This window comes from Rhinoraja longicauda, chromosome 12, assembly GCF_053455715.1.
Source record: "Rhinoraja longicauda isolate Sanriku21f chromosome 12, sRhiLon1.1, whole genome shotgun sequence".
NCBI lineage: Eukaryota > Metazoa > Chordata > Chondrichthyes > Rajiformes > Arhynchobatidae > Rhinoraja > Rhinoraja longicauda.
In genome coordinates this window covers 28,942,158-29,086,336 of record NC_135964.1, presented here as the reverse complement: position 1 = coordinate 29,086,336, position 144,179 = coordinate 28,942,158, and the positions used below count along the sequence as shown (strand labels likewise).

General features: G+C 45.1%; 2 protein-coding genes across 4 annotated transcripts; both read left to right on the top strand.

Moving 5' to 3' along the window:
- The first annotated feature begins 43,671 nt into the window (after positions 1–43,671).
- LOC144598849 (5-hydroxytryptamine receptor 2A-like) lies at positions 43,672–84,307 on the top strand. Its single transcript, XM_078409352.1, has 3 exons — positions 43,672–44,883; positions 68,618–68,818; positions 80,862–84,307. The coding sequence occupies exons 1-3, from the start codon at positions 44,493–44,495 to the stop codon at positions 81,716–81,718; spliced, it is 1,449 nt and encodes a 482-aa protein (XP_078265478.1). The 5' UTR covers positions 43,672–44,492; the 3' UTR covers positions 81,719–84,307.
- Positions 84,308–116,250: 31,943 nt separating this feature from the next.
- Positions 116,251–141,925, top strand: esd (esterase D/formylglutathione hydrolase). Of its 3 annotated transcripts, none has more exons than XM_078409349.1 (9): positions 116,251–116,371; positions 119,036–119,111; positions 121,697–121,785; positions 130,989–131,087; positions 136,048–136,172; positions 137,162–137,281; positions 140,155–140,253; positions 140,986–141,153; positions 141,584–141,925. In XM_078409349.1, exons 1-9 carry the CDS (start codon positions 116,299–116,301, stop codon positions 141,662–141,664), a joined length of 930 nt encoding a protein of 309 aa, XP_078265475.1. In that variant the 5' UTR covers positions 116,251–116,298; the 3' UTR covers positions 141,665–141,925. The 3 variants fall into 3 exon arrangements, with proteins under 3 accessions (XP_078265475.1, XP_078265476.1, XP_078265477.1); XM_078409350.1 differs by lacking the exon at positions 116,251–116,371 and adding an exon at positions 116,395–116,497; XM_078409351.1 differs by lacking the exon at positions 116,251–116,371 and adding an exon at positions 116,599–116,641.
- Positions 141,926–144,179: the final 2,254 nt, after the last annotated feature.

Sequence of the window (144,179 nt, the reverse complement as noted above, 5' to 3'; positions counted from 1 at the left end):
CTACCGAACTCCCTAAATTCCCTTTCACAACCTCATCTCTCATCCTGACTATGTTGTTAGTGCCAATATCAACCATGATCTGTGGCTGCTCACATTCCCCTCTCAGAATGTCCTGTGCTCACGCCAGTGTTGGTGAAATCAGATGCAATGATTACATTTAAGGAGCATTTGAACAGACAGTTGAATAGGCAAGGCACAGAAGAATACAATTACCCCCGTACACAGATGTGCACAAATAGGAATAATGTAGATGGGTAAAAAAATCAGCATGGATGTGTTGGGCTGAATGGCCGTTTCTGTGCTGTACGACTGTGACTCTCATCCCTCATGGCTGAACTACCCCAGGCTTCTGTCTCTGCACACCCCAACTCCACGTGTCCCATTGAGGCAATTTAAACACCAGCCGTTGTGGGCTAACCTTCCTCAATCTACTTCTGTTCGGACAACCCACTTCACCATCTCTCCATCTAGTATTCAGCCCCCAGCTCCCACCCTGTTCCTGCTGCTGTGAAAAGGTCCGTTGAACTTCTATTTCCTGCTCACCCTTCTAGTAGATGCAGTGTCTGCCAGCAAGAGGTTGCGTTCTCCTCACACACCGATACAAGTTTCCCTTTGGTTTTCACTCCTTCTGCTGGTTCCCTCGCATTGTAATTTTCTCCATTCATCACCTGGACAACCTTGCTAACTTTTGAAATTCTTCCAAGCTGCAAGCTCGTTGATCTTTTGGCAATATATGTTACAGTGAATTATAAATCATTTCTTTCATATTGCTCATTTGTAATCATTTACCTTCACCTAGTTTTCCAATTTCAATTCAATCCTGGTCAGCAGCTGCACACAGAGCCGAGACATACGTGTCATAATGAAGTCAATTGCTCTCAAAGTCATTTTGAAACATCAGCATATTATTATCATTCGTTGCCAGAGACTCTTTCACTGATTGAACCTGCCATATTCTATCATAATCAACCAGTTGGCAGTGACTTCCCTCCTGACTGCCGTCTCCCTGTCAGAAGGCCACACATATTGAGAAGTAAGGAGAAGAAAGCCATCAGCGAAGCAGCAGCCAAAAACCCTTCAGCGGTTCCCTCCTCTGATCTCCAGGTCTCAGCAATTGCCTGACTGCACAGAGTTCCCCAGACTACTTCACCATTGTCACCGAGCGGAGAAGAAAAGGTGCGTCTAGTCGTGATGCTCATTTATTTTATATTGATACATTTTGGGGCATCCGGGCATGACCGGCAAGATCAGCATTTAATTTCCATTCCTAATTGCCCTGACCTCTGTGGTTTCCTGGGTTGTTTAAGATGTTCATTTATGAGTCGACCACAATGCTGGGGATTTGGAGTCAGAAGGATGTTAGTGAGCATGGTGGATTCTTGAGGAGGCCAATCTTAGGATCATTGGGCCACAGAATCACACAGCACAGGAATGCCATGGCACTTAAGCCTGACATGTCCATGCCGACCATCAAAAACCTGTCTTTACTCATCCCATTTACCACCGCTTGGTTCATGGATAGTAAAGTTCATGGATGGTTCATTGGATAGTAAAAGTTTCTTTAGGTATGTGAAGAGGAAAAAAATAGTTAAGGCAAATGTGGGTCCCTTGAAGACAGAAGCAGGGGTATTTATTACGGGGAACAAGGAAATGGCAGACGAGTTGAACCGGTACTTTGGATCTGTCTTCACTAACGAAGATACAAACAATCTCCCAGATGTTCTAGTGGCCAGAGATCCTAGGGTGATGGAGGAACTGAAGAAAATTCACATTAGGCAGGAAATGGTGTTAGGTAGACAGATGGGACTGAAGGCTGATAAATCTCCAGGGCCTGATAGTCTGCATTCCAGGGTACTTAAGGAGGTGGCTCTAGAAATCATGGATTCAGGATCAGTTCCTGTGGATTGTAGGGTAGCTAATGTTATCCCACTTTTTAAGAAAGGAGGGAGAGAGAAAACAGGAAATTATAGACCAGTTAGTCTGACATCAGTGGTGGGGAAGATGCTGGAGTCAATTATAAAAGACGAAATTGCGGAGCATTTGGATAGCAGTAACAGGATCGTTCCGAGTCTGCATGGATTTACGAAGGGGAAATCACACTTGACTAATCTTCTGGAATTTTTTGAGGATGTAACTAGGAAAATAGACTGGGGAGAGCCGGTGGATGTAGTGTACCTTGACTTTTAGAAAGCCTTCGACAAGGTCCCACATAGGAGATTAGTGTGCAAAATTAAAGCACATGGTATTGGGGGTAGGGTACTGACATGGATAGAAAATTTGTTGGCAGACAGAAAGCAAAGAGTGGGGATAAATGGGTCCCTTTCAGAATGGCAGGCAGTGACTAGTGGGGTACCGCAAGGCTCGGTGCTGGGACCGCAGCTATTTACAATGTACATTAATGACTTGGATAAAGGGATTAAAAGTAACATTAGCAAATTTGCAGATGACACAAAGCTGGGTGGCAGTGTGAATTGTGAGGAAGATGCTATGATGTTGCAGGGTGACTTGGACAGGTTGTGTGAGTGGGCAGATGCATGGCAGATGCAGTTTAATGTGGATAAGTGTGAGGTTATCCACTTTGGTGGTAAGAATAAGAAGGCCGATTATTATCTGAATAGTGTCAAGTTAGGAAAAGGGGACGTACAACGAGATCTGGGTGTCCTAGTGCATCAGTCACTGAAAGGAAGCATGCAGGTACAGCAGGCAGTGAAGAAAGCCAATGGAATGTTCACCTTCATAACAAGAGGAGTTGAGTATGGGAGCAAAGAGATCCTTCTACAGTTGTACAGGGCCTTAGTGAGACCGCACCTGGAGTACTGTGTGCAGTTTTGGTCTCCAAATTTGAGGAAGGTTATTCTTGCTATTGAGGGCGTGTAGCGTAGGTTTACTAGGTTAATTCCCGGAATGGCAGGACTGTCGTATGTTGAAAGACTGGAGCGACTAGGCTTGTATACACTGGAATTTAAAAAGATGAGAGGGGATCTTATTGAAACATATAAGATTATTAAGGGGTTGGACACGTTAGAGGCAGGAAACATGTTCCCAATGTTGGGGGAGTCCAGAACCAGGGGCCACAGTTTAAGAATAAGGGGTAGGCCATTTAGAACAGATATGAGGGGGAAAAAAATCAGTCAGAGAGTTGTAAATCTGTGGAATTCTCTGCATCAGAAGGCAGTGGAGGCCAGTTCTCTAAATGCTTTCAAGAGAGAGCTAGATAGAGCTCTTAAGGGTAGCGGAGTCAGCGGGTATGGGGAGAAGGCAGGAACGGGGTACTGATTGAGAATGATCAGCCATGATCACATTGATGGTGGTGCTGGCTCGAAGGGCCGAATGGCCTACTCCTGCACCTATTGGCTATTGTCTATTGTCTATTGGTCTTCTCTGCCAAGTACTCACCCAGATGCTTCTTAAATGTTGTCGGATTTACATCATTTGCCTCTTTTCAGTAAGGTTGGCAAAAGCATAACTCCATGACCATATTTCGGAAAAGGGTCACTTGCTAAAGGAAAAGGCAAGTATTTAGATAACTCAAAATCTTGCCTCACAGAAACACATGCAACGCACGTGCACACACATGCACACTCATGTGTGTGTGTGCGCACAACACACGCACACACACACGTATTGATTGAATAGCTGTGTGTGCTATTCTTATCTGGATTTACCGGCTGACCCCACAAACAAGAATGAAGTATTAGTTTGATTTTGTCAGATGCTTAAGGATGAAATGCTGTTCAGAATATTACAACTCCTGGTCCTTTCTCAGGAATTTGGTTGCACACAGAGACATTCCACAGGGAAACAATCCTGCAGCTGACAGAGGCTTCTGAAGGGTGGTACCTCCAATACTGTGCAGAAATATCAGACGAAAATGTCCTTGAGTCACCACAAGCTCACAACTTTCTTACACGAGACGAAGAATGTAATTGACTGAGCAGAGGTGATGGCACAAGGCCAGGACATGAGTAATGTTGTCTTGCTGTAAGGCAGTGGAGAGACGGAGGTTCTCAAATAACTGTTGACAAGTAGCCCAGTAGTATGTCCTCTCTAATACTGAAAACTTGAACAAGAGAAGATTCCGTCACTCTGAAGATAATGCAGCGTGCCGCAGTGATTTAAAGGACATGAGGGTGGACTGTTCGACCCTCAGAGAAAATGTTACAAACAACAAGTGTGCAGCAAAATGCAGGTTAAGGTGTTGGCTGAGGCCATTTCATGGAACTGAACAGTAATCACATTTTAGCAGGATTATAATTTCACCCACACCAATAAAACCAGAACAAGGCCGCATCATCAAGGACTGTGGTGAGATTATTCCATGCTGGATCGCTGTAGGTGAGATTGTTCCACAATAGATCGCTGTAGGTGAGATTATTCCACAATAGATCACTGTCGGTGAGATTATTCCATGATGGATCAAGATAGTTGAGTTAGCATTGTAACATTTTCTCTGACAATCAAACAGTTCACCCCTCTATCTTCTTTAAAACAATGTGGCACACTGCATTAATTTAAAATAATCTCGCCACAACAAGGATGGAATTCCTTCAAAGAATAATCTCAGCTACAATGATCCATCACAGAATAATAGCACCCACACTGATGTGCTCCTTGATTGGATGTTCTGGGCCTTACGTTCCATGATTGTGTAGGAAGGAACTGCAGGAACTGGTTTAAACCAAAGATAGACACAAAGCAGCTGGAGTAACTCAGTGGGTCAGACAGCATCTCTGGAGACAAGCTAGATGGAGTCCAAGGCAATTGCGACAACTCCAGGCAAATTTCCGTTAGACTCCGGGTGAACCTGTTTCTCCGTCAGTCTCCAGGTGAGGCTGTTTCTCCATCAGTCCCAGCGTGAACCTGTTCTGTTTCTGCCATCTTGTGACATCCTCTTCTCCCATTCTGACGAGCCTGCAGGTTTACCTGCTGGCAACTTTGCATGCAATGTCATTATTCCTGTCCGATTCTGCGCCTGTGTTTTTGATAGTTGACAGTTCACTACTTATCCTGCAGATTCCGAATAATGTGTTTACCATCCTAGCCTCTTTACCTGTGTGATACTGTATTCTATTTGGATACCGACCATTCTGTGTGAATACCTCTCCCCAATATGCACAACATACCACTCCTCTGCAGCCAAGGGCTCCTCAGTCTGGCTCCCGAACTTTGTGCCGTTTGTCAGTGACACAATTATTCAAGAAGTAACAGTCTTAAAGTGATGACTATTGGTCATAACTGATATTATGTGTACTGTTATAATGTACAATGTTTTTGATATATATGTTGGGCAAGTTTTTATCTAATTGTCAGCAATCAGTTTGGAGCTTTTTTAAATGGGTAAAGAAACATAAAAAGGAAATACTTTGTTTCTATAAACCATTGTTGTAAAAGAACTGCTTGTATCATCCATTCAAACTCCGTTATCTGTTTTTCTATTTTTCTTCTCCCGATTTCTTCCAATGGATCACCACAATCCTATCCTGAATATCCTCCTTCTCATTCCACTCATCCTTGCGAAGTAGTCTTCCAGAGCCCATTACATGTACCTTCTCAGCACCAAACTCTACCAGCTACTCACAATGCTGTGGATCTGGTGAAATCTCTTGTTATTTGGATGAATTTTACATCTGAAACTGCACAGAAAGCAGCAGAATTTAGGATACAAACATGTCACCAGTTTGGACAGATAAATTGAATCAAAAAGTGAATTGGTCTTACTTAACATTTGTAAGGTTTTTATGGCAGTACTAATAACAAATGGAATCCAGTATTAATTTACTATTTCTCTGTCTCTCAAACACTGCAATCCTGAACTTAATCAGTCTTCTTGGCAGGTTCAGCTCAGTCCGATGAAGGGTCTCGACCCGAAACGTCACCCAATCCTTCTCTCAAAGAGATACTGCCTGGCCCGCTGAGTTACTCCAGCATTTTGTGTCTATCTTCAGCTCAGACTGGCTCGAGCTTCACATATGGTTGTACCAGAGTCAACCTGGTGCCTGGTGGTTTGCCTACTCACAACCTGATACATCACTGTAAGAACTGGAATAATTCAACAGGTCTGGCAGCATCTCTGGAGGACATTTATAGGTGGCTTTCTGTTGGGATCCTTCTTCAGCCAAAGGGTCCGAACCCAAAACGTCACCTATCAATGTCCTTCAGAGAGGCTGCCAGATCCGTTGAGTTACTCCAGCGCTTTGTGTTCTACGCAAGGTTCCAGCATCTGCAGAGCCTTGTATCTCCTGATACAGTGCAGGTGTCACTTGTCTGGTGCTGCCCATCCATGTTCTCCAAAAGAACCACTTAATTGGCATCTTCCCCTCCCTAACTCCACCATCCTGCAGGTGTTTACTGCAGGTATTGACCCAATTCTCAATGCCATTGTGTCTGTTTCCATCCGTTTTCCAGTTTGTGGGTGCTGGCTTGTCACATCTCTATAAGTTAAAAATATTTGTCTCATTTTGCCTTTCTTTCTCCCGTAATGCACAAACAAGCAGCTTGGATATCAGAATGTTTGTTGAATTCTATTTATAGATGAGGGATGTTTATCCATTTATAGCCACTCTCTCCCTTCCACAGACACTTGGTCAGTGATAATAGACACTGACCATGGGAGACATAGAACACATTGGTAACACAATGCCTGCCAGGCAACCCACTGGCACCTCACAGTGTCCTCGACTCTGACGCTTCCCAGACACTTACTCCTGAACAAATACTACCATCCTCACTTGCCGTTAATTATACCACAAAAGTTTCGCCTCTCCGCCCTATCATTATCTACCAGTTTTGCCTTTCAACATAAAAGGATCAAACCAGATTTATCTGACCCATTAAATTCCCTCCTGCTGTGCTTTTGACTTTGTTGTGGCAGTTTATGCAATGTGAGATTTATGGCCCCTACTATTTACACTGCTTGCTACATCCTGCTCGCTGCTTGGTGCATCCTTGCTCATATCCCTCTGTGTCATTGTGGGATTTACACAGCTCTTCAGATTTGTAGCCATGAAGATCCTGTCCCAACACTGGCAGAAGGGAGTGCAACCGATCATGATTTATATTTTGTTTATTTTTCAGGTTGGGTTGCATATGGAGTATTGTGTGCAGTGCATTACAGGAAACGTGTGGAGGCTTTAGAGAGGGTGTAGAAGAGTTTCACCAGGATTTTGCCTGGATTACCAGGGATTAACTAAAAGGAGACGTTGGACAAACTTGGAATGCTTTCTCTTGCGCTTCAGAGCTGAGAGGAAACCTGATAGAAGTGTACAAAATGATGAGAGGTTTAGATAGGGTACAGTCAGAATCTTTATCCTAGGGTGGAAAGGACAGACACCAGAAGGAATCGTTTTAAGATTAGAGGGGGGACAGTTTTAAGGAGATGTAAAGGGAAAGTTTTTTTTGTACAGAGTGGTGAGTGCCTGGAACTCGCTGACAAGGGAAGTGGTGGAAACAGAAACAACAGCAACATTTAAGAGGCATTTAGATGGGTAAATAGGCAGGGGATGGAGGGATGTGGATCTCATGCAGACAGATGGGGTGAGTTTAATTTGCCACCATGGTCGGCACAGACATGGTGAGCTGAAGGGATTGTTCCATGTTCTTAGTTCTGTACACAACTGGGCAGGCACAGTCTCCACTGCCCTGAAGGAGGCACATCCTTGATCCATTGCTGGCCTGGTGAAGATGCTCTCAGGGAATGAGTTCCAGGATTTAGATCCAATACTGATGACGGACACGTGATATCAATCAGCGCAATGTAACTCTGTCTATTTGAATCCTTAGCTTACTTACAAATGAACAGACCTGTGCTCGGATCACATAAAAGCAAAAAATGCCCAAAACATTCAGCCAGTCAGGTGGTCTCTGTGGAGAGAAAAACAGAGAAAAACAGAGGTAACGTTTCACACCACTTGTAATCTTTGACCCAAAACATTAGCCCTGTTTCTCCCTCCATAGGTGCTGTCTAACTTGCTGAGTGTTTCAAAATTCCAGCTTCTACAGCTTTTCTCTTTTTATTCAGCACTTGCAGAAAAAGCAAAGCGAGTTATCCGAGCATCGATCCACTGCAGCCACTGTTGGCCTCGTGTGCACACCGCTGGTGAGGCTCAGTGGCACCCTGCTTTGCTTCTCTAGAAAGTCACAGAGTCATGAAGGCATATTGTAAGAAAACAGGTCCTTCAGCCAACTCCCACGTGCCGACCCAAAGAGGGGCCAAATGCCCATCAACATTTGCAAGTTCTTGTCTAATGTAAGCAAAATTTGCTTTGACCAATTTAGGACTTTAACTTGTGGGCCAGATCCATCATTTTGAATAACTATTTAAAAACTAATGGAATAATGAACACTGGTACCCGTTCCACCCCTTCCTTGGTTTTAACAAGAAATAAAAGCATAAGGCAGGCATCGAGAACTGATGGGGAGATTCTTCAACAGTACGGAAAGTGTGTAAAAATATAGCAGGGCAAAGAGCGACCACAAAATGCCACTGGAGGACTAGATGAAGAGTAGGAGAGATACCAGGATTGGTTTTAGGGCCATTCGGAACCAAAGAGGCAATCTGCGCATGGACCGGAAGATATGGGTGAGCAGTGAATAGTTTTCATTTGTATTCACCAAGAACGATTGGAAATTTCAGGGAGGGGGATGAGGATATTCTAAGGCAGGTGAACTTTGGAAAGGAGGATTTTTTGGCTGCTTTAGTGTGCATAAAGTGGATAAACCCCCAGAGTGATCTGAGATGTATCATGGGCTGTTTTGGGAAGCAAGGGAAGAGATTGCTGGGGACCTGATGGAGATTTTTAAATCGTCAGTGAACATAGGCAGGATGATTGTATTTTGTATTGACTGGAATGCAAAGATCAAGAAGGGCAGCAAGGATAAGACAAGTATAGCAGAACTCCAATAATCTGGAATACCCAGGACTCTAATGGTTGCAAAGATAGATACAAAAAGCTGGGGTAACTCAGCAGGACAGGCAGCATCCCTGGAGAGAAGGAATAGGTGACGTTTCGGGTCGAGACCCTTCTTCAGACTGGTTAGGGATAAGGGAAACGAGAGATATAGACGGTGATGTGGAGAGATAAAGAAGAATGAATGAAAGATATGCAAAAAGGTAAAGATGATAAAGGAAACAGGCCCTTCTTACATTCTAATGGTAGCAGACTGCCAGATTTTTCAAATCATTCAATGCTATTCTATTAATAGCCCAACACACTTTAGATTCATTCTTTTGTTATGTTATTTTAGATTTTTAAGTGATTCTGGTGGGTTTAAAGGGAACGTGGCGTGGAATCCAGTGATTCTAAAGGAAGTGAGGAAAACAGGGCCCTTGTGATTTTGAGGAGAGAGCAGGGAAGAGTGGAAAGGGAAATGGCAAACCTGTCGGAATTTCTGTAGTCGGCGAACATATTATTGGAGTTTTTCCGTAATTCCAGGCCAGTGGGGCACATACATGTTAGTGGTCAGGAAATTATTAGAAAATATTCTGAGGGACAGGATTGACGCACACTTGGAAAGGCAGGGAATGATCAGGAATAGTCAGCATGGCTTTATCAGGGAAGATGCAGTCTAACCAATTTTTCTTTCCAAAGATGTAACTATGGCGAGTCTGGAGGCTCGTTCTTTGTTGAAGAAGTTTATTGCGACAGCAATATTCGATCACAAAGTTTAATGAATGAGATTACAGACAACCATTAATTCTAACTGTTCACTTCGAAGAAGTCTCCCAACAACTGGTTTTTGGGCGCCAAAACCACACGTGACGACGCTGTCCAATCAGCGGTCTCACTCCCCGAACCAATCCCTACGGTCGCACCCACACGTGACCTTGCTGGCCAATCTGAGGGTTCGACTCCCAGGACCAATCTCTATGGTCGCTACATAACTAAATATATAGGTGAGGGCAATCTGATTGATGTAGTCTACATGGACTTGAGACTTCAGAGAGGACTTCGTCAAGATTCCACATGGGAAACTGGTTCAAAAGATTGCAGCCCGTGGCATCCAGGGCAAGTGGCAGATTGGTGATAGGAGTCAGAGGGTAATGAGAAGGGTTGATTCTGTTATTGGAAGCCTGTGACCAGTGTTGTACTGCAGGGATTGGTCTGGGACTCCTGCATTGATGAGGTGGATATGAATGCAGGAGGCATAATTGGTGAGTTTGCAGACAATGTACAAATCAGGAGGATTGTTGATAGTAAGGAGGGTAATCTGAGGTGCAGGATAGTATTGATCAATGGGTAATTAGGCAAAAAAAAAAGCAGCTGGAATCTGTTACTGTTCAGAGCTGATGCTCTGTGGGAGGAGTAATAAGGGTAGGACATCCACCATGAATAGTGGAGACCTTGGTGAACAAGTCCAAGGATGCCTGAAGGTCACAGTACAGGTAGTTGAGGTGGCTATGCAATCCTATGGGATACTGACCTTCATTGGTTGGGACAAGGAGCAAGGATGTCACGGTACAACTTAAAATATTGATTGGGTCACAGCTGATGTATTGTATGCTGTTCTGGTCTTCACACTATGGGAAGGATGTGACTGTGTGGAGAGGGTGCAGAGGAGATTCACCTGGATGGAGAGTTTCCATTGTGAGTAGAGACATGAGGCAGGGTTTGTTTTCCCTGGAGTAAAGGAGGCTGTAGAGAGACCTGATCGAGGTGTATAAAATTAAAAGATGCACAGATAGAATGGGTGGTAGGAAACTTTTCCTCGGCAGAGTTATTTAAAGCCAGAGGATGTTGATTCAGTGTAAGAGTGGAAAGGTTTCAAGGAGATGTAAAAAGGAACAATTTCACCCAAAGAGTGATTGTTGTCAGAAATGCACTGTATGAAGAGGTGGTGGAGGCAGAGATTCTCACAGCACTTCAATTCAACCCAAGTTAAATATCTTATGTACAAGTACAGTACAGTGCAGGTACAATTAAAATCTTGCTTGTAGCAACATCACTCAGATAACAAACAAAAACATAAATTATATATATTGCACATAAATTCTACAAGATAGTGAAAAGAAAAAAAACAAGATATTAGATCAAAACACAATTTGAAAACAAGCCCATGGTAGTGCAAGAGGTTGTCCACAGTTTTCTGTTGCCAAGGTAGGATTGGGGTTGTTCAGGTCAGTTCAAGAAACTGATGGTTGTAGGAAAGTAACTGTTCCTGGACCTGGTGTTGTGGGACTTCAGGCTTCCATGTCTTCTGACCGACGACATCAACGAGGAGAGGGAATGGCTGGATGGTGCGGATCCTTGATGATAGATGCCACCTTCTCGAGGCAGAGCCTTGTGTACATGGTTTTGATAATAGGGAGAGCTGTGCTTGCGATGGACATGGCTAAGACCATTTAACAAAAGAGGTCATCAAGCACTGGAATCACCAAGGCATAAAAGGCAATGGAGCAATGTGGGTAAAGAGGGTCAGTCTAGATGGCTACTTGATGGTCAGCACAGACATGGCAGGCTGAATGGCCTGTTTCCCTGGTGTGTGGCTCTGAGGATACTTACAATTGAATCTCTTTTCTCTCATTCACTGAGCCATTTTGATGGTGCAATGGCATTATCAGGCTCGTGGGATCCTTCACTGAAATGTTCAGTGTGAGACTCATTAACTCAAAAACGATCATTTGATGCTCTGGCAGCCTGGCATTTTGTCAGCATCTGAATAATAGCAGGAGATTCAGGGCTTTTAACAAGTCTTCAGCAAGATGAAAATCAAATGCAGGGCCATGAAGCAGCCCACTGAACAGTGTGTGGGGAAATCATTGATATGACACCCTTGTTTTGATGTGAAAGCGTGGTCACAGTGGCTCTTGCTCAGAACCAGAGGAGTGACTTGCATTCTAATGTGGAGAACTGTCAGTACCCTGAGTTGCCAGTGAGTTGCGGCTGAGCCCCTGGGTGTGGAGAGTGAAATGTGATCAGCCTCTCACTGAAGGCTCCAAATCCTCTCATGTCCCTCACCATTCAGGGGTGATGTGCCACTCGGTTGATCCACAACTACAAATCTTTGCCAATATATTTCTCATTCAGTAGAAGACTCACTTGTTCCTTTCTGACTCTGTGACTAACCTTGTTGGAACAGATTCCAAATTACAGCGCTGCTCTTTATTCTCTGTCAGTTTTCCTTTGTTCAGTGAACTTGAAAATCTGTATCACCCTCAGCAGAGGGTCTTCCTTCGTTGTTATGTCAAAGGCTGCATTTGGACAACTGGTCAATGTCCTGGAGTTAACAATGGCTGCTCGGTGCTCTGAACAAAGTCAGAGCTTGCATTTCAGCAGCTGATTCCAATCGTAGATCATCCTATCCACCTCACAGCTGGTGAAGTATGCTCGGGTTACGATTCTGCTGGCAGCCTGTCTGTGTGCAACAAGCTCCCACAACCAGGAACGACCAGATATTCTGTAATGGTGGTCCTGAGTTAAGGAAGCCCATGGGTTCACCAGCCCAGATTACACCCACATAGAGTGAGTGGGGCCTGAACTCACAGTACTGAGGCACAAGTGTTTCCAACGTGGATTCAGTGCAACCGTTTGTGTTATAAATGAGCCAATTATTGGGATTGACCTTTAAACTGAATATCCAACTCTTTTGCATTAACAACATTTAGATTAGATTCAGCTGCTGCTGTTGTGAAGATGAGTGTGCCAAGAAATGGTTGACAGTAGTGCTGTTGCTTTGTACAGTTTGTTCCACAAACTCCATGATCTGTATAACAGCAACAGTCTCAAAGAACACACAGTAAATTGTGAACGTTTCATGAGGCAGGCTAATCTTTGCTGATGTAACAGCACGGAGGTTAACAGAGAACAGAGAAAGGAGTATGAGAGAGATCAAAGTTCATATTTTAAATCTACTCATCATCAGATTGGAAAGGTGAGATAAACTCCATCATAATCTGATTCTGTAGACTTGCAACAATGAAACCATCAAACATAGAACAACACAGCACAGGAATAGGCTCTTCCCCCCAGAATGACCGTAAATTATGTTAAATTATGACATGATGCTAAATTAAACTAATCTGCTCTGTCTGCACGGAATCCATATTCCTCCATTTTATTACTTATCCATGTGTCCATTCAAAAACCTCTTAAATGTTACCATTATATCTGCCTCCACTAATACTCCTGACAGTGCAATCCATCACTCTGCAAGAAATCTTGCCCTGCACATCTTTAAACTTTGCTCCTTTCATCTTAAGTCCATGCCCTCTAGCCTTTGACATTTTCACCGTGGGGAAAAAGGGTCGACTTTTACCCTATCTATGTTTCTCATGTTTTTATATACTTCTGTCAGATATCCCCTCAGTCTCCAATGCTCCAAAGAAAGCATTAAAAGTTTGTCCAAACTCTCCTAATTGCTAATACTTTCTAGGAGCGTAGCATTCTGGTAAACCTCTCCTGTACCCTCTCCAAAGCCTCCACATTCTCCCTGTAATGGGCCAACCAGAATTTACGTGATATTCCAAATGCAGTCCAACTAAAGCCCTATAAAACTGCAACATGACTTCCTGACTCTTGTACTCTTTGCTACGACCTATGAAGGCAAATATACCAAATGCCTTTACCAGTCTATCTACTTGTATTGTCACTTTCAGAGAGCTATGGACTTGGACCCAAGATCCCTCTGCACATCAATGCTGTGAATAGTCTTGCTATTAACTGTATACATTCCCCTTACATTCGACCTTGCAAATATAGCACCTCACACTTGCTCGGATTAAACTCCATCTGTCATTTCTTGACCCATTCTGCAGCTGATCTATGTCCCTCTGTATAGTTTGACAGCTTTCCTCCCTGTTCACGACTCCACCAAATTTTGGTGCTTTCTGCAAATGAATTAACCCATCCACCTACATTTACATCCGAGTTGTTCACGTGTATCACAAACAGCAAAAATCCCAGGACAGATCCCTGCAGAACACCACTGGTCACAAACCAACAGCCAGAATAACATGACCCCACTGCAACCTGCTGTCTTCGGGTAAGCTAGTTTTGAATCCAAACAATCAAATCACTGTGGATCCCATACGTCTTAATCTTCAGGATCAGCCTACCATGAGGGACTTTCTCAAATTGCATATTAAAATCCATTTTGACAACATCCACTGCCCTACCCTCATTGATAACGTTCATCACCTTCTCAAAAAAAACAATCAGATTCGTAAGGCATGACCTGCCTGAGAGTAAATCCTGCCCCAAAGAATCATCTCCAATAGCTTCCCTGTCGCTGATGTGGGTCACATCATCCTATAATGTTCCTGCATTATCTGTACTTCCCTTCTTAAACAAAGGAACAACATTGGCTATTTTCCAGTCCTCCAGGATCTTGCCTGTGGCCAGAGAAGATACAAAGATCTTTGTCAAGGTACTCTCAATGTCCTCACTTACCTCTCTCAATAACTTGGATAGATCCCATCAGACCCTGGGAATTTATTCACCCTAACGTTCTGCAAGAGCCGCAACACAATCACCTTAATCTCAAACTGTCCAAGTATATTAGTATTCCCTGCACTATTCTTACTGTTCTCCATGTCCTTTTCCTTGGTGAATACAGATGTAAAACTCATTTAGTACCTCACCTACATCCCCTGACTCCAAGCATAAATTCCCAATGTTTATCCTTGAGCGTCTACGTTCTCCTTGGTTACCCTTTTGTTTTTAATGTACGATTAAAAGGTTTGCAAACTTTCTTTAATCCAACTTGTTAATAACATTTCATGATCTTCTTTGGCACTTAATTTGTGAGAGGGATCATCAAGTTGAATTTATTGTCATGTACACAAGTACAATGAGAAACATGTACAATGAAAATCTTGCTTACAGCAGCATCACAGATACATAGACTCACACAGCACACAAAACATAAATTATATTAAAAAATCTACAAGTCAGTGAAAAGGAAAAAATCCTGTGCCAAAACAAGACTTTAATGTAAAACACAATTGGTGAACAGTCCATGGTATGCAAGAGGGTATGAAGGAACTGCAGATGCTGGTTTAAACCGAAGAAAGGCACAAAAAGCTGGAGTAACTCAGCCGGACAAACAGCATCTCTGGAGAGAAAGAATGGGTGACGTTTCGGGTTGAGACCCATCTTCAGACAGAAGACGGGTCTTCTTCTGAAGAAGGGTCTCGACCTGAAACGTCACCCATTCCTTCTCTCCAGAGATGCTGCCTGTCCCGCTGAGTTACTCCAGCTTTTTGTGCCTATCTTAGTTGGTCTGTGGTGTTCCGTTGCTGAGATAGGATTAGGGTTGTGCAGGTCAGTTCAAAAACCTGATGGTTGTAAAAAAGTAGCTGCTCCTGAACCTGGTGATGTGGGACTTTAGGCTTCCATGCCACCTGCCCGATGAGAAGAGGGCATGGCCCAGATTGTGGGAATCCTTGATGATAGATATAGTGGATAGTCAGCAACATTTTTCCATAGAAGAAGTGGCTGTAACGAGAGGGCACACATTTAGAGGAAGGCATGGGAGGTTAATAAAGGAACTTTGGAGTGTTTTCCCCACAACCCCAGGGGTTATTGGGATCTGGAATGTGCTACATGAAGGGATGGCAGAGGCGGAGACTCTCACAACATTTAAGAAATCTCTGGATGAGCACTTGAATCACCAAGGCAGAGAAGTCAATGAACCGGGTGCTGGTAAATGGGATGAGTATAGATTGATACTTGATGGACTTGTATTGACAGAGGTCAATGCACCTGTTTCCATGCTACCGGACTCATTGACTTCTTGGAGATGAGACTGTCTGCCTCCAGCAACCACTCAGGCAGTGTGTTCCAGATTCCAACCTCCTTTGGGAGAGCTTTAGAGGGGATTTTCCTCAAAGGGAAAGTTTCCTACTATCTTCCCTGCGTCTGCCCCTCATAATTCTGTATGTCTCGATCAGATCCCCTCTCACCCATCTCTGCTCGAAGAAAAAAACTCCAGTCTCTCCTCATAACTGAAACTACCAGCAATGTCCTGGTGAATCTCCTCTGCACCCTCTCCAGTGCAGTCAAATTCTTCCTGTAGTCCAATGACCAGAACTGCATGTGTGGTGGAACCAGTGCTTTATTCACCATCTATCTTCCTGTGCTGCAACCTTCAGAGATTCTTGGACAAGCATACCAAAGTCTTTCTGTTCCTCAATGCTCCCTGTGGGACTGCCATTCAGAATGTATGTCATACCTTTATTTGTCTCCCTAAGTGCATCGCCTCCAAATTCCATCGGCCTTCATCCTGCCTATCAGTGTCATCATGTAGCCTCAAACTTTCCTCCTCACTACCAACAACACCACCAATTTTCATGGCAACTGTAAACCTATTCGTCTTACCTCCAACTTCAAATCCAGTTTATTAATGTATGAGTTCCAATACTGATCACTGTGTTATAAAAAGACAAACCTGCCCATATTATTCTCTGCCTCCAATTCTGGATCCAATTCACCAAATTACCCCGGATTCCATGGCTCATAGATAATTTCATTCAACCCAGATTCTGATGCAGGGTGTCGAGCCCAAACATCAACCATCCTTTTACCTCCCCAGATATTGTTTGACCTGCTGGGTTCCTCCAGCAGATTGTTCCTTTTCTCCATTATCGATAAACTATCATCTCTCTGAAAACTGGTCACGCTGGTTCACCCCTTAACTCATCTATGCTGTCTATATCCTTGACCATTCCTTGCCTCTTCAATTGCAGAAAAATCCAATCCCTCAGTACTTTTTCCATTGATTTCCCAACCATTCATGCAGCATTCACCACTCTGGCGTTAGCTTTCACATCCTTGCTAACTTACTTGAGTAAAGGTACAGCATTTGTCACATCGCACCTCATCGATGGCCGGGGAAAGTTTGAACATTTTGTCAGGGCCTCAGCAATCTTCTCCCTTAACTCCCATGGGAGTCTGGGATACATCTCACCATCTCACCAGGTCCTGGTGATCCGGGCACTTTTAAGTCCATAAAAACATCCAACAACTCCTTACTTGCCGATTTGGTTGAGAATTTCAGTGTCCCCATTTGTGCAAGAAAATGCCTGTCTCCCTGCAGAGAATAGTTTGTGTAAGATTAGTCAAGTCAAGTCAAATTTATTTGTCACATACACATACACGATGTGTAGTGAAATGAAAGTGGCAATGCCTGCGGGTTGTGCACAAAAAGAATTACAGTTACAGCATATAAATAAAGTTAATAAGTTACTATTAGTGTCGACAAAAATTTAGTCTCTGGGGTTATAAAAGTTGACAGTCCTGATGGCCTGTGGGAAGAAGCTCCGTCTCATCCTCTCCGTTTTCACAGCGTGACAGCGGAGGCGTTTACCTGATCGTAGCATCTGGAACAGTCCGTTACTGGGGTGGCAGGGGTCCCTCATGATCTTGCTTGCTCTGGATCTGCACCTCCTGATGTATAGGTCCTGCAGGGGGACGAGTGTAGTTCCCATGGTGCGTTCTGCCGAACGCACTACTCTCTGCAGGGCCATCCTGTCCTGGGCAGAGCTGTTCCCAAACCAGACTGTAATGTTGCCGGACAGGATGCTCTCTACAGCCCCAGAGTAGAAGCAATGAAGGATCCTCAGAGACACTCTGAATTTCCTCAGTTGTCTAAGGTGGTAAAGGCGCTGCTTAGCCTTACCCACCAGTGCGGCAATGTGCGTTGCCCATGTCAGATCCTCTGCGATGCGGACTCCCAAGTATTTAAAACTGCTCACCCTATCCACAATAGACCCATTTATCTCCAGTGGCGTGTACGTCCTTGGATGTTTAGCCCTTCTGAAGTCCACAATCAGCTCCTTTGTTTTAGTGACATTCAAGAGGAGGCTATTGTCCTGACACCAGAGTGCCAGATCAGCCACCTCCTCCCGGTAGGCCTTCTCATCGTTGTTGGAGATCCGGCCCACCACCACAGTGTCATCAGCAAACTTGATGATGGAGTTTGAGCTGAACCTGGCCCCACAGTCATGTGTGTACAGGGAGTACAGTAGGGGGCTAAGGACGCAGCCCTGGGGGGATCCTATGTTCAGGGTGAGGGAGCTAGATGTGTGTTCCCCCATCCTGACCACTTGGGGCCTGGCAGTGAGAAAGTCCAGGACCCAGGCACACAGAGGGGTGCTAAGCCCCAGTTCCCGCAGCTTCTCAACCAATCTGCTGGGGACTATTGTGTTGAATGCTGAACTAAAGTCAATGAACAGCATCCTCACATAGCCCCCCTGGTTGTCCAGATGAGAGAGAGCGGTGTGTAGAACCTGGGAGACCGCATCATCCGTGGACCTGTTCGGACGGTATGCGAACTGTAGTGGGTCCATGTTGCGAGGAAGGAGGGCGCAGATATGCTTCTTGACTAGCCTCTCAAAGCATTTCATGACAACCGAGGTGAGGGCCACCGGTCGGTAGTCATTTAAACACGCTGGAGAGGCATTCTTTGGCACCGGTACAATGATGGATCTTTTGAAGCATGCAGGGACCACGGACTTTGCCAAGGAGAGGTTGAATATTGTGGTGAGCACTGGAGCAAGCTGAGTAGCACAAGACTTTAGTACTCGCCCAGATATACCATCTGGGCCTCCAGCTTTCCTCGTGTTCACACGCGTCAGAGCCCACCTCACCTCGTGCTCGGACACCGAGAATGTGTGCACATCCCCGGCGGTGGATCCCCCTCCAGCCTCGCTAGCCAGCGCCCCCTCGGTGCTGTTTTTAGACGGCGAGCTGGTGGTGTTACCCGTCTCAAACCGTGCATAAAAAGAGTTCAGGTCATCAGCTAAGGAGGAGCCGGCACTTCCGGTTGAGGGGGTGCTGGACCTGTAGCTAGTTATAGTCCGTAGCCCCTGCCAAAGGCGCCTGGTGTCCTGCTGCTCCATCTGTGACTCCATCTTGTCCCGGTGCCTCCTTTTTGCATCCTTCACTGCCCTTCGCAGTCGGTAGGACTCTCCCTTGTAGTCGTCCATGTTGCCGGATGCCAGAGTAATAAAACTCTGTAGGATCTTGATTAACAATTTTGGTCCAAGAATTGTCTGTGTAGTGGTAACCACTTTGTTTGAGCAGTGGTTTGTGTAAATTATTTTATTTGTAGAAGATCTGGAGTCTGTGTAATATTAACTGTTCTGTGTATGGAAATGTTTGGATAAGACAATTTAAAGGATTGTTTAAATAAGAGTTCCCAAACAAATGCTGAGATTGGTAGCACAATATTAATCATAATGTCAGAGATTCATAGATTATACAGCACAGAACGAGGCACCAGCCCCTCATCCATGCCACAAAAATGCCAATCTATAGTAATCACATTTGCCTGCATTTGGCACATATGCTAGAATCCTTTCCTATCTATGTACCTATTCAATTGTAGAAAAATATTATTATTGCAGCTCATTCCATATACATGCCATCGCTATGTATGTCCTGCCCTGGCTAACTTATCAAAATGCATCACTTTCAAATTGCCTGTTAGATTCAATCTGCTATTCCCTTGCCCACTTTCCTTGATGTTCTTATCCTTCGTGAGTGAGATTTACCATGTACAAAGAAATGTTAGAGCAAGATTGAGCAGTCTATGTGACAGGTGGCCTATGTTAGAATAACCAGTAGTGTGGAAAGTTGTTTGCTTGCGTTAACCTGCCTATGTGAGTAATTGATTGTCATAATTACACTAATCATAGTTTTGTTTTCTTGGTTGTCATAGAGCTGTACAGCATAGAAACAGACCCTTCAGCTGACCTTATCCATTTCAACAAAATGGCATCCGGGGCTAGTCCCATTTGCCTGCATTTGCCTGCGTTTGGCTCTAAACCTTTTTAATCCATATATCTGTCCCAAAGTCTTTTAAAGGTCATAATTGTATCCTATAACTTCCTCTGGCAGCTCATTCAGATATGGACTATCTTCTGAATGAAGAAATTGCCCCTGAAGTCCCTCTTAAATCTCTCCCTTCTCACCTTTAGCCGATGCCTTCTAGTTTAGAATCCTCTGTCCTTGGAAAAAGACTAAACTTTCACTTTATCCGTGTACCCCATGATCTTGCATACGCCAAGAATGAAATTCCTCCTTCTCCTATGCTTCAAATAAAAAAATTGCAGGAGGCATTGGTTGAGGCAGGCACATAACAACATTTAATGGGGATTTGAACAGGAACATGGAAACAAAACGTTTAGAGGGATGTGGGCCAAACGCGAGCAAATGGGACTAGCTAGTTAGGCAATTTGGTTGGCATGGACGAGTCGGGCTGAGGAGCCTATTTCCATGCTATCTAAATCAATGACTTTAATTCACAGGAAGGAGTTTGTGTGTGATTATTTACTCGGTACAGGGCCTCGTTAGAGTAAGATTGACCACTGTGCGTGGGAGTTGCAGGTCTAAAGCTAACTATTCCGTGTGGGCAATGTACATACAAATTTAACAATTCTGGCAAGAGTCGCATGCTTAAAATGTTTGCACAGAGCTGATAGTGCAAGAACAATCACACTGTACAGCGGGTGGTTTATGGAGAGTAATGCCAACTTTCTGATTTTGTTTGTGTGAGAATAACCACACTGTGTGGGGGCAGTTCGTTTGAGATTAACTACAATTTGTAGCATCTCGCTTAAATAAATTTAACCACCTGGGTGGGAATTGGTTTGTGTGAGATTGACCACTCTGTGAAATGTGGGTTTGGGTGCGATTAACCACAATTGATTGGATCGAGTGATTAGAAACGTGACCACTTCATGAGGAGAGTTGTGATAAGGATAATCACTCAGGGCTGGTTGGTGCTTTCATCTTACAAAAATAATTTTTAAAGGCTTTTGTTTGTATAAGATTGACCACCGTGAGTATTTACAAATATTGATAAATGGTTGGAACAATTAAAAATTAATCATACTGTGAAACTTTATTTTTTATATGATTCCTAAAGTAACTAAAAAAAATCAAGCTGTACATTCCAAAGCACAGCCTTGTTTGGAAATATAAATTCCTTCATCAGGTCTCTTCGCAGCTTCCTTCTGTTCCAAGAACAAACCGAGTTTCTTCACTTGAACCATATAACCATAGACCCAACTCTTGCCTTATGTCACCTCTGATTCCATTACAGCTCTGAAGTTCTCCACTCCTATCTTCCCATCTGATTTAAGAGGCCACTAGTGCCAGGTTGAAGGTCCTATGGCTGCTGTGATATCTGCGTTGCTTTATGTACTAATCAGGGCCGGATTAAGCTAGTGCGGGGCCCGTGGCATATGTTATAAAGGGGCCTTAAATACAGGGCAAGGTGACGTCAGCGCACGCACCCCAAGTGACCTCACCCAGCAGGCGGCCACGTGCGCCTACGCTACCAATGGCGGCCGCCCAGGCTTGGAGGCGGGTTACTGTGCAACCTATGTGGCGCAACCTAACTTGCGCAACAATCAGCGAGGTCCCAAAATCCAGGGTTCAAATGCACAGGCTTGGGGCCTACTCGTTGCAAAATTCAACAGATATGCCGTGGGGATTTTTGCAGAGTCTGGGCAGGAAACACATCACGCCCCTGCATTGGGCGGCGAGCGAGTGTGGACAGCGCCCAGCGCCCGCTCCATACATACAATGGCACTGGGGACACAAAGGGCAGCTCTCCCAGCGTCAACAATGCTGGCTGCACACCATGTTCCCATCCGGGCAGCCCGGCCCCCCCTGTTCCTCCCGATGGCCGATGCGTCCCTCTCCCGCGAGCCGGGCTTGCCCACTTCAACCACAAATTCCACCGGCATTGTGTGCAGGTTTACCAAGGACGCTGTCCCAGCCTGCAAGCTCTGGGGAGGGGAAAGGAATTAAAAAAAACGGCGACTTCCACGCCCACCCAACCAGCCAACCAGCCCACCCAACCAACCAACCAACCAACCAGCCCTCCAAGACAGCAGAGTCTGGCTCATTCCACCGCCTGCCGCAAGGAACCAAACCGGACTGTCAATGGGGGAACCCACGACCAGCGTCAAAGAATGACCGCTCCCAGTCCCTGACCGCTCCCAGTCCCTGACCGCTCCCAGTCCCTGACCGCTCCCAGTCCCTGACCGCTCCCAGTCCCTGACCGCTCCCAGTCCCTGACCGCTCCCAGTCCCTGACCGCCCCCAGTCCCTGACCGCCCCCAGTCCCTGACCGCCCCCAGTCCCTGACCGCCCCCAGTCCCTGACCGCCCCCAGTCCCTGACCGCCCCCAGTCCCTGACCGCCCCCAGTCCCTGACCGCCCCCAGTCCCTGACCGCCCCCAGTCCCTGACCGCCCCCAGTCCCTGACCGCCCCCAGTCCCTGACCGCCCCCAGTCCCTGACCGCCCCCAGTCCCTGACCGCCCCCAGTCCCTGACCGCCCCCAGTCCCTGACCGCCCCCAGTCCCTGACCGCTCCCTGTGGATTGGACAAATTCCCACAGGTTCAAGCAATCCAAGTGGACTACAACCCGCAGCGTGACCTGGAAGCACCGACTCAATGCCGCTCCCTCTGAGGGAGCAACATTAAATCAGTGCCTCCAAGTCACGCAGCGGCCCACAATCCATCAAACTGCCCAAACCCGCGGGAATTCATCCAATCCACAAAAAACAGTCAGAAACCGAGCCATTCCCCGACACCAATCGCAAGTTCCCCATTGACAGTCCGGCTCAATTCCCCGCGGCAGCCGGCAAACCGAGCCGGACTCTGCTGTCCTGGAGGGCATGTTTGGTTGGTTGGTTGGTTGGCTGGGCGGGAAGCCACCAGCCCCCCCCGATTCCTTTCCCCTCCCCAGAACCCACAGACTAAGGCAGCGTCCCCGGCAAACCCGCGCACGATGCCGGTGGAGCCCGGGGTCGAAGCGGGCGAGCCCGGCACGCAAGAGAGGGAGGCGCCGGCCACCATGGGGCCGAACCACCCCAATGGGAAATGTGCAGCCGGCGCCACCAACACCGAGAGAGCTGCCCTTGATGTCTCCAGCACCACCATACACATGGAGCTGCCCTTGATGTCTCCAGCACCACCATACACATGGAGCTGCCCTTGATGTCTCCAGCACCACCATACACATGGAGCTGCCCTTGATGTCTCCAGCACCACCATACACATGGAGCTGCCCTTGATGTCTCCAGCACCACCATACACATGGAGCTGCCCTTGATGTCTCCAGCACCACCATACACATGGAGCTGCCCTTGATGTCTCCAGCGCCACCATACACATGGAGCTGCCCTTGATGTCCCCAGCGCCACCATACACATGGAGCAGGCACTGGCCACACTCGCCCTCACTGCAATCGCCACCCAATGCAAGGGCGTGATGTATTTCCTTCACATACTCTGCAGAGATCCCCACTTGTACTTTAGAAACCACCTTCCGACCTTTACCCAAGGAGTCACAATGCTCCACGGTCCAACTTAAAGCGATTTGGGAATGACGACCGGTCGCCAACTCGAAACATTAACTCTGTTTCTCTTTCTGACCCCTGAGCTTTTCCAAACTCCACACCGTCAGCCCAAACCCGCACATCCAAACCCAAGATTTCAAGACCTCGCTGACCACCACCACACCTTGTTGCGACCTCATTCAAATCACTGTCATTCAAAGTTCCCTTGCCTTGCCATCCTTATCCTTCCTCCTCACTGGAACATGCTGCTCCTGAACTGTTTCAATCTTCTCATCTCACCAAAACACGCCCTTCAGTTTTAAACTCCCCTGAGAAAGGACAATGATCATCCATCTTTTCAATGTCCCATATGATGTTATAAACCTCAATAAATTCACATCTTGACCTCTTTGCACAAGGAAAAAGGACACAGCCTATCCAACCTTTCCGTCCACATTCTAGTCCCAGTAACATCTCCATAAATCTCTTCTGCACCCTTTCTAATGTCATGACATCCTTCCTATAGCAGGGCAAATGGAATTGTGCACGGTACTCCAAATGTGGTCTCATCGACGTCTTGTACAGTTGTGACAAGACTTCCCAACTCCTGTACTCCTGACCAATGAAGGCAAGCATTCCAAATGCCTTCTTCACCACATTGACCACCTACATCAGCACTTTCAGGGAACCATGCACCAATACCCCTTGGACATTCTGATCTGCAACACTCCCTAGAGCAGTCCATCCTGTTTACACAAACCTTGCCCCCCCCCCCTTTTAATTTTATACCCTTCAGTTGTCTCTCCTCACCTTCCAAAGAGAACATCTTTCCAGTTCAATCACACTTCACTGTAGCGTACTGACCAGAACTGTGCTCATTGCTCACATTGTGGCCTCACTTATGTTGCAGTAAAGTTGCAGCACAGCTTACCTGCTCTTGTATCCTCTGCCTCAGCTAATAAGGAACGTATCCCATCTACTGTTTTAACATCTTATTGAGCTGCCCTCCTTTAAATGATCCAGGGACGTAGAGCCCATCTCACGGTGCCCTCCCATTCCCTTGTCTTGTTGGACACACCAACCCTCAAATGTCATTTTTCTGCCCAACTGACTGGACCTTCAACACCCTCCCATGGTCCAAAGCTTATCTCCACAAATAGCTAATGTTTGGATTATCTTCTGTCGTCATGCAGGAGGTACAGAAGCCTGAAGTCTGAAGTCCCACACCACCAGGTTCAGGAGTAGCTACTTTCCTACAGCCATCAGGTTCTTGAACTGACCTGCACAACTCTAATCCCACCATGGCAACAGAATGCTGCAGACCACCTCTTGCGTTATCATGTCAAGTCAAGTCAAGTCAAGTCAAATTTATTTGTCACATACACATACACGATGTGCAGTGAAATGAAAGTGGCAATGCCTGCGGATTGTGCACAAAAAAGAATTACAATTACAGCATATAAATAAAGTTAATAAGTTACTATAGTGTAGACAAACATTTAGTCTCTGGGGTTATAAAACTTGACAGTCCTGATGGCCTGTGGGAAGAAACTCCGTCTCATCCTCTCCGTTTTCACAGCGTGACAGCGGAGGCGTTTGCCTGACCGTAGCATCTGGAACAGTCCGTTACTGGGGTGGCAGAGGTCCCTCATGATCTTGCTTGCTCTGGATCTGCACCTCCTGATGTATAGGTCTGATGGACCTGTTTCCTAATTGTGTATTTTTACACAAATGACTGAGGTTTGTTTTGTACTCATTTTCTTTTTGCTGTCTTGGATATTTTTTGTATGATTGATGTATAGTTTGTGTGTCTGTGTATGTGTGCCTATGTGCCTTGCTGCAAGCAAGATTTTCATTGTACCTGTACCTCACTGTACTTGTGCATATGGCAATAAATACTTGACTGACTGAAACTTGCTTTTCATGTTTCTACACAGTGATTGTAAATCGCAGGAAGACCCACCACTGTGGAACCCTGTTGGTGGTAGTTTGTGCTAGTGTACGGGACAGTATGTGTATGTGTTACTGTGTTTGACTGTGTGTGCTTGCTTTCAGGTGTGTGAAATGTGCGATGGTTTGTGTGTGTCGGTGTGTGCGTGTTTGTGTAGGTACGTGAGACTGTTTGCATGTGTGTGTGAGTGCATCACTGTGTATTTGTGTGCATGTCACTGAAATCTGAGATTCGTAGGAACGTGCAGCACAGAAACAGGCAGTTTGGGCCACCTCTTCCATGCTGACCAGTCTAAAGAAGGCACCCGACCCAAAATGGCATCAGTCTATTGCCTCCACAAATGTTGCCAGACCCATTGAGTTCCACCAGCAGTTTTTTTTCATACACCTGGTCATGTATTCCCCACCTACCACACCTAGTACAGGATTACCCACATTGAGATGGGGTCCCGGTCGACACACTTTTTCACAAAGATGGATCCACATCTCCAACATAGATCAGTGAAGCTCTAAACTGAAGGAGAATGAAAAGGCACAAAGTCACTCTTGGCAGCTGAGCGCTGTGAACTCTCAGCGGAATGACAGGATCATACGGTACTGGAAATTTAAAGCTTGTTGCCGTGGGGTGAAATGAAAACATTTCAGATGTTACTTTCCTCAAGGTATTAATTAGGAGTTGCTCAGAGTTATCATTTTCACTGTGAAGCAGCCCAGCTCGCCTGTGTTTCCAGCAAACTATCTCCCAGCTCTGGAGCTGTGTTCGAGAGGAGCCCTGGCAATGAGACAGACAGTTTACACTCTGTGAAAGCTATCAGGGTAAATGGGCATGAGTTTGGAGTCACATTGGGTCAGATTCCAGAAGGCAGGCGTCAGCTGTGTAAATGTCATCACATCTAATTGACAATGTCACTCGTTGGAGGGGATCTGAGAAAGATGTAAGATTTGTACATAGAGTTACAAGGACATTCAGCACAGAATCACTTTGGTGCAGCAAGTGACCCTATTGAAAGCGAATGGGTGAATTAGAAACATTCAGCATGGTTTTATCTGCAGCAGATCATGTCATATAAACTTGATAGAGTGTTTTGAGAAGGTGAATGATGAAGGTAGGACAGTGGACTCTAGTAGGGCATTAGATGAGCTCAGTTATTGTAAGCTGATCCAGATGATTAAAGTACACAGGATCCATGGTAACTTTTCATTTTAGTTTTAGAGATACAGCATGGAAATAGGCCCTTTGGCCCACCGAGTCAGCGCCGACCAGCGATCCCCGCACACTAATACTATCCAAAACACACTGGGAACAATCTACAATTTTACCAAGCCAATTAACCAACACACCTATACGTCTTGGAGTGTGGGAGGAAACCGGAATCACAAAACCGACGTAGGTACAAACTCGATACAGACAGCACCTGTAGTCAGGATCGAACTCAGGTCTCTGGCGTTGTAAAGCAGCAACTCTACTGCTGCACCACCGTGCTGCCTGCACTTGGTCATTTGGATTCAGAACTGGCTTACCCATAGAAAACAGGGTAATGCTGCATGATTGTCACTTTGGCTGGAGGTCTGTGACTGGTGATGTTCTGCACGGATCCGTGTTGATTGTGATATATATTAAATTCTTGGATTAAATTATAGATGGACTGGTTAGTAAGATTGCAGATGACAGAAATATTGATGAAGTTGCGGACAGTGGAGAAGACGAGTCAAAGGGATAGAGCTGGATATAGATCCTTTACAAAACTGGATGGAAAAATGGTAGATGGAGATTAATCCGGGCAAGTGCGAGGTGCTGCACTTTGGTAGGTCAAATGTATGGGGAAAGTATACAGTTAAAAGGTAGGACTGTTAACAGCATTGATTTAAAGAAGTGCAAGCCCATAACTTCTTGAAAGTAGCAAAACAGGAAGTCATGTTGCATCTTTATGAAACCTTGGTTAGACCGCGTTTGGAGTATTATGTGTAGTTCTGGTCACCCCAGTACTGGAAAGATGTGGAGGCTTTGGAAAGGATGCAGAAAAAGTTAATCGGATGCTGCCTGGATTAGAAGGTATTAGCTATAAGGAGACGTTGAACAAAAGTGGATTGTTTTCTCTGGAGCATCGGAGGCTGAGGGGAGACCTAATAGAAATTAACAAAAGTATGAGAGACATAGATACAGTAGACTGGAAGAGATCACTGCAGAGAGAAAAGCATTGACGTTTCAGTTTTGATGACCGTTCATTAGAGCTGAAAGTGTGAGAAAGCAAATGAGTTAAGTTGTGGACAGAGGGACGAGTGAAGTAAACCGGGGTGGGTGTGTGGGTACGGAGACCGAAAGAAAATGAATGGCACAAGAGAGTAAGGGAGTGGAGAGAGGGCAAGAGTGAAAGAGGGAGAGAGAATGAAAGAAGGAAGAAAGAGAGAGGTAGAGAGGGACACAGAGGAGGCGTAGAGTTATAGTCATAGAATCATACAGCGTGAAAACAGGCCCTTTGGCCCAACTTGCCCATGCCGACCAACATGCCCCATCCACACTAGTCCCACCTGCCTGCATTTGCCCCATATCCCTCTAAACATATCCTATCCATGTACTTATCCTTGGAATATTACTGCTGAGGTGACCCGTTGTCTTGTCAAACACATTTCATTGTACTGTTGACCCTGTGCCAACCTACATGTGACAAATATTTTTTTATTTTATTATTATTATTATTATTATTATTATTATTATTATTATTATTATTATTATTATTATTATTATTATTACTGTCTAAATGTTTTTTAAACATTGGGATAATACTTACCTCAACTAACTCCTCTGGCAGCTCGTTCCATACATCTACCAAACTTTGTGAAAAACATTTGTCCCTCAGGTTCCTATTAAGTCTTTCCTCCCTCACCTTAAACCTATGTCATCTGGTTCTCCATTCCCCTTCTCTAGATAAAAGACTCTGCATTTACCCTATCTATTTCATTCACGATCTTGTACACCTCTTTAAGATCACCCCTCTTCCTCCTGCACTCCTAGCCTGGTCAACCTCTCCCAATAGCTCAGGTCCTCGAGTCCTGGCAACATCCTCGAAAATCTTTATTGAACCCTTTCCAGCTTACAACATCTTTCCTATAACAGGGTGACCAAACCTGAACACAATACTAAATGTTATCTCACTAATGTCTTGTACAACTGCAACATGACCTCCCACCCTATCTATACTCTGACTGACGAAGGCCAATGTGCCAAAAGCCTCTTAACCACCCTATCTACTTGTGATGCCAATTTCAAGGAACTATGTACCTGCACTCCTAGTTCTCTCTGCTCTATGACACTTCCCAGAGCCCTACCATTCACTGTGTAGGTCCTTCCCTGGTTTGACTCCCAAAATGCAACACCTTCACTTCTCTGTATTAAACCTCATCAACCATTCCTCAGCCCACCTGCCCAACCTATCAAGATCCTGCTGCAATTTTTGAAAACCATCTTTGCTATCTACAACACCTCCCACTTTGGTGCCATCTGCAAACTTAAAGAGGGAGAGAAGAGATGGAGAGAGAGAGAGAAGGAAAGAGAGTGGGGGATAGGGAGGAGGTTAGGAAGGGTGGAGAGAGAGATAGCAAGGGAGAGAGATAAAGAGGGGGGGAACAGAAGGAGAAAGAGAGAAATGAAAGAGAGGGAGAGAGGAAGGTAGAGAGAGAAAGAGTTAGATGGGAAGGGAGAGGGGAGAGAGCGATAGAGAAATAAAGCAGGCAAACAGAGATAAGGTGAGAAACAGAGAGATAGAGAGAGAAGAAGGAGAAACAGTGAGAGAGAGATGATAAGATAGAGAGAGTGCGGGGAAGATCGTCAGAGAGAGGAAGGGAGAGGAAATGAGAGATACAGAGAGGGGGAGAAACAGACAGAGAAAGAGAGAGAGCGAGAATGTACTGTATGGGTGTGAAGGGGAAAGGTAATGCTGACACTATGAGGGACAAACTGGTGATACTGCTGACGCTGGAAATCTAAATTAAAACCAGGAAGTGATTGTCCACCATTTGAATGGCTCTTGGCCATGAAGAATAAATGTTTCTGTTGCAGCAAAGCCCCCTGTCATGAATGAATACATGAAAAAAAATCCATTCTGATTCTTAATTATTTTTTACAAATAAAGGATGCAGATTAATCATGAAAAGACAGCGTGGGTGATCTAGGGAATATTGAATCATCTCTGAATTTTCAATTAGTTTTTTTTTCCAAAACAGAGGAGTTCAAGTAGTCTGAAACATTTCCACCCTGGGAATAAGGTTCTGATTGTCTATGCTACCTGTTCCTCTCATAATTTAATGCATTTTATCAGGTTTTCCCTCAACCTCCAATGCTCCAGCGACAACAATCCAAATTTGTTTAACTTCTCTTCAGAGAATCCTGGCAGTATTCTAGTAAACATCTAAAAAGTCTTCACATCCTTCCTATAATGGCATGGTCAGAACTGCACAATGCTCCAAATGCAACCTAACTAAAGACCTATAAAGCTGCAACATGATTTCCTGACTCTTCTACTCAATGCCCTGACCAATGATGACAAACATACAATATATCTTCTTTACCACTCTCTCTACTTGTCTATCAACAGGTATGAAGGTCGGGCAGGCAGACTCAGCTCCCTTCCTGATTTGACTAAGGACTGATTGGACCACAAGTTGGCCAACAGCGGCGGGGTTGCAGAGGGTGATGAGAGGAAGCTACAATAAGAAGTATGTACATTCCTCCAGTGGCAGCTGCTGGTCTTATCCTCCGGCCTTGGTTCCTGTGCATCAAAGGCTTGGACAGCTGTGTCAGAGCTGAAATGCAAACCACCACTGGTGATGGAAATCTGAGATAAAAACAGAGAATGCCCGGAGCACTCAGTGGATCAGGCAGCTTCAGAGGATGTAGAGAGATAGTCGACAATTCAGGTAATTACCCTCCTGCAGAGCAACGGCCAGGAACTTCAACCATTTGTTTGCCTCCGTAGATGCAGCCTGACCCACTGAGTGTTGCATCCTCAGCCTCTACTTTGTTCCTGGAGAGAAATCAGAGGAGATTCTCCCAGTTATTGCCTGGATTGGAGGACTTTAGTTCTGGGGAGAGATTGGATAGGCTAGGCTTGTTTTCCCTGGAGTGAAAGAGGCTGAAAGGTGACCTGATAGACATATATGTGAGGTTATGAGGGACATGGATAGTCAGGCTCTTTCTCCAATTAGGCATAGATTTAGTGTGAGGGAGGAGTGTGAAAGAAGATCTGTGGCATAAATGTTTATTCAGAGAGTGGCTGATTTCTGGAACGCTAATCTCATCTGCCTGCTCATGGTCCATGTCCCTCTGTTTCCTGCCTGCCCACCTGTCTGTCGAAATGCCTCTTAAACAATGTTATCATATCTGCTCCAGTTATGGATAAACCAATGTTTGTGAAGTTGTACCATAACCTCCCAACTATAAAACTCTGTGCCAGATAAATGAATCCCTTGTGCCCTCCTCATCACCTTATCTCCCTGTACTGCCACCGTCGGGAATCCTAGGACTTGTACACTGAAGGTATTCTGTTCCTCAATATTCCCTGGAGCTTCAGCATTCATTGTGCCTGGCCAACCTTCATCAATCCTCCCAGAGCTCATCATTTACCACTTATCAGGAATAACTCCCTCTGCCATGGCCCTACCCGTCGTACCATCTGATCAGTGCGGTCCTGCAGCCTGACACTATCCACACTACCAATTCCACCAATTTCTGTGTCATGTGCAAACCTACTCATCATAACTCTACAGGCATATCCAAATTGCTTCAGGCACACAACAAAATGTGAGTATTCCTGCGGCACACCACTGATTGCAGACAGTGCCACATTGAACATCATCCCAGGTAAGTTAGATTTTGGTTCCAATTAGCCAACTTACCTTGGATCCCATGGGCTGAAACATTTTGTTCCATTTTGTTCCATGTGGAGCCTTGTCAAAGGCCTCATCGAAGTCCATTTACACAACATCAACCACATCATTCTCAATATTATATTTAATCACCTCAACATCAATTTCACGCCAATTAGTTATACGGTATCTCAAATCAATAAATCCAAGCTAACTAACCCTTGTCAATCCCTGCCGTTCTCAGTGTATATTAATTCGGTTCCTTAAATTGTTCTTTCAATAACTACCCTGCCTCTAACAGAAGATTTACGTGCCTGTAATTATTGACATCCATTGACATCTCAACTGCTGTCCCTGAATAAAGATACCATATTTGTTGCCTTCCAGCCATCTCATTCGTGACCAGTGAAAGTTTAGAAATCTCATCAGGCCCTGGGGATTGGTCTATCTCTTTGCCCACTAAGACACCTAATACCTGTTCCATCACACAGACCAGACTCCCTGCCATTGACTCCATTGACACTTCACAATGCCTCGGGAAACCAGCCAACATAATCAAAATCAGAGTGGCACAGTGGCGCAATGCTGGAGCTGCTGCCTCACCAGGGACCCCATTTCGATCCTGACCTTGGGTGTTACATGTGTGGAATTTGCATATTACTCCCTGTGACTGTGTGGGTTTCCACTGGATTCTCCAGTTTCCTTCCACATCTCAAAGACGTGTGGGTTTGTAGGTCAATTGGACACTGTAGAATTGGCCCTAACATACAGAGGAATGGATGTAAAAGTGGAATAACATAGACTTAGTGTGAACAGATGTTTGTTGGTTGGTGTCGACCCGGTGGGCCAAAGGGCCAGTTTCCATGCTTTATCTCTAAACAAAACCTTTCCCACCCCGGTCATTCCTTTTTCTCCCCATTCCTGTTGGGAGAAAATACTCATTACCAAACTCAGGAACAGCTTTTCCCTCTCTGTTATCAGGCTTCTGAACAATACACTCATCAACTAGAGTACAATCTGATTATCTTCTACTTAATTGCAGACATTGGATTTTGTTTCTGAAACTGTAGCACCACAATGCTGAGAAGTATATGCTGTATTCTGTATCTTATGTACTAGTTTGGCTTGATTATCTTTATGTTATATGACTCGATTGGATAGCATGCAAAACAAAGCTTTTCACTATCTCAGTGCACATGACAATAATAAGCCTGAACTTAAACCTAAACTTTTTTGATGATAAGTTCTGTAATTGGAATTGTGAACTTCTCATTTAAGGCCAATTAATTTCAGATGATTAGGTTGGAACTGTTTGAGTGTAGAAAAGTGGAGCGGATTTTAGTTGGATAGTGAGACATTGGTATCAGTCAGATGGGTGCTGGGTAAGTATTTTCTCTTTTTAAATTGTGGGAACAGATTAGATTATATTTTAATGAGTCCTTTCTGATTTAAAAATCATGGTGGTGTGCTGGGCTTTGTGCTGTACGGCTTGCCACAAGTTGGAATTCCAAGATCATCCTTGCAGTCAGGATGACTACATCTGTGGGAGGTGCCTCCAGTTTGCCCACTGGAGTACTGGGTTTATGAACTTGAGTAGTGGTTGGAGGCACTAGAGTGTGCCCATGGGGCTAAGGTGCATCGATAGCATTTTAGATGTGGTCCCCTACAGCTGAGGAAAAGACATTTGAAGAAGGAATTGGTGACCACTTGGATGAGGAGAGGAGGAGGCGGGTAGTTAGGAAAACCTCAATACCTCTCACTCCAACATTGTTTCTCCATCTTGGAAGATGATGGGAGGGGTGGGGATGGAGGAAGTATCTCTAGGAAGTCCAGTTGGACCCATGTTCATGCACTATGAATGCTCAGCTGTACAAGGAGGGAGGGGAGAGTGGGGGGAGGCAAGTGTGTAAGGGCAACAATGGTGAGAGCTGTAAACGTGAATCCAGGATGGTGTGTTGTGCCCCTGGTCAAGGAATATCACAGAACATTTCCAGGGCATTCCAATGGGCATTCCAAACAGCCAAAGTCAAGGTTCACATTGATATTTACAGCATGGGTCAAAAGAGTAATGAGGTCCTGCAGTAAGAATTTGGAGAGCTAGGTCACAAATCAAAGAGAAAGAGCATGTTGCAATCTGTGGATTATTTCCAGTGCCACATGCTGGTAAGTATATGAATAGAAGGACAGGTGAGCCGAATACATGGCTAAAGGAAAGATGTGGCCAAAAAGGTGTTAGGTTTCATGGTATCATAGTCATAGAGTTGTACGGCACAAAATCAGGCCCTTCGGTCCACCATGTCCATGCTGACATTTTGCTCCATCTTTATTAATCTAATTTGCCTGCATTATGACCATATCTTTCCATGCTTTGTTTAAGTGTCAGTCTCAATGCCGTTTAATCAAAGTGACTGTATCTAGTTCCACTACCTCCTCTGGCAGCAAGTTCCAAATATCGGCCTGAAAGTGGATACAGAGAGGCAGGATGGTGAAGAAAACTTTGCACATTTGCCTTTGTCGGTCAATCCTCTCAGTTGTACCCACTATCACCTGCCCGACTTTGTCCCACCTCCACCTTTCTTCCAGCTTTCTTGCCCCCCACTCTATCGGTCTGAAGCAAAGTCCTGACCCAAAACGTCATTCTCCATTCTCTCCACCAATGCTGCCTGACCCAGTGAATTCTTCCAATAGTTTTTTTTTTGGTAAAGATTCCATCATCTGCGGTTTCTTGTGCTTCCATTAAGTACAGGTATTAGAATATCATGTTACAGCGGTACAAGATGTCGATAAGGCCACATTTGGAGCTTCTGGTTACAGAAACTACAATTCTGGTCACCTAGCCACAGGAAGGAAGTCGTTAAGCTGGAAAGGGTGCAGAAAAGATTCACAGAGAAGTTATGGGGACTGGAGGACTTGAATTATAATGAAAGATTAGATAGACTAGGACTGTTTTCCCTGGAGCGTAGGATGCTGAAGGGTGCCCTTATTGAGTTTTACAAAATCGTGAGGAACATAGTTAAAATGAATGGTCAACAGTCTAAAAATAGAAGGCACATGTTTAAGGTAAGAGGTACAAGATTTCAAAGGGATCGACGGGCAACCTTTTCATAGAGGGTGTTACGTATATGGAATAAGTCAGAGGAAGTGAGAGAGGCAGATACAATCATAGTATTTGAAAGATATTTAGACAGGTGCATGGACAGAAAAGGTCAAGAGGGTTATGGGCCAAATGGGACTAGCTGAAGTAGACATCTTGGTGTATAGAGGTGAAAGGGAGGGGTGAGGGGCTGGGAGATGACAGGTGGAACCAGATGAGGAGGGATGTTGGGCAGATGGAGCCATGTGGGGGAGGGGATGGAACCTAACCTGAAGGATAGCAAGGCCCGACCCTCCACCTGGTTCCATCTGCCCATCATCCATCCTCACCTGGTTCTACCTATCACCCAGCCTCTCACCCCTCTCTCTCCCCCCTTTGTAATTGCTCTCTCCCCTCTACACTCTTAGTCCTAGTGCAGGTTCTCGAGCCGATATTCCAACCATCCCTCTGTCTCTACAGATGCTGCTTGACAGATGTTCCTCCAGTAGTTCATTTTTAATCTCTAGTTTAGAGAGTAAACTAGAGCGTTCTGACCTCAGGACAGAGGTCCTGACCACAGGACATTATTTTATTCAATGGACCCTCAGAAATACACACACCATCACCATTCATCCCGCATTTCTCCAGTAGTAACTCTCAGCTCAATTCAGCCACTTTAAAGTAGAATTCGTTTTCCAACGGCGGTGTTGTTAAACAGCACAAAATCATTTCCAGTTCCTGTCAATGAAAAAAATTACACAAACCAGAATGAGTTTTCTGCAAGAAAATATTTTTTCTGAACCCAACTATTGTGAAGTGATCTAATCTGTTCTGCCCCTTCATTAAGTGTGTACTTCTATCACATGAACTGATCTATGGTACCAGAGATTTCAAACCATGGTGTAAGAATTGATAGTTTTGGGCTTCAGTATTTATTTCTTGTGATAGTGTTCTATCACCATGGAAAAGATTCTTTGATTGAGGGTCTATATTCAGAACCACTTTGCTTCAAAAGAAGACGTTCCTGCTTTAACTTCCTGTCCACCCCCTGACTTCTCACTCTAAGAAGCTCATAAAGTCCACTCTTTGGCCAACAATCACTTAATGTGGCTGTGTCTCGACTCTTGTTGGAGACCTTGAGGATTTCCTAAGGCTGAAAGTGCTGGATAACTACTCCGGTTTTTATAAATCAAAGACTGACTTCCAAATGTTGCTCATGCAAAAGGTTATAATGGATGGATGGGGATCTTGCGAAGTGAACATCACTCCTCTGCTGTGGGTTCCTGGTAAGGCCATGATCTCATACCCCTCCCAGTGCCCCGTGAAGAGCTAAATGCTATATGGGAGCTCACCATCTACTGCTGGATCACAGCTGCGTATTAACCAGAGTGGGGAAAGACACCAGGTGTCTTCCCTAAATCACACAGCTGTATAAATGCACCCCACCGACACTACCAGGTTCACCTCTGCAGGCAGCCATAGCTGATATTTACTGTAAATGATTGGATTCTCAAACTGCAATGCTATGATTTGAATCCATGTTTCCTGGAGCAGTAATACAGGTTTTCCTGGAGTTGTAAAGTCATACACACAGAAACAGGCCCTTCGACCCACCCTGTCCATGCTGCCCATTTTACTCCTCTGCACTCATTTGCCTACATTCGGACAGCATCCATCTATGCCTTGCCTATTTAAGTGTCTGCCTTAAATGTAGTGATTGTATCTGATTCCAACACCACCTCCACTGGCAGTGCATTCAAGATATCAACCACACTGTGTAAAAAGACTTTGCCTCAGATCTTCTTTAAATCTTCCTATCACCTTAACCTACCCTTTTGTGTTTGATACCCTACCTTGCAAAAAATAATTTGACTATGTGCCTTTCCTTTCTAATTTTATACACTTCTATCAGGTCACCCCTTAGCCTCCTTTACTCCAGGAAAAATATGTCCAGCCTATCCAATCTCTCTCCATAACTAAAGTTGTCCAATCCAAGCAACATCCTAGTGAATCTCCTCTGCACTCCACCAGCACAACCATATAATTCCTATGATGAGGCAACCAGAACTGCACACAGTGCTCCAGGTGAATCTAACCTGTGCTTTGCAACGTTGTAACATAATGTCCCAACTCTTATGAAGACCAAAGAGGTATTGGTAATCTTATGGTATTACTTTGTTATTATCATCTGTACCAGGATACAGTAAAAAACTTTGCGTGATATCCAGATAAATAATCTTGTAGGACCATACACAACTACAACAGGCCGTGCAAAAAGTGAAAGAAACCAGTATGCAGAATTTAATGTTACAGCTTCGGAGAATATGTAGATTTAAAATATATGTAAAGGCTGCAATATTGTAGATCAGGAGGTCAGAAACATTCACAGATTTGAGAGGTCCATTCAAGAGTCAGTTAAGAGTGGGTTAGAAGCTGTCCTTGAATCTGGTAGTACATGCTTTAAGGTTTTGTATCTTCTGCCCAGGAAGAGGGAAGAAGAATGAACGACGAAGACGTAAGAGGCCCTTCATTATGCTACATTCCTGAGGCAACATGAAGTGCAGATAGGGTCAGTGGGGGAAGAGGCTTGTTTGTGTCATAAACAGGAACCTAGAAACATAGAAACATAGAAAATAGGTGCAGGAGGAGGCCATTCGGCCCTTTGAGCCAGCACCACCATTCACTGTAATCATGGCTGATCATCCACAATCAATAACCCTGCCTTCTCCCCATATCCCTTGATCCACTAGCCCCTAGAGCTCTATCTAACTCTCTCTTAAATCCATCCAGTTATTTGGCCTCCACTGCCCTCTGTGGCAGAGAATTCCACAAATTCACAACTCTCTGGGTGAAAAACGTTCTTCTCGCCTCAGTTTTAAATGGCCTTCCCTTTATTCTAAGACTGTGGCCCCTGGTTCTGGACTCGCCCAACATTGGGACCACTTTTCCTGCATCTAGCTTGTTCAGACCTTTTATAATTTTATATGTCTCTATAAGATCCCCTCTCATCCTTCTAAACTCCAGTGAATACAAGCCTAGTCTTTTCAATCTTTCCTCATATGACAGTCCCGCCATCCCAGGGATCAATCTTGTGAACCTACTGCCTCGATTACAAGGATGTCCTTCCTCAAATTAGGAGACCAAAACTGTACACAATACTCCAGATGTGGTCTTACCAGGCCCCTTTACACCTGCAGAAGAACCTCTTTACTCCTATACTGAAAGCCTGACCACAACGCTGTAATTTCTTGTGGTCTTTGACAGATCAGCTGCCAAGCCAAGCTGTGATGCATTCTGAAAGGATGATTTCTATGGTGCACCTCCAGCAATTGGTGTCATTGGAGACATGTTGCATTTCCTAAATCTTCTGAGGAAGTAGAAGGCGTTAGTTGGTGTACTTGCTTGTTGTATGTCAATGTGGTTGGACTGGAACAAATTATTGCTGATATTTAATAATAATAATAATGTATTTTATTTATATAGCGCTTTTCATATACTCAAAGACGCTTTACAGAGATTTAGAGAACATAGGGAAATGAATAAATAGATAAATAAGTAAATAAATAAACGAACAGAGAAAGGAGACAGAAGGTGAGGTGACCTTCAGTGGTTGAAGGCAGTACTGAACAGGTGAGACTTCAGCGATGTTTTGAATGTGGTGAGTGTGGAGGAGTCTCTAACGGTTTGGGGTAGTGAGTTCCATAGGGTGGGAGCAGCGATGGAGAAAGCCCTGTCCCCCCAGGATCTGAGTTTGGTCCGGATGTGGGGGGATAGGAGATTGGCAGCAGCAGAGCGGAGGGTGCAGGTGGGAGTGTGCCTGTGGAGGAGGTCGGTCAGGTAGGATGGGGCCAGGTTATGGAGGGCTTTGTAGGTTATGAGGAGGATTTTGTACTGGATTCTCTGGGGGATGGGGAGCCAGTGGAGTTTATAAAGGATGGGGGTGATATGATCACGGATCGGGGTGTGGGTGAGTAGACGGGCAGCGGAGTTTTGAATGTATTGAAGTTTACTGATGATTTTTTAGGGTGCACCATAGAGGAGGCTGTTGCAGTAGTCCAGACGGGAGGTGATGAAGGCGTGGATGAGGGTTTCTGCAGCTGTGGAGGAGAGGGATGGACGGAGACGGGCAATGTTTTTGAGGTGGAAGAAGGCTGTCTTTGTGATGTATTTGATGTGTTTGTCGAAGGAGAGGGTTTGATCAAAGATGATTCCAAGATTCCGGATGTGAGGTGAGGTGGATACTGGGAGACCATCAATGTTGAGGATGAAGTTTTGGGTGGATTTGGTGAGCGTTTTTGGACCAATGATGATGATTTCAAATTTGTTGCAATTGAGTTTGAGGAAATTTGATTGAAGCCAAGATTTTATTTCAGTGATGCAGTTTGTCAGTGTAGAGTGTGTGGTGGGGGAGATTGACTTGGTGGAGATGAGGAGCTGGATATCATCGGCGAAGCAGTGGAAGTTGAGACCATGACGGCGGATTAATTGACCAAGGGGGAACAGGTAGAGGATGAAGAGGAGGGGGCCAAGGACTGAGCCTTGGGGGACACCTTGGGGGAGGGGAGCGGTGGGGGATTTACAGTTGTTAATGGAGATGAACTGGTGTCTGTCAGAGAGGTAAGATTTGAACCAGGATAGGGCTGTGCCGGTGATGTTAAGGGAGGTTTCAAGTCGGGTGAGGAGAATGGAGTGATTTATGGTGTCAAAGGCAGCGCTGAGGTCAAGTAGGATGAGGATGTTGAGGTTGCCAGCGTCGGAGGAGAGGAGAATGTCGTTTGTGATTTTGAGGAGCGCAGTTTCAGTACAGTGGTTTGAGCGGAATCCGGATTGGAAAGTTTAGACTGCAGATACTAGAATAGAAACATAGAAAATAGGTGCATGAGTAGGCCATTCGGCCCTTCGAGCCTGCACCGCCATTCAATATGATCATGGCTGATCATCCAACTCAGTATCCTGTACCTGCCTTCTCTATACCCCCTGATCCCTTTAGCCACAAGGGTCACATCTAACTCCCTCTTAAATATAGCCAATGAACTGGCCTCAACTACCCTCTGTGGCAGAGAATTCCACAGATTCACCACTCTCTGTGTGGAAAAAAACGTTCTCATCTCGGTCCTAAAAGACTTCCCCCTTATCCTTAAACTGTGACCCCTTGTTCTGGAGTCAGAATCTGGGACAACAAACAGAACAATGGAAGAATTCAGTAGGTCTGACAGCATCTGTGAGACAAAAAGTGTAAGTCAATGTTTTGGGTCAATAGCTGCATCAGGACAGAGGGGGAAAGCAAAAATCAATCTGAATCCTTTGCCTCCATGGATGTAGCCTGACCCACTGTTTCTATTTACTGTTCCATCTTTTATATTCTAGGCCCCAACCTATGAAGGCAAATATGGCAAGTGCCTTCGTCACCACTTCATCCACCTATTTCACCACCTTCAGGGAGCTATGGATATGAGCCCCAAAGTGTCTCCGTTCATCAATATTCCTTTCACGCCACCATTTACTGTATATGTCCTATCCCTATTTGACTTCCTCAACTGCATCACTTCACACTTGTTAGGAATAAATTCCATCTGCCAACATTCCGGCCAACTTTCCCACAAGGTTTATATCTTGCTGTAGCTGCAGATTTATAAATCATTCATTTTTCATTCCAAGTCATTAACATTTATCACAAACAACCAGTGTCCCAGCACTGATCTCTGCAGTGCACCCTAGTCAGACTTTCAATCAAAAAATCACTCTTCCACCATTACCCTCTAACTCCCACCAATTGGCCAATTTTGAATCAAATTAGCCACCTCACCTTGGATTCCATATGCTGCAATCTTTGGTCCCAGCCTATCAATCAAGTGCATGTCACATGCCTGAGATAACATGTACGGAGCTGCCTTTGTCAGTCAAGGAGTCACACAGCCAACTTGCTCATGCTGACCAAAATGCCCCATCTACACTAGTACCCCTGGCCCGTATTTGGCCCATATCCCTCTAAACCTTTCCTATCCATGTCCAAATATCTTTGAAATGCTGTTATAATAGCTTCCTCAACTACATCCTCTGGTTCTGGCTCTGGCTCCATATATAAACCATCAGATGAAAAAGTTGCTCCCCACGTTCTTATTAAATCTTTCCCCTTTCACTTTAAACCTACGTCCTCTGGTTCTTAATTCCCCTACTCTGGGTAGAAGATTCTGTGCATTCACCATATCTATTACGGTCAGAATCTTATACATCTCTATAAGACCACTCCTCAGCCTCCAGCACTCTTAGGAATAAAATCCTAGCTTGCCCAGCCTCTCCCTGTAGCTCAGGCCGTCAAGTGTTGGCAACATCCTTGTAAATGTTTCTCTGCACCTTTTCCAGCTTAACAACATCCTTCCAGGCAGGGTGACAAAACCAGAACACAATACTCCAAATGCAGCCTCACTAACATCTTGTACAGCTGTAACATAACATCCCAACTTCTCAACTTGGTATCCTGACTGATGAAGGCCACTGTTCCATGACCACCCTATTTAACCACCCTAATTATGTGGCGCCACATTCAAGGAACTATGGTACCTGCACTCTGTGACACAGGAACAACGCCATGTGGACATTAAATTCACCAACACACTTATGGTAGGGTGAACTCACTTGAAAGGTTTTATTTACTAAAGGAGGATGGTGAGACAAATATCTGGGTCTATGTGGGGGTGCAGTCCCTCATCTTCTGTGGGTGTGAGGGAGCACTGGTGATCTCAGGCTTGTCCCAGCGACTCAGTCTTGCTCTGAGGATATGCTGGCAGTCACAGGCTTGTCGAGGCAGCTCAGTCTTACTCTCTCCCCCTCATCTCTCCCCCCTCTGCCACATATCTCCCCCCTCCACCATCCCCCTCTCCCCCCCCCCCCCCCCCTTACCACCCCCTCTCCCAGAATATCTTGAGAATAGGATTTACTACCATTTGGAAGAGAATGGGCTAATTGGGAATAGCTGGCACGGTTTTGTACATGGCAGGTTGTGTTTGACTAACCTGATTGAGTTGATAGCGGCACGGTAGCGCAGCGGTAGAGTTGCTGCTTTACAGCGAATGCAGCGCCGGAGACTCAGGTTCGATCCTGACTACGGGTGCTGCATTGTAAGGAGTTTGTACGTTCTCCCCGTGACCTGCGTGGGTTTTCTCCGAGATCTTCGGTTTCCTCCCACACTCCAAAGACGTACAGGTATGTAGGTTAATTGGCTGGGTAAATGTAAAAATTGTCCCTAGTGGGTGTAGGATAGTGGGATCGCTGGGCGGCGCGGACTTGGTGGGCCGAAAAGGCCTGTTTCCGCGCTGTATATATATGATATGATATGATATGATAGCCTGTCGGAGAAACATTGGCCGGGAAATCAAGAATAACTTTATTTGTCTTCCCGGAACAGGAATCTGCCAACAGGAGATAGAGGAACAGATATGTAGACAGATTAAGGAGAGATGCAAAAGCACCAGGGTTGTCACAGTTAGTGGCTTTAACTTCCCCACTAAAGTCTGGGACTTGCTCTGTGCAAAAGGCAAAGATGAGGCATAATTTGTTAGGAGTATTCCAGAGAGTTTCCTGAAACAGTATGTGGATAGTTCAACTTGCTGAGGACCACATTGCACTTTCTATTGAGAAACAAGCCTGGCCAAGTGACTGGTGTTTCAGTGGAAGAGTCTTTTGGGAACAGTGATGACAAATTCATAAGTTTTAAGATAATTAGGTATAACAATAACACTAGTCCTTGGGGAATGCACTAAATTGGGTATAAAGTAATATGTAGCATGACGAGGGGGAATACATTGGGATCAGTTATCATATCATCATATCATATCATATCATATATATACAGCCGGAAACAGGCCTTTTCGGCCCACCAAGTCCGTGCCGCCCAGTGATCCCCGCACATTCACACTATCCTACACCCACTAGGGAGAATTTTTACCTTTACCCAGCCAATTAACCTACATACCTGTACGTCTTTGGAGTGTGGGAGGAAACCGAAGATCTCGGAGAAAACCCACGCAGGTCACGGGGAGAACGTACAAACTCCTTACAGTGCAGCACCCGTAGTCAGGATCGAACCTGAGTCTCCGGCGCTGCATTCGCTGTAAAGCAGCAACTCTACCGCTGCGCTACCGTGCCACCCTAACTGAGTAAGTCCATATCTGACGTGTGGAACTTGATTAAAGACCAACTGATCCGAGTTCAGGACCGGCAGGTTCCAATGAGGAGAATGGATAAGGATGAGGAAGGCCTGATCGCCGGCTACGCGAGTAAGATCGCCCCGTCAACGGATGGTTAGAGGCCCCCGATGCTGGAGGACAAAGAAGGGGAGATTGACCTTTTTTTCGCCTTCCATCACAGTGAGGAATGGGGAGGAGTCACTGTGATGGATGTTCATGTTAAAAATGTATTTTGTGTGTTCTGTTGCTTTTTATTGTTATGACTGTATGGTAAATGAAATTTGCAAAACAGACTTGGCTAATAAAGTATGATTATAATTATGACTATGATGATGATTATGAAGGCAGTTAGAATCTTTATCACTGGGTAGAAATGTCAAAGACTGGTGGGCATAGCTTTGAGGGGCAAGATTAAAAGGAAATGTGCAGAGCAAGTTCTTTGACACAGCTTGAACACATTGCCATGGGTCCTGATATTGCCATGGGTCCTGATATAGGCAAATATGATAGACGCATTTAAGAGGTTTTTAGATGGGCACCTTGATATGCAGGAAATGGAGGGATCATGTGCAAATACAGAAGATTAGTTAACCCGGCACCATGTTGGGCACGGACATTGTGGGGTGAGGGCCAGCTCTTGTGTTGTACTGCTCCATGTTCATACCTTTTACGCCATGGCATTTCAAGTACCCAACTTAATGGACAAGCCCTGGCCTGTGCCAGCCACTTTCTGTCGACCAAGGGGAGCATTTACTTTCGAGTCGCTGATGGGCTGCGTTCATGGACTGCGTCAGTGTGTGTGAAAGGATCTTTCATTGCAATGGCTACAAGTGTACTTTGTGGATGACATGTGTGTACTTGGTAGACAATCAACGCCAATTTAATCTTTCAAAAAGGCAGAATGGATATATTAGTTATGGATACATCTATTGTTACGCGGGCCATTGTCATCCTAACATTAATGCAGACAGCGAATCAAAACATGTACGGCGCAAAAGATCGGTGAATTTCTCCTATCTCGGTCGCTCCCGCAGCTCCCGGCCTCGCTCCTCCAACTCCCCCCAGACCTCCCCTCCCCTCCACTGCTGAAGATGCCAGCATCTGCAGTCTCTTGTGTCTCCAAAATACCCCCCCCCCCCCTGCACCTTCGTCTGTTAATTACAGATCGAGCCACGACGTTTCTTTCTCCCCCCGACTTCCAATGAAATATCCTCCGTTAGATGTCTTCTTCTTTGATCGTACGGATAGGATGCGTTCGCCACAGGTAGTTAAAGTGTTGACGGTGCTGTGTGTTGCCCGGTTCCTGGTGGAGGAATGGTGCTATAAGAAGATAACTGCAGATGCTGGTACAAATCGAAGGATTTTATTCACAAAATGCTGGGGTAACTCAGCGGGTCAGCCAGCATCTCGGGAGAGAAGGAATGGGTGACGTTTCGGGTCGAGACCCTTCTTCAGACCAGGAATGGTGCTGCTGAGTTCTGGTAGCGATGATGCTAAGATGTTTTTGCTGGAAGTCCCAGACTTCCTGGTGCGCACACACACACACACACCCACACTGGGCTCTCACTCGTTGCTGGATTCCCTGCCGGAGAGAGTGGAGAGCCGCGGATGGAGCATGAGTGCAAATCCACAGCCCGAGCCTTCTGACTGGGACGTGGGCTACGGCTCCAGCCGCTGGAAATATCCCTCCACAACACAAAACATTGGCTCTGGAAAGTGCAAAATCAGCAGCTTTGTCAGTGAAGAATAAATGAGCCCGAGGTCCCGGATTGATCTTGCAAGTGCAGTTCTGTTTCAGGAGGAAGATTATTGCTCTGTGCCTACAGTGAGGACAACAGTCCTGTGTTAAAAACACAACCCGTGAGAGGAGTGACTGACTGACTGTGGGAGGCAGCGGTGGATTTGTGAAGGCGAGTGACTTGGGTTGCGTCTGTAGATGCTGTTTGACTCCGGACTGAAGTGTTTCCTAGGAATGCTGACAGACTGGGATGGACGTGGTGGGAGAGACTGGAAGGGGAGTGCTGGCTTTCCGCGTCCACAGTGAAGCTATGCGAGGTATCTATCACAGCCCACACTCCTTAGAAGGATGTGATCGACTTGGCCGATGAGTGCGTCAGGCTTGAAGTTCAGAGAATGAGCTCCCTAAATGAAGTGGGGAACTCCGCTAACCTGACCGCCTCCTCTCCTGCACCTTTCCTGGACAACCTCGGCGCATTGGGCACCAAAGCCCTGACAGCGCTGGCGAACAGAGCCGGCTCCTGTAACCTCACCCTGGCCCCCGAGCCACTACACAACCAAGGCTGCAGCAGTGGCAGCGGCAGCAGGAAGGACAAGAACTGGGCGGCCCTGCTGATTGTCATTGTGATTGTCCTCACCATCGGTGGCAACACTTTGGTCATCGTGGCTGTGTCACTGGAGAAAAAACTACAGAACGCCACCAACTACTTCCTCATGTCCCTGGCGATAGCAGACATGCTGGTGGGGATCCTGGTCATGCCCGTGTCCCTCATCACCGTCCTATACGGTAGGTGCAGTCCCTACACTCTGCAAGAAATCAAACCTTTTAACTTGATTTCATTTGACAAGATTCGCGCCGCGTTTGTCTCTCTTTGCTCCCCTGTTGCCCGGGGAGCCCCTGTTGAGTAAAGCAAGGGGGGTGCCGACAATTATGTGGTGAACGTGATGAAAATATGTCTGTGGTTTAACATGAACGCCCGGCTGTGGATTGGCGACGTTGCCAGTGAGAAGCCTTGCAGTGAGAGGGTCTCGCTATTGACAGGGAGTGGAAGTGTGTGATTTGGTTTCATCTTCAGCAGGACAAGTACTGACTTTTACTGATCATTGTGATGGAAATCGAAAGGCAACTCTCACTGAATAAACCATAGGGCTTTTTGCTGAATGTTTTAAAATATTCACCCCCCAGCTCCCAAGCAGCCATACTGCGCAGCTTTAAACATTGGCATGCATGCATGCTAGGGAAATGTAGCGTTGAAAATGTCAGTAGCAGCGATCTTACAGTTAGTGTGTAACATCCAGCGGGCGTGCAAGTCCGGTCTCGTAAATTGTACAAATTGCTTTGAAAATGTCCTTGCTTCTTCCATTTTCTAGGTAATTGCAAATGTTAATATCGGAAATGAACATTTAAATAGCACTTCACAAAGGACAGATGTTTCACAGTAATGTGGTGAAATCTATCCCGTGTGCCTTTTATGTATTCAAATGGTTTACTTGATATTTTCAACTTCTCCCAAGAGTCTAGATTTGCAGAACCCTACGGCACAGAAAGATTCAGCACATCCTCCCTCCTCACTACCCAGCTAATCCCACCACAAGCCTGCTCTTCCCCCAAAGATTATAGTTTTCTTTTTCCTTTCCTCTTGTAAAGTTACGATTAAACCACCTCCTTTCAGCCTGAAGAAGGGTCCGGACCCGAAACGTCGCCTAATCTTTTATCTTCAGAAATGCTGCCTGACCCGCTGAGTTGCTCCAGCACATTGTGTCTATCCCGCCATTTCAGGCCATGCGCGGCAGCTTAAAAGGTTCGTCCATCCACTTCATGCAAGATTCTGATTCACTGCTGAACATTACTGGCCTTAAGACGAGAGTGGGAAAGAGGTTGTAGTCCTGGACTCGTTTCATGAGGTCTGAACCGTTGATTGACAGGCGTGGGCCCAAATTGCTGGCAATTGCTGGGGGATTTAAATTCGTCATTTCATGGATATGGAGTGAAGGGCTGAATTCGGGACCAGCATCCTGAGACTGTCAGCTTTATCATAAATCCCATCCGCTGCCTGGCCACGGGCTTCTGACTCACTGCGAACGCGCACCGATCTGGTTCGACAGTTCTCTACAGGTTCGACAACCGCTGCCTCTTGAGAATGAACACAATCTCTTCCCATCATTCTATCTATCCCCTGCAACCACAGGAGACGTAACACCTGCCCCCACACCTCCTCTCTCATTTCCATCCAGGGACCCCAGCAGCTCTTCCAGGCGACACGGATTCAAACCTTCTCTACTGCATTCGGTGTTCCCGGCGTGGCCTCCTTTACATCGGCAAGACCAAGCGCAGACAAGATGTTTCACTGAACGCTTGGGCTCGGTCTGCTAAGGGCTGCTGATCTCATGGTTGCTAACGCCACTTTCCATTTCCATACTGACCTTTCAGTCCCGGGCCTCCTCCATTGCCAGAGTGAGGCCACACGCAAACTGGAGGAACAGCACCTCATATTCCTCTCAGGTAGCTTACATCCTAATGGTATGAACATTGAAATCTCCACCTTCAAGTAATACATCCCTAACCCGCTCGTTCTTTCCTGTGCTTCCAACCATTGCCGGAGTATGCTTCCATTTCTTCCACCACCCCCCCCCCCCCCCCCTCTAGTCACCTTGCTTTCCCCCTCCTTCATACACAGATCTCCCACCTCCAAGCCTTCCTTCACCTTTATCCCCCTCTTCCTCCTCCCCTGGCCCCTTGCTTCAGATCCCTCTCCCTCTGGCTTTACATTTCACTCCTCCTCTTCTTTCCTTACCTGACATAATCTTGCCACCTTTTCACATAGATGCATAGATACATAGACAATAGGTGCAGGAGTAGGCCATTTGGCCCTTCGAGCCAGCGACGCCATTCAATGTGATCATGGCTGATCATCCACAATCAATACCCCGTTCCTGCCTTCTCCCCATATCCCTTGATTCCGCTAGCCCTAAGAGCTCTATCTAACTCTCTTGAATGCATCCAGTGAATCGGCCTCCACTGCCTTCTGAGGCAGAGAATTCCACAAATTCACAACTCTCTGGGTGAAAAAGTTTTTCCTCATCTCAGTTCTAAATGGCCTATCCCTTATTCTTAAACTGTAGCCCCTGGTTCTGGACTCCCCCAACATCGGGAACAGGTTTCCTGCATCTAGCGCGTCCAATCCCTTAATAATTTTATGTTTTTATAAGATCCCCTCTCATCCTTCTAAATTCCAGTGAATACAAGCCACTCCATTCTTTCATCATATGACAGTCCCGCCATCCTGGGAATTAACTTTGTGAACTTACGCTGCACTCCCTCAATAGCAAGAATGTCCTTCCTCAAATTAGGAGACCAAAACTGTACACAATACTCCAGGTGTGGTCTCACCAGGGCCCTGTACAACTGCAGAAGGACCTCTTTGTTCCGATACTCATCTCCTCTCGTTATGAAGGCCAACATACCATTCGCTTTCTTCACTGCCTGCTGTACCTGCATGCTTACTTTCAGTGACTGATGTACAAGGACACCCGGGTCTCATTGTACTTCCCCTTTTCCTAACCTGACACCATTCAGACAATACTCTGCCTTGCTGTTCTTGCCACCAAAGTGGATAACCTCACATTTATCCACATTATACTGCATCTGCCATGCATCTGCCCACTCACACAACCTGTCCAAGTCACTCTGCATCCTCATGACATCTTCTTCACAGTTCACACTGCCACCCAGCTTTGTGTAGGAAAATAACTGCAGATGCTGGTACAAATTGTGATACCCAGCTTTGTGTCATCTGCAAATTTCTAATGTTACTTTTAATTCCTTCATCTAAATCATGAATGTATCTTGCCAATAGCTGCGGTCCCAGCATCGAGCCATGCGACACCCAACTAGTCGTGTAGCCTTTGTCACTTACTCCATCCATCTGCCAATCACCCCCCACACCTCTATCCACCTTTCAGTTGCCAAGCTTCGTCCCACCCCCACCTTACTTTTCCATCAAGGTCCAATCAGTCTCAAGGGTCCCATCTTGAAACTTTGATGTCCATTCCCTCCCCAGATGCTGCCTAACCCACTCCAACTGAATCCTCCAGAATTTTCGTTTTGCTCAAGATTCCAGTATCTGCAGATCCTTGTGTCCTTGTGTCTCCATCACAATATCTGTCTGATCATTCCAGATTATTACAGCCCACTCCAGCAATGAGAGTCAAGAGTGTTTTATTGTCATATTAGGCCAAGTGGACCCGTTGGGCCCAAACCTCTCCTGCATTGGTGCAGCACGCTCTCCTTCCCCCCCTCACCACCCCCCCCACCCCCCCTCTTCCCTCCTTCACCCTCCCTCCCCATCCTCCTCCCTCCTCACTCCCTCTGACCTTTCCCTCCTCCCCTCCCTCTTCCCCTCCCTCCTCCCCTCACCCTTCCCCTCCTCCCCTCCCCCCGTCCCCTCCCTCCTCCCTCCACCCCCCTCCCTCCTCCCCCTCCCTTGAAGATAGATTTAAACTAAAATGTGAATAACTTTAAAAATATAACACCGATTTCAATGAAACTTCTTCCATTAGCACCAGACGATGGTGAGTAAGGTGGACCTAAAATTGTTGCGCTATCGTGCACCATTTTGGCTGCAGTGCTGTATTTTATATATATATATAAACAGCCAAAATGGTGCACGATAGCGCAACAATAATATATAAAGAATAATAGTGCACAGACAAATCAAAGCCCCCAAGTCCATGTAGTTCAGACCTTATTTGGAGATCGTAGTGTTCAATAGTATGGTGGTTGCTGGGAAGAAGCTGCTCCTGAACTGGGACGCTACAGTTTACAGGTTTCTTTACCTTCTTCCTAATGACAGGAGTGAAGTGAGTGTGGCCAGGGTGGTGTAGGTCTCTGATGATGCTGGCTACCTTTTTGAGGCAGTGACTCCTGTAGATCCCTTCGATGATGGGGAGATCAGTACCCGTGATGGACTAGGTAGTGTTCACCAACTTTTGCAATCTTCCTCAGGGTGTTTGAGTTGCCGAACCTGTCAAAATGCTCTCTACTGTGCACCAGTTCAAGGGAGTATTTGTGGACATACTGAATCTCCTCAATCCTCTAAGGAAGTAGAGGTATTAATGGGCTTTCTTTATGATTGCATCAATGTGCTGGGTCCAGGACAGATCTTCAGAGATATGCACCCCCAGAAATGTGGTTTTAACTCTCTCCACCACCGTCCCATCAATGAAGACATATACTAGAGTTTCCTCTTCCAAAGTCAATAATCAGTTTGTTGGTTTTATTGATGTTTAGAGCAAGGTTGTTGTTCTGGCACTATTCAGTCAGTAGATCAATCTCCCCCTTTTACTCTGACTCACATCATCTGTAATTTGTCCAACAATGGTGGTATCATTGGCCAATTTGAAGCTGGAATTGGAACTATGTCTGGCTACACTGTCATGAGTATAGAGTGAGTAGAGCAGGGGGCTGAGCACACAGCCTTGAGGTGCTCCTGTGCTGATGGTTATTGAGGAGGAAGTGTTGCTGCCAATTCATACTAATTGTGGTCTATTGATGAGGATTCAGTTGCAGATGGATGACCAGAGACCCCTTTCCCTGAGCTTGGGTGTTCACCTCCCCTCCATCCATCTGACCCCGTGTCTTCTGTTCTGAAGAAGGGTCCTGACCCTAAAATATCATCTGTCCACCTTGTCTCACAGATGCTGCCTGGCCCATCAAGTTCTTCCAACAGCTTGTTTTGTGCTCAAGGTTCTGGCATCTGCAGTCTTTTGTGTCGGTCCACTGATCCCCTGCTGTTGAAAGAGTTTCTCCCCAGTCAGAATCCACAGCACCTTCTGAGACTGAGACTGCGCTGCAGCTAAACACTAACCGGAGATTATTAACGTTATTCATGATTTCTTTGCTTCTGTTCCCTATGCTAATACTTACAGGGCCAGGGGTAGCAGAGGCTGATTAACAGCCTCTTACCTATTCCAGCTCCCTGCCAAGAGCCCACACGTGCACCCTTCATGTTCCTGCACTGCTTTCCTGTTCCAACCTTCATTTCCCCCCCCCCTGCTGTTATCAGGCTGTTATCGATAACTAGAGAGCGGCCCTGAGCTACTATCTACCTTATTGGGGACCCTCAGACCATCTTTATTCGGACTTTATTGGACTTTATCTTGCACTAACCTTTATTTCCCTTTATCATGTACTACACTGTGCATGGCTCGATTGCAATCGTGTATAGTCTTTGCGCTGACAGGTTAGCACGCAACAAAAAGCTTTTCACTGTACTTCGTTTCACATGACAATAAACTAAACTAATTTTTCATTGGCACCATTTTTTTCTTCCACAGTCGATCAGTTCACTCGTCCTGTCATTGTAGTGTCACATGTCCCTACCCTGTCCTGTCACCAATCTTTCCATTGGTTACTACCTCACCTGTAGTGTTGGGATTAATGTCTGTATAACTCACCCTGGCTGCCAAAATGGATCATGGAGAGAATTATATGATCTCATTGCCAACTCCTGGAGGACATTGCAGGATGTGGAAAATTCTCCAGGAATGTCAAACTCCCCAGGTGGTAGAAGTCTACATCCTGGGCAGAGTCAGTTCCCGACAGCCCCCATCAATCCCCAGTGATAGTTGGGGGCATCTGGAGAACTTCCACCCACATTGACCCACTGCCTGTTGGTCTCCTGCTCTTCTGGGACCTGTGCTCCAGACTTCCTCCCCATTCTGCACAGAGAGCAGAATCCCAGAGAGGAGGAGAGAGAGATGACAACATTTGACCAATGGTGGCACCCACTGCATGCCCAGGGGGTGCCCAGTCCAGTGAAGAAAGTAGAGACCAGGGAGAGAGGGCATAGCAGGAGAGAATGCCAGATACCCTGGATGCACCAGCACAAGAATGCCGACTGCCCCTCGGCCCTTTCCCAGGGTTGGTCCTGCAGGTCAAGGCCTGCTGGTTCCCCACCATCCTGCCTTGGAAAATGTGTGGAGGGTTCATCATCAGCCTCCTCCCTCCTCCCATCAACAGCACCGTGGAGCACCTTCACAATGGGACGTGCATGCAGCAGCTGCCTCTGTTGGTCACGCATTGCCGGCTCTCTCCCCTCCGTCCAGGTTCAGAGCTGCAGCTCACCACCTCCTTCTCAAGGGTAATGGTCTGCAATTCCAACAATGGTCAAATCTCATAAGGGAATTTAAAATCGAAATAACACCATTGCCCCTTGCTTTCTCCCCCTTGGCCAATTTCATATTCCATGACGCCACCACACCTTTGAACATATGGACCTGATTTTTTAATATCAAATCATTTATGTGGTGCTTCATCACACTTAACATTATATGCTGTGAGCTGAATTGAAATTCTACACACAAAGCATGTGCGCTCTTGTAAATTTCTCAGGTCTGTCCTGTTCAGTCAACTTGAGTAATGAGATATTTACCTTTAATGCCTGGCTCTTTCAGGCTATTTGCATTTCTAGAGGAAACAGAGAAGATAAAGTTCAGAGGATTTACTGAAGTGGTCCTGTTGCACCTGCTGTTGTGCTGAGACTGCACCTGGGATACTGTGTACAGGTCTGGTTTGCTACTTGGCAAAGGGCAGAGATAGTAGGTGGGGGTGTACAGACATTCCGCAGGTTCATCCTTGGGGCAAGGGAAGATGGAGCAGACTGGCCTACTATGATTTTGATCAGATGGACGTGATCTCATTAAAACATTCAATATTATTTTCATTCTTTACGCCGGATTACCTCCTCATTACCAGTCGTTGTCTGGTGAAATTCATAAACATGGCGCTGAGGGACAGCATTTCTCAGCCCTCTTGGTCAACTAATCCGGTGGACCATCAGCATTTGCGAGTGCCAATCACACCAGTTGAAGATGATTAGAACATAGTACATGGATCAGTACTGGATGGGAACAGGCCCTTCAGCCCGCAATGTCTGTACTGAACATGATGCCTCCTTAAAGTAATTTTAAGGAATTTAAATATGGCTCCTTTCTGTTTGCATATGATCCATACCCCTCCACTCCCTGAATATCTATGTCCCTATCTAAAAGGTTCTTAAACACCACTATCATATCTGCTTCATTACCATCCCTGGCATTCCTTGCACCCATCACTCTCAGTGTAAAAAGTTGCCCCTCCCCCCATCTCCTTTCAACTTTCCTTTTCTCACAACGCTGTGCCCTCTCTTATTTGACCCTTACACACTGGGGAAAAAATCTTATCCACGCCTCTCTTATTATAAACTTCTATCAAATCTTCCCTCAACCTCCTACACTGCCGAGAGAGAAAAAAAATCCAAGTTTGTCCTATCTCGCTTTCCAGCTAATGCCCTATAATCCAGGCCTCATCTTCTGCAATCTCTCCCAAGCCTCCACACCCTCCCTGCATTTGGGAAACCTGAGCTACACATGATGTTTTCCCAGGAAGTATGCGGCGAAGAGCAAGGCAGGAGAAGAACAGGTCGAGGAACAATGGCAGGTAGACCAGCAGGTGAACACGGGGAAGAGAGATTCGAGGCCAGCGTTTTCCTCAGACAGCTACGATGACCGTACTGCAGGGCCCTTGGTGGGGTCAGTTCAATTCAAAACATCAGCGAGCTCCCAGTGACCACACAGACTCGGCAACTAGCGAGCACCGCGCTAACCATCCACCAACCTGCAGATGAACAGAGGGGTGTTATCGTTACCCTCTTTTAAAGACTGGTGTTTCTCTCCCTAGAAAATGTGAATCATCGTTCCCGAAGTGAACCCTGGCGCAAAATGTAATTTCACCACAACACGACGTTTCCTTCAAATAAACATAGATGAGTAATGAATAGAATGATAAAGTTCACTATTCACAAAATGCTGGAGTAACTCAGCAGGTCAGGCAGCATCTCGGGGGAGAAGGAATGGGTGACGTTTCGGGTCCCATTCCTTCTCTCCCGAGATGCTGCCTGACCTGCTGAGTTACTCTAGCATTTTGTGAATAAAAACCTTCGATTTGTACCAGCATCTGCAGTTATCTTCTTATGATAAAGTTCACCGCGTGTTCCTGGTGCATTTATGGATGTCGTGCGATTTGACACGCATGGTCGATAAGAAAGTGCTGCGTTGAGGCAAGGCACGAATTGTCACTTTGATCTGGTGTGTTCAAGTGTGCTCGTCAGTTGTAGTACACGGAGGTGAGTCTGTGTGAGCAGAATGAGCTGCAGAGCGCTTACATTGACTGTCATGTTACATCTGACACTGAAAATGCAGAGAGCTGCTCTTCAGGGCACTTGGACAGGAACTCGGCTAGGATTAGAATATAGACACAAAAAGCTGGAGTAACTCAGCGGGACGGGCAGCATCTCTGGAGAGAAGGAATGGGTGACGCTTCGAGTCGAGACACTTCAGATTGGTGCGAGATAAGGGAAACAAGAGATATGGACGGTGATGTGGAAAGATAAAGAACAATGAATGAAAGATATGCAAATAAGTAACGATCAGTCTGAAGAAGGGTCTCGACCCGAGACGTCACCCATTCCTTCTCTCCTAGATGCTGCCTGACCTGCTGAGTTACTGCAGCATTTTGTGATACATGCAAATAAGTAACGATGATAAAGGAAACAGCTGTTTGTAGGGTGAAAATGAGAAGCTAAGTGCGGCTTGGGTAGGGGGAGGGAAAAAGAGAGAGGAGGTGAAGGAGCTACCTGAAGTGAGAGGAATCAATATTCATACCACTGGGCTGTAAGCTGCCCAAGCGAAATATGAGATGCTGTTCCTCCAATTTGCGATTAGCCTCACTGACAATGGAGGAGACTGAGGACAGAATGGTCTGTGTAGGAATGGGAAGGAGAATTAAAGTGTCCAGCAAGGTGTTCCATTAAATGATCGCCCAGTCTGCGTTTGGTCTCGCCGATGTATAAGAGTCCACAACTTGTGCAAGGATACAGTAGATGAGGTTGGAGGAGGTGCAAGTGAACCTCTGCCTAACCCGAAAGAACTGTCAGGGTCCCTGGACAGAGTCGAGAGAGGAGGTATAGCGACAGGTGCTGCATCTCCTGCAGTTGCAGGGGAAGGTACCTGGGGAGGGGGTGGTTTGGGTGGGAAGGGATGAGTTAATCAGGGAGTTGCAGAGGGAACAGTCTCTGCGGAAAGTGGAAAGGGGGTGTAGATGGGAAAATGTGGCTAGTGGTGGGATCCCGTTGGAGGTGGTGGGAATTTCGGAGGATTATGTGTTGTATGTGATGGCTGAAGGGGTGTAAGGTAAGGACTAGGGGAACTCTGTCTCTGTTGCGACTAGGGGGAGGGGGAGCAAGGGCGGAGCTGCGGGGTACCAAGGAGACACGAGTGAGTGCCTCATCTATAATGGGAGAGGGGAACCCCCGTTTCCTAAAGAATGAGGACATTTCGGATGTTCTAGTATAGAACACCTCACCTTGGGCGTAGATGTGGCGTAGACAAAGGATTTGGGAGTAGAGGATAAAGTATTTGCAGGAAGTAGGGTGGGAAAAAGTGTAGTTGAGATAGTTGTAGGAGTCAGTGTGGTTTCTAATAGACTTCAGTCAATAGTCTATTACCTGTGATGGAGGCTGAGATCAAGAAAGGGGGCTGTCTGCGTGAGGTTTGCACGTTCTCCCTGTGATCGCGTGGGTTTTCTCCGGGAGCTGCGGTTTCCTCCCTCATCCCAAAGACGTGCGGGTCAGTAGGTTATTTGGCCGCTGTAAATTGCCCGTCATTTGTAGGTGAGTGGTGGAATCTAGGGAGGGGAATGACAGGAATGTGGGAACAATAGGTTGTAGGGAAAATGAGTGGGGGCGTGGGATTGCTCTGACAGCTAACACGGACTGGTTTGGCCGAATAGCCCTTGATGTCTGTAAAGGAATATGAGTCATGGGTTTACTGAGCCATTAAAGGGAAATATGAGTGAGTTTCAGCTTGAGTGTTTTTCCCTCATGGCTGCCAATGGCTGTCCCCATGTTGGCAGGAGCCTGCCCTTCCCGAACCAGAACTCGTAGTGCCGAGGTTCACCCAAGTGTACACATCCTGGTCCCTGCCCTGTCACACAGCAAGTCATTGCGCCCATCTGACAGCGTGCATGCCAGAGTCTCAGCGGCGGGGGAGACTGGGAGATGAAACGTGCTGGAACCCACTGATCTGAGCATGGACTAATCTCCAGTACTGTGGGATGCTTCATCTCCAGCCCTGAAGTACATGCCAGCACCAATGCTTCCAATATTTACCAGCAGAATTAATCCGAATTTGCTTATTTGCCTTGGTCCATTTTAAATGCTGGAATTATTGCAACTTGATGGCATCTAAATATTTGACAGATTGAAACTCTGTTTTCAGCAAAGAAGCGGACCAAAATTACACTAGGAGTGCTTTTGGTAATATTTTGAGGTATTTCTAACACTGTCCATGGATTTATGGTTTGCATACCTGCTTTGCCACTTCCTATGGGAAGTGATAACACCTCACTTGGTGGGGAGACTCAAGTCTGTTAAAGGAAAGGTGCACTTCTTAGAGTGGGAGATTGGATTTCCTGAAGGGCTGTTCAGGTGTGAAGCCTGTGCCAGTGAGAAGCTCCGGTACATCAGCTGAGGGGTTGGTGGGGAGTTAGGGGAGAACCCAGTGGACCAGACAGTGGGCAAACCCATGGATGTGGATGGAGGAATGGTAGCTGGAGGTCATTACATCTGCATTGGGGTCTCCAAGTGGATAAATGATGGGAGAACCTATGGAAACTGGTTTGCTAGCAGGGTTTGATTGGAGTGGATTTAGTATCTCTGAAGGATAGGATAATGATGACATGTGTTTATTCGGACCAATGTGGATATAAATATGTCTTGGTGGCAATATTTGACTCTGCCATTAATTGATGAACAGTCAATTAACCAGCTGTTTAAGTAACCATTTGATTGTTTAATTATCTTGAAATAATTATCAGGACGCAGAATAATTGGGGACGGTGTGAAAACTTGAAAGGTAGAACTGAAACAATCTTCAAAGGAGAGAAGCTCAGAGGTGGTGAAGTGTTGAAATGTTTTTCTTATCTGCCGATAAATCGGAACAAGTATTTCCTTCATGTTACAGTGATCAATATTTCACCCTCCCCCACTCAGCCTGAAGATGTTTAGCCAGACACCTGCTCTGTCGGGGAGCCTGATGCCTAATATAAAAGCAATGCACTGCTTTTGACCGCTCTCGTCGTGGGCCAGGTTCCAGCGAGAATGTCCCACTGTGGGGACTCGGACTTCTCAGTGCTGGCCTGAATGGTCATTGCCTGTTTTGATTGTTCACGGGCTAACAATTCCCACATGTGGATTGAGGTCTTGCACTTTCTCAAGGAGGTTTTGAATTCATCCTTGCATCTTTTGAACACATCCATGTATCCCACTGGAACTACAGAGTGTAACTGGAGCCTCAGTTATGGAATGTGGGCTGGGAGAGCACACTGACACTGGTTTGCTTACCCTTCCAACGGGTTTGGGTGATTGATCAGATTTTGCAAAGAGAGCTGGCGGTATTTTTTCAGAGCATAATTGAAGTCACGGTCTGTTGTTCCATCAGCCCAATTTGATGGTAAAGATCCAAAGAAGAGCTTTCAAACCCAGCAGCACCTCCTCCCTGCATCACTGCTGTCTGTAGAAGAGTTATCTTACATGCCATCCTCACTACCTTGACCGCGTTATGCCATCTGCGTGGATCCTTGTACAGCAAGGTCCTTCTGTTCCTCAGTACTCCCTGTTGTCCGACCATTCACCATGTACCTGTATGTCCTGCCTTTACTACCCCTCCCACGGAGCATCAATGCTTACTTATCCAGATTGGATTCTATCTATGATTCACCGCTCATTTCATCACCCCATCAATATCATGCTGTGGCTAAGACTACCTTCTTCATTAACACCACCACTGATTTGTATATCATCTACAAACTTACTAACTATGTTTCCTACATTCACATCCAAATCATTTATGTATATCTTGAGCAGTAAGTGTCTCAGCACAGATCCCAGTGGTATACACTGGAGAAAAGGAATAGGTGATGTTTCGGGTCAAGATTCTTCTTCAGACTGAGAGTCGGGGGAGAGCAAAAGGAGAGATATAGAAGGTATTTATTCACAAAATGCTGGAGTAACTCAGCAGGTCAGACAGCATCTCAGGAGAGAAGGAATGGGTGACGTTTCGGGTCGAGACCCTTCTTCAGACTGATCAAGAAGGTATAGATGGTATCTCAGTCTGAAGAAGAGTCTCGACCCAAAATGTCACCTATTCCTTTTCTCCAGAGATGATGCCTGACCCGCTGAGTTACACCAGTTTTTTGTGTCTATCTTTGGAGTAAATAAGCATCAGCAGTTCCTCCCTACACACTCCCTGTGGTATACCACTGATAACCATTACCGTCTGCCTCTTATCACCTCGGGAATTTTAGAACAAATTTTCCAAGTTGCCTTGGCATGAACCTTTTGGTTCAGTTTCCCATGTAGGGTCTTGTCAAAGCCTTTCTGAAGTTCACATTGACGATATCCACTGCATTGCCCTAATCAATATATTTTGTTACCTCTTTGAAAAATTCAACCAGATTGGTGAGACAAGATCACCCCCTGACAGAGTAATGCTGTCCCAGTCTTTCCAAGTGTGGATCAATCCTGTCCCTTATTTTCCTATAACTTCCCGACCACTGACGTTTGATTCACTAGCCTGGAGTTGCCTATTATATCCCTGCTGTCCTTCCTGAATAATGACATTGCATTTGCAGTCCTCGAGTCGCCTGGTGCCTCAGTGGCCACACTGCGAACCTGCACTGTGGCTTGGCTGAAGGGTGAGCACACAGATCCTGTGATCGCCTTCATCGTCATTCTGACCTGTATTATTTTCTCACAGAAGTCTCTGAGGAGCTGAAGGGTTAGTGGCTGACAGGCACCCCCTCCCTATGGCTCTGTGTAGGTCACCAGCATTAGCTACAGGTGGCATTAATTGCATCTGCATAGATCTTTACTCCCCCATTCGTAACAAGGACAGAGTCCCCCTTGTCCTCACCTTCCACCCGATCAGCCATCGCATACAATAAATTATCCTCCAACATTTCCTCCACATCCAACAGGATCCCACTATTGGCCACATCTTCCCATCTCCACCCCTTTCTGCTTTCCGCAGAGACCGTTCCCTCCGAAAGTCCCTGGTTCACTCGTTCCTTTCCACCCAAACCACCCCCTCCCCAGGTACTTTCCCCTGCAAATGCAGGAGATGCAACACCTGTCCCTTTACCTCCCCCCTCGATTCCATCCAAGGACCCAAACAGTCTTTCCAGGTGAGGCAGAGGTTCACCTGCACCTCCTCCAAACTCATCTATTGTATCCGCTGTTCCAGATGTCAACTTCTCTACATCGGCGAGACCAAGCACAGGCTCGGCGATCGTTTCGCTGAACACCTCCGCTCAGTCCGACTCAACACTGGAATTTAGAAGGATGAGGGGGGATCTTATTGAAACATATAAGATAATTAGGGGATTGGACACATTAGAGGCAGGAAACATGTTCCCAATGTTGGGGGAGTCCAGAACAAGGGGCCACAGTTTAAGAATAAGGGGTAGGCCATTTAGAACGGAGATGAGGAAGAACTTTTTCAGTCAGAGAGTGGTGAAGGTGTGGAATTCTCTGCCTCAGAAGGCAGTGGAGGCCAGTTCGTTGGATGCTTTCAAGAGAGAGCTGGATAGAGCTCTTAAGGATAGCGGAGTGAGGGGGTATGGGGAGAAGGCAGGAACGGGGTACTGATTGAGAGTGATCAGCCATGATCGCATTGAATGGCGGTGCTGGCTCGAAGGGCTGAATGGCCTACTCCTGCACCTATTGTCTATTGTCTATTGTCAACAGACCTGATCTCCTTGTGGCTCAGTACGTCAACTCCCCCTCCCATTCCCAATCTGAGCTTTCTGGCCTGGGCCTCCTCCAATGTCAGAGTGAGGCCCAGCGCAGATTGGAGGAACAGCACCTCATATTTCGCTTGGGCAGTTTACACCCCAGCAGTATGAACATTGACTTCTCTAACTTCAGGTAGTCCCTGCTTCCCCTCTCTATCCCCTCCCCTTCCCAGTTCTCCCACTAGTCTTCCTATCTCCGACTACATCCTATCTTTGTCCCGTCCCTTCCCCGCCTTCTGCCTATCTTTGCCAATCCTATTTTGCTGCATTTGTCCCATATCCCTCTAAATCTTTCCTGTCGATGCACCTGCCCAAATGTCTTTTAAATGTTATTATTGTGTCCACATCTATCACTACATCTGTCAGATCTTTCCCCATTCCCAGTGTGTGAAAAGGTCTCTCTCAGGTACCCTTTAAATCTTTCCCCGCTCGCCTTAAATCTGTGTCCTTTATTTTTAAACTTCTCTATCCTGGGAAAAACAATGTGACCACCCACCTTATCCATGCCCCTCATGATTTAAAAACATTTCTATAAAGTCACCCTTCAGCTTCCTTTGCTCTAAGAATAAACACCAGCCTATCCAGCCTTTCATCATTCAAAGCCTCCACACCCAGGAAAATCCTTGTGAATCTTACCTGCACGAGGTCAAGGCATCTCCCAGCAGCAGTGGTGGGTTGCTGCCGCAGGCAGAGAGGGAGGCAGAGATAACTAACAGTACCCATCCCATGTATTGGTATCGGTCCACAGCCTCTTCTGCGCCTTTTGGCGACTCTTTTGTGTACTGTGTATGCAAAAACAAAGAATTTACCTGTACCTTCAAGGTGCATGTGACAATAAAGTATCTTTCTCTATCTCTATCTCTAAGTACTCATCCGAATGCTTCTCATAAATGTCGTGAAGCTTCCATGTCCAAATCTCACAGCCAAATAATTTTCCTGCTGCGAATTTCAGCCATTCTGTTCCCAGCTACCCTACTGTAATTCAGTTTACATGCAATGGATCAGAGCGAGCAAAGATTTGCACAGATATAATCCTGATGACTTGATTCCAGGGGGGATAATTGAAATGCCAGAGGAGATGAATGAGAAAAGAACTAATGTGGAACCTCAGAGACCTGGGTTTAATGGAGAACTGAGTAGCAAGGAAGTTAGAAACATAGAAAAATAGATGCAGGAGTAGGCCATTCGGCTGATCATCTAAAATCAGTACCCCGTTCTTGCTTTTTCCCCATACCCCTTGATTCCTTTAGCCCTAAGTGCTAAATCTAATTCCCCCTTGAAAACATCCAGTAAATTGGCCTCCACTGCCTTCTGTGGCAGAGAATTCCACAGATTCACAACTATTTGGTTAAAAAAAAAATCCTCATCTCAGTCCTAAATGGCCTACCCCTTATTCTTAAACTGTGACCCCTGGTTCTGGATGCCCCCAACATCGGGAACATTTTTCCTGCATCTTGCCTGTCCAATCCTTTAACAATGTTATGTGTTTCTATGAGATCTCCTCTTATCCTTCCAAATTCCAGTGAATACAAGCCCAGTCAACCCATTCTTTCATCATGTGTCAGTATAGCCATCCTGGGAATTAACCTGATGAACTTACGCTGCACTCCCTCAATAGAAATAATGTCCTTCCACAAATTAGGAGATCAAAATTGCACACAATACTCCAGGTGTGGTCTCACCAGGGCCCTATACAACTGCAGTAGGACCTCCTTGCTCTTAAGCTAAAATCCTCTCGCAATGAAGGTCAACATGCCATTTGCTTTCTTCACTGATTGCTGTACTTGCACGCTTGCTTTCTGTGACTGATGTATAAGCACATCCAGGTCTCCTTACACCTCCCCTTTTCCTAACCTGACACCATTCAGATAATAATCTGCCTTCCTGTTCTTTTCATCAAGGTGGATAACCTCACATTTATCCACATTATTCTGTATCTGCCATACATCTGCCCACTCACCCAATCTATAGCTTACAACCCAATGGTATGAACATTTAATTCTCCAATTTTAGATAAATCCTTCTCCCCTTTGTCTTCCTCCACTCCTGCCGCCCCTGTGCTCCACCTGGATTTACACCTATTTCTCTTCCCTTCCCCTTCCGCCTACATTCATTCCTCTCGCTTCACAATTTCCATCTGTTCAATCCTTTGTCTCACTCCTTATGTCTGTTCATCTCTTGCCTTTATCCAATCATCTGCCTATCAGAACCACCTCTCCTGCTTCATCTATTACCTACCAGGCTTTGTCCTGCCCCTCCTCTCTTCCAGCTTCCCCCCCCGCCTGCCCCGAACAATCAGCCCGACCGGAAAAGTCACCTATCCATGTTTAACAAATCCACTTTCTGTAACATTTCATATTTGCACAGCTGACTGAATCTGTCTTTGATTCTCATTTCCTGAACTCTCCCCACAGCTGAGATTAATCTGACCGATTTGCAGTTATTGGAGATATCCTTTCATCTTTTTGGATCGAAAGTTCAATGTGTGCAGTTTTCCCATCCTCAGACATCACCCCTGGATCTATAGATGATTGGGAGATTAAGCCCAGGATCTCTGCAGGTTCCTCACTCACATCACTGAGCAACCCAGGACACGTGCATCTGTACTCAGTGATTTATCCTCTCTAAGTACAGCAAACACCCTATTTATCATTCCTATTACATCCTCTTTATCAATCTTTAGTCCATGCAGTGTTCCACCTACAGCATCTTCTTCCCTGGTGCTCTGAGAAGATGCACTAAATGCTGTGAAGGCCTCCTTTCCTGCTCCAGCATCCTCTGCTCCGTGTGTAGACTTCCTTACTCATCACTGTTGAACTCCCCTTGACGTTCATGTTCAATACCTGCTGATTATTCTCGGTACAGGAGGTTCAGAAGCCTGAAGTCCCACTCCAGCAGGTTGAGAAACAGGTACTTTCATACAGCCATGAGGTTCTTGAACTGACCTGCAACCCTAATCCCTCTTGTGCAACCCTGATCCTACCTCAGCAACGGAACACTACAGACAACCTCTTGCACAACCATGGGCTCATTTTCTGGTTCGTGTATTTTGACAAACATTTCTTGTTTTTTTTGCTGCCTTTCTCTTTTAATCATCTTGCAGAATTTAGGAATAGGAATAGGAATATTTTATTGTCACAAGTGAATATTTATGTATGATTTATGAATAGTTGAATATATGTTCTATGTATAAATTCTGTTTTTGGGCATTGTCTGATCAACGTGCCTGTAATACAATTGTAAGCAAGATTTTAATTGCTGCTGTACCTCACAGTGTGCAACTTGACTAGGTTTCCTGTTTGTTTGCCACCGGGTCTTTCTCACACTCTCCCTTTGCCTTTTATTCGTGTCTTATTCTCTTTGGGTTGTCTACCCCGATTTGCACTTGCGTTAAATGCCTCTAACTTTTGCCATATTGTTCCTTTTTAGTCTCTGTACCTAGTCACCATAAAGCTCTCATATGAATTTCCCCTCACTTTCCTGGACTGCAGCTCAAACATATCCACTTCAAAGCCTCCCACCCATAGTTCTATCACAGCTTTGCCTGCCGACCATTGATTACACTTTACCCATGCCAAATCTACCCTCCTACCATTCAACCTGGCACTTATTCAGCTGATCATTTAAACCTTGTTGCAGTCTATTTCACTTCCATTATCGTTCCAAGCTAATCAAGCCAATTCTTCTGAACGCACTTGCATTATTGCTGTGCAAGTATGTTTGAGTGCAAGGTTTAATACTAATTAGTGGGTCTACAACACAACCAATCTCAGTGAAGACCGGATTACCCGGACACTTTTCTCAATCTATCTCGCCACATGGCTGCTCCTCATGGCAGCAAACCTCCCACAGGAGCAGAGATAATCTTTGGAATCAATGGGAAGCTGCTCAACATACGGCGACTGCACTCCAAAACCAAGATCAGCCACCCCTCAGATTGAGGTGTGCTCGTACACCTCCAGAGACTGTGCTCGAAACCATCATCAATGCTTTCACTGAGACATGTGAAAGGTGGACTTTCCCATTGCATAAATTCCTCTCCTAACTGCCCCTGCCCCTTATCTCAGAGGACAAGTCGAGGTGAAGAAAAGTGACTGGGTGAAAACGTTTAGGTGCAGAAAAGCTTTCTGCCTCCCAGGTCTCCCAGTTTGGTCCCAACCAGGATCTAAGGTACCTACACTCTATCCACTGCTGCTCGCTACAGCTCTCCCTCTGTACCCAGCACTTTGTGTTTTACTAAAGAAAAACGTCAATGCTGAATTTCACCACCACCTTCAAAGCCCCAGCATGGCCTCTGGTTGAAATGGTCTTTGCAGGTCAGGAGATCGGGCCTGGCACAGACACACAGTCACCTGGCCAGCAACAATTCCCAGTCTCCTGCATGTCTTTGAGGACCTGTCTATCTACAGCCAGTATCTCAAAGCACTGGAAAAATATTACTCATCCTGTCTTCACCACCTCCACTGCAACAGAATGGAAGGGAAGTGCAGTGTCTGCCTTAGAAGATGCCCTTGTGTATCTGCAATTACCCTTGCTATTGGCTGCCAGTCTACGGAAAGGTCCTGGAGTGTACTCACACATTAATTCTTTCTGATATTTCCTTTCAATTTTGGAGGCCATTCAGCACATTAAGTCTATCCCAGCTCTCAAAGTAACCTCAACAATCCCATCCTCCATTTAATTCCCTGTTACCCACTCTCTCTCTGTGATGCTCACCAACTCCATCTGACTCTCCCTCCTTCCACCTACACCCACGACCATTTACACAGCCTATCTCTAAACAGTCTCTGTTCTGATCGTTTGACTTTGTCATTAGGCTTTGTCATTAGGTCGTAAGTGATAGGAGCAGAATTGGCCCATCAAGTCTACTCCGCCATTCAATCATGGCTGATCTATCTCTCCCTCCTAAGTCCAATCTCCTGCCTTCTCCCCATAACCCCTGACACCCGTACTAATCAAGAATCAATCTATCTCTGCCTTAAAAATACCCATTGACTTGGCCTCCGCAGCCTTCTGTGGCAAAGAATTCCACAGTGTACCTTCGTGAGATGGGCATCCTACCCTGTACACCCTTGCTCGTCGCTCCTGTGGGACTGTGCTGGGGAGAGTGTGGCCGCCCCAGTGAGGGGGAGAGTGTGCCCCCTAGAGGGCACTGGAATCCTTTCACACGTCGTGCTGTCCGAGGAAATCCTCCTGGGAAACCGATGGTTGGTGAAGTCAGTGGCTGTCGCAAGCTTTGCTCTCTCCAGTGGAGGGAGGCAGATGCAGGATGGGCCTGGCTCTGCATAGTGGTGTCTGGCATTGACACCACTTCCACAGCATGGTCTGGACAGGCAAGTGTCCAGTGACTGGCCATTGATGTCATTGGGCCAGTACTGTGGGGGTGAGCACCTTGTTCAGCAGTGTCCACACATAATGAACCGCCACTCATCCCAGTGCCAGTGGTCAGTGCAGAGCATGTCCCGTGTTCCAATGGTCAATGTTGAACACATGGTCAGTGTAGAGTGTGCCCCCAATGCCAATGGTCAATGTCGAACACATGGTCAGTGTCAAGCATGCCTTCAATCCCACTGGTCAATGAGGAGCACATCTACAGTGACAATGGTCAGTTTAGAGCACATCCCCAATGCCAGTGGCAATGTGGAGCACATCCGGAGTGTGTGTGGTCAGTACAGAGCATGTCCCCTCTGCCAGTGGTTGGTGTTCAGCACATCTTCAGTGCCAGGGTCAGTGTCGAGCACATCTTTGGTGCCAGGGTCAGGTATATGTATAGCAAAAGTTTGGTGGGATATAGGGCAAACATGGCCAAAAGTAGGCTCAGGTATGCACCTTGGTCAGCATGGTCCAGTTGGGTTTAACTTTATAACTCTATATATAACTGTATAACTCTACAACATGATCATAGTTTAGCATCCGAATTTAGAACCATGTTCCAATGTTCCCTTCACACCTCTTCATCACTCCTACCTTAATCCTACCTCTGTCCACCTCCTTCCTGAATATATTCAATGATTTGAACTTCACTAACATCCGTGGAAGAGAATTCCACAGATTCATCACTCTTGGGGTAAAGACATATGTTTGCATCTCAGTCCCAATTAATTTATCCCTTACTTTGATACTGTAACCCTTGACCAGGGGCTCAATGGCCATCGGGGATCTTCTCCCTGCATCTATTCTGTCCAGTCCTGCTGGAATTTTGTAGCTTTTGTATGTGGTCCCCTTTCATTCTTCTGAATTCTAAAATATAACCTAATGTAAAATATAATGTAATATAAACTCTTCTGAAATATAAGCCTAGCACGTCAGTCCAGCTATTCCAGGAATCGGTCCAGCGAACTCCTGAAATTATTCTCAACCACCCACCTTCTTTATTCCTGGGACATATGCCTTGGGTGAATCCTGGCTCGCCAGCTCCAGGCTTGCCGCAGTGTTCCAACCCCTGAGTTAAATCAGAGTCCTCAGTGAATCCTAGCAATCACCAGAACATTGTGGAAATAGAGAGTGTCTGCACTGACCTTTCACACTAGAACGTGTCCTGCACTGAAAACTAGCATTAATGGCCGACATTTGTCTGCTCCAGACCGTCTTAATCCCTTTATTTTACCATCCAACATTCCTCTCCTCCATTAACCTAACCTCTGATTCATCGAGCTATTCAGCACAAAAACAGAACCTTTGGGCCAACTGGTCCATGCTGACCAAGATACCCACCTGAGCCCACATTTGCCAATGCTTGACCCATATCTCTCTAAAACTTTTCTATCCATTTACCTGTCCAAATGTTGTTTAAACGTTGTAATTTGTAACCTTCTTCCACCAATTCCGTTACAGGCCATTCCATATATCAGCCACCCGCTGAATGAAAACTCTGCCCCTCAGATCCCTTTTAAATCTTTCCTCTCTCACCCTAAACCTATGCCCGCCAATTGTGGACTCTCCTACCATGGGTAAATGACTGTGACCATTCATCTTTTTCCTGCCCCTCACGATTTTATAGATCTCTATCCGGTCAATAGCAAATCTCTCTATGCTCTAGGGGAAGCAGTCCCAGCTTATCTGACGCTCCTCATCAAGCTCTCCAGCTTCATCCCTTTATCTTTTCTGATTTCTAACCCTTTCATTCTTCCCGTCTCCCGCCTTGCCGCCTGAGTCACCGAGTTGCATATTCGGCTTCCCTGTTCCACAGCTTGAACCACGGAGACCCAACAGTTTCCAGGCATCTTGCCAGCGCTGTCTCGGGAAGAGGTTTTAATTTAACCTCAGCCTAAGGCTGACAGCACCCCACATCGTTGCAGTTTTGAAAGCTTTTCAAGTTGAATGTTAGATTTCCAAGGTTTAGTGACGAACTGGGATCTGCTCCTTAGAGTGGGCCGCAGTTCCATGTCCACAGGTTCTGGGAGAGGAACGCAACCTACGCTCCCTGGGAAAATGCTGCAGGGTTGGTGTCAAAGAGATGCACTGATGCCCAAATGTTGGACATCACTCTTTTTGAATGCCTCAGTCTGCCTTTATCTCAGGCAGAGCACAACACAAACATGCACAGCTTCTACACTCAGTCAGCACAAAATACGGGAAATGGCCAAACAAACATTTCAATGGCGCTCAAAAGGGTTGACACCCAGAAGCATGGACCATCATTTGATGCACGGTTGCTAAGGACACTCTGCCACGCAGCAAGAGAATGGTGTCAGCCTTTGATGGCTCATTCCTCACTGCAGACTGACCCCAGCTGTGGACTGACGGGGGGAGGGAGGAGAAGTAGGAGAATCTAGCCGGAAAGCCAGAGGGGGTTCCTGTGAGCAAGGGAGGAGGGAACAGGGAAGCATGGAGCAGCCTGGTGAGAGGTGGCCCCATCATCTCCTTCACACATTAGAGTCCCCACTGGGCTCAGCACCAGCAAAGTATATTTCCGGTCCTCTCCAGACTTCAGGGTGAGTCGTTCCACAGCAACGGCAGTGGTTCCCCCACAGTCATTCCATCAGGGCCACATTGGGCTTGGTTTATATTATTGCCATCTGTACCGAGATGCAGAGAAAAACATCTGCATGTAATCCAGCTATGGATAAATTATCCATACATGAGTACAATCATAACCATGCACTATGTAATGTTACAGCTACTGAGAAAGCAAAGACAAAAGTAAGAGACCGAGGAGCGCAACAAGATAGATTGGAGGATTAGGAACACGGAGAAGGAGGGGACATCTCACCTCACCAACCATCCACCGGACCATATCTCCTGCCCCATCAGTCTGTGTTTCCCACAAGGGCCTCATCAATCACCTCAGAATCTCACCAATAAACTGATCACAAACAATGAGTACATTAAAAAAGGTAGAAATAGATCCATAATTTCTCAATTAAAAGCTCCTTTGTTTCCATGCAAAGTACACGTGGTAATTGGCCTTCAAACTCTTCCACGGAGGTGAAAGGTGTGGCCTTTCTCCTTAACCAGAAATCAATTTGTGAACAAATAAAATTGGTGAAAATACAAAACACCAGCTAATTAGGGAAATTTTGAAAGGGAGAACAGCTCACAGTAATAATCAGCAGTTCTGACATTTTGGGATGATGGATCTAGCTGGAGGGATCTGCGTGACTAATTGAGGCAGCTCTAAGGGCGTGATTCTACAATTGCTCCATGTTGCTGACCCTCTGTTTGGGGCGTTAAACCAAGGTGAAATAATTCCTCGGGGACCAGTGCAGGGATTTTCCCCGATCTCCCGGCAATGCCCCTGCTTCAGCCAACAGCCACGAAGCAGACGACCAGTCCTGTCCGCACCACAAATCCATGGAAAATTTGCTGTGCGCAACAAGCACTTCCCTGAGTTTATCACCCCTTTGTGCTCTTCCGAATTCATGGAAGGTGCTTTGGGAATGTGAGTGGTTCTTTCGGCTTCACTGAGCTCAGTGAGTCGACTGTTGTAAATATAAATGCAGCAAGCCACTGTGACTGCTCTGGCCTCCAGCTCTTGCATCACTTTCGAGACCACCCAGGACAACCAAATATGTCGGCAGACAGAATCTTCTTTCTTGCTGCTCGCCCTGATATATATTGTGGAACCGGGGGAAATTGCATTCTATATCCAGGTTTCACATTCTGTCAGAAATGAATGCGTCATGAAGTCACAATTGAGATGATTCAAACTCTATTTATATTTAAAGATAAAAAGGAAGTTTATAATTAAAAATAAACTGTTGGAGGAACTCAGCGGTTCAGGCAGCATCTGTAGAGGAAAGTGGCTAGATGATGTTTTGGGTCAGGACCCTTTTGTCTTCTCCGCCTATCACCTCCAGCCTTGGTTACTATCTCCACCCTCCCCGCTCCCACCAGACTCGTTTGCCAATCAACCCCTCCTCACCCGTAACCACCTATCACTTTCCAACACTTACCCATCCCTTCCTCGCGCTTCTTTCTCCCTGCTTTCTTCTCCCTACTCCATCAATTTGAAGAAGGCTCCCAGCCTCAAATGTCATCTGTCCATTTCCCTCCACAGATGCCGCCTGACCTGCTGAGTTCCTCCAGCAGTTTGTTTTTGCTCAGCGTTCCAGCATCTGCAGTCTCTTGTGTTTCCAAATGTTTAAAGATTTTAAGTTTCAGTAATTCATTGACTTCTGTCCTTTTCTAGGTTACCTCTGGCCGTTACCTGCCAAACTTTGCCCGATATGGATTTATTTTGATGTATTATTTTCAACTGCGTCTATCATGCACTTGTGTGCAATATCTTTAGATCGCTACATTGCCATTCGGAACCCGATCCATCATAGCCGCTTCAACTCCAGAACAAAGGCATTCCTGAAAATAATTGCCGTTTGGACAATCTCAGTTGGTGAGTACACAACATGTCATTATCCAGAGACAGATTTACCAGTCTGCTCATTGTTTATCTTTTCCCCCCACCTTCCTCCCTTCCCTGAATAATGAAACGTATAATGTAATATCATTACAGCCTCTAATTTTTATTTTAAACCGTGACAGTGGGTAATAAGTAGTCTGATGATAATGCGAGACTAACTACACCTCTGAGGATGGTAATCAGCCTGGTAATCAGGCACTGCAGGGACAGATATAAACAAAGGCCTATTTTAAGCTGGGTCATCGTCTAATAGTTCAGGCTAACTCACTCGTGGAGCTCACAAAAGCGGCACACACCGTGCAGATAGGAGCAGCTTCATTGGCCTCAGGTCCAGAGAACTGGTGGCTCCATAGGACTTTAGTGCTAGTGTTCAACGGGATCGAGGGACGAAAACATTATGGGAAATGTCTGAAAAAATTAAGGGGTGTCATTGCACTGTGATCCACTTTTCCTGTTCCCTGGACACTGTTTCCCAGTCACTGATGTGGCGTGGTATGCTTTCTGTCGTAATTTGTGATGCCAGATGTGTGTGGCGGTGAAGTAAATGGCAGAGCCAGAGATTGGTGGAAACATATACACATGAGGAAGCCATTCAGGCCATTAAAAACTGTCCCAACCCACCCCGAGCTGCTGTGACCACTCGGTACTATTCCTAGTGAGGTTTTTTTTTCCCCCAGAAGTGAGCTTCATTGCAATGAAACATGCGCCAAAATGAGTTTATTTTTGTGCAAAATACACAAATAGACACAAAATGCTGGAGTAACTCAACAGGACAGGCAGCATCCCTGGAGAGAAGGAATTCCTTCTCGCCAGAGATTCTGCCTGTCCCGCTGAGTTACTCCAGTATTTTGTAGTCTATCTTCGGTTTAAACCAGCATCTGCAGTTCCTTCCTACACAAACAGGCTTAGGTTGGTCCAGTATATAAATGACAATTCCTTCAACAAGGAACCCAAAACGACATGTTTGGCTCCAGACGTGGCCTCACGGAAGCCTTTGTGCATCTGCAGAATGACTCTCTGTTGCTGCACTCCAGGCCCCTGCAGTAGGGAGCAGCACACCACCTTCAATGTTGTGGCTGCAAACTGACTTGCTGGGAACCTGGCACCAGTGCCGTGCATTTCTCAGCAAACCAGCAGTTGTTTAATTCTTCATAGCCCAGCGTCTCAGGTATACTGTGTAGGAAATAACTGCAGACCCTGGTTTACACTGAAGATAGACGCAAAAAGCTGGAGTAACTCGGCGTGTCAAGCAGCACCTCAGGAGAAATAAAATAGTTGATGTTTCGGGTCGAGACCCTTGAGAAGCTTTTTTTGTGTAGCCTCAGTTATACTGTTCACGGCTACCAGAAAAATCCCAAGAATGTGCGGCTGGAGTTCCACGGAGTTTATCTGTGTGGTATAACTCTATGACGCCCTACATTTAGACAGGTACGTAGAAAGGAAAGGTGACAAGGAATATGGGTCAAATGCGGGTAAATGAGACAAACTCAGAGAGGCAACAATAGGCATGGCTGATACCCACCGAATATCCTGTTTCTATGCTGTATAACTCTATGACTCCATTACTAGAGACAATGGGATTGTTGTAAAGCAGAGAGGTTCAGAGGAGAAGAGAGGTAAAATGGTCTGGGGTCAAGTAATTAGCTGGAGAATGAGCAGAAGATCCTAACAATTATATCAGGAATGTCCTCAGGGAGGCAACTTGATCAGCATGGCTGATTTCCACCAAACAGCCTGTTTCTGTGCTGTATCCCTCTGTGACCCATTACTCACAGAAGTCACTGAGTTGTAGATGGATTGTCATATCACAGGGCTACCAGGAGCACGATGAGCTGAATGGCCTCCTTCTGCTGGGTCTGTATTGCCAGGCAACCGAACATTGATAGTGATGTCCTGTCCTGCACTCTGTGAGATTGGTGGCCCAATGATAATCTTTTGTGGTGACAGGAGCATTGATTTTGATGTTCACTTGATTATAAGCAGTAGGCAGCTTGCCCAGAACACACGGTGTTTACTGTGATTCAGGATCAATACACATAGCCGAATACCAATAACCATCTTCTGCTGTCCCCGCCACAGAACGGTAACAGGGTAAATGAACAGGAGCCCATACCACAGGTGTGCATGACTGCCTCGGCATGTTGCATTGCCCACACCATATGCAGCAATCATAGAAACTTGTCATAGAACATAGAACAGCACAGTACATGAACAGGCCCTTCAGCCCACAATGTCCATACTGAATATGTTGCCAAGTTTAATTAATCTCCTCCGCCTGCATGATCCATGTTCCTCCATTACCTGCATATCCATGTGCCTATGTAAGAGACTAAATGAGAGGATGTAATACTGTAAACAGCAGAACCCTTAGGAGCACTGATGTACAGATAGATCTTGAGGTATAAGTAAGTACCTAGTTCCCTGAAAATGGCACACAAGTTGATAGGTGGTAATGAAGGTTGTACAGCATGCTTGCCTTCATTGGTTCGGATGTTGAGTATAAGAGTTGGTTATTAATGTTGCAGCTGCATAAAACTTTGGTTTTATAGTCATGATAATTCTTAACACCAGTGCCCTGCAAGGATGCTTTCTCAACCCCATATATCTCTCCATATACACTCACGGCTGTGTAACAAAATTCCGCTTTAACTCCATAATTTTGCAGATGACACCACCATAGTAGGCCAAATCTACAACAATGATTAGATAGAGTACAAAAAAGAGATAGAGATCTCAGTAACATACCATACCATACCATACACATACAGCCGGAAACAGGCCTTTTCGGCCCACCAAGTCCGTGCCGCCCAGTGATCCCCGTACATTAACACTATCCTACACACACTAGGGACAATTTTTACATTTACCCAGCCAATTAACCTACATACCTGTACGTCTTTGGAGTGTGGGAGGAAACCGAAGATCTCGGAGAAAACCCACGCAGGTCACGGGGAGAACGTACAAACTCCTTACAGTGCAGCACCCGTAGTCAGGATCGAACCTGAGTCTCCGGCGCTGCATTCGCTGTAAAGCAGCAACTCTACCGCTGCGCTACCGTGCCGCCCTTGATAACATAGTATCAAGACAACAACCATCCCCTCAATGTCAGCAAGATGAAGGAGCTAATTATTGACTTAAGGAAATGTGATTATGTAGATGCCCCAGCCAGCATCAATTGTGCTGAAGTGGAAATAGTCGATAGTTTCAATTTCCTTGGCATAAATAGCAAGAACAATTTGGCCTGGACCAACCATATTGAAGCTATGGCTAAGAAAACACATCAATGCTTTCTCCGTCCTCAGAAGACTAAGAAAGTTCAGCATGTCTCTGAAGAATCTTACCAACATCAACAAATGCACTGGGACACATTACACTCTCGGTTTGGCAAAAGGTCTATCCCAGGCCACAAGAAATTGCAAAAGGTTGTAGTTGTAACCCTTATCCATCACACAAACCAGCCGCCCTGCCATCGATTCCTGCTATGCTTCATGCTGCCTTGAGAAAGCAGCCAGCATAATTAAGGACAACTCTAATCCCAGTCATTTGTTGAAAGACTGGAGCGACTAGGCTTGTATACACTAGAATTTAGAAGGATGAGAGGGAATAGACAATAGACAATAGACAATAGGTGCAGGAGTAGGCCATTCAGCCCTTCGAGCCAGCACCACCATTCAATGCGATCATGGCTGATCACTATCAATCAGTACCCCGTTCCTGCCTTCTCCCCATACCCCCTCACTCCGCTATCCTTAAGAGCTCTATCCAGCTCTCTCTTGAAAGCATCCAACGAACTGGCCTCCACTGCCTTCTGAGGCAGAGAATTCCACACCTTCACCACCCTCTGACTGAAAAAGTTCTTCCTCATCTCCGTTCTAAATGGCCTACCCCTTATTCTCAAACTGTGGCCCCTTGTTCTGGATTCTCAAACTGTGGCCCCTTGTATTGAAACATAAGATTATTAAGGGATTGGACACACTAGAGGCAGGAAACATTTCCCCAATGTTGGGGGAGTCCTGAACCAGGGGCCACAGTTTAAGAATAAGGGGTAGGCCATTTAGAACGGAAATGAGGAAAAACTTTTTCACTCAGAGAGTTGTAAATGTGTGGAATTCTCTGCCTCAGAAGGCAGTGGAGGCCAATTCTCTGGATGCTTTCAAAAGAGAGCTAGATAGAGCTCTTAATGATAGCAGAGTCAGGGGGTATTGGGAGAGGGCAGGAACGGGGTACTGATTGTGAATGATCAGCCATGATCACATTGAATGGCGGTGCTGGCTCAAAGGGCCGAATGGCTTACTCCTGCACCTATTGTCTATTGTTTATTTCATCTTCTCCCCTCTCCCAACAGGCAAAATATACAAAAGTGTGAAAGCACATATCACCGATTCAGTAACATTATTGCTTGCGTCCTTTGAGAGGAATTTAAACACAACAGGCAAAGAATGGAGAGATATGGACTCTGTGCAGGCAGATGAGAGTGTAATTTTCTATTGTGGTTGGCACAGGCATGATGGGCTGAAGGACCTGTTCCTGTACTATATTGTTCTATGTTCTGGATTCCTTGGAACTTCACTCACAGCCTCTATTTAGATAATAATTTGCCTTTTGATCCGTCTTACTAAAGTACATCTTACACTTGGTCCGTTAAACTCCATTTACCATGTTTTCACCCAATCACACAATCTATCTAAATCCCATTGCAGAACTACAATTCCCTCATCTTTTGATTAATGTCTTTGGCACCTTGCCAACAATAGATGTTAAAGTAACTGGCCTATCTTTCCCATCTTCTGCTTCCTCCCTTTTCAAAAAAGGAGTCACATTGCTTGTTTTCCAATCTTCTGCTACACTCCTAGAATTTAATTGAGTTTTGAACAATTTCAACCAATGGGTCCACTATCTCTGCAGCCTGATTAATTAATTTAAACCCTTGGGTGTAGCCCACCAGGTCCGGCAAGTTTCTCCCTCTGATTGGAAATGAGTCCACCTGTTATATTGGGGATATTTGCAGTGTCCTCGACGGTGAAGACTTGATCTACCGTGGCTGCCATCTTGTTGTTTCCTGTTATTAATTCACCAGCCTTGTTCTCTAGAGTTCACACATACCTTAATAACCTTCTTCCTATTTATGTCCTCACTGAAACTCTTACTGTTTGTTTTGATATTTATTTTGGTGTCATACACAAACTTATTAACTGTGCCAACCATGTTCTTAACCAAATTGTTAATGTAGATGACAAATAGCAGTGGACTAGTCCCTGCAGCACACCAATAATCTGAATAACAATCTTCCACTACCACCCTCTGAATCAAGAGTCAAGGCAAGAGTCAAGAGTGTTTAACTGTCATTTGCACCGAGAACGAAACAATGAAATTCTTACTTGCTGCAGCTTTACTAACCCATGAACACAATAGGAAAAAAAATACAATAATCAATAATACATTAATAATCAGTAATACTAGACGACCAGATTATAATAGTGCAAAACCAAAGTATGCAGTGCAACTAAACAAAGTTCATAGATCATTGATGACGTCGGGTTGTGGTTTGGGTTGCGCAGCGTGATTGAAGAGTCTGAAGGCTGCTGAAAAGAGGCTGTTCTTGATCTTTGATGTCATGGTTCTGAGGCTCCTGTAACATCTTCCTGATGGTGCCAGAGAGATGAACGCATAGCCATCATGGTGGTGTGGGTTTTTGAAGATATTAGCTGCCTTTTTGATCCCATCGTTGGTGGGGACATCTACATCCCTGCTGGACTATGTAATATTCACTTCTTTCTGCAGCCTCCACCGTTCCTAGGTGTTTGAGTTACCGAACCAGACCATTACTTTTTTCCAGAATCGAAATGTCCAACAGAGGGCATAGCTATATGGTGAAAGGGGGAAAATGTATTGAAGATGTGCGGGATAAGTGTTTTACACAGAGTGGTGGGGGCCTGGAAAGTATTGCCAGGATGGTGGCAGAAGCAGATACGATAGTGGTGTTTAAGAAGTTTTTAAATAAGCACACGGATGTGTAACGAATAGAGGGATATAGGTAGACACAAAATGCTGGAGTAACTCAGCGGGACAGGCAGCATCTCAGGAGAGAAGGAATGGGTGATGTTTCGGGTCGACACCCTTCTTCAGACTCAGACCCAAAACATCACCCATTCATTCTCTCCAGAGATGCTACCTGTCCTGCTGATTGACTCCAGTATCTTGTGTCTATCTTCAATTTAAACCAGCATCTGCAGTTCTTTCCTGCACAAAGTGATATAGATCATGTACAAGCAGATGTGGTCATTTTAGCTTAGCATCATGTTCAGCACAGACATGGGCTGAAAGGGCCGTTTCTGTGCTGTACTGGTCTATGTTCTATCTGATAATAATTTCATCCCTCACTGCCTCTTCAGCACACTGATCAACCCACAGAGATAAGCCAGGTAAATGCAGGCCGGTGAGTATTATGCTAATGGTAGGAAAAATAGAGGCCCTAAGAATGCAGGGGACCCAGCGGGGGGGGCACCGTGATCGAAGGGAGGACCCAGTGAGGGCCACCTGTGGCCACATGTGACAGCTGGCCTGGTTCACCACTGCGAGCAGAAGATAAGACTGTCCGGTTAACCTTTTGTAATTTTGCCAGTGCCAGAAACATAGTGATTCCTTGTGTGATGCCTAGGTGAGGTCGGCAGTGTGATTTTACCGGACTGTATGCAAAAACAAAGAATTTCACTGTACCTAGATACATGTGACAATAAAGTATAACTGAATCATTGAATCACTGAATTGAATCACTGGTTGAAGGAGACAGATGTGACTTTACAGACATAATAGGTTTCAGGAGAGAGTGGAAAGATTTAGAGTGGACCGGACTGGCAATGTTTCCTTACAGGTTGTGGGTATTTGAAATGAGTTTAAAAGACATATTGCCAAGTATACATGAATAGGTAAGGTTTAGAGAGATGTAGTCCAAGGGCAAACAGGATTAGCATTGATCAGTATCTTGGTTTGGCATGCATTAGTTGGGCTGAAGGGCCTCTTTCATGCTGTATATCTTAATGACTGTGGCAGAGAACATGGCATCGCTTCAAAGCTTCATCTACCTTCCTGGTGTGGTGGGGCTTAAACAACCTTAATCTCAGATGGTTTCAGTTCTTTCCACAAACACTTATTGCTATTGCTTAGTAAGAAATCATCAGTTTAGAGCACTCCTGGTCTGAAGTCAACTGAACACCATCCTGTCCACACTCATAGCCGTACCATCATCAAGAAGAAGGTGCAAGAGCCTGAACTTCGTTGCCAAGTTCAAAAACATCTTCCCAGGCTCTTGAACACAGCACAACACTAACCACTACCTCAACAACTATGATTTGCTTGGACTGCACTTTTGGTTGCACTACGGACTTTGATTGTGCACTATTATTGTCTGGCTATCAAGTATTACTGTTGTTAATTTACTGTGTTATTAATTATTTTACATTTATTTGTGTGTTATTGCATTAATGGGCCATTAAGCTGCAGCAAGTGAGAATTTAATTGTTTTGTTGCCGGTACATATGACAATTAAACACTCTTGACTATTTAATGATGTGTTGGAGGCTCTGACAATGTCTGACAAACACTGCGGAGCTCCAGCGTTTTCCAGACTACGGAGGAGCTGTTGCTTGTAGCTCCATCTTGGCTTCAGAATGAGCTCCACTGGGGAAAGGAGCTGCTTTGCTCAGAACAGTTTTAATGTGGAGTGTTCAGGCAAGACTTGGATAACAAAGAGAAACAATGTGAAAGAACTTAAGAAACAAAGTGACAGCCTACCATTGTCAGGAGAATCTGAAAACCATTTGCAATTCAGCATTTCAATTGTTTGTTCTGAACCAAAGTGTTCTCTGCGCTATGAACTGTGTGCTGCTGTTTTGCAGTGGAATCCAATTAGCATCAGTCATTTATCAGCAGGTTACATTTGTTGTGTGCTCTCCTCCAGGTGATAATGATTGCAGAAACACAGAGCTTTTATAGAATTATGGTTGATAAAGAAAGCAACACATTAAAATAAATATTATGAGGAGCCAAGATCCTCTCTTAAAGTTCTGACAAAGCTGCAGAAAACCAGCTGGCTCTAACATAACAGCTCTCCATCTGGTAAATCAATGCTTGAATGATCACAGTCATACTCTGGGTGAGGAATATTATTCCTAAGCAATCAGCTGACTTTGTTTTAAAAAATAATAGTGTGTGGAGATCTCCTTTAACATTAAGATCCAATTTCTCAGCAGCATGGTGTTACAAACATTTCGATCACGGCTGAGAAGTGAAAAGCCTCAGATGTCAGAAACCTGAAATGAAACTGGAAGGTGGAAAAACCTTAGCAAATGGACCGATGAGTGGTTATGGGGCTGAAATGTTTTTCTTTCCACTGCCGCTGCCCGACCTGCTGCGTATCAGCCTTGACTGTTTTTCTTTCACCAAAGCTGAAAGAGAACAATTTTTCCCTGAACAAAGACAATGAGAGAATGGAGAATGTTAACAATCAACGGTTGTCTACACAGCAATGACTCTGTAGTGTCTGACAGCCAAATTCACACACAACCACAGGCAGTAATGCACACTCAATACAACTCCCCCACCCCCCTCCCCGTAACCAGACTCTTGAAAATACCTAATTTATGCCAAGGATGAATTCCCAATTTGAAAGGTCTCGACCCAAAACGTCACCCATTCCTTCTCTCCAGAGATGCTGCCTGCCCCACTGAGTTACTCCAGCTTTTTGTGTCTATTCCCGATTTTCCAGTCTAGCTTGATGCAGCACTTGCACTTTTCTATCTGCACTTTCTCTGCAGCTGTAACACTATATTCTGCAATCTGCTTATTTGCTCTTTTGCACTACCTATTTTAAGGTATAGTTTTATATTGTATTACGATTTACATGATAATTATAAACTAATAACAATGCCATGATTGAATGGCGGAGAAGACTATATGAGCCGAATGGCCTAATTCTGCTCCTATCACTTATGACCTTATGACAAATACCAAGCCCGTTCCGGCATTCAGATCATGTCTGCACTAACCGCATATCCTTTGATTGCCTTCATAAATAGACAACCAGATACTTTTGGTTTAAATGTACTCAGTGACCAAGACTCCAGCCAACTGGGGTGAAAATTCCAAACGTTTATCACTCTCCGGGTGAAAAGATACCTCCCCATCTCTGAGTTGCCGAGTCCTTACTGCAGGGTCGGGACACCACAGAGGGAAGGGGAAAGTATAGAGTGGAGCCAGCATTGTACTGTGTTGTAATCACTGTGCTGTGGTCTAACGAGTGTAAGATCAGTCAGCATCCTTCGGGGTGGATATGTCAGCACCAGGAACCTTCAGGAAGACGTTAGCGAAAGTAGACCGAGCGAAATGGTCTCCATCAGGGCAGGTCAAATACCAGGGGGCAAGGAACCGATGGGATTGACCAAAGAATTAGAAGTGATATGATGAACACGCACTCAGCAGTGAGTGGCTGGAGTCAGGAAGAGGTTGGGAGGATGGTGGAGGGAACACCATCCAGGCAGTCGAGAGACAGAAGGTTCCGAGCTTGAACACAAGGAGCACAGAATTAGTGGTATATAGAACTATAGATCACTACACTGAACTGGCATGGGCTGGTTGAGCCAAATGGCCTGCTTCTACCTGGCAACCAAGATCTTGATGTGAACAGACTCTGACCATTGGCCATAGAGACATATTGTCCCTCTAATGTGCAGATGTTCCAGACTACTGTATGGCAATACCATTCCGAGACAGTGTCCCACACAACCAATACAAATGCTTTCATTCAGCCATCCTACCACATGGTTAGAAAGTTTAACCATCTTCCACCCCCCGACCCGTAACTGCAAACCACTACCACAAGATCTAACCTCTTCATCACTTGTCCCCAGTCCCAGGCGAGGAGCTTGGGTTCTCCTGTGGACCATCTACCTCAGCACTGTTGGCGATAGCTACACATAGATACACATAGATACAGACCGAGGGGGTGTGCAAGCAATACAGTATCAATGCTCACCTTGTTCTCTAATGGGGTGGTTTGTGATGCAGCACAATATGCAATGGACTCTCTTCCCAATGCTTCACTGCTGCATCCTCCAGCAGGGGGATTCAGCTTTGCAGCCTCTCGTGTCTCTGCAGAGATGTGAGAGTGGCTAGCCCAAAACTTCATCTACATAGCTACATAGTAAGCTTGTGGAGGACATCAAGGGAGCAAAGGGGATTGATGAGGCTGACAGCTTCAGGTAAAATGGCCGAATGCTATAGGATGGAGAGAGTGGTGGAGAAATTAAATCAGAAGTATTTGACTTAGATATAAGAAACGCGAATGCCCAAGATCAACCACGAATGATGAAGGTCCTGAACAATACAGAGATACGGGAGGGCAAGGGTATGAAGGGATTTGAAAACAAGGATGAAAATGTTTATGAGGAGATGGTGTTAGGCACCAGTGTGTGGGCAGGCCCAGAGTGTGGGCACACAGCAGCCATGGGGATTGAGCTGTACAGCAATGGATGACCTTCACTTGATGGTGAATACAATCCTGAAGCATTGGCCATGTCCTACCACCAGGGACAGTGAAGCACATTGTACATAGTATTTTAGTTTGGCATTGATCACCTGATTGACGTAACTAAGCCTATCTGAAAAGCTCAGAGCTGAAGAATCATCTACATTACAACCTAATGTTGTCATGTGACCGTAGGGAATTGTTTAAGAATTCCGTTTGAATCCATTGATTAGAGCTGGAGAAGTGATCCCATTCAGACTTCTGCTGGCACCATCAAGAATCTACATGGAGAATGGATATGGGTGTACCCATGAAAATCAGCAGGATTGCTCCTTAATCTCCAATGATGCAGAAAGCAATCTTTATATAATGGTAAATCAAAAAGCATTGCTAACTCTTATTGGCTGTGGTGTAGAGGTAGTATTCAAACTTACAAATTGGGTGTTTGTGGATTTAAGATTAATTCACAAAGCGTGTGTTCTCTAAGTTCCAACAACAAACACCCTTCCCTAGGGCTGCACGGTAGCGCAGCCGGAAGAGCTGCTGCTTCACAGCATCAGAGACCTGGGTGCGATCCTCACCTTGGCTGTGTGGAGTTTGCATATTCTCCCTTTGACCGTGTGGATTTCTTCTGGGTTCTCCAGTTTCCTCTCACATCCATACATAAAGATGTATGTTTTTTTAGGTTATTGCCCCTAGTGTGTAAGGAGCGGATGAACTAGTGTGAACAGGTGAACAATGATCAACGTGGACTTGGTGGGCCTTATGGCCTGTTCCTATTGCTGTATCTCTAAACTAAACTAAACTAAACTGCATCGGGGACATTCTGAGGCCGTAAAATACTGGATTGGCCATAGCTGAAGTACTGGATCCAGTTCTGGGCACCACGTTTCAGGAAAGATGTGAGGGTTTTTTGAGAGGGTAGTGGGTGATATGGTTGAATTAATCCAGGGGTAAGGAGAATGGAGGTACGGGGGATGTTCTCCTTACAACCGAGGAGTTTGTGAGGGATGTGATGGGGGCATTTAAATCTTGAAGGGTATACATAGAGTGCAACTGTTCCACTTGCTGAAGGGGTCAGAAATTGGAGGGGGCTGGGGGGAAGAGTTAAGTTGATTGACTAAAGAACCAAATGTGACATGCAGAGATACCTTTTGTTTTATACAGTGAGTGGCTAGAGTCTGGGAGATGTGATGAGGAGAGTAAAAGAGGCAGATTCAGGTGTAGTGCAAAGAGGGAGCTGGACCAGGATGTGAGAGAAAAGACTGTAGGATTGGGAGAGGAGGGTGGGGAAGTATGATTGGCTCTATTGATCTTCCATAGAACTGACATGGACTTGATGGGCTGAATGACCTCCACCTGTGCTGTAATGTTCTGTAATCAAATGCATCTTTCCAGTTTGTGGAGGTATATCACTTGGGCTACGAGAATCTGTTGATCTTATGATTGTTTTGTTGCCCTTTTACATTGTTTTCTCTTCAAATTGCCTCTCAGGTATTTCAATGCCCATTCCTGTTTTTGGACTTCAAGATGCTTCCAAGGTGTTTAAGGATGGCAGTTGTTTCCTCACAGATGAGCGCTATGTCCTGGTGGGCTCCTTTGTTGCATTCTTCATCCCACTCACAATCATGGTAGCTACCTACTTCCTGACCATCCGGGTCCTGCAGAAGGAAGCCACCTTATACTCAGATGAGTTGAACCCCAAACCCAAGTGGACGAACGTTCGAATGTTTCTTCAGAAAAGCCCGCTATCAGCCAACTCAACCGTCAAAGCAGCCATGTTAAAGAAATACGACACTAAGGGGACCTCTCCTCAAATAATGTCTTGGTGTTCCTCAGATAATAAGCTGGGACCTTCAGGAAGGAGGTCCATGCAGTCAATCAGTAATGAGCAGAAGGCTTCCAAAGTACTTGGCATTGTGTTCTTCCTATTTGTTGTGATGTGGTGTCCTTTCTTTGTGACCAACGTAATGTCTGTAACCTGTATAGACGTTTGTGATAAAGAACTGATTGAAGAACTCCTCAGCATCTTCGTTTGGGTGGGCTACATCGCTTCTGGTATTAATCCCCTTGTGTACACGCTTTTCAACAAGACTTACCGTTCAGCTTTCTCTCGATGCATTCACTGCCAGTACAAGGAAGAGAAGAAGCCCACACAGCAAATCCAGGTCAGCACGGTACCCACCCTTGCAAGCAGCAAAGACAAACTGCAGCTCTCCAGTACAGAGAATCTGAAACATGGTGCAAAACTGAGGAGTCGTGTACCTTCTGCTGAAACCCTGGGAGACAACAATCAGGAGACACCACAGATGGGAACAGTTTACATTGCAGAAAAAGTCAGCTATGTTTGAGTGCAACCATCATGAAATAGCAAATGTCTTCTTCAGAATGGTTAATGAAACAGAGAGTAATGTGACACATCTTCCAAAGCTGTTATATTGCAATGTAAACTGTGCATACTGTAACCCAATACATAATGTCTTCAGTGCCTTTAATCCACAGTACAGGGAGCTTGGCACAGTTGCATTTTCCAGTGTGGAAACTATTAAGAGTAAGTACTTCTGGGGTTTGCTTATTACACTGCAAGTCATTATAAAAAGTTCCATTTATATTTAATCGTGAAATGCTGCGGACAATTTAGTATTTATGATCATTAATTCTAACTAAGAGATTCAGATTTATGTCCCTTATGTTCTCAAAATACGCCGCAGCTCATGGTATAATTATCATCTCTGTCCCATGTTGGTTAGGGGGAGGATTGAGCAACTATACAGAGGAGCACCTGTGTTTGATTGAGGTAATTGATCCTGCATGTGTTCCTGCTGATGGGAGCCTGTATATGACAGCACAGTGACACAAAGGGGAGACATACTGTCAGTGTGCACATCTGTGGGATTTCATGTTGAGTTATCTGTGCAATCTTGGTTTATCTGATCTGTCCAGCATGCAAACATTTAAAAACAGTGTTAATATGGAGATATGCATTCAGATAAGCTGCAAGATCCATGTTCAAACTCATTTGGGGATTTTTTCTTTGGAGTGTAGAAGGCTGAGGGATGAACTTATTGAGGTGTAAAATTGGCTTACAGTGAGAGGGGAGAGATTTAAAGTGAACCTCAGGGGCAACTTTTTCATTCAGGGGATAGTCCACATCTGGAATAAGTGGTGAGAAAAAGATACAGAAGTGAATACAATCACAACTTTTGAAAGCGATTTGGACAGATGTATGGGTCGGAAGAGTTTAGAGGGCTATGGGCCAAATGCAGGCAAATAGGACTCACCCAGAATGCTAGGTTGGTTGGTATGGACAGTAGGCAGAAGGGCCTGCTGTATAGCTCTATGACAGCAAGAAGTAGAAGAGTTACAGCAGGGTTTTGAATACCCTATAACTGCAGCCATGGCAGCTGCTTTTTGGAGTTAAGAGCTTTGAGCAATAATCCATCTCTTTAGAAGCTCCATTGGCTTGTTGAAAACAAAGGCATTGATTTTTAAAGTATTATAGATAAAGCGAATCAGTGTTAAGCATTAACACTCAGAAAACCTTTAAACAGGAAGCGAATGTTGGAAGTTGACAAATCAGCCCAGATTGTGTGATTGTGTTTGGATGATCAAATGTATCGGGGTTCTCTGTACACAAACTTCCTCACATGCTTCATTTTGTTGCAAATACTGGTAAACTAAGGGACAACATGATTTACAGTCTCTGGACACCTTCTACAGAGTCTCCTCACTTATCCCAGCAGTTTAAATTCCAGGAATGCTATCCACATGAATAACATCACATTAGCACACAGCAGAGTGAATTTATGTATCATATCATATCATATATATACAGCCGGAAACAGGCCTTTTCGGCCCTCCAAGTCCGTGCCGCCCAGCGATCCCCGTACATTAACACTATCCTACACCCACTAGGGACAATTTTTACATTTACCCAGCCAATTAACCTACATACCTGTACGTCTTTGGAGTGTGGGAGGAAACCGAAGATCTCGGAGAAAAAACCCATGTATTTGGGTTTATATTTGCATCTTGTTGCATTAACACACCAGTTCCTCCAGACTGGTGAAGGTTACTGGGATACACTGTTACTGCCATCCTGAATGAATGCCTCAAAGGCCTGATGTGCAATTCATCATATCATATCATATCATATATATACAGCCGGAAACAGGCCTTTTCGGCCCTCCAAGTCCGTGCCGCCCAGCGATCCCCGTACATTAATCCTATCCTACACCCACTAGGGACAATTTTTACATTTACCCAGCCAATTAACCTACATACCTGTACGTCTTTGGAGTGTGGGAGGAAACCGAAGATCTCGGAGAAAACCCACGCAGGTCACGGGGAGAATGTACAAACTCCTTACAGTGCAGTACCCGTAGTCAGGATCGAACCTGAGTCTCCGGTGCTGCATTCGCTGTAAAGCAGCAACTCTACCGCTGCGGTACCACCCTTCACCCATTTACGATAGCTATATCCTCCGGACAAAGACCTGAGACTCTACACAGCATGACAGCGACAAATGCAGTGGTATCCTGAAAGACTTACTCACTGAGTGCTCCCTGTTGGGGAGAACCATGCCTCTCCCAGATGACCAGACCAATTCAGGCATTGCTATTGGGATACTTGCACATGGCACAGACTCTTTAAAGATGGCAGCATCTTTAACCAATATCAAATGTTTTTAAAAGAATTGTAAAATAAAATGCATTGCGATTAACAAACGTAATAACCTGTGTCCTGTTGTCTCCTGTTGCCTGCTTTGAAGCGCTGGAACAGTTCCTAGCCGCCCTGATTCCTGTGCAACCAACGTGTGATGTGCTGAGATTACACATCTGCTCGCTGCACTGTTTTTGAATTGTGTTCAAAATCGAGAATTGAATTCTGTGGCTTTAGATGTGCATTTCAACTTCTCCGAATGCTGCAATAAAAAGATTTTAAGAACCCAGTGCCTGTCATGAGAGTGGTTGGAACCCATTTTTTATTTTGGAAACATGGAACACATACCTCTTCTCACCGGAGTCGGTGTTTGGGTTGCTAAATGAAAGTAATAGCACTGGCCACGACTGCATTATTTGGGGGGATGAGTTGCGTTCCTAGAAAATGGTCCAGATCACGATTTTTCATATCACGAGGCCACCTCACCTGTATGTGCATCAAGAAGCATGTATAGAAAAATAAATTATCTTTATATATCAATTTTTTTTTCACATAAATCACATGAGCGGATTTTCATTCCATATTTTCAGACATAATTTGTGAATTTTGTGGCCAGACTTCCATTACTCCCACCTTCATAATGTGGGGGGTCACCTTTAATCAGCAATTTACATGCAATGTGAAAACTTTAAAACTTACAATGTAAGTGTCAACTTTCACATTCAGATATAAGGCAATGACAATCTGTGTAACATCAGACGCAAGGAACAGATAATTAAGTTGGCAGCACGCTTGTTGTTCCAAATTGTTGAAAGGTACCGATTTATCAGCAGTTTATTGCACTGTCCCTGGACATTGGCAGGTTTGAGACTGCCGGGCTGCATGCTCCTCGTTAACAAGTGGAACTTAGGGAAAGCAAGGACCACAAAAGACAAACTTCAAGGCCAACATAAATGTACCAATCTGCTCTTTCATGTATCTCCATAAATGTATCCTAACACCTCTGAGCCCTGTGCACCCAATAAAGTACTTTCTCAGGCTTGGTTATTGCCCCTCTATTGGACACATGTAACCTTTATACACAGTCAGATATCACAAAGACTGGACTAAAGACTAATGTGGAATAATGGATGAATATCTACCTGAACACTTGTGATAACTAACCCTAATCCTAATCCCAGTGCGACAGATTATTTAACCTATACAGACACTACCTGATTTACACAATAGACCACTTACATAAACTCGCACTTATGTAAATAGCTCTGTAATCAGTCCCTAGTGCAGTTTGTAATTTCCACAATGCTGTACGCTCACTCAAATTTACATTAGAAATAAGTCGGCAATGGTGGTGGTGCTTACACAGGGAGTGCCTGGACTCCAGAATGTGGGTGAGATCTAGGTTGAGCCCCATCCTGGTCCAGCCACATTGAAGCTCGGGCCAAGAAAACACACCAATGCCTCTACTTCCTTGAAGGCTTAGGAAGTTCATTATGTCCCAACAAGCCTCATCAACTTTCGTTTAGAGATACAGTGAGGAAACAGGCCATTCGTTCACGGAGTCCATGCCGACCAGTGATCCCCACACACTATCCTACACACACTAGGGACAATTTACAATTTTACAAAACCAATTAACCTACAAACCTGTACATCTGGAGCATGTGAGGAAACCTGAGCTCCCAGAAGAAACCCACGAAGGTCACGGGGAGAACGTACAAACTCGATACAGGCAGCACCCATGGTCAGGATCGAACCCAAGTCTCTGGCGTTGTAAGGCAGCAACCTTACCGCTGCGTCACCGTGCACCTTATATTCACCCCCTAAACAGATCAATCCACTGATCCAGTCTAGTCAAGTTAAGTCAATTTTATTTTCATTTGCACAAATGCAGAAACAATGAAAACCTTGCTTGCAACAGCATCACAGGTACATAGACAACACAGAAAAACATAAATTATAAACAAGTTACAAAAAAGTGTGGTAAAGCTAACATAACCCCATGATATGAAAAGGGAGGGAGAGAGAAAGCATGGAGTCATAAAGAGTCATAAAGTGCATTCACCTTCATGACTTTATGCACCTCTACTTTACCACTCAGCCTCCTGTTCTCCAAGGAATAAAGTCCTAGCCTGCCCAACCTCTCCCTATAACTTGGTCCCTCAAGTCCTGGTGACATCCTTGAAACCCTTCTTTGCTCTCTTTCCAGCTTTGTGACATCTTTACCATAGCTGGGTGCCAAAAATGTCAAGCCAGGGTAAATATCCACCCTTTATCCAGCCTGTTGAGCCCCATCAGAATTTTCTAGATTTCTCTCATTCTTCTCAACTCTAGTGAATATTGTCCCAGTCCACCATCCCAGGACCTGGTCTGATTATATCGCGACATAATACAGAACATCCAGGACCAGAACACCAGCAATAGAAAGCTGCAGAAAAGCTGGACAGCGAATACCACTTTTATAAAACAAACAGGCCCAGACTGGAATAAAAGGATCTAGAACTAATCATGAATAACTTGCTAGTTCTTGCCCTACCCCTTCCCCTTCCCCTCAACCCCTTCATGCAGCCATTTCCCTTCTCCATCGGTTTGAAGGGCCTGACCCAAAACATTGTCTGTCGATTTCCCTCTGCAGATGCCGCCTGACCTGCTGAGTTCCTCCAGCAACTTGCTTATTGCCTAAAATTCCAGCATCTGCACATTCTTGTGAATGTTAGCTTGTGAAGTTTCTTTCAGAGGGTGAAAGTGAACCATGAAATTGCACTTGATGCCTTCATTGAATGATTTGACAATGTTCTGAAGGGTCCCAGTAAAAGATACATTAAAAAATAATCCTTTATATCGTTAAAAGCAGAAAGACAGATTTGCCTCTACATCCCTCCCACACACAACCTTGCATTTAAATTGATAACTTTGCAGTGGGTAATTGGATTTCTAAATTGATCGATAGTATTTAAGCAAGCTCTGCTTGAGGGACTGAGGGAAGAATTATAACAAGAGGAAATAAAGATATTTAAAGAACATCCACACACTACTCCGACACTGGGCTCTGCTTGGGGAGACTGGCCACGAGGGACTGAGTAAAGGTCTTGCTCAAAATCAACATGATCCGTTTGTCAGCAGTTAAACCAGTGATCAACATCATAATTACAGTGAAGCAAGAGGATTTTTAACTGAATAAATAGTCTTTTGAAGTTAACAACTCAGCTGGGACAGTGCTGCTCTGAATTAATTGAGAGACAGACATGCCAAACTGGAGTAATTAAAATACACAGATGAATTTGTTGATCTGATCCTTGACATTACCACACTACTAACATCATTGACACTTTATTATGAATTTGATGCACATGCAAGAATCAGAGTCCTGTCGTACCATACAAATTCCACCAGGACTTTTCAGAAAAATACCAGGACCTGCCTGGCAGTAATGAGGCCCTCTCTGATTTGATTTGAACTGCATATGTGACGAGTTGAGCCAACGCGATCTGTTCTGTTTTCCAAAAATATCCTTTCTTTCTAAAAGCAGCAGGTCTGTAATTCAGGACATGCACATGTTGCCCTTCACAGGATGGCTCAACCTTTCATTTGCTGACAAGATTCACCTCGCCACGCCATGCCATGCCACTGGTCGCAATGTTGCTCCCCACGAGCATTGGTTTGGACTCGGACTCCAGCCCCATCAGTAGCAGGAAGGCATTGTTCTGTGGGCTTTCTGGCTTGTGCCTCAGCACACAGTCCAACACCACACACTACACGATTCCACACCATTCGGTTGTGGATAACTCCTTGCACTGGAAGGTTGGCAAGATTTGGGAGAGCAGAGGTCACCTCCAACACTAACATATGAATCAGGAGCAGGATCAGGCCATTGAACCTGTTTCTTAAACCTACACGATTTCCCGGTCACGAAACACTTTAACTCCATCTCCCATTTCCACACTGACCTTTCTGCCCTGGGCCTCCTCCACTGTCAAAGTGAGTGAGGCCCAACGTGTTTATCATGTAAAGTCATATTTTATGATTCATTATTTATTCTTAGTCCTTGAATGAGATGAATGGTATGACACTGCCTGGTCCATTACGGGTACTGATCTCCATGCAATCAAAGTGATCTGCAGAAGGCACAGCCTCAAAAAGACAGCCAGCATCATTAAAAAGACCCACATCACCTTGGTCATTTCACTCCTGCCATCAGGAAGAAGGTACTGGAGTCTACAAAACTGTGATCACCAGGTTCATGAATAACTTCTTCACAACAACCGTCAAGCTACTGAACACTACACATCACTAAATTCAATTATGAACTTCTATAGACTGTCTTTAGTTGCACTAAGACTTTGGGTTTTGTTTTGCATCGTGATTATTAATTTATAAATTTGTTGTTTATTATATATTATTTATATGTGCTGCAAGTGAGAATTTCATGGTTCCATTGCTGGTTTATATGGCAATTAAACATTCTTGCCACTCTTGAGAGAAAACTGTATATCTTTAGCACTGAGCCTGTTTGACATTGTTTTCACATATCTTAAGAAACGTCTGTAATCTGAGCCATCAACACAGAATAGTGTTTTAGGGATTGTTCAGGAAAATGCATTAGTGCTCAAGGTGATGCTGCTCAAATTGAACAGAACAGAAATCTCTCCAATGGACCTGACTTTCATCAGTGGTATTAGTCTTCTTAATCTAAAAAGGCAAGGGCTGTAATGAGCTGTCAACGTAGATTTAAAAGGTACGGGTCATATCTCGTCAATCTCTGGACATCCTTTGAATATGTAACTAAATAAGTGAAGCAGACTAACCCTGAGACATCATTCAAGCAATGTGGATATTATAGGAATCAAGGTATAAGACAGGCAAGTGGCACTAAGATAAAAGATCAGCCAGGGTCTTATTGAACAGCAGAGCTAGAATGAGGGGCCAAATGGCCTACTATCCTTTGTCAAATATCCTGCATGATATATTTTTCTGGATGTAGTTGAAAGTATTTGTAAGGTTCAGAAAGATGGCTAATGGTACTAGAACCGATGACAATCGATTAACTGAATTGAAAGCGTACAGAGCAGGGTAAGGAACTGCACAGATGGGACAGGCCAGTGACTATGGAGGGGTGGAATGGCTTCTCCTCAGATTCAACTGCTGAGTGAGACTTGGGACCCATTGTTCAACAGGAAATGATGCATCAAGTGTCGCAGCTGTTACTGAAGTGAACTGCAGAGCAAAACATAAAATACTGGAGTAACTCAGCAGGTCAGGCAGCATCTCTGGAAGACATGAACAGGCAACGTTTCGGGCCAGGATCCTTCTTCAGACTGATTGTAGAAGGGAGGAGAAAGCTGAAAATTGAGTTGGGAGTGTGACAAAGGCTGACAAGTGATAGGTGGATACAGGTGAGGGTGGTTTGATTGGCAGCTGGTTGGTCAAAGAGAAGAGATGAAAAGGAGACAAAAAGGTGTCAAATAAGGAGAGAATGAGGCCATAAGAAATATGAGCAGAATTTGGCTATTCACTCATCGTGTCTGCTCTGACATTCGATCATGGCTGACCTATTTCTCCCTCTCAACCCCGTTCTCCTACCTTCTTCCTGTAACCTTTGACATCCTCACTAATAACAAACCCATCAATCTCCATTTAAAAGATAATCCAAAGATTGGCCACTACAGCCACCTGCAGCAATGAATTCCATAGATTAATCACCCTCTGGCTTAAGAAATTCTTCCTCATCTCCATTCCAAAGGTACGTCCTTATATTCTGAGGCTGTGCCCTCTGGTCCTAGACTCTTCCACTACCTGAAATATTCTCTCCACATCCACTTTATCCAGGCCTTTCATTAGTCAGTAGGTTTCAATGAGATACCCTGCTAAACTCCAGTGCATAAAGCCCCAGAGCCATCAAATGCCCCTCATACATTAACCCAAACATCCCTGGGTAAACCTGTTCAGGATCTTCTCCAACGTCAGCATATTCAGGTATGGGGCCCACAACTGCCTACAACTGCCTGAATGACGCCTTATAAAGCCTTAGTAGTACATCCTTGCTTTAATAGGAATTAAACATAAAGCCAGAGGGAGGGAGATAGGTGGAAAGGGACAAGGCCCTGCCTTGCTGGACTATCCAACAATAGAATGGCCCTAGGAGCCCATGCACAAAGCATCTGAGAGACTGCACCTACAACTGCTATAACACCAACAACCAGACCACACTTAAAAGGTGACTCACACTTAATGGTAACCTCTTGAAAAATTGCCTTGAATTATCAGACATCAGCAGCCTGAAACCTTCAGTTCAGTTTTAGGTTATTGTCACATGTACTGAGGTACTGTGAAAAGCTTTTGTTGCTTGCTAACCAGTAGCGGAAAGTTAATACGTTATTACAATTCAGTGTACAGATACATGATAAGGGAATAACGTATAGTGCAAAATAAAGCCAGTAAAGTCCGAACAAAGATAATCCTAGGGTCACCAATGAGATGCTTGGGGTACCAATGATCAGCTGGGGCAGAGCCTGGGCTACAAGGCAGAGGCTGGTGTGACCCGCGCAGCACTGAAGGAAAGCTGCACTGTTGGGGACTGCCCCCTCCAGAGTCACACCGAGGACCTACGAGATCCCAGACAGCAGTGTTGGAGGGGGAGGGTAAAGTCCATGGTGGTATATAGTCAGCCCTGAGGTAAAGAGGATGATCGCATCTTAAGTGTGAGCATCTTTAACAGCGACAAAAAATGCACAATATGGTCCTGGAGCTTAAAGTGAAATGATGCCATCTGTTGGCCCAAGAAGATATCATTCTCACATGTCAGAGAACAAGACGGGTGAACCAGGGAGGGCCTGATTATTAATCTGAGGGGTAGGAGACTCACAAGGTTCACTTTCCATGATGCACGGCACAGAGCTCATCAACAAATTTGGATGACACAGTGGCACAACTGGTAGAGTTGCTGCTCCACCGTGCCAGAGACCTGGGTTCAATCGTGACCTTGGATGCTGTCTGTGTGGAGTTTGCATGTTCTTCCTGTAGGTTTCCTCTGGCTGCCCCCGTTTCATAGGTACATAGATACATAGAAAATGGGTGCAGGAGTAGGCCATTCGGCCCTTCGAGCCAGCACCGCCATTCAATATGATCATGGCTGGTCATCCACAATCAGTACCTCGTTCTTGCCTTCGCCCCATATCCCTTGATTCCACTAGCCCTAAGAGCTCTATCTAACTCTCTTTTGAATGTATCCAGTGAATCGGCCTCCACTGCCTTCTATGGCTGAGAATTCCACAAATTCGCAACTAAATGGCCAACCCCTTATTCTTAAACTATGGCCCCTGGTTCTGGACTCCCCCAACATCGGGAACATGTTTCCTGCATCTAGCGTGTCCAATCCCTTAATAATTTTGTATGTTTCTATAAGATCCCATCTCATCTTTCTAAATTCCAGTGAATACAAGCCACTCCTTTCTTTCATCATATAACAGTCCCCCCCATCCTGGGAATTAACCTCGTGAACCTACGCTGCACTCCCTCAATAGCAAGAATGTCCTTCCTCAAATTAGGAGACCAAAACTGAACACAATACTCCAGGTGTACACCAGGGCTATATACAACTGCAGAAGGACCTCTTTGCTCCTATACTCAACTCCTCTTGTTACGAAGGCCAACATGCCATTAGCTTTCTTCACTGCCTGCCGTACCTGCATACTTACTTTCAATGACTGATGTACAAGGACACCCAGGACTCGTTGTACTTCCCCTTTTCTTAACCTGACACCATTCAGATAATAATCTGCCTTCCCGTTCTTACCACCAAAGTGGATAACATTATACTGCATCTGCCATGCATCCGCCCACTCACCCAACCTGTCCAAGTCACCTTGCATCCTCATAGCATCCTCTTCACAGTTCACACTGCCATCCAGCTTTGAGTCATCTGCAAATTTGCCAATGTTACTTTTAATTCCTTCATCTAAATCATTAATAACCATATAACCATATAACAACTACAGCATGGAAACAGGCCTGTTCGGCCCTACCAGTCCACGCCGACCATTCTCCCTGACCTAGTCTCATCTACCTGCACTCAGACCATAACCCTCTAATCCCCTCCTATCCATATACCTATCCAATTTATTCTTAAATAATAAAATCGAGCCTGCCTCCACCACTTCCACCGGAAGCCCATTCCATACAGCCACCACCCTCTGAGTAAAGAAGTTCCCCCTCATGTTACCCCTAAACTTTTGTCCCTCAATTCTGAAGCTATGTCCCCTAGTTGGAATCTTCCCCACTCTCAAAGGGAAAAGCCTACCCATGTCAACTCTGTCCGTCCCTCTTAAAATTTTAAAAACCTCTATCAAATCCCCCCTCAACCTTCTACGCTCCAAAGAATAAAGACCCAACCTGTTCAACCTCTCTCTGTAGCCTAAGTGCTGAAACCCAGGCAACATTCTAGTAAATCTCCTCTGTACCCTCTCCATTTTGTCGACATCCTTCCTATAATTTGGCGACCAGAACTGCACACCATACTCCAGATTCGGCCTCACCAATGCCCTGTACAATTTTAACATTACATCCCAACTTCTATACTCGATGCTCTGATTTATAAAGACAAGCATACCAAACGCCTTCTTCACCACCCTATCCACATGAGATTCCACCTTCAGGGAACAATGCACAGTTATTCCCAGATCCCTCTGTTCCACTGCATTCCTCAATTCCCTACCATTTACCCTGTACGTCCTATTTTGATTTGTCCTACCAAAATGCAGCACCTCACACTTATCAGCATTAAACTCCATCTGCCATCTTTCAGCCCACCCTTCCAAAAGGCCCAAGTCTCTCTGTAGACTTTGAAAATCTACCTCACTATCAACTACACCACCTATCTTAGTATCACCTGCATATTTACTAATCCAATTTGCCACACCATCATCCAGATCATTAATGTAAATGACAAACAACAGTGGACCCAACACAGATCCTTGGGGTACTCCACTAGACACTGGCCTCCAACCTGACATACAATTGTCAACCGTTACCCTCTGGTATCTCCCATTCAGCCATTGTTGAATCCATCTTGCAACCTCACTATTAATACCCAACGATTTAACCTTCTTAATCAACCTTCCATGTGGAACCTTGTCAAATGCCTTACTGAAGTCCATATAGACAACATCCACAGCCTTGCCCTTATCAATTTCCCTGGTAACCTCTTCAAAAAATTCAAGAAGATTAGTCAAACATGACCTTCCAGGCACAAATCCATGTTGACTGTTTCTAATCAGGCCTTGTTTATCCAAATAATTATATATATTGTCCCTAAGTATCTTTTCCATTAATTTTCCCACCACAGACGTCAAACTAATAGGTCTATAATTGCTAGGTTTACTTTTAGAACCTTTTTTAAACAAAGGCACAACATGCGCAATGCGCCAATCTTCCGGCACCATCCCCGTTTCTAATGACGTTTGAAATATTTCCGTCATAGCCCCTGCTATTTCTGCACTAACTTCCCTCAATGTCCTAGGGAATATCCTATCAGGACCTGGAGACTTATCCACTTTTATATTTTTCAAAAGTGTCCGTACCTCCTCTTCTTTAATCCTCCTAATTTCCATCACTACTCTACTTGTTTCGCTTACCTCACATAATTCAATATCCTTCTCCTCGGTAAATACCGAAGAAAAGAAATTGTTTAATATCTCCCCCATTTCTTCCGGCTCAGCACATAGCTGTCCACTCTGACTCTCTAATGGACCAATTTTATCCCTCACTATCCTTTTGCTATTGACATATCTGTAGAACCCCTTGGGGTTTACTTTTACATTACTTGCCAAAGCAGCCTCATATCTATTTTTCGCTTTTCTAATTTCCTTCTTAAGATTCCTTTTACATTCTTTATATTCCTCATTTACTCCCTGCCGCTTATATTTATTGTATATCTCCCTCTTTTTCCGAACCAAGTGTCCAATTTCCCTGGAAAACCACGGCTCTTTCAAATTATTATTCTTTCCTTTCCACCGAACAGGGACATAAAGACTCTGTACTCTCAAAATTTCACCTTTAAATATCCTCCATTTCTCTATTATATCCTTTTCATAAAACAAAAATTTCCATTTCACTCTTTTTAAATCCTTTTAAATCCTTTCTCATCTCCTCAAAATTAGCCTTTCTCCAATCCAAAATCTCAACCCTTGGTCCAGATTTGACCTTCTCCATAATGATATTGAAACTAATGGCATTGTGATCACTAGACCCAAAGTGCTCTTCAACACATACCTCCGTCACCTGACCCATCTCATTTGCTAACAGGAGGTCCAACACTGCCCCTTCTCTGGTAGGCACCTCTACGTATTGCTGCAAAAAACTATCCTGCACACATTTTACAAACTCCAAACCATCCAGCCCTTTAACAGAATGTGATTCCCAGTCTATATACGGAAAATTGAAATCACCTACAATCACTACTCTGTGCTTACTACTAATATCTGCTATCTCCTTACATATTTGCTCTTCCAATTCTCGTTCCCTATTTGGCGGTCTATAATACACCCCTATAAGTGTTGCTAAACCTTTCTCATTTCTGAGTTCCACCCAAACAGCCTCCCTAATCGAGCCTTCTAGTCTGTCCTGCCAAAGCACTGCTGTGATATCCTCCCTCACAAGCAATGCAACACCCCCACCTCTTGCCCCTCCGATTCTATCACATCTGAAACAATGAAATCCTGGAATATTTAATTGCCAATCGCAACCCTCCTGCAACCATGTTTCACTGATCGCCACAACATCATACTTCCAGATGTCAATCCAGGCTATAAGCTCATCCACCTTTCTTACAATGCTCCTAGCATTAAAATATACACATTTAAGGGACCCATCATTTCTTATTCTCAGTTTATTTCTTTTCCATTCTTTCTCTCCTACATATTGGGTTTGAGTGTTTCCCTTTTCTGCCTCCTGCCTCACACACTGCCTGTTAGCTATCTGTGTTTGAGTCCCTCCCCCCAACCGTACTAGTTTAAAGTCTCCGCAATTATTTTAGCAAATCTCCCCGCCAGGATATTGGTTCCCCTCAGGTTCAGATGCAACCCGTCCTTTTTGTACAGGTCATACTTCCCCCAGAAGAGGTCCCAATGATCCAGAAACTTGAAACCCTGCTCCCTGCACCAGTTCCTCAGCCACGTATTTATCCTCCACCTCACTCCATTCCTATTCTCACTATCGCGTGGCACAGGCAGTAAGCCTGAGATTATTGCTTTGGAAGTCCTTTTTTTTAACTCTCTTCCTAGCCCCCTAAATTCTCCTTTCAGGACCTCTTCCCTTATCCTACCTATATTGTTGGTACCTATATGTACCACGACCTCTGGCTCCTCTCCCTCCCCTTTCAGGATATCCTGGACACGCTCAGACACATCCCGGACACCGGCACCAGGGAGGCAAACCACCATCCGGGTCTCCCGACTGCGTCCACAGAAACGCCTATCTGACCCCCTCACTATAGAGTCCCCTATTACTATCGCTCTCCTCTTCCTTTCCCTACCCTTCTGAGCAACAGGGCTGGACTCCTTGCCAGAGGCCCGGGCACCGTCGCTGCCCCCAGGTAGGCTGTCCCCCCCAACAGTACTTAAACAGGAGTACTTATTTCCAAGGGGTACAGCCACCGGGGTACTCCCTAGTCCCTGCCTCTGCTCCTTGCCCCCCCCTAACAGTGACCCATTTGTCTACCTCCCGTGGTCTAGGAGTGACCACCTCTCTGTAACTCCTATCTATAACCTCCTCACTCTCCCTGATCAGACGGAGGTCATCAATCTGCCGCTCCAGGTTCCTAATACGGTCCCTTAGGAGCCCCATCTCATCACACCTGGCGCAGATGTGGATGTCTGGAAGACTATCAGACTCCCAGATTCCCCACATCCGACACCCAGAACAATAAACTGCCCTGGCACTCATACTCTCCAAACAAAGCCCCGTGCTCGGTTACTAAACCTACCACCCGGCCGCTGCTCCAACCGCTCCAACCGCCCACCCAAAAGAACTGAGTGATCTCCTGGGGGAGGCGAAAAACCGGATAAAAAACCCAGGCCAATTTGGGAGAAAAAAAATCCGGGAAATTCCTCTCCGACCCCAAGCTAGGCAATCGAAATTTGTCCGGGAGATCACACAGGTCTTACTCCTTACTATCCCCACACAATACTTCCAATGTATATTGTAAATAGCTGCGGTCCCCGCACCAAGCCTTGCGGCCCCCCACTAGTCACTGCCTGCCAGTCTGAAAGGGACCTGTTAATCCCTACTCTTTGTTTCCTGTCTACCAACCAATTTTCTATCCATGTCAATACCCTACCCCCAATACCATGTGCTCTAATTTTGCCCACTAATCTCCTGTGTGGGACCTTATCAAAGGCTTTCTGAAAGTCCAGGTACACTACATCCACCGGCTCTCCCGTGTCTATTTTACTTGTTACATCCTCAAAAAATTCCAGAAGATTTGTCAAGCATGATTTCCTCTTCGTAAATCCATGCTGACTTGGACCGATCCTGTTACTGCTATACAAATGCGCCGATATTACTCCTTAACCCCAAGTGCGTGAAAGAGAGATATAGGAGGTCCTTCCTTCCCGCTGCTGTGAGACTGCACAACCAGCACTGCTCCCAGCAGACGAGTCAACAATAACAGCTAAGAACACACAGAAAACTGATGACAATTTATTCTTGTCTTTACTTTTATTTATAATGAATGATCTCTTGCTCTCTTGCTATCCACTTTGCTGCTGTACACTGTAAATTTCCCCGTTTTGGGACGAATAAAGGAATATATTATTATTATTATTATTGATAATCGACTCCAGCATCTTCCCCACCACTGATGTCAGGCTAACTGGTCTATAATTCCCTGCTTTCTCTCTCCCTCCTTTCTTGAAAAGTGGGTTAATGTGGCGCCACCTGAGAGTTAGGCCACTCCCTGAGCGAACCCTCGGCACTGAGACTGGCAGGGTCAGGTGACTGGCCGGGTCATGTGGTGTGCGGTCTCAAGAGGAGAGATAGAGAGAGAGGAGAAGGAGAACTTTGGCATTCGTGGTTTGCCGTCTAAATAAAGCCTTCCTAACTGGATTAACTTAGCGTCTAGTCTTAGTAGCTATCCTCCAATCCACAGGAACTGATCCAGAACCTATAGAACATTGGGAAATGGTAACCAATGCGTCCATGATATCTAGAGCCACCTCCTTGAGTACCCTGAGAAGCAGACCATCAGGTCCTGGGGAGTTATCAGCCTTCACTCCCATCAGTCCACCCCACACCATTTCCTGACTATTGTGAATTTCCTTCAGTACCTCCATCACCCTAGGTCCTCTGTCCCCTAGTACATCTGGGGGATTATTTGTATCTTCCTTGGTGAAGACAGAACCAAAGTACCTGTTTAACTCATCTGTCATTTCCATAATAAATTCACCTGTTTCTGTCTTCAAGGGACCCACATTTGTCTTAACTAATTTTTTCCTCTTCACATACCTAAAGAAGCTTTTACTATCCTCCTTTATATTCTTGGCTAGCTTACCTTCGTACTTCATCTTTTCTCCCTGTATTGCCTTTTTAGTTACCTTTTGTTGATCTTTAAAAGTTTCCCAATCCTCTGGCTTGCCGCTCATCTTTGTTATGTTATATGCCTTCTCTTTTATTTTTATATTGTCCTTGACTTCTCTTGTCAGCCACGGTCGCCTCTTACTTCCCTTAGAATCTTTCTTCCTCTTTGAAATGAAATGATCCTGCATCTTCTGGATTATTGACAGAAATACCTGCCATTGCTGTTCCACCGTCATCCCTGCTAGAGTCCCTTTCCAGTCAACTTTGGCCAGCTCCTCCCTCATGCCTCCATAGTCCCCTTTGTTCAACTGCAATACTGACACTTCCGATGTTACCTTCTCCCTCCCAAATTGCAGATTAAAATTTATCTTATTATGGTCACCACCTCCTAATGGTTCCTTTACCTCGAGTTCCCTTATCAAACCCGGTTCATTACACAACACGAAATCCAGAATTGCTTTCTCCCTGGTAGGTTCCAGTACAAGCTGCTCTAAGGATCCATCTCGGAGGCACTCTACAAACTCCCTTTCTTAGGGTTCAGTCTATCTGCATGTTGAAATCTCCTATAACCACTGTAGCATTACCTTTGTTACATGCTAATTTTAACTCCTGATTCAACTTGCACCCTATTTGCAGGCTACTGTTTGCGGCCCTGAAGATAACTCCCATTAGGGTCTTTTTACCTTTACAATTTCTCAGTTCTATCCACAATAACTCTACATCTTCTGACTCTATGTCACCCCTCGCAAGGGACTGAATTTCATTCCTTACCTGTCTGCCACTCGGACTGGAAGCGTCATCTGCCCCGACAGCTCCCAAGAGGGTGTACCTGTTTTCATTAGGTACAGCCACCGGGGTCTCCTGCACTCCACGTTTACCCCTCTTTCTCGTAGTCACTCACCTTCGCTCTTCCGATATCCTTGGCGTGACAACCTCACTGTAGGTCCTGTCCAGGGAACTTTCTTTTTCCCAGATGGCAATGAAGTCATCCAGCTGCTGCTCCAGTTCCCCAACACGTTCATTCAGGAGCTGTACCTGCACACAATTTCTGTAGGTATAGTTGTCAGAAGCACCAGCGGTGTCCCTGACTTCCCATATCCTGCAGGAAGCACACTGCATCAACTTGCCTGCCATTTCTTCAGTGGACAAAAAATCAGAAATTTCGAATGGTGTAGCCTCCTTGCCTCAGCCTCCTTGCCGAAGACTTGAGCCCAAGACTCGCACTTTACTCACCAAGGCACTTGAGCCAAAGTCTCGCACTTTACTCATCAAGGCACTTCACCTCAACAAGGCTGCTCCTCCCACATCATCATCTACTTTGTCATCCAAATCACAACACTAACCTCAGCACTATGAACTTCTACAGACTATCTTTAGTTGCATTAAGGACTCTTGTTTTTTACGTTAATATTATGATTATTAATTAATTTATATATATTAAAAATATTATATATTATCTGTATGTACTGTGTTTATGGGCCTGTTTCGTCTCTGCAAGTGAGAATTTCCTTGTTCTGTGGTCGGTACATATGAAAATTAAACACTCTTGACTTTTTTAAATCATTAATGTAGATACCAAGTATCAGTGGACCCAACAGCACCCCTTACGGCACTATACTGGTCACAGGCCTCCAGTCAGAGTAACCTCACTCAATACCGAAGTAAGCATTCCTTTTGACCATATCTTGGTGATGGCAACGATATTGTTGCATTGTAATGTCATAGCTTTCAGTTCATCCAGCTCATCGATAAGACTCCTTACATTAAAAAATAGATGCTGCTGACCTTTGTATCTCTCCACTCCTTTTTCCCATCGTGTAGAAGATGCATAAGTTTGAAAGCAGCAGCATCAGATTCAAGACCAGTTTCTTTCCTGACATTCCCATATTCCTGAATGAACCTCTCAAATACTAGGGATGAGTTCACAATCTTCTAAGTGACCTTGTAGCGGCCCTTTTACTTTTTCTTTGTCTGCATTTTCTCTGTAGAGGTAATATCAGCAGTGTTGCAGTGCTAATTGTTTAGGTGCCGGAGCTGTCACTGGTGCCGGAGCTGTCACTGGTGCCGGAGCTGTCACTGGTGCCAGAGCGGCCGCTGTTAAATTCCCCGCTAGTTAAAATTCCCCTCTGTTTATTTTGGCTTTTGTTTACAGAGGTGCCGGAGCGGCGCTCCGGTGAGCTCTGGCAGCACTACACCCCTGAATAGTAGATTCTGCACTCTGCTTATTTTCTCTTTTAGACTACCTGTTATACTTGTGTATGGTATGATTGTCTGGATAGTATGCAAACAAAATTTCTCACTGTATCTCAGTACACATAACAACAATGAACAAAGACCAACACCAACATATCTCTTAAAGGGCGAGACCAACCAGGTCAATGTGGCAGTTTGAAGCACATTATGTTGTTTTATTTGTGTTGTGTATTGCTAATAGCAGGCCTGTGAGACATGACTAGCTGGCTGACCGTAGTAATGGAGAGAGAAAAACTGAGCCAAAATCATAGAGGCAGACTGGTGAGATCTGGCCATGTGTGGCCAATTCAACAGTGAGTTATTAAAGTTGGGCAATCTGATATTGAAGTTAGAAGACTGCACTGAGCCCAGACGGAAGGTGAGTTGCATTGTATTGGACCTCAGTGCAACAATGTAGGAGGCCATGGTCAGAGTGAGGATGAGCAGGTGATTTAAAGTGGTGGGTAACTGGTAACTTAGGGTCACACCTGCAGACTGAAGAAGGGTCGCAGTCCCAAAATATTAATTTTGTTTCTCTCTCCCTGGATACTGCCTAACCAGCTGAGCGTTTCCAGCATTTCCTGTTTTCACTAAAGTTTTCCTGCATCAGCAGTTTTGTTTCAAAATTCAATATATTTCTTGGTATTGTTCATAAAGATTACTACAGAACAGTTGATAAAATGGGGAGAACAATGGTAAACAGAATTTAATCCTTAAAGTGTGAAGTTAAGCATTTTAGACATCCACAGTGAAAGGTAGGATCCTTTAGAGTATTGAGAAACATAGCGACCTTGGAATATAAAGCCAAAGATCCCTGAAGGTGGCAGAGCAGTAATGAACAAGGCTGCATTCCCCTCATCAATCCAATCCATTACCCTTATTACCTATAACTCAAGCCGATTAATATTTTCTGCTCACTCTCCAACTTAATGACATCCTTCCTAGAGCAGGGAAACCAGAACCGCACACAATACTCCAGGTTTTCCCTGTCAACTTTGACTTCCAATTTTCCTAGATCAACTCTCATCCCTTTGAAAGTGGCATTCCTCCAATTAATCATTTCACTTTAGATCATTCCGTCTCCTTTAGCTACCCTAAAATTCACAGTGTATCTATTATTTCCTGAATGCTCCTCTGCTGAAACTTGATGACCTTCACCCACCTCATTCCCCAGAATCAGATCTGCAATGCTTCTTTTCTCAATGGACAGGACATACTGCTCTAGAAATTTAAGAGACAAGAGACTACAGATGCTTAACCAAGAAACAAGCTGCTGGAGGAACTCTGCAGTTGCTGATGCACTGAGTACCTCCAGCAGTTTTGTTTTTTTGCCTCTACAAAATAATCCTGGTTACATTTAGAAACTTTTAACCCTCTCTGCCTTTCAAACAATTCATATGCTAATTACAGAATCCCAGTCAGTATACTTCTCCCACTCACTGGTGACCTATGAATATCACCCAGCAGAATTATGTCCCCTCCCACTGTTACTTAGTTGTATCCAAACAGATTCTGTTTTGACCTATTCCCCACCACGCCATCCTCTCTCTCCATCACCGCAATATTCTCTGATATCAACACAGCTACCCTCTCTTCCATGTTTTTCTTCTCTGTCCTTTCTTAACACATCTAAAATGCATCATTCGATAACGTAAATGCAAATTATAGGGAATGCAATTATTTGAGACCAACGACAGATTGTTTAAAATAAATAATGCACAAGTGAATAATTGATTTCATTTCACTTGTGTCGAGGAACACATGATTGGTCTAGATTGGAAAAACTACTGGAGAAACTCAGCAGGTCAGGCTAAGGTAAAGGGATAATTGATATTTCAAACGGAGGCCCAAACTAAATTTGACACTTTCACAAACTTTCCTGAAACATTGGCCATTCCCTTACCAACACTGATGCGGCCAAAAAACAAACTGCTGGAGGAACTACATGCGGCAACATTTGTACTTTTGAGCCTGACCCGCTAAGTTCCTCTAGGAGTTTGTTTTCTACTCCATAAACCAGCATCCAGTCTCTTGTGTTTCTTGATTGGACGTAGCTGACAACATGTTACAAGTGTTGTCTGTGCTGCAGAATATCCAGTGTGGGATTCCAGCAAGCTAAAGTTACCAGTTTCATTTGAACAGAGCATCTCTCTGTTTTTTAGTTTAGTTTAGTTTAGAGATACAGCGTGGAAACAGGACCTTCGGCCCACCAAGTCCACACCGATCAGTGATCCCCACATATTAACACTATCCTACACACACTAGGGACAATTTACATGTATACAAAGCCAATCAACCTGCAAACCTGTAAGTCTTTGGAGTGTGGGGAGAAACCGAAGAACTCGGAGAAAACCCACGCAATCACGGGGAGAATATACAAACTCCATACAGACAGCACCCGTAGTCGGGGTCGAACCTGGGTCTCTGGCACTGAAAGCGCTGTAAGGCAGCAACTCTACCGTTGCACCACCATGCTGCATCTGTTCTTATTACCATTCCAGAGTGAATACAACTACAAAACAAATATCTCAAATTAACTGCCTGAAGGTGCAGATATCACTTATATCTGGGGCCCAAATAAGTTTTCCGTGAGGAGATGAGGGTGTATATTGTGGAATAATGGTTAATGAAGTTCACTGATTTACTTACCCTCGAGGGTGAGGAAGAAGAAATGCTTTTGAGTAAAACAAATTAATATATATCGTACAAATAGTTCTTTATTCACAAAATGCTGGAGTAACTCAGCAGGTCAGGCAGCATCTCAGGAGAGAAGGAATGGGTGACGTTTCGGGTCGAGACCCTTCTTCAGACTGATGTCAGGGGGGCGAGGCCTCCATCTTCTGCCTCGTGGTTTCCGGCCCCGCCCCCCTGACATCAGTCTGAAGAAGGGTCTCGACCCGAAACGTCACCCATTCCTTCTCTCCTGAGATGCTGCCTGACCTGCTGAGTTACTCCAGTATTTTGTGAATAAATACCTTCGATTTGTACCAGCATCTGCAGTTATTTTCTTGTACAAATAGTTCTGCTCATCCAAATATCCCTGACATGTAGCAATTTCTGAATTATTTGATCTTAATATTTAGGAATAGTCCTGCAGTTAATCAATGAGTACTCTCTGAGTATGTAAATACGCATAGGACCTCTGTTCTTAGAAAACATGGAATCATAAAAAATACTGCCTGGATGGCAACATAATCCCATCAGATATGTGGAATCCGGCTACAATATAAGCAATAATCTAATCATATCCATTGTTATTGCTGGGGCTGGTCTCCCTTTGAAAACACACCTCAAATGATATTGAGGAAGGGGACAAGGGCCAATGTTCAAAGGCTGTACGGTTTCAATGTGGGGCATGGAGCAACAAATGAGTTATAGATTTTATTTCCATCTGGCAGAAGCATAACTTTCAATTTCCCAGGCATATATAGTCATTGAAGACTTCTTTAAACTCATTTGTTTTAATGTAATTCATTTTTAATGTCGGATAAACTGAAGATATTGTGGTGATCTGTAGGATGGCTGATTAATGAGTAAATCGATCAGGTGGCGCATAAATTACTTCCCACTAATTTTCATAATATTTATGCAGCAAGGTAATCTTAGCTTCACACCTGCATTTGTTAATTAGTCTGCTTTAAACAAAACTCCCACACAAAATATATAATTGAGTACTTATCTTGCAGTGAGATGTTTGGCAAATCCTGTGGCCAGTGCTTCACACTGACCTTCCTGATATATCTGGACTGAGTCAGATCTGCCATTGCCAATATGCTACTGAAGCTGGCTTGATTTGCAATGGAAAAACATCATACAATGACTTGCCATTCTCACCATCTGCTTCACAATGCACGCAATCCATGATGCTAACTAGTGGATCTGCAACACAGAACCGAACATTGGTAAATAGGACTGTGTCATTGTCACAAAACTTTCCTCAAACTTTCTCACTGCAACTTTGCACCATACCTTCAACAAACTTCCACAGGAGTGGAGATAATCCTCAGATTATCAAATTAATGGGAAACGGTTCAATATATGACCATTTAATTTAGGAACCAAAGTCTCCAATTTTCTTAGTCGAGCTGCAATGTGGAGATGGTGCTTGCATTTACAAAGGCTCAAAGAGCAAGATATCCAAGTTATTGATTCACTCACTGAGGATGGACCCTGCCTCATCATCTGTAAGAGCAAAGTCCTTGACCACACTGCTCCTGCAGCACCAAAATGGCGGCACTGCCCTAGCAGCTGCGGCTCACCTGCGGTCCATTTGTTTTTGTGTTTTTGTTGTTTTGTTGTTTGTTGTGTACTATGTGTGTATGTGGGGGGGTGGGGGGAAACTGTAACATCGTAAATATGTGTCCCTTCCGAACGGAGACCCGACCTTTGTTTTCTGGGTGTTGTCTCCGTTCCTGCTGCGGCCTACCATCGGCCCAACTCCTGGAGCTGGCGGCCTCCAGGGCTCTGGTTCGCAGAGCCCGCGGATCGGACTTACCATCACCGGAGCCGGCCGTCTTCGGAGGCTGCGGGAGCGGCTGCGACTTGCCTTAGGCTCGGGCCGCGTGGATGCCGACATCGGGAGCTCCGGCAGCGGCAGCGGGTTCGCCCGTCCCGGATCGCGGGGCTTGGGTCGCGGACATCTCACCGTCCGGCGCGGCCTAAGATAGGCCGCGGGATATTTCTCTGCTGGGCGGGGGCTTCAATGTCGGGAGCCACGGCCGCCCCGACGTGCAGCAACAGCGGCAGCAGCAGCGTGTTCGCCCGCCCCGGATCGGACTTATCATCGGCGGAGCCGGCCGTCTTCGGAGGCTGCGGGAGCGGCTGCGACTCGCCTTGGGCTTGGCCCGCTGTGGACCATCCGGTGCGGCCTGCAACCACAACAACCTGACTGCGGGCGAGGACAGCGGGAGAAGGGAAAGACATTGTGGCCTTCCATCACAGTGAGGAGAGGACTGGAGGAGACTCACTGTGATGGATGTTTCTTTGATGGATGTTTCTTTTTTTGTGTGTTTTTGGGGTTGGGTGGTTTGAGTGCCTGTTTGATGCTTTTATTGTTGGACTGTGCTTTTGGGGGTTTTTTTTGGGGTTGTGTAATTTGAATGCCTGTTTAGCGCTTTTATTGTTGGACTGTGTTTTGGGGGGTTTTTGGGGTTGTGTGATTTGAATGCCTATTTAATGCTTTTATTGTTGGACTGTGTTTTTGGGGGTTTTTGGGGTTGGGTAATTTGGGTGCCTGTTTAGTGCTTTTATTGTTGGACTGTGTTTTTGGGGGGTTTTTTTGGGGGTGTAATTTTGATGCTTATTTAATGCTTTTGTTGTTGGACTGTGGGTGATTGAATTAACATTTTGTTCAAGATGGCCGCGCCGTTGTGTTTGGCTGCCTGCCACTGTATGTTTGTGTTTTTTTTCCTAGTCAGATGTGCAGCACTTTGGTCAACGTGGGTTGTTTTTAAATGTGCTATACAAATAAATTGACTTGACTTGACTTGACACGCTGTCTTTCCCACAGTAAAGATTCACAGCAAGACCTTGGACAACGTGGACCACTTCCCATATTTCAGGAGGTAAACGTCAATGGTGAATTTCACCATGCCCTTCAATACACTAGCATAGTCGTTGGGGACAAAGGGTGGTTGAAGAACAAGACCTCAGATCTGGCAGAGAATTCACAGGTGACCAAGCATTTTCCTGAGTTAGATTCCATCTGCCATCAGGTGAGGCACACTGCAGTGACAGTACACTGGCAGAAAAGGAGATGAATGTTGAGTGGATGGGATGTACAACAAGCAGGCTGCTTGGTGACAAGTCAACTCAGTAGCAGTAAAACCACTACAAAGGTAGAGACTGGTTGGCGAACAATAATCCACGCCCTTAGGCTACTGAGAACCTACTGGAGAGATATCAAGGCAATGTCTCCACAAAAAAATCTCCAAATGAACTGAAAAGATAAGCAAACTAATGACTGTCCTCTCCCAGAGTTTTGTGTGAACTCATAACTTTGAGCCAGGCATCAAGCCTGTCAATGTTTTTTTTCCTCAAGAATTTGAGAAAAATATTAACATGAACCTATGGCGAGTCCGAAACTTGCTAGTTGTAGACGAAGTTTATTGCAGCCGCAATACACGAATACAGAATCAAAACAACAAGTTACAGGACAACCAATATAAACTTACTGTCTTCCTTGAAGACTTCGCCGAACTGGCTAAATCGGGCGCCAAACGCGCACCTGACATCGCTGGCCAATCAGCGATGTCGTTTGCTGGACCAATCCTCATGGTCGCGTTCCCACGTGACCTCGCTGGCCAATCCGAGGGTTCGACGACCTGGACCATTCTCTATGGTCGCTACATGACCCCCCCCAGAACCCGAGGTGCGGAACCTAGCAGGGAGCCGGATTTCGCGACCATAACGAGTACGGAGAGGGACAGCCTGAACCACAGGAGCCGGAGGTTCCGGACTTGGTGGAACAGCCGGAACGGGAGGTTCTGGAGGAACTACCGGAACGGGGGGTCCTGGAGGAACTGCCGAAACGGGGGGTCCTAGGGGAACTGCCGAAACTGGAGGTCCCGGAGGAACTGTCGGAATGGGGGTTTGTGGACTGGGCGGAACTAACGGAGGTCGGCCTCTTCTAGGGGTTTGACCGACCAGGACTGGTTGATCTGGGTCCAAATGGGCAGGTTTGAGCCGGGACACCGAGACGAGTTCACTCTTGCCGCCCATGTCTAAGGTGAAAGTAGCCGTTCCCTTACGTAAAACCCGAAACGGCCCTTGATAGACCCTCTGCAACGGGGCGCGATGGGCATCTTTACGCAAAAAAACAAACTCACAGTCCTTCAGGGAAGACGGTTCATGTACCATGGGACACCCATGACGTGAAGTCGGCACTGGAGCCAGGGAGCCCACCCGTTCCCGGAGAGCTGCTAACGCTGATGGGACTGTAGGGAGCAGGGCTGAAGTGTCCGGAAACAGATCTCCAGGTACTCGAAGGGTCGAGCCATATACCAGCTCTGCGGACGACGCACCGAGATCTGGCTTAGGAGCCGTCCGGATGCCCAACAGAACCCAAGGGAGTTGGTCTACCCAGTCTGGGCCTTCAAGCCTTGCACAGAGGGACGCCTTAAGTTGGCGGTGGAACCTTTCTACGAGTCCATTTGCCTGGGGGTGATATGCAGTTGTGGGTTGCAATTTGGACCCGTACAGTTCCGCCAGCGCGGCCCAGAGGGACGAAGTGAACTGTGGTCCTCTGTCAGTTGTAATAACTGCCGGGACCCCGAAACGAGCTACCCAGTGAAGGGCCAAAGTCCTAGCACAAGACGCTGACGAGATATCACACAATGGGAAAGCCTCTGGCCACCGGGTGAACCGATCCACCACCGTGAGGAGGTGGGTGTAGCCCCGGGAGGAAGGCAAAGGCCCGACCAAATCCACGTGGATGTGGAAAAAACGAAAAGCCGGGACTTCGAAATCCTGTACGGGGGGCTGGACGTGGCGCTGGACCTTAGCGGTCTGACAGGGCACGCAGGAACGTGCCCATCCCGCTACCTGTTTCCGCAGGCCATGCCAGACAAACCTCGCTGCCACCAAGGCAGAGGTGGAGCGGATGGACGGGTGTGCCAGCCCATGAATGGCATCGAAAACCCGGCGCTGAAGGGAGGGCGGTACTACCGGCCTGGGGCGAGGAAGAGAAACATCGCACCAGACTTTCGTGCCCTCCGACCCACAAGCTACCTGGGCCAACTTCAATCCCGAAGTGGTGGACTGGTACGTCGAAACGGTATCCGCCAGGAGCTGTGCCTCCGCGAGCTCCTGGGGATCCACTTCGCAGTCCACCGCCGAAATAGGGGGAAAAGCAGGTCTAGACAGGGCGTCAGCAACGGCATTCAGCTTACCCGCGATATGACGGACATCTGTGGTAAATTCTGAGATAGCAGTCAGGTGCCGCTGCTGACGGGCCGACCATGGGTCAGACAATTTCAAAAAAGCAAATGTTAATGGCTTGTGGTCCGTAAATGCCACAAATGGGCGGCCCTCGAGGAAATACCTGAAATGACGGACAGCTAAATGGAGAGCTAGAAGCTCTCGGTCAAATGCGCTATATTTCAGCTCGGCCGAATTTAGTTGCCGGCTGAAAAACGCTAAAGGCTGCCAACGGCCACCAACCTGCTGCTCCAGAACCCCGCCCACCGCCACGTCAGAGGCGTCAACCGTCAGGGCCGTGGGGGCGGAGGGGCTCGGATGGACCAGCATGGTGGCGTCTGCCAAGGCTGCCTTAGCTGCCGTAAAAGCCGACTCTGCGGCCGGGGACCACAACAACTCTACCGGATTACCTGCAAGGCATTGGAAAAGTGGGCGCAGGACTCGCGCCGCTGCCGGAACGAATCTATGGTAGAAATTAACCATGCCTACGAACTCCTGCAGCCCTTTTACTGTGGTAGGCCTGGGGAAAGCCCGGATAGCCTCCACCTTCTCTGGCAAAGGGACAGCGCCGGCAGAGGTAATTCTGTGACCTAGAAAATCGAGAGCAGGCAGGCCGAATTGACATTTGGAGGGTTGAATAATGAGCCCGTGGTCTTGGAGCCGCTGGAACACGGTCCGCAAATGGGCCTGGTGTTCTTGCACTGAGGGGCTGGCTACCAGGATGTCGTCTAAATAAATAAACACAAAGGGTAAACCCCTGCCCACGCGGTCCATCAGTCGCTGGAAAGCCTGTGCCGCGTTCTTTAAACCGAAAGGCATACGCAACCATTCAAACAACCCGAACGGAGTAATAGTTGCAGTTTTTTGTATGTCCTCCGGTCGCACCGGAATCTGATGGTATCCTCGCACCAAATCGATTTTGGAAAACACCACCGCTCCTTCCAGTCCAGATGAAAAGTCCTGTAGGTGCGGTATGGGGTAGCGATCAGCCGTGGTGACAGCATTGAGACGCCGATAATCGCCACATGGCCTCCACCCCCCAGATGCCTTGGAGACCATGTGTAACGGCGAGGCCCACGGGCTGTCAGACTGACGAACAATTCCCATTTCCTCCATCTTCCTGAACTCCGCCCGTGCCACCACCAGTTTGTCTGGCGGTAGTCTCCTGGCCCGAGCGAAAACGGGAGGGCCTTCAGTGCGGATGTGATGGACTACACCGTGCTTAGCTGAAGGTGCGTCAAAACGTTGGACGAGCAGCTCTGGGAACTCTGCCAGAATCGCAGCATACGAGTCGGGGGCCGCGACGACGGCCTGGACAGTAGGGCTGGGCGAGGAGGCGATTGCCGGAGCGACGTGCTCGTCTTCAGCAGCGGGTCGGAGGTCGTTACCGCGGACATCAGGAACCAGTGAAAAAGCCCAGAGAAAATCTGCGCCCAGGATCGCTTGTTTGACGTCGGCTATGATGAATGGCCATTCGTACGTGCGGAGGCCTAAAGCAAGGGACATCTTCCGTGTGCCGAAAGTGCGAATTGGGCTGCCGTTAACCGCGATGAGGGTGGGACCTGTCTTACCCGATCTGGTTTCGAGGTCGGTCGGCGGCACTATGCTGACGATGGCTCCGGTGTCTACCAAAAATTCTGTGTCCGTGAATCGATCATGGACATAGAGGCGCCGGTTCTGGCCAATCGTAACTGCCCCTATGTACGATCGGCCGAGGCATTTCCCGCGAAGGTACAAGGCAAACGACAGTTGCGGGATTCGTTACCCCATCGTAGGTGATAATAGCACCAGCCGCGCTTGTGCGGATCTTTTTGGCGGGCTTTCGGGGAATTGGCGGGAGACGTGGCGCCATCTTTCCGTCGCTGTGGCGTGGTCACCGATGTCGAGACTTTGTTGATGGAATCACTGGCCTTGTTTTTTCCCGCTATGAGCGCGTCCGCTTTCGCTGCATATGCTTCGGGGTCCTTAAAAGAACAATCCGTAAGCAGCAGTCGGACATCCTCGGGAAGTTTCTCGCGGAATGCCTGTTCAAACATCGGGCAATCCGTATGCTCACCGGCTAGCACCATCATTTCAGCCATGCGGACGGAAGGCAGTTGGTCTCCAAGCTCCGGTAGGTGCAGAAGTTTTGCCGCACCACCATGCTTATTTAACCCGAAGGTTCGCAGTAATGCCTTCTTCATGGTTTCGTATTTGTCTTCCGCAGGTGAAGTTATGATAAACCGCATCATGCGCTTGGTTGTGTCCGGCGATAGAGCGCTGACGAGGTAGAAGTACTTCGTGGAATCGTCCGACACCTTCTTTATGTGGAATTGAGCCTCGGCGTGGATAAACCAAGCTTGCGGTGCGTACGTCCAAAATAACGGAAGATGAACGCCTGCCGCGCCTGACTCCGGTGTGCCCTGCTCGGTCATCGTCAACGAGGCGTCGGGTTCCTGCTCAGTTGGTGATCGTCCAGATCACGTTCGGGGTCACCAATATGGCGAGTCCAAAACTTGCTAGTTGTAGACGAAGTTTATTGCAGCCGCAATACACGAATACAGAATCAAAACAACAAGTTACAGGACAACCAATATAAACTTACTGTCTTCCTTGAAGACTTCGCCGAACTGGCTAAATCGGGCGCCAAACGCGCACCTGACATCGCTGGCCAATCAGCGATGTCGTTTGCTGGACCAATCCTGATGGTCGCGTTCCCACGTGACCTCGCTGGCCAATCCGAGGGTTCGACGACCTGGACCATTCTCTATGGTCGCTACAAACCCCTAAATGACATGAGAAACATTTTTGTCAGCCAGTCTGTACCTTTGTTATTGTGTAGGAAGGAACTGCAGATGTTGGTTTAAACTGAAGATAGACACAAAAAGCTAGGGTAACTCAGTGGGATAGGTAACATCTCTGGACAGAAGGAATGGGTGACATTTTGGGTCAAGAATTTCTTCAGACTTGTTAGGGATAAGGGAAATGAGAGATATGGACGATGATGTAGAGAGATAAAGAACAATTAATAAAGGATATGCAAAAAAGTAATGATGATAAAGGAAAGAGGCCATTGTAAGCTGTTTGTAGGGTGAAAACGAGAAGCTAGTGTGACGGGTGGGGGAGGGATAGAGACGGAGGGAATGCCAGGGCTACATGAAGTGAGAGAAATCAATATTCATACCACTGGGCTGTAAGCTGCCCAAACGAAATATGAGTTGCTGTTCTTCCAATTTGCATTTAGCCTCACTCTGACAATGGAGGAGACCGAGGACAGAAAGGTCTGTGTAGGAATGGGAAGGAGAACTAAAGTGTCCAGCAACCGGGAGATCAGGTTGGTTCAGGCAGACTGAGCAAAGGTATTACGCGAAATGTTCACCCAGCCTACGTTTGGTCTCACCGATGTATAATAGTCCACATCTTAAACAACGGATACAGTAGATGAGGTTGGAGGCGGTGCAAGTGAACCTCTGCCTAACCTGAAAGGACTGTCAGGCTTCCTTGGTTCTTTTGTTCTTGTTTAATTATTACTCACAAAGCAGCCGACTTGACGGAAATCCTGTCCACTCAACATTCATTCTGTTCCCAGCCAATATTACTGTTGCTGCAGAGTGCACCATCTGATACCAGGTGGAATTTAACTCTGGCTAGTTTTGGTTGCATTACAGACTGGATTTGCACAATTATGGTCTGTTTATCTCATATTACTGATAATTAATTTGCTGTATAATTGATTATTGTACATTTATAATATGTGTATTATTGTGTAAATAGGCCTATAAAGCTGCAGCGAGTAAGAATTTCATTGTTCTGTTGCCAGTACATATGACAATTAAACATCCTTGACAGTTACTTATCCAGGCTACACTGACTGTAACTGCCAAACCACAACCTGTGTCACCAAGGAGGCAATTAGGACAGGAGGGTGGGAACACCACCACTGCAGCTTCCCCAGGATCCTTTCTTTCCTTGGGTCTGAATACAAGAACACCCTATGCAACGATATTATGGAAGCACTCATTCCCAGAGCCAAACAGGGAAAGGCAATAATTGGTGCCTTCACTTATGATGCCCACAAATAAGTTAATGAATGTGGCGGAACATTATAGACCAGCTTTTGCACTACCATATACTTTTTTCTTCTAATTGTGTTTTGCACTAGTCTTTTGTTTTTTTAAAAATTTAGTCTTTTGTTCTTTTTACTCTTTTGCAGAATTTTATGTGCACTCTATGTGTAATTTATGTATAATTTGTGTCTTTGGGCATTATCTCCGTCTATATACCTGTAATGCTACTGCAAGCAAGATTTTCATTGTACCTATACCTTCACTGTACTTTTGGATACAACAATAAGCTCAACTTGTTATAGATTTGAAACATTCAGCATGTTCTGTCTGATGGACATATTTAGCCCATGAGTCTATGGCACTCCAAAATCTCTTCTAATTATATTAATTCAATGCCCTGCTCACTGTAGATGGCCCGATTTAGCACAGAGGATATTCATTACAAATATCTTGTATCCTGATCGCTGACTAGAAATGATCTAGTCATACGGTTAAAAGGTCCTCTGTCAACGTAGAGCTTGCTTTAAGTGTGGTAGAAGCTGTACTTGAAAATGGTGTAATATTTACCATTGTCCTTGTAATAAGTAATCTATTTAAATAATTCCATATTACCCACAATGCTACTGAGTGGGATGCATTATCAGGTTAATCATCATCATCTCCCCAGTCAGAGTATTCATGTACAGGTGTCCCTTCCAGGTTTTGCCACAGTCTTAAACAGAGCTTAGGTTAATTGTAATCAAACCCAATTCGCTCTTGTTTGGAGGTGAGGGTCCACTCTGCTTGTGAGCTCCTTTCAGCCAGTGGTGCAGTGCTGCCAGAGTTCACCAGAGCGCCACTCCGGCTCATCTGTAAAAAAAAGCCAAAATAAACAGCGGGGAATTTAACAGCGGCCGGCCGCTCCGGCACCAGTGACAACTCCGGCACCTAAAAAATTAGCACTGCAACAGTGCTCTCAGCCTGTCCTTTAGATGCTGAGAGGGCGGAATATTGCCCAATTCAAGCAGCATTGTTTCAAAGTGTTCCACACTGGACTGTTCAGGGAAGCAAACATATCTATTTCCTCCTCGCATGAGGTGTTGGTTGTTAGGAAAAAGCTGCTGTGACCAAAATGTAGATTTAAAGATATAGTGGCCATAAATACAACCGAGAAACCGTCTTCATGAACCATTTCAAATGTACACTACAAGCAGTAAGCAATTTTGAAATTAAAAGCATGGCTGCAGAAATAAGCCCATGCAAACTGCAGAGAGATAGATGCTTACTGGCTCACAGCAGTCAGCTGCTCAGAGATACAGCTTGAAGCTCACCTGGCCATGAGGCATTCTCATACGCATTGACCAAATGTAAAATAATGGGGCTATGCTAAATGGACTACATCAAACCAGGCATCAGCCTATTTCTGCTGAAATATCTTACACCATATTGACAGATCATTGAAGGTTTTCCAATACTGTCGGTCATTTTTAACATTTCAAAACATGTTTATGGGCATACTTGTTCATCATTCAATATTTGAGGATATATGTGTAATGATGGTTGGGGGTTTTCTGTCAACAAAGGCTTTTAGACCAAACATGTAAATTACAACAAAGGTGTTTGAATATTCAGAGATGTCTTGTCAGTTAAGATGTGGTCCCACAGTAAAAATGCAATGTAATTAAATTATTTGCCAGCATTCAAAATATTGAAGTAAACTATGCAATTGTAACAACTGAAAATTCTGTTCAATAACTCTGTTTTGTTTTTTGAGATACAGCACGGAAACAGACCCTTCAGCCCATCGAGTCCATCTCCGACCAGCGATCCCCGCACATAAACACCATCCTACACACTCTAGGGACAATTTATATTTATAGAAAGCCAATTAACCTACAAACCTGTACGTCTTTGGAGTGGAAGAAATCAAAGATCTCGGAAAAAACCCGCGCAATCATGGGGAGAACATACAAACTCCATACAGACAGCACCTGTAGTCAGGATCAAACCCGGGTCTCTGGCATTGAAAGCACTGTAAGGCAGCAACTCTACCGCTGTGCCATCGCGCCGCCCTTATCGTTATGTTTTTTAAAAATCGCTGAAGAGTATAAAACCTTGATGTACTTGGAATTCAGGGAGTTTTACAGAATTTTTTCCCAAGAGAGAGTCTTCCACCAAATTTTCTCCTGAGTGTCTGCTTGTCGTGCTGAATAAAGAACTGTTACATCAACAGCTCTGATCTCCACAAGTCACAACATTGCACAATACTACTGATGTGAAGACAAACACTGCCAACCTCATTAAATACCACTGCTTGCTCCTTGGGGAAATATGTGAGCTTCCCAAAAGAAACTTTTTTAATTGAATTGAATTACTTTATTACAGACTCAGGGTCCAGATAAAAGGCAAGACATTACATTGAATAAATTACATACAAAAGCACAATAAATTACATACAAAAGCACAAGAAATTACATACAAAAGCACAATAAATTACCTACAAAAGCACAATACATGATTTAAAACCAAGAATTAAAAAAATCAATGTCCTACAACGAGACAACTATGCCAATATCTCCACAGCTGGGATTGGTAGCGTGTAGTGCTAAACTTTATGTTTGATAAGGCCAAGATGATTTCATTTTCAGAGTCATTAATCCGGCAAATAAATTTATACAAAAGATTTCTTAAAACAGTTTGTAAAGTATTGACTCCTGCAGCCACAAACATTTCACTTGCACTACACCATCTAGGTCTCAAGTAAAATTCTCATAGCATCATTATAAGCTACTTGAAGTCTCTGTAAGCTTGCTTTTCTGTAGTTTGACCACAAGTGTGCAGTATAGAGTGGTGTACAATATGCTCTGAACAGCGACATCTTCACTCCATCTGTACACGCACTAAACTTGCATAAGAGAATGTTTGCTTGTGCATACATCATGTGGCGTTGCCTATAAATATCCTCATCATCTGTCATTTGTTCTGTAATAAAATGTCCAAGATATTTTACCTTATTACAGACACTTAGATTATTATCAATTTAAAATCAGACATTTATCAGACATTTATCCTCTTTGGTTCTACAGATCATAACAACACTCTGACCGGCATTATATTTGATATCATGTTCCACACCATACACAGAACATATGGTAAGGAGCTGCTGTAGACCAGCGCTAAATGATTAAGGACCACAAGATCATCTGCATACATAATATGGTTCACTAGAGTATTACCAATCATGCTCCCAGTATTACAGGCTTTCAATTGCTTGGACAGATCATCAATATAGAGATGAAAAAGAACTGATTAAAAAGAAGATAGAGATTAAAAATAAGCACCATTCCAGGAAAATGTGACACTTCCTCAGCATCTATACATTCATTAGTGTCATATTTGGTAGTGTTTGCAAACTATCCTTAAACCAAGCACCCTTGCCACTCATGTAGCCCCTTGGGGTGATATCCCTTCCCTTGTTTGAGAGGTGTCTCCATCAGACTCTGCCCCTCTATGTCCAACAGCAGGCGAACACTAGACTGTGGTCCTCACCCACAGAGCGTTGGCGTTGGTTGCACTAAGCTTCAGGGATTCCCTCAGCATGTACTCCTGCAGTCTGGATTGGACTAGTCGTCAACATTCCCTGACAGAAACCTTGCTCCTCTGGGAGGCCAACAAGTTTCGGGCGGATCAAAGAGCTTTCACAGAATTGTTGATCTTCCAGCAGCAGCACTTGCTGTTCGTCACCAAGTGCGTCTCTGGGAGCAGCCCATGCATCAGAGAGTCCTCTGTTACACAGCTGTGTAGGAAAGAACTGCAGATGCTGGTTTAAATCAAAGGTAGACACAAAATGCTGGAGTAACTCAGCGGGACAGGCAGCATCTCTGGAGAGAAGGAATGGGTGACGTTTCCGGACGAGACAAGACCCTTCTTGAGACAGAAGATGGGTCTTCTGATGAAGGGCCTCGACCCGAAATGTCACCCATTCCTTCCCTCCAGAGATGCTGCCTGTCCCGCTGAGTTACTCCAGCATTTTGTGTCCATCTTCTGTTTCAGAGCTGTTTGGGATGAGCCGTAACAAGGACCCGTGTATCATTCTCCAGACTCTCTTTGCAAATCCACACTCTGCGAAAAGGTGGGCAAGCCTGACCTGCTGAGTTTTTGTTTTCTCCAACACTTTGTGTCTTCTTTTGCAAACCAGTATCTGCAGTCCATTGTTTTGGCAAAACAATTATAGGATGGTTCGACCAGACCCCGCCCAATACCAGACCCCGCCCCCTCCACAGACCCCGCCCAATGCTAGACCCCGCCCCCTCGACAGACCTCGCCTCCCAAAGCAGCCACACACCTCCCGAACCCGGCCCCTCCCCTCCCCATCACAGACTCCGCCCCCTCGACAGACCTCGCCCCCCCCGAAGCAGCCACACACCTCCCGAACCCCGCCCCCTCCGCAGACTCCGCCCCCTCTACAGACCCCGCCCCCCAAAGCAGCCACACACCTCCCGTACCCGCCCCCCCCCTCCCCTCCCATGCTCCAGTTGCTGCGAGGAGGAGGAGGAAGAGTCGCCGTGCTTGCGGGTCTCGTTGTCCGACCGCCGATCGGTAGGTTCCCGTGAGCTGCGCAGCCGCAGGCCCGGCGTCCGCCCTGCGGCCTGTAGCCCGAGGCTGTGGAGCGGCCTGGTCCGGGTAGGGCCGCCCCAGCGCCAGCGTCACGGCAGGATTGGCCATGTGAGAACGCTTTCTGAGGGGGAGATGAGGTGGGATCCCCACCCACCCCCACCCCCCGTCCCGGTGCAGGGACTCGCCGTCCCGCGGGGAGAGGGAGGGAGGAGTCTGGGAGCCATGCCTTGTCACAGGGACACAGAAGTTGTGGTGAGTGAGGAGAGAGTTTGGGCCCGCGCTCTCTCCCACAGTGTCGGTGCGTCTAATGCCGGGAGGTGGGATCACACTCGGGACGACTTTCTCAACCAGCACAAGCACAAGGGGCTGAATGGCCTAGTTCAGTTGTAAATGTTCTTAAATCCTTTACATCCATCTCAGAGTTCAGTTGATTTGCTGGACTGCAGTGTTCCTGATAGTATAGGCACTCCCCTGCCCTGCTTGGGTGTCCCAGGGTGGACTGTGCACCAGCAAACTCCAGCCTTGCAGGTCAAACTGGGAGCTGAACTGTACTCAGCTGCTGTCTGCACTTCCTGCAGTCCCTGACTGAGGGGTGGTTACATTCTGGGTCAGGGCAAAGTCCACAGTGGGATGAGCACGGGCACAGGTCTGAAGCTGTAACACAGTTGAGCGGACGGGATTGCCATTCCTACAGCAATTAAATATTATAGGACAAGGGTAAAACAGCAGAATAGTGAAGGCTGTAGTACAGAATCCGAGTCGTGCACAGAATATTAAAGGACAGTAATAGAATAACCGACTGAGGTAGCAAGGTAGCTAACATCTGACATGAACAAAAGACAGCACCACCACGATCCAGCAAAGAGGATAGACAAGGATCAGGGAACCTTGGATGACAAGAGAGTTTAGAGATTTGGTTAAAAAGAGAAAGGAAACAAAAGTATAGCTTAGAAAGATTAAATCAGGCAGATTCTTTGCGGAATATAAAGAAAGCAGAAGAATACAAAGGCAGAAAATTAGAAGGGGCCATGAAATGTCATTGGCGAGTCAGATTAAAAAGAATCTCAAGGGCTTTTTATACATTCATTAGAAAACAAGAGGGTAGGACCACTAGGATAAAGGAGAGAAGTTATACAGGGAAATAGGACGTAGATGAGGTACTAAATGAGTACTTTACATCTGTATTCACCTGAAAAGACTGTTGGACGGAGTCGAAGGAAGAGAGAAAGGGACAGTTGTTGCATCTCCTGCGGCTGCAGGAGAAAGTACCGGGGAGGGGGTGGTTTGGGTGGGAAGGGACGAGTTAACTAGGGAGATGCGGAGGGAATGGTCTCTGCGGAAAGGGGCGGAGATGGAAAAAGAGTAAAAGGTTTAACAGTGATCTGAGGACAAACCTTTTCACCGAGAGGGTGTTTGGAATCTTTCTGAAGGAGTGGTGGAGGCAGAGACTCACTAGCATTTAAGGATCTAGGCAAGTATTTGAATCACCAAGGCATAGGAATTTCAGGGTTCAGGTTCTGGTCAATGGGATGAGTACAGATGGGTACTTGCCGGTTGGTGTAGATGTGGAGGGCCAAGGAGCGTCTTTCTGCACTGCATGACTCTATCCATGTTACTGTCTCTTCTGTTTTTGGCACCAAGTCCAAATCAGTCCAACGTCTGATTTTGATATTGGTAGACAGCATCAAACTCTTCAGTGTAAGCAGTGCTTCAAGTAAAGAGAGAAAACCAATGCTTCTACTTTCTTAGAAGGCTTAGGAAGTTTGGCATGTTCCCAACAATCCTCACCAACTACAGTTGTGCCAGAGATAGCATTTTATCGTGATGCATCGCAGCATGGTTTGGAAACAGCTCCATTCAAGACCGTAAGAAATTGCAGAGCTGTGGATGTAACCCAGACCCATCATGCAAACCAAGCTCCCTTCCATTGATTCCAACACTTCACGCTGCCTCGGCAAGGTCACCAGCATATTCAAGGACCAATCTCTCACTCCCTCTTCTATCAGGCAAGAAGTACAGAAGTTTGAAAACGGCATTCATCCAGATTCAGTGACAGTTTCTTCCCAGCTGTTGTCAGGCAACTGCACAGTCATCTCACCAGCTACATCTACCTCATTGGAGACCTTTAAACTATATTTAATCAGACTTTATCTTGCACTGAACGTTGTACTGTTCATTCTTTATTTGCGCACAACGAACGGCTTGATTGTAATCATAATCTTCTTTGACTGGTTAGCACGTAACAAAAGCTTTTCACTGTTCTTCCGTACACGAGACAATAACAATAAACTAAACTAAAACTAAAGTAAATGGTCAACAAGAAAAACCTCCTAGCCCTTTTAATATTATAAAAATGATTGCACATCAAAAGGGAGTTATAGAGCATCAGGTGAATATGTCCTGAGCTGATGATCGACTTTATTAACAACTGTGGCTTGGACACGACACCAGGTCCGACCCAAAGATCAGCCATACGATGTCTGGCCTCACGCTAGACCGTAGCTTACTATCGCAGAATATGGCATCTTCCACAATACAGCTTCGATTCTAAACTCGCTTCCCAATCCATATGCAAAATTCACATATTTCAACATATGTGTACACTTTGTACAAATACATGAATAACAGCCATTTGATTTGTTACAGTAACAAAAATGGCCCTAACCCAACTTTCAAGTACTAAATGCTTTGGAGGATATCAGAAGGTGTACGAGCATGACAGGTGAGTGAGTTTATTTCTTTTTAGTTCCATGATATTGTTAGATAGTAATTTGCAAGATTTTCTTCAAGACACAAGGATCTACATACAGTGTCTTGAAAATCCTTGTTTCTTTGATCTTCAACCGTACATTGTTCCTGTTCTGAACCATCCGATGAAGGACCTTTGCCAGTTGAATTCTGTGGAATTGTTCACGTCTGATCTTTTGCACTAAACTTCTGGTTTGTCATTAACATGCTCAAGCATATTTAGCACACTGCTCTGTTGATATATTAGATGTTGTTTTAATAATTATTTGTAGATCATTGCCTCCTTTTTAACCTTTCGTAATCAACCTTGGGGCAAAGACAAAGCTTGTCACTTGTTTACAGATTCAGTAACCAATGGCCATGACATACATACAATTTTAATTAAGGGTCATGTTAATATTACATCCAATGTGCTGTCTTCTGTCCAATCAATTTAATATCACAGTCTATCACTATTAATGTTGCATGCGATAGCAAAATGAAAGCTGTAAGGCCATATTAATGAATCTCAACCTATAAACTTTGCGTAAGTGAATTTCACAAATACAGTGGAATACTTTTAAACTTCCCCAGCATGCTAACAACACTTCAGCAACTTTTAATTGCACTGTAACTGATTTGGTTACATTTTAATGCTGCTGAAGACATGGATCTCTGTGCAACTGATATCATTGCAACATTTTTGATGCAGTATTTCTAATAGAACTCAATGGAGCCTCCTGCAATGTGATCTGATCAGCAATGGATATTTATGACTGGGCTGAGGCATAAATAGTTCATTTTCAGCTGGGAAGCTATGCCTCTCGCAGTGTAATCAGTGTTATGGGGAACAGTATGTGTGATGCTACCATAAAAATGCTGAATATATCTCATCTATCAATTCACAGATTTTTGCTCCTTTTCTTTTAAAATGTTTCTGCAAGTTTCTGCCTACTAAAATGGCGCCATGACATACTATGGTTTTTAGGGTCAAGTGGTCTATCTTGCTCTGCTCTATTATCTTTGGTTAAAATGCAGACACTTGAGGCTAGTAATCTTTGGATTGCTCCTGGTGCCTCATGAATGGTAGCTTATTCTTCATGGTGAAACTAAAATGTATAAAAATACCCTTTAATAAAATCTGACAATGTGCACTTTAACCACGTGTGATTTTTTTCTATTATAAATCTCAAATTGTGGAATACAGAGGGAAATAAATAAATGATGGGTGTTTGTCCCAAACATTATGGAGGGCACTGTAAGCACTTCAGATATTTTAGGACTTCACCATCGTCTATATCTGGATTTAGATCAGTAATTAGTGTTTATTTTCCACTGTCCGGTTCTTTCTCATGGGCAAAACACACGTTCTGCATTGTTCCTGCTCCAAGCAGTCTTTGAGATGACCTTTGCAAATTAAATTATGTTGTTGTTTCCAAATTGATGTTTTACACTAAATTTAAATAATTACTGCTATTTTGGTTCTGCTTGCTTTCTATGATTAAGCATATTAACCTCACAGCATTGCTGACATATTAGATGTCATTTTAATAACCATTTGTATGACTAAATTACCTTAAATGCATTCATTAAAATTACTGCAATTTTTTAAACACTTCCCTCCCTTCCCCCCACCCAAACCTTTTAATTTCTCTTAGTCAGCCCTGGGACAAAGAGAAGGTTTGTCGTTTGATTATAGACCCTGGAACGAATGGTTACCATTCAGATGCAGTTTAAATATAATAGGGCCAGAGAAATAGTCCCTTGAAATAGAATAGAAATTGAAAACAGTCCCTTCAGCCCATTGTGTCAATCACTCATTTACGCTGATCTTATCCTAACCTGTTATATTCTCGCCAAATACCCTTTGCGCACACACACCCTCTAGCAGACTAGCAGACCCATGAACCGTCATCCTTTCCTCACCCAGCCACCGTTGGGTCTTCCTGTCCACAGCTGACCTCATAGCATCCAGAGCTTTTGAGGGCATGGGAGATAAGACCCCAATCCATTTACTGGCACCTTTGTTTCCCTGTGTCCACTGCTATCTTGAATCTTAACATTTGCAGTTGACCAGCTCTGGAGACCTGGCGTTGGCCACGGCTCTCTCTTCCTCTCCTCTCTCCTCATCCTCCTCTCCGGCCTTCGGGTATGAGCAGGGCTTGGCGGTTTGTCTCTTGGAGGGCGGGTTACCTGGGAAGGCGAGCCAGGCCTGCTGCCAGGTGACAGTGCAGTGCCATGTTCCTTTCCTTCCTTTCTGCACATCAGTTCTCTTTTGAAAGAGTTACTTTCATGTCACAACTCTGGCATCTTGACCTGGGTCAGTTGTACCTGGGTTGTGAGGGGCTGCTTCAGAATTTGTTTTCCCTCTGGGATCTGCAGTTGCTCTGTCTGAGGTGCACACTTGATTTGCTTTATTACTTCTCCAGTGGAGTGAAACGTTTTGCCAACAACGCCACACCACATTCTATTTACTAGAGACCTTGCCCAGGAACCGTACATCATTTTCTGTTTTGGCATTAGACCACAGGGTTGTGTTGCCATGTTTTAACAAAATTTATATTTTGTTTTAAATGACAGCTCGGAATTGAAATGCAAGATGCGGTTTGGAATCTACTTGCCTCCAAAGTCAGAGAGTGCAAAGTGCCCAGTGTTGTACTGGCTTTCAGGTAAAATGGAACGTATCAAAACAATGTGTATTTTATACAATCTGCTCATTTCTGACTTTGCACACAGTGCCCAGCTGTGTGGAGGGTTCTGTACCTCACGGGCACATTGTGATGTTGGTATATGTTTATTATTATCACACGTATTGAGATATAGTGGAAAAACATTGTTCTGTGTGCTATCTAGCAGATCACATCATACTTGAGTGCAATTATATCATGTGTGACTGCAAAAGGCACAAAAATAAAAAAATAGTGTGGAATAGAGTGCCCTCCATAATGTTTGGGGAAAAGACCCATCATTTATTTATTTGCCTCTGTATTTCACAATTTAAGATTTTTAATTAAAAAAAAATTACATGTGGTTAAAGTGCACATTGCCAGATTTTAATAAAGGCCATTTTTATACATTTTGGTTTCACCATGTAGAAATTACAGCAGTATTTATACATAGTCCCCCCATTTCAGGGCACCATAATATTTGGGACACAGCAATGTCATGTAAATGAAAGTAGTCATGTTTAGTATTTTGTTGCTTTTCCTTTGCATGCAATGACTGCTTGAAGTCTGCGATTCATGGACATCACCAGTTGCTCGGTGTCTTCTCTGGTGATGCTCTGCCAGGCCTGTATTGCAGCCATCTTTAGCTTATGCTTGTTTTGGGGGCTAGTCCCTGTCAGTTTTCTCTTCAACATATAAAAGGCATGCTCAATTGGGTTCAGATCAGGTGATTGACTTGGCCACTCAAGAATTTACCATTTTTTAGCTTTGAAAAACTCCTTTGTTGCTTTAGCAGTATGTTTGGGATCATTGTCTTGCTGTAGAATGAACCGCCGGCCAATGAGTTTTGAGGCATTTGTTTGAACTTGAGCAGATAGGTATCTATACACTTCAGAATTCATTATGCTACTACCATCAGCAGTTGTATCATCAATGAAGATAAATGAGCCAGTACTTTCAGCAGCCATATGTGCCCAGGCCATAACACCCCTACCACTGTGTTTCACAGATGAGGTGGTATGCTTTGGATCATGGGCAGTTCCTTCCCTCCTCCATACTTTGCTCTTGCCATCACTCTGATATAAGTTAATCTTCATCTCATCTGTCCACAAGTCCTTTTTCCAGAACTGTGGTTGCTCTTTTACGTACTTCTTGGCAAACTGTAACCTGCCCATCCTATTTTTGCAGCTAACCAGTGGTTTGCATCTTGCAGTGCAGCCTCTGTATTTCTGTTCATGAAGTCTTCTGCGGACAGTGGTCATTAACAAATCCACACCTGACTCCTGAAGAGTGTTTCTGATCTGTCGGATAGATGTTTGGGGATTTTTCTTTATTATAGAGAGAATTCTTCTGTAATCAGCTGTGGAGGTCTTCCTTGGCCTGCCAGTCACTTTGCGATTAGTAAGCTCACCAGTGCTCTCTTTTTTCTTAATGATGTTCCAAACAGTTGATTTTGGCAAGCCTAAGGTTTGGCTGATGCCTCTAACAGTTTTATTCTTGTTTCTCAGTCTCATAATGGCTTCTTTGACTTTCATTGGCACAACATTGGTCCTCATGGTGATTAACAGCAATAAAAGTTTCCAAAGGTGATGGAGAGACTGGAGGAAAGACTAGGTGCTGAGAGCTCTCTTATACCTGCATTAAGGAGGCAATTAAACACACCTGAGCAATTACAAACACCTGTGAAGCCATGTGTCCCAAACATTATGGTGCCCTGAAATGGGGGGACTATGTATAAACACAGCTGTAATTTCTATATGGTGAAACCAAAATGTATAAAAATACCCTTTAATAAAATCTGACAATGTGCACTTTAACCACATGTGATTTTTTTCTATTACAAATCTCAAATTGTGGAGTACAGAGGCAAATAAATAAATGATGGGTCTTTATCCCAAACATTATGGATGGCACTGTAGCTACAGGAGAAAGTGCAGATTAAAAAAAGGTGGAAGGGCCCCGACAAGGTAGATTGGTAGATCAAGAATACATCCTCAGAATATGAGGTCCGTTCAAGGGTCCTGTAACAATGGAGATGAAGATGTGAAGCTATTCTTGAATCTGATGGTACGTGTTATAGGGATGGGTGGAGGGCCAAGCAGATGGCACCTGCTGTGATTAGCAAATTATGTTTAAATAGAACTGGTTCATCAACTACTGGAAAATAAAATGCTTCGGTGTTATCCCTTTGGCACTGTACCAGTTGCTTCTAGAATATTTTTAGCTATGCAAGAATAATGGAAATTGTTTTGAAATGAGGTTTCTTGCGCTTGAAACTGCTGGGAAGTTAAGAGTTGTGGCATCCTTTTACATGTCTGGTATTTTCCTTTGATCTTCAATACAAAGTTCAGTAGGAGTGAACCAAGTCCCTGGTTCACCGAGGTATCATAAAAAAAGCTGCAACAGGAGCTGGCCATTCAGCCTCTTGTCCTCTCTGTCATTCAATAGAATCAATACTATTCCAAAATTACTCAAGGCCATTTTCTTGCCCTATCCACATAATTCTGGATTTCCTGATATAGATTAGATATCTACCACTCAGCCTTAAACTGCCCTCGCAGCTCTCTGTGGCAAGGTGATCCAAAGACCCATAACCCTCCAGGAGAAGGTGTTTTTCCTCATACCAGTCTTATTTTGGGTGCCCCCTTATTATTAGACCAGGCACTTGGGGCTCTTGTCAGGGGAAATGTGCACCCTGTCTAGCCCCCGAGAACCTTACATGCTTCAATAAGCATGGCACTCCTGCTTCTAAATCCCATTCTCAACCTCTTGTCATAGAAACATAGAAAATAGGTGTAGGAGGAGGCCATTCGGCCCTTCGAGCCAGCACTACCATTCATTGTGATCATGGCTGATCGTACCCAATCAATAACCCGTGCCTGCCTTCTCCCCATATCCCTCGATTCCACTAGCCCCTAGAGCTCTATCTAACTCTCTCTTAAATCCATTCAGTGATTTTGCTTCCACTACCCTCTTTGGCAGATAATTCCACAAATTCACAACTCTCTGGGTGAAAAAGTTTTTTCTCAACTCAGTTTTAAATGGCCTCCCCTTTATTGTAAGACTGTGTCCCCTGGTTCTGGACTCGCCCAACATTGGGAACATTTTTCCTGCATCTAGCTTGTCCAGTCCTTTTAAACATTTTATATGTTTCTGTAAGATCCCCTCTCATCCTTCTAAACTCCAGTGAATACAAGCCTAGTCTTTTCAATCTTTCCTCATATGACAGTCCCGCCATCCCAGGGATCAATCTCGTGAACCTACGCTGCACTGCCTCAATTGTCCTTTTAATATGCTTAAGGAAAATCTTATTGTCTCCTTTTATATTCTCTGAATTTATTTTCTAGTTTTGTTGTCTTTTATTTTGTCCTCTGCTAGATTCTGAATTTAACCCAGTCGACCCTTAACTTTTGCTTCCTTACATATCTGTTCTTTCAAATTAATACTCTTTAATTTCCTTTGAACTAATTTCCTTAGTTCATCAACCATCCTTACAGGAATACTTTTTGCTCAGTGCCATTAAATGTCTACCACTGCTTGCACATTGTTTTTCTTGTTAATCGCTTTAGGCAACTCTCTCCGAACTCTATCCTAATTTCTTTATTTAAGTTACTCACAAATGCTATTGATACGGAGATACTGTAGACTTGGGGACCTACATCAGGGATTGGAGCAAAAGCTCTTGCAAAGATTTAAATGGAATGAGGAAAGTGGATTAGGGCTCGTTTCAGGCTGATGTGTGATGGGATGTAGTCTATATCAGATCACCTAATCCAGTCTGAAGAAGGGTCTCAACCCGAAACCTCACCCATTCCTTCTCTCTTGAGATGCTGCCTGACCCGCTGAGTTCCTCCAGCATTTTGTGTCTACCTTCGATTTAAACCAACATCTGCAGTTTTTTTTCCTACACACCTAATTTCTTCTTCTTCCACTCACAACTTACAGCTGCAATGCCAGGACTACTCCAGAACTCTTGTGTCAGCATCTCTCCCCCCCCCCCCCCCCCAAATTTTATCTCTTCCCCTCCTCAAGCAATTTCCAAATGTAATAAACTATATGAGGACTGAGTCATCTTTGGGAAATTAAACTGAAATGCATAACCTTAATCCTAATGACAAATTTTAATTCACATTTTCCACAAATATACATTTAATCGAGAAGTAACTTCATGGTTCAGGTAGCATGAAAGCAGGGGAATATAATTATATCAAGGAGTCATTACAGGGAAAATGATAACAACACAAAATTGAGGTAATTTCATCTGAATGCACGCAGTGTTTATAGCAAGATAAGTGAATTGTTAGAATAGATAGAAATAAATTGTTGTGGCATGGTTGAAATGTGGCCAAGACTGGGAATTAAATAATTTTAGAAGAGCAGGAAATAGCAAAGCAGGAGCAGTTCTGATGAGAACGGCAGAAAAGAGAGAAGATCAGAGCTCTAACAATCAAGTAGTAGAGTTAGTTTGGGAACAGCCAAGAAACAGCCAGGAGAGGAAAAGGTGTGTGTTATTTCCAGGCCCCCAAATAAGATATAATATACATTGAAAAATTTGTAATTGAGAAATTAAAGACCCACGTTAGATGGATTATATAGCAGTCATGGGGTGCTTTAATCTGCACTTAGATGTGGAAAACCAAATGACCAGTTATACTGTGGAGGATTGATAACTACACTCGGAAAGAAGGGAGAGCGAGAGATCAATAGGGTCTCACTAGCACATGGTTAGGAAAGGTTTAGAGAGTCAAATGCAGGCAAATGGGACTAGCTTAGGTGGCAACCTGGTCTGTATGGACGAGTTGGGCTAAAGAGCCTGATTCTGAGCTGTATAATCCTGAATCTTAATAGGTGCCAAAATGCTCAGATCTATTCTTAACTATTCCTGAAAGTGCAGAAAATGGTGCCAAGGTGACAAATACGCCTTGATAACTTTGAGCAACAGGGCAGACACAAGGGGCCAAATGGCCTCTCCTGTTTCTTAAAATTAGTTTCAAACATTTAAAAGATTGCCAAGGATGAACAAAAGACGTTAGAGAGAAAAAACAATATGGGAAGTAGGAAGAAATATCAAAACTTTCGAAAATTTGTTGAAGATTGTAAATAAAAGGCAAGAGAGTAAGAGAACGGTAAATGTGTCCTTTTAAAGGTTGAAACAGGAATAGGTATAATAGAGAACGTGCCTGATTTAAAGTGGAAGACAAGTAATACACAAGCAATACTGGGGTTAAAGGATTTAATGAGGGCGAGGCAGTTAAAATGAAGCGAGATACTGAGGTGATGAATTGGAGCAATTAAAATGTCCTTTGTTGTAGTGATATGTTGTTTGTAAACGGCTGAGGCTCATTCAAAAAAAATTATTTTAGCTTCAATGAACTGAAAAATCACTTGAACTATGACAGCAAAAGGAACTAACTGCTTGAGAGAGGTTACCTCTAGTTTTCGTTGACCATCCACCCAGCTAAATCATTATGTAGGTGCTGTTAGACAATAGACAATAGGTGCAGGAGGAGGCCATTCGGCCCTTCGAGCCACCACCGCCATTCAATGTGATCATGGCTGATCATTCTCAATCAGTACCCCGTTCCTGCCTTCTCCCCATACCCCCTGACTTCGCTATCCTTAAGAGCTCTATCTAACTCTCTCTTGAATGCATTCAGAGAATTGGCCTCCACTGCCTTCTGAGGCAGAGAATTCCACAGATTCACAACTCTGACTGAAAAAGTTTTTCCTCATCTCAGTTCAAAATGGCCTACCCCTTAGTTGTCTAAGCAGAATAAAAATATCCTTGGGTTATTTCAGTGCATGATTTCTTTTATTGCCTTTTTGCCTTGTACGGTGTGAATAACTCCAATTTATGTAGATCCTGTTGAAAACTCCATGGATTGGTTCACTGGAGGATAAAGATATTCAGACAAGTTAAGGGACGTGAATGACTTGGAAGAGACCACAGGGTTTGAAAGGAGAGAGGTAGAGGGTCTGGAGGGGGCTTGGATTCATCAAGATGCACCGTCCCACTGCTCCATCAACCACTGCTCCATCAAGCACCATCCCATTGCTCCATCAAGATGCACCATCCCACTGCTCCATCAAGCACCGTCCCACTGCTCCATCAAGCACCGTCCCACTGCTCCATCAAGCACCGTCCCACTGCTCCATCAAGCACCATCCCATTGCTCCATCAAGCACCGTCCCACTGCTCCATCAAGCACCATCCCACTGCTCCATCAAGCACCATCCCATTGCTCCATCAAGCACCATCCCACTGCTCCATCAAGCACCATCCCATTGCTCCATCAAGCACCATCCCATTGCTCCATCAAGCACCATCCCACTGCTCCATCAAGCACCATCCCACTGCTCCATCAACCACTGCTCCATCAAGCACCATCCCACTGCTCCATCAAGCACCGTCCCACTGCTCCATCAAGCACCATCCCACTGCTCCATCAACCACTGCTCCATCAAGCACCGTCCCACTGCTCCATCAAGCACCATCCCATTGCTCCATCAAGCACCATCCCATTGCTCCATCAAGCACCATCCCATTGCTCCATCAAGCACCATCCCACTGCTCCATCAAGCACCATCCCACTGCTCCATCAAGCACCATCCCATTGCTCCATCAAGCACCATCCCACTGCTCCATCAAGCACCATCCCATTGCTCCATCAAGCACCATCCCATTGCTCCATCAAGCACCATCCCATTGCTCCATCAAGCACCATCCCATTGCTCCATCAAGCACCATCCCACTGCTCTCCTTCTTCTCACAACCTTTAATTTTTCTCTCATTTTTAACTCCACTTTGAAAGCTGCCGTTAGATCTATAGCTACCATTTTTACCCTGCAGTTCATTCTGAATCCCAACTATATGTTGCGTTTCTAAAATCCATGCATTGACTCTGATTCTTACTTTGGAACAGAAGATGCAGCAGCAGAAATCTGCCTTGTGGCCCCTTGAGCATGCACCACCACTTGTCAGGGTCATGACTGAACAGCCCCCAGCTCTACTTTCCTGCCCTATCCCCAGGACCCTTGACTTCTTGCAGATCCAGAGGTCTATCCATCTCTGTCAGAATGAGCTCAGTGACTGAAATTACATAGTCTCCAGGGTAGAGCATCCAAAGGTTCACACTCCTAGCCCCCCCCCCAGTAAGTGAGGATTTTCTTTTCTCGCTCTCCTAATTCTAAAACTCCCCCCCCCGGTTTAATACTCAGGCTTGGGCAACGTTATGTAGGTTTTGATGGGATGATCTGCCATTCTTCTAACCTCTAGAGAATGCAGTCGCAGTCTGTTTGATCTTTGCTACAGTAAACCCACTGTCCCTTGAACTAGTCTGGTAAGTCTTCACTGCACTCTCTCTGTGGCAAGTTCATCTTTTCTTGCACAAGGAGCCCAAAACTGCAGGCAATACCCCAGTTGCACTCTCACCAAGGACCCATACAATTTCAAGAAGACGTCCTTACTTCAGCAATCACACCACCTTGTTCTTCTGCAAGTCATCTACAATCCCTTCTCTCAGGTTATCAATGCTTTAAACATGTGGAACAGATTTTCTGCATCTAAGCATTTCATCATCTTAAACAACTCTAACAAATCTTCAATGGTACCTCTGTCCTAAGCTAAACAGCTCCAGCTTCACGGCAGTCCATTAAATCTGGAAATAAGCTCCTATGTGCATTCCGCAGTCAGAAAGCTGTATTTACCATCTCAGAAATTGCTGTGGTGTTTGTGTGCATCTGTGTGAGAGTGATGATGGGAGAGCTGTTTGTGGCTTTACCCTGGTGCCGTTGTAGCTGCAGTGAATGAGATGCTTTGTTGGATTATCTCAGCAACTGCATCCAGTACTCACCAGTAAAAATATCTGTGTTTAAATCAGTAAGTCACTTCACGAGAAACCAAAAATTATTCATCATTTGCAGTGAGGTCTGTTTTGATATTGCTGCTTGTGGAAGATGGGAATGTTCACAGATGGTTGCCGAAACATTCAGTTCCATTCACAACCTCAGCAAATACAGCAACCCCTGCCTGGAATCAGCAAAATCTATTCCACGTGCAGGCAGGCAGGGATTGGTAAGTGGCAGGCACAAATGCCAGTCAATGACATCTCCTGCAAAGGAAAATCTAAACACCCGTTCCTGACATTCATTGTAACTACAATCGCCAACTCCCCACCGACATCTTTCTTGGGAGTGACCAGACACACACCTGGACAAAGCCTGTAAATACTGTGGATTCAAGTGCGTGTCAGAGGCCAGCAAGAATCTAGTTCAGATGCTGGAATCCAGTCATGCCACCGCTTTAGTATTCCATCAGTTTAGTTAGACCTGTTGCTGAGTCTAGAGAATATATCCCGGTCACTGTCATGAATGGGCTGCATGTAGAGTCCTTTTGGACAAATATATAGCATTAAAAGTAAATACTATAGATTGTGTGAATGTTAAAGTAAGAAGGAAAACTTCAAATTTTACCTGAGAAAATATATTTTGTGTTATAAAATATCAAGACCTTTAAACAATCACAGAAATCAGGGAAGGCCGTTGGGTCGAATGCATGTGCTAATGCTCACTCACAAATGGAACTACCTGCTCTTATCCTTCCCCCACTTCCTACCCATTGTTGTTTTTAAATTAATTGTTCTGTTACCTTTAAATTGTCCCGTAGTTTCTGCTTGAACAGCCAGTTTCCAACAATGTGCCAATATATTTCCCTTTTTTAAATCTTTACCAAACCCCATAAAAACTTTCAGTTTCCCTTTCAATGTATTTTTTAAAATGTTGAAGACTAATAACATTGTGTTCCAGTAAAACCTCCAACTTTTCTTCATAACTCAAAATTCCATCATCTGCAATTCTTTCTTTATCTCCAAATCGTCATTCTACTTTTTGTTTTGGGGGGGGGGGAGGGGGCGTAAAATCAGTGCCCAAAACCATATGTGACATTCAAATCATAGCTTAATCAGTATTCTATGAAATTTTAGTATGGTCTTAATATATATTTTTAATTCTGCATGCATTTTATGGGCATTTTTATCAGCCTGCCATACTTTTACAGATCTTTTTATCGCTAGCTCTGAATATGTAGACTCCTGGGAGATTTACTTTTCGTTTACTGCTTTCACAAAGGTCATTCAGATCATTTTTTAAGCATGAACAGATTTGAAAATTCTTGTTTCTCAGTTGAGTCCTCTCTTGGTTTCCTGTAGGATTAACCTGCACAGAACAGAACTTCATAACCAAAGCATCCAGTCAACGGGCAGCCGCAGAGCACGGTCTCATTGTCGTGGTGCCGGACACCAGTCCTCGTGAGTAACAAAACCACCCAATTCTCCTCTTCACACTAGATTGAGACACAATTGAATCAATGTCAACAGCTGTTGTGTAAATCGGTTGTTGACGTTGAAGTAAGTGTGCTGCAGCAGTTAAGAAGTTTCTGCCATTTATGGTAAATTGAATGTAAAAACCATTAAGTGGTCTTGCGAGAAGAGCCGCTGCCTCACACCGCCAGAAACCAGACTTGGATAATTTTAGATTTAGATTTTTTAGATTTAGAGATACCACGTGGAAACAGGCCCTTCGGCCCATCGATCCCCGCACATTAACACTATCCTACACACACTAGGGACAATTTTTACATTTGCCCAGCCAATTAACCTACATACCTGTACGTCTTTGGAGTGACCTCAGCTGCTGTCTGTGTGGAGTTTGCATGTTCTACCTGTGACCGCGTTTGAAAAGTCCGGGAGCAGAGCAAGGACGCCCGTTGGCTGAGAAGACAAGTAAGTGCTAATTTAAGTGAGAAGTCAGGTAAATTGGACAATCAGGCAATTTAATTGGTGATATAAGCAAGACTTGCAAAAGGGTGCAGCCCTGTCCGGGTGCAGCCCAGTGAGGGAAGTGCGAGTCTTTGGCTGCGAGTCTTCGGTGAGGAGGATACAATTGTTTTAAGACACAAGGTAATGGCAGAAAAGTTGGTGCAGTGTGTTTCCTGCAGGATGTGGGAAGACAGGGACGTCGCTGGAGCTTCTGGGAGCTACACCTGCAAGAACTGTGTCCAGGTGCAGCTCCTGAAGGGACGTGTGGTGGAGTTGGAGAGGCAGTTGGATGACCTCAGGGCCATCCGGGAATGTGAGAGTTTCCTCGACAGGACCTATTGTGAGGCTGTCACGCCAAGGGTCCAGGTCGAGCGAAGGTGGGAGACTGTTTCAGGGGGGAGTGGACGAGGACTACAGCGGGAGACTGTTTCAGGGGGGAGTGGACGAGGACTACAGGAGACCCCAGTGGCTGTGCCTATTGCAAATAGGTATACCCTCTTGGGAACTGTCGGGGCAGAAGACGTTTCCAGTCCAAGTGGCGGACCTGTTGGCAAGGATACTCGACAGGGGAGACCGAAGTCAGGAAGAGCCGTAGTGGTCGGTGACTCCATAGTCCGAGGGACGGACAGAAGATTCTGTGGCAGCAGGAGGGACTTGAGGATGGTCTGTTGCCTCCCTGGTGCCAGGGTTCAACACATCACGGAGCGGCTTCAGAAAATCCTAGTGAGGGAAGGCGATCAACCTGAAGTCGTTGTGCACGTGGGCACGAATGACGTCGGGCGGAAGAGGAAGGAGGTGCTACAGCGGGAGTTTAGAGAGTTGGGAAAAACACTGAGAAGTAGGACGTCGAAGGTGGTTATCTCTGGACTGCTACCGGTACCTCGTGCTGGTGAGGCCAGGAACAGAGAGATAGAGGGTATGAATTTATGGCTGAGGGGCTGGTGCAGAGAGCAGGGATTTAGATTTCTGGACCACTGGGATCTCTTCTGGGCTAGGGGTGACTTGTACAAAAGGGACGGGTTACATCTTAACAGCAGGGGGACAAACATTCTGGCAGGCAGGTTTGCTAGTGTGACACCTGTGGCTTTAAACTAAGTAGTGGGGGGGAGGGGTTAACAAATTGTGAATATGAAGATGAGGTAAAAGGGAATACAGGAGATATTGCAAAAGACTCGGAAGAATGGGAACAGAAGTTCTAGAGGGGAAAAGAAATTAAGGGCAGGGCCAATTATGACCGATGTGAGAGGGGAGGTAAATACAGAAGTTAAAGTGTTGTACTTAAATGCGCGTAGTATAAAAAATAAAGTGGATGAGCTTGAGGCTCAGTTAGTCATGGGCAAGTATGATGTTGTAGGGATCACTGAGACATGGCTACAAGAGGACCAGGGCTGGGAACTGAATATTCAGGGGTACACAACGTATAGAAAAGACAGACAGGTGGGCAGAGGGGGTGGGGTTGCTCTGATGGTAAGGAATGATATTCATTCCCTTGCACGGGGTGACATAGAATCAGGAGATGTTGAATCAGTATGGATAGAAATGAGAAATTGTAAGGGTAAAAAGACCCTAATGGGAGTTATGTATAGGCCCCCAAACAGTAGCCTCAAAATAGGGTGCAAGTTGAATCAGGAGATAAAATTGGCGTGTCAAAAATGTAATGCTACGGTGGTTATGGGAGATTTCAACATGCAGGTAGACTGGGAAAATCAGGTTGGAAATGGACCCCAGGAAAGAGAGTTTGTAGAGTGCCTTCGAGATGGATTCTTAGAACAGCTTGTACCGGAGCCTACCAGGGAGAAGGCAATTCTGGATTTAGTGTTGTGTAATGATCCTGATCTGATAAGGGGACTAGAGGTAAAAGAGCCATTAGGAGGCAGTGATCACAACATGATAAGTTTTACTCTGCAAATGGAAAGGCAGAAGGGAAAATCGGAAGTGTCAGTATTACAGTATGGCAAAGGGGATTACAGAGGCATGAGGCAGGAGCTGGCCAAAATTGACTGGAAGGAGGCCCTAGCAGGGAAGACGGTAGAACAGCAATGGCAGGTATTCCTGGGAATAATGCAGAGGTTGCAGGATCAATTTATTCCAAAGAGGCGGAAAGACTCTAAGGGGAGTAAGAGACACCTGTGGCTGACAAGGGAAGTCAGGGACAGCATAAAAATTAAGGAGAGGAAGTATAACATAGCAAAGAAGAGTGGGAAGACAGAGGATTGGGACTCTTTTAAAGAGCAACAAAAGTTAACTAAAAAGGCAATACGGGGAGAAAAGATGAGGTACGAGGGTAAACTAGCCAATAATATAAAGGAGGATAGCAAAAGTTTTTTTAGGTACGTGAAGAGGAAAAAAATAGTCAAGGCAAATGTGGGTCCCTTGAAGACAGAAGCAGGGGGATTTATTATGGGGAACAAAGAAATGGCAGACGAGTTAAACCGTTACTTTGGATCTGTCTTCACTGAGGAAGATACACACAATCTCCCAAATTTTCTAGGGGCCGGAGAACCTAGGGTGATGGAGGAACTGAAGGAAATCCATATTAGGCAGGAAATGGTTTTGGGTAGACTGATGGGACTGAAGGCTGATAAATCCCCAGGGCCTGATGGTCTGCATCCCACGGTACTTAAGAAGGTGGCTCTAGAAATAGTGGAAGCATTGGAGATCATTTTTCAATGTTCTATAGATTCAGGATCAGTTCCTGTGGATTGGAGGATAGCAAATGTTATCCCACTTTTTAAGAAAGGAGGGAGAGAGAAAACGGGTAATTATAGACCCGTTAGTCTGACATCAGTGGTGGGGAAGATGCTGGAGTCAATTATAAAAGACGAAATTGCTGAGCATTTGGATAGCAGTAACGGGATCATTCCGAGTCAGCATAGATTTACGAAGGGGAAATCATGCTTCACAAATCTACTGGAATTTTTTGAGGATGTAACTAGGAAAATTGACAGGGGAGAGTCAGTGGATGTGGTGTACCTCGACTTTCAGAAAGCCTTCGACAAGGTCCCACATAGGAGATTAGTGGGCAAAATTAGGGCACATGGTATTGGGGGTAGGGTACTGACATGGATAGAAAATTGGTTGACAGACAGAAAGCAAAGAGTGGGGATAAATGGGTCCCTTTCGGAATGGCAGGCAGTGACCAGTGGGGTACCGCAAGGTTCGGTGCTGGGACCCCAGCTATTTACGATATACATTAATGACTTAGACGAAGGGATTAAAAGTACCATTAGCAAATTTGCAGATGATACTAAGCTGGGGGGTAGTGTGAATTGTGAGGAAGATGCAATAAGGCTGCAGGGTGACTTGGACAGGTTGTGTGAGTGGGCGGATACATGGCAGATGCAGTTTAATGTAGATAAGTGTGAGGTTATTCACTTTGGAAGTAAGAATAGAAAGGCAGATTATTATCTGAATGGTGTCAAGTTAGGAGGAGGGGGAGTTCAACGAGATCTGGGTGTCCTAGTGCATCAGTCAATGAAAGGAAGCATGCAGGTACAGCAGGCAGTGAAGAAAGCCAATGGAATGTTGGCCTTCGTAACAAGAGGAGTTGAGTATAGGAGCAAAGAGGTCCTTCTACAGTTGTACCGGGCCCTGGTGAGACCGCACCTGGAGTACTGTGTGCAGTTTTGGTCTCCAAATTTGAGGAAGGATATTCTTGCTATGGAGGGCGTGCAGCGTAGGTTCACTAGGTTAATTCCCGGAATGGCGGGACTGTCGTATGTTGAAAGGCTGGAGCGATTGGGCTTGTATACACTGGAATTTAGAAGGATGAGGGGGGATCTTATTGAAACGTATAAGATAATTAGGGGATTGGACACATTAGAGGCAGGAAACATGTTCCCAATGTTGGGGGAGTCCAGAACAAGGGGCCACAGTTTAAGAATAAGGGGTAGGCCATTTAGAACGGAGATGAGGAAGAACTTTTTCAGTCAGAGAGTGGTGAAGGTGTGGAATTCTCTGCCTCAGGAGGCAGTGGAGGCCAGTTCGTTGGATGCTTTCAAGAGAGAGCTGGATAGAGCTCTTAAGGATAGCGGAGTGAGGGGGTATGGGGAGAAGGCAGGAACGGGGTACTAATTGAGAGTGATCAGCCATGATCGCATTGAATGGCGGTGCTGGCTCGAAGGGCTGAATGGCCTACTCCTGCACCTATTGTCTATTGTCTATTGTCTCCCTCAAATCCCCCCACAACCCAGAGGCTTGCGAGTTGATAGGTTAATTAGGGGCAGTCAACCTCTCCTAGTGTGTGGGTACGTGGTACAGTGTGGAGAATAAAATGAGTGTGTGTAGGATTATGTAAATGGGTGGTTGATAATCGGTGCGGACATGGTGGACTTAAGGGCCTGTTTCCATGTTGTATCTCTTTAACTTGATTAATCCATTATGTTTACACATCAAATTTGGTTAGTATCTGAGCAGCTTTCTGGTTGACCAAGGTGTGTTGCCATTGCAGGTGGCTGCAATATTGACGGTGAGGATGAGAGCTGGGACTTTGGTACAGGAGCTGGGTTTTATGTAAATGCCTCCGAGGAACCTTGGAAGACTAACTACCGGATGTATGCCTATGTGACCGAGGAGGTACGTCGATCAGTGGCTGGGCTGTTTAGAAGCACAAGGTGACCTGTTTAATTTTGAAATAAATACATTGTTTCTGTTGAGACTGCTGATCATGGCAAGGCTCCCAATGAACCGTGGGACCACACAGGTTAGCTTTCCCAGCTATCCACTGCGGTGGTAGTGGATGGCCCAGAGCAGACCACTGGATGGGAGGAATGGAGGAGGCATGCTTGGCCCTACATGGAGAGATACTAAGTAGTTTACGCCATCAGATCGGCCTGCTCTTTAATGGCATCAACAACCTATACCTCGCCTCGTTCACTGCCGAGGTTCCATTTGCTCAGTATCCTGACCCAACTCAAACAATCTGATGGGCTGTTGGTCGTTTAGTTCTTGTCTTGGTGTAAGTTTTGTGTCAATTTTGTTATTCTAACTCCTTCACAGAACAGTGGGAATGGATTTATTAAACGCTACGATATTTTAGTGTCCTCCCTAACGGAAGGATTACTTGCATATTATCTCTGTAGTAACCCTGCCGCCACCGGTTTTGGACCCATCGCCTGTCAGAGCCACTCTGTGCCAGCATCTGTCGTGGTGCAGGACGCGGCAATTCTTGTTAATCCACGTGCTCTCCTTGGCAAACAGCTCACTGCCACCTCATCATTCTGCTGCCAAGGATGTGAGCCAGGCAGTCAGCCAATAACATAAAGGCACCAAACTCCATAGTACCTGAATTCTAATTGAAACTCAATGATCAGAAATGGTTGCTTTTGCTGCTGTGTTTATAAATTTCTCTGCTTTTCTTGATGCACCTGCCAATGGTTAATGCCATGACCACTCTTTTAATAAAATGAATTCTAATGTGTCGGATGCTTCAGAGCGAAATTTTCTGTAAAGCCGTTGTGGAGTTTACCCCTCTGCAGTTACATTGCCGCTCGCTGTCACATATCTGCACATCTTGATTAAGGTTTCTAATGCAGTTTAGTGACTCGTTACTGTTTTCTTCACAGTTGCCTCGTCTCGTTGATGCTAATTTCTCTGTGATCTCTGGGAAGATGTCCATCTTTGGCCATTCAATGGGTGGTCATGGGGCATTAGTTTGTGCTTTGAAAAACCCTGGAAAGTACAAGGTACGAGCACTTTTTGGTATCTGCCTTATTTACAACAAACAATTTCTATAGTCTCAAATCCTGCTGTTGGATAACACGGGATGCCACCTTAATACAAGCTAGTGCAAAGTTGCTGATGTATTGCATGATAAAATGAAAGGTTTCAAAATGGGTTGGTGCAATGCCTTTACGTATACAAATCCTTGATCTACTGGTCTGACTTGGAAAAGATTTGTGATTTCTCAGGTAAAGAAACTCACCAAAGGTTGCAGCTGAACAGTCCCCTCATTAGTGGCACTACTGTAGTGGTCAGTGTGATTGTCCCATGCAGTTGTGCCCTCTCACCAATGGCACTGCGATAGTGGTCTGTATGACTGTGCCATGCAGTTGTTGTACCCCCTCAGCAGTGGCACTGCAAATAGTGAAAGTATTGAAAGTTGGGATGCTGGCAGTTAGTCTTTCTCTATTTCAGTACCCATCTGGCTATCACTGGTATCTACAGTGTCCACTACCATTGCTAGTTGCTCTTGAGTCTTCTTGTGGAAAATGTCATTACCTGGTTCTTAGGTGCTGCATTCTGCCAGCCATTATTGGTCCAGCAATGGCAGAAACTCACTCAAAGGTTGAAACAAGAAACCAATGAGAGTAGTATTGCAGTATTGACTGTTCACACGAATGAAAACAAAAATAATATGTATAGCTTTATGAAGTACAAATGTAAAATATTCTGGCAATGCTTAATATCAGTATCATTTATTTGGATTTCTGGTCACACCATTACAAGAAGGATGTGGGGGTTTTGGTGAGGCGCAGAAGAGGTTCACCAGAATGCTGTCTGGATGAAAGGGTATTAGCTATTAGGAGGTTGGACAAACTTAGATTGTTTTCTCTGGAGTGCCAGAAGCTGAGGCTGACAGTAGTTTATAAAATTATTTGAGACAATAGACAATAGGTGCAGGAGTAGGCCATTAAGCCCTTCGAGCCAGCACCACCATTCAATGTGATTATGGCTGATCATCCTCAATCAGTACCCCGTTCCTGCCTTCTCCCCATACCCCTTGACTTAGAAGCATAGATACAGTGAACAGTTTCTTTTCCCCAGGGTGGAAATGTAAAATATTAGAGGGTATAGGTTGAAGGTAAATGTGACACAGTTTAAAAGAGATGTGCAGGGCAAGTTATTTTGCACAGAGAGTGGTGGATGCCTGACATGTGCTGCAATGGGTGGTAGTGGAAACAGACGTGATGGTGGCATTTAAGAGGCACTTAGGCACATTAACAGGCAGGGAATGAAGGAATATGTATTGTGTAGGCAGATGAGATTAGTTTAATTTGGCATCATTGTCGTTGAAGGTCATGTCCCTGTGCTGTATTGTTATGTTCTATTTAAAACCTGCATAAAAATACACATTCTTTTTTATGTTGCCTTGGTTAACAATTGCCATGCATATTTTTGTATTTTGTATTTTGTGAAATGCTTGTGCATTTTAAGAAACATCAAGTTGGATACTTGTACTATTTGGTGTACTGCAAAGTGTGTAATGATCTCACAAAACTATACAACATGAAACAGCCCTCTGGCCCAACTTGTCTATGCTGACCACATTGGCAGTCTGGGCTTGTTCCATTTGCCTGCATTTAGTCCATATTCCTCGGAATACTTCATTTCCATATATCGGCCCAAATGTCTTTTGACAGTTTTAATTGTATCTGCTTCTCCAGCTTCCTCTGGTAGCTCGGGGATTACCGTGTAAGTGAAATCTCTCAGCTCTCACATTAAACTGATGCCCGTTAGTTTTAGATCCCTGTACTCTGGGGATAAAGACTGTGAGCCCCTTGTGATCTTGTGCATCTCAGAAATGTCACCAATCAGCAATGTCACACTCCATGGACAAAGGCTCCAGTTTATCCAGTCTCTCCCTATAACTCAAGCCCACAAGTTCAATCACCAGCCTTGAGAATCTCTTCTGCAGCATTTCCAACTTAATGACATGCTATGGCTGGGTGGCAAGAATTGTACACAGTGCTCCAAATGTGGTCTCACCAATGACTTGTACTCAATAACCTTCCAAATGAAGCCAAGCATGCCAAGCACTGCCTTCACCACCCTGTGCATCTGAACCACCATTTTTTTGGAACCATTCACGTTCTACAGTGAGCTCTGCCATTTACTGTGCAAATCCCATACTGTTTTGACGTACAAAGTACAACACCTCCCTTGTCAAGCTAAATTAATTTGCCATTCCTTGGCTCACCTTCCCAACTGATTTAGGTCCTGTTTAAACTTTGACATCCTTCCTTCCTGTCCACTATGCCACCATTTCTGGTGTAATTTGCAAATATACCAACATTGTCATCCAAATTCTTGATGTAGATAACAAACAGCAGTGGACCAAGCACTAACACCTGCAGCACACCAGGGGTCACAGGCCTCTAATCAGAAAAACAACACTCTACAACCAGCCTTTGACTACAACTAGTCTTTGACTCCTTCCTCCAAGACAATTTTGAATCCAATGGGAACAACAGCCACTGCCCTGCACTCATCAATCCTCCTGGCTGTTGTCATTCCTGATCAGAAAGGAAATCCTCCTCCCCCCTTACCTGCATCCCTCAATGTTCAATGGTGCTTTATTGTCACATTTGCTAACAGACAGTGAAATATTTTTTTTGCATACAGTTCAGTAAAGTATTGCCATACCGAAGCACAATCCCTGATTTACAATGTACAGAAATAGTCCACTGAGGCCGCATGCAAGAGGCGCCAAGACTCTTGTGTGACCTAAACAAACCACGTTATAAGGCATACTGGCAATAGCATTACCTTATAACATTATAACAGAGACGAAAAATTAACGTATTTCTCCTATTGATTCCTCATAACACGTGGGCAGTCTGTGTCAGCAATGGCTCCTATCTGCAACCCCGTGCTGTGCCCCTGGGGGCAGAAGGCATTTACTGGCTACCTGGGACCTGATAAAACCAAGTGGGAGGTAAGCTCGATTTTCACTTCTAGTCTCTGTTGAATCTTTGATCCCTCAAGATGCAGGCTCCATGAAGCATCCCTGTGCCCCTTGGCAGGCCCAGATTGTTTCCACTTGGTGCTGCCCAGTACCGACTCTTCTTTGAATCGAGCGGGAGTGTCCAATTTCCCACTGCAACGTGAGTGTGAGAGGCATGTCCAATTTCCCACGTCGCAGCGTGAGTGTGAGAGGTATGGTCTATGTTACGGCTGACAGACTGAAGCCTTCGACACTCTTGCACCTGTATCCAGCTCAGACCCCCAGGCTGCAATTTATCTGAGCCCAAACCAAGCCTTTCTCCTCTCCTATGTTTCAATTCTGTATTTGTAGTAGTTCAGTTCTCTAGAAGGAAGTGCTTCCCACAGCACCTACTTATTAAAATCCTCATCATCTCGCTGGTTAAGCCCCAGGTGCACCAGGCCAGACTGACGCACAAAGCTGACCCACACAGAAGCTGATTGTGGCTTCTGGGTGACCTGACTGCTACTGTGTGGCTCATCCTGCTGCAGCACAAATAATCCTTTTCACATCATCTGGAAAATAGTTTTATAAGCAAATTGTGACATATGTTTGGATTTCTTATGGTTAATAAACTGCAGGTTACCGTGTCTAGAAATTGTGAGCAACCATTAATTGTGTTTGTAAGCCAGCCGTTAAACCAATGTGTGCTGACGTGTTAAAGTATGCCGTTCATTTCCGCAGACGTATGATGCCACCTCTCTAGTGGGATCCTATTCCGGACCTCACCTGGACATCCTCGTTGACCAAGGAAAGGACGATCAGTTCTTGGTGGCTGGACAATTGCTCCCTGATAACTTTATCAAGGCATGCACTGAGAAGAAGATTCCAGTTGTTTTTCGGCTCCAGGAGGCAAGTGTTGCAGGCTTCATTAGACACCCACTAGGCATTGGCTTTGTGTGTTAAAGGGGCAAGTCATCCAGTCAGTGCACAGTCTTCTCATCTCTAGAGCCCTCTCGTCAGTAGTCAGGGATGGATTCTTTGTGACATCTTTTTTGGGCTTTTGACAGCTCCCAGTGGTAAAAATATCTCTCAAAGTTGAAAAAAAAAGTAAAGATACTGCACTTTGTGAAAGTGGCATACATTACTGGAGCAACTGAGCCACAGCACTGAAAACATTGAGAAAGTATTGTGATTTTAAAACAAGTTTTCCTAGAGTTATCAAACATTTACAGTTTGCTATTGTATCTCAAATATTTAATTAATTATCTTAAAATATGGTTGATAATGTAATCTTTGTTTTTCTCTAGTTTTGACAAGTTTCCTATTTTTCTTTCTTCAGGGGTATGATCACAGTTACTACTTCATCGCTTCATTTGTTGGAGACCACATCAAGCACCATGCAAAGTATCTCAATGCTTAGGCACCAGCATTGATGAATGTCTGATTGTACCTCCCCCTCGTGAAAGATAATAGTTCACCATATTTTGGTTCAATAACTCCTGTCCTTGCCCTTCCCTACACAGTGGCTGCCGGTACTTTGAGTTGATCTGCAACAAGGAGTTTATCCTCAGCTAGCCAGCCCTTTGGAAATCATTGTCATTGATTTGCTTTATAAAATCAGAGTTGTTATTATGTTCATAAGAACAAAGCTGAAATAAAGTCGAGAATAAAGTCAATGAAACTGGGTTTGGGTGTCTGTGTGCAACAGGACACTGCCATAAAGCAGTCATCTAGATGAGCTGTGGAGGGCTGCCTCGCCCCTGGTCTCAGCGAATCCATACCTTCCGAGCTGGCCCAGGGGCATCTGGCAGTTTAATGACCTTGCCACTGGGATGTGATAGGAGGGAATGGGAACTGCCCAGTCTGCTCCAGTTGAAAGCACTTCAGTTCCACTTCAAGAAACTAATTTGTCTACCCAATCTAGGCCTCGCATCATTTTATATACTTTAATCAGATCTCCCCTTAATGTCCGGCATTCTAGAGAAAACAATCCAAGTGTGTCTAACCACTCCCTGTAGCTAACACCACCTAATCCTGGCATAATTCCGGTAAACCTCCTTTGTACCCTTCCCAAAGCCTTCATGTCTTTCCTGTAATGGGCGATCAGAACTGCACGCACTACTCCAAAGGTGGCCTAACCAAAGTATTATAAAGCTGCATCATGATTTCCTGACTTATACTCAAGGCCCTGACCAATGAAGGCAAGCACACTGTATGGAATTCTCTGCCACAGAAGGCAGTGGAGGCCAATTCACGAGATAGCCCAGCTGATAGCGGTTGTGCAGTAGAAAACAGAAACAGAAAACAGATGTTTTCAAGAGGGAGTTAGATTTAGCTCTTAGGGCTAAGGGAATGGGGTACTGATTGTGAATGACCAGCCATGATCACATTGAATGGCGGTGCTGGCTCGAAGGACCGAATGGCCTACTCCTGCACCTATTGTCTATTCTTTATTGTCTATTGAATCATGGGATATGGGGAAAAAGAATGAATGAGGTACTGATTTTAGATGATCAACCATGATCATATTGAATAGCGGTATGGCTCGAAGGGCCGAATGGCCTACTCCTGCACTTATTTTTTCTATGTCTTCATTGCTACGCTATCTACTTGTGTTGCCAATTTCATGCGCTTATGGACTAGGACCCCAAGATCGCTCTGAAAATCAATGCTGTTTCAGATCTTCCCTTTAATTGCATATTTGAAATATGGCAACTCTGTACTGCCTCAGGGAAGTCTATTCTTACACTACAATTGTTGCACTTTTGTATTTATTTATGATTGAGTTTATGTATATGAATTTACTGAGGTATGCAAAACAATGAATTTCACTGTATTAAGGTGCATTTGACAATAAAGTACCATTGAACCATTGATATAGGTAGATAATAGAGAGACGAAATCAGGTTATCGCACTGGGGGATTTCAATTCCCAAATAGTTTAGTTTATTATCACCTGCACTGAGGTACAGTGAAAAGCTTTTTTGTTTTGTCGCGTGCTATCCAGTCAGTGAAAAGACTATACAAGATTACAATCAAACCATTCAGTGTTGTGATGGGTTGATAAGGGAATAACGTTTAGTGCTAGATAAAGTCCGATTAAAGATAGTCTGAGGGTCTAATGAGGTAGAGGGAAGGTCAGGACCGTTCTTTAGTTGGTGATGGGATGGTGCAGTTGCCTGATAACAGCTGGGCAGAAGCTGTCCCCGAATCTGGAGGTGTGTGTTTTCACACTCATTTTTAACTGTACAAATTTACAAATATTAACTGGGATTGTTCTAGTGTTGAAGACCTAGAGGGGCGGAATTTTGAGCAGTGGGGCCATGTTAGCAACAGAAGGGCCTTGGACAAATTCAAGGTTCCCAGGAGGCAGGACAGGTGGTTAAGAAAGCAAAATGAGTGCCTACCTTTGTCAGCTGGAGCGTGGAGTAGAATAGCAGAGGTGTCATGGTACAGCTTTATAAAAGACAGTCACACCACGGTGGAGTACAGTGTACAGTCCCGGCTGCTACGCAAAAGGAAGATTTTATCAGGATGTTGCCTCGGATAGTTTTTCAGTCATGAAGTTACATAGAGTTTGGTTCCCTTGGAGTGGAGGAGGCTGAGGGTGGAGGTATATAAAATTCTGAGGATCACAGATAAGGGAGATAATTTACCACTTTTCCCCCTTGCAGGGGATATTGAATAGTGGTTGGAATCTAGAATGCCCTGCCTGAGTCAACGACTCACAACTATACCAAGTATCTGGAATCACCAAGGCTTAGAAGACATCTCTGATCAGTGGTGGACCAAGGAGATCAGTGGCAGGACCTTTGTTGTTTGTAGTATATACTGTAAAAATAATGTGGATGAGAATGTAGATTGGCCGAATGGTAAATTTGAAGACGACAGGAAAATTTATATTGGTTTATTATTGTGATGTGTACAGTGATATG

Excerpts from the sequence above, each read along its gene's own strand:
- LOC144598849 (XM_078409352.1), top strand. The coding sequence starts at position 44,493 with ATGAGCTCCCTAAATGAAGTGGGGAACTCCGCTAACCTGACCGCCTCC. Across the intron at positions 44,884-68,617 it reads CCTCATCACCGTCCTATACG|GTTACCTCTGGCCGTTACCT; the intron begins GTAGGTGCAGTC and ends GTCCTTTTCTAG. Across the intron at positions 68,819-80,861 it reads CGTTTGGACAATCTCAGTTG|GTATTTCAATGCCCATTCCT; the intron begins GTGAGTACACAA and ends ATTGCCTCTCAG.
- esd (XM_078409349.1), top strand. The coding sequence starts at position 116,299 with ATGCTCCAGTTGCTGCGAGGAGGAGGAGGAAGAGTCGCCGTGCTTGCG. Across the intron at positions 140,254-140,985 it reads CTGATAAAACCAAGTGGGAG|ACGTATGATGCCACCTCTCT; the intron begins GTAAGCTCGATT and ends TCATTTCCGCAG. Across the intron at positions 141,154-141,583 it reads TTGTTTTTCGGCTCCAGGAG|GGGTATGATCACAGTTACTA; the intron begins GCAAGTGTTGCA and ends TTCTTTCTTCAG.